General features: G+C 38.4%; 1 protein-coding gene across 3 annotated transcripts; it reads right to left on the reverse strand.

Annotated features, from left to right (window-relative positions):
* Positions 1 to 23,275: 23,275 nt before the first annotated feature.
* MOXD1 (monooxygenase DBH like 1) lies at positions 23,276 to 110,738 on the reverse strand. Of its 3 annotated transcripts, none has more exons than XM_081250943.1 (12): positions 110,377 to 110,738; positions 88,913 to 89,059; positions 87,110 to 87,277; positions 86,891 to 86,974; positions 53,925 to 54,104; positions 53,181 to 53,283; positions 51,325 to 51,491; positions 50,042 to 50,233; positions 48,410 to 48,469; positions 44,233 to 44,375; positions 27,148 to 27,316; positions 23,276 to 26,671 (listed from the first exon to the last, which is right to left on the reverse strand). In XM_081250943.1, the coding sequence occupies exons 1-12, from the start codon at positions 110,638 to 110,640 to the stop codon at positions 26,504 to 26,506; spliced, it is 1,845 nt and encodes a 614-aa protein (XP_081107069.1). In that variant the 5' UTR covers positions 110,641 to 110,738; the 3' UTR covers positions 23,276 to 26,503. The 3 variants fall into 3 exon arrangements, with proteins under 3 accessions (XP_081107069.1, XP_081107071.1, XP_081107070.1); XM_081250945.1 differs by lacking the exon at positions 110,377 to 110,738 and adding an exon at positions 105,802 to 105,914; XM_081250944.1 differs by lacking the exon at positions 50,042 to 50,233.
* Positions 110,739 to 144,179: the final 33,441 nt, after the last annotated feature.

The following is a 144,179-nucleotide window of genomic DNA, read 5'->3' on the forward strand; positions in this document are numbered from 1 at the left end:
TTTTCTCCACTGTATATTCTTACCTCCTTTATCCAAAATAAGGTGACCATGTGTGCGTGGGTTTATCTTTGGGCTTTCTATCCTGTTCCATTGATCTATATTTCTGTTTTTGTGCCGGTACCATACTGTCTTGATTACTGTAGCTTTGTAGTATGGCCTGAATTCCGGGAGCCAGATCCCTCCAGCTCCATTTTTCTTTCTCAAGATTGCTTTGGCTGTTCTGGGTCTTTTATGTTTCCATATAAATTGTGCAATTTTTTGTTCTAGTTCTGTGAAAAATGCCAGTGGTAGTTTGATAGGGATTGCATCGAATCTGTAGATTGCTTTGGGTAGTAGAGTCATTTTCACAATGTTGATTCTTCCAATCCCAGAACATGGTATATCTCTCCATCTGTTTGTATCATCTTTAATTTCTTTCATCAGTGTCTTATAGTTTTCTGCATACAGGTCTTTTGTCTCCTTAGGTAGGTTTATTCCTAGGTGTTATATTCTTTTTGTTGCAGTGGTAAATGAGAGTGTTTCTTTAATTTGTCTTTCAGATTTTTCATCAATAGTGTATAGGAATGCAAGAGATTTCCCAACAGCATTATTTTTTAATTAAAGTATATGCATCATTTTGTTAGACATAATACTATCACACACTTAATAGACTACAGTATAGTGTCAACAGAGCTTCTATATACATTGGGAAGCCAAGAACTTGGTGTGACTCCTACTGTATTTAAAATATGTAAGCAACAAGGACCTACTCTATAACTTAGGGAACCCTGCTTAATATTCTGTAATAACCTAAATGGGTAAAGAATTTTAAAAAGAATAAATACTTGTATATGTATAACTGAATCACTTTGCTGTACACCTGAAACTAACCCAATATTGCTAATCAGCTATGCTCTAACAAAATTAAAATTTTAAAATAAAATAAAAAGCAAAAAATATAAATAAACCACAAAAAATTGATGTGACTCACTTTACTGTGATATCTGCTTTATTGCGGTGATCTGGAACCAGACACATGATATCTCCAAGGTCTGCCTGTCATTGTGGTTTCTTATCTATCACGATCACTCTGGGTATTCCTCATGGCCAATTTGAGAAATATGGTCATATTATGATTACCTACAGCTTTTCTACAGTACTGTAATGGATAGAAAAGGGTTTCTGACCTCTCCAGTGTTATGAGTCAGAGAACTTTCCAGAATATTAATAATGCTAGACAAGACCTTCTTCTGGAGCAGCCAGTGCCACGACAGGAGGGTCCTGCAGGTGTGGAAGGAGCATATTCCATTCCTTTCCTTGATCAGCCAGATTAAACTAGAGCAGGGCTCCCCTCATCTCTGCAACTGCGTTCCAGCATGGACTGGAGAGGTGCCCCTGACACATGGTGTTTCCTAATAAGAAATGTGCTAAAATTACCCAGAAGTTCCTCAAGTCCTGGCTCAGAGGATGCCACACAATCAGCATCACTCCCTTCTCCTCTTCAGCACTGTTTTCCTTGCTATTTCTGGAGCAAGTTACCTTTGGCATTTTGGAAGATTTATCATTGTTGGTCTTAAACTTGGAACTCTCCAGTAATGACCAAATAGTGGAAATTTCAGTGAACACAATTTTTGACTATATGAATTCCAGGCATGAGCTGCAAGATTCTATTTGTGGATTTTTCCTCCACAGGCCCTACCTGGCATTTGCAGCCTGAGTCCAAGGAAACCTCATGAAATAAAAGCTCCTGATGGTCACGTGTGTTATCTATTGGGCCACCCCTTTAGTATTGTCTCTTTGGGACAAAGGTGCCATTCTTTCCAATAAACCATCTGGGGGTGAGGGGTGAGGGGGCCTACTCCTCTGAGACCAAGTCAGAGGCACCACACACAACATGGCTTCATGCAGCTGAGGCAGGGAGCCTGCTTCCTGTGAGAGCAGCCATGCTTGTGCCAGCCCCCAAGCCCTCCAAGTGAATGTCACCTCGTCTCCTTGTTACTGAGTCTAAGCCCTTACCCCACAACAGGCCAATCAATGGAGAGAAAAGGTGTGGAGGCAAGGAATGGCAACTTTATTCAGAAAGCCAGCAAACCTAGAAGATGGCAGACTAATGTCCTAAAGAACCATCTTGCCCGGGTTTGGATACTACTTTCTTTTATGATACAGAAAGACGGAAGTAAGGAGGTAAAGTAAAAAAGGCCATAAGTTGCTGCAGCTATTTCCTGGTTCTGGCCAAACTCCAGAGGGAATGTGTTAAAATTCTTCTTTCCTGCAGCTCTTCACAGGTGGACCTGGTCAGGATGTTTCCTGTGAGCTGAACAAAGGCATTTTAGCTTAACATTCAGGCATGGTGGGCAGGGTTCCCGGAGATGAATCATTATGGATGTTTTAAGCTATAGGTAACCTTTCTTCAGGGATTCACTTGCAGCAAAGGCAATAGAAAACAAAGGCTGAAGTCAAAGCAACAGATCCAATATGGAGTCAGATTTGCTGTTTCCTATTATAGCCTCACGGATGTGGTCCAGACCAAGGGAGACAGCTGAGGGCTTCCCCTACCTATCCCAGGCTGACTCCACACCCCAATACAAACACTTGTTGGATTGCTCACCCCACCCCCTCTAACTCTCACTTCGGCCTGACGTGACTTCCCACCCTCTGCTCCAGCCTGCTTGGTGCCCTCACCTCGCCATGACTAGCTTCTCTTCTGTGTCCCTCACAAACCTACAATCCTGCCTTCCTGCTAACAAGATAGACCTGTGTTCCAGGGCCCTTTCTCTCCAGGTCTCTAGTGTCTCTCTGGAACCTTCAAATCAAGATTCTGCTTCCCAGAAAGCAGGAAGTTGGGACAGAGCCCAGAAGAATGGCTGCTGGTGGGGTGAGGGGCCAGAGAGGAGTATGGTGCTGGGTGATGAGCACGGCCTGGAGAGCATGAACTCCTTGGCTCCCAACCGTATACAGGTCTCTTACCTGCTCTGCGGCTTGGTTTTACATCCTAAAAACGTGACCCTACTAACAGGCAAGGATGAATTAAACAATCTCTTCAAAGCCTTGAGTCCTGGCTTGGTACATGGTGCCTCTCCATATTAGTTTTTATTATTACAGGGGTAATTACCAATGCATCTCCTGAAGAAAGGAGTCTTGTGATTGGCCACACCAAAACATGTTCCGAGTTCAAATATGCCTTGGAAATGGTATGAACTGAAACGTACCCAAGGTCAAGGGAGATTTGTAAAGTTCAGAGTCAGTTCTTCCACAGAGGAACCTGGGATAAGTTTCTTAACTGCTCTGCTTCCATAAAATGGGGCCAGTAATAGTCTCTTCCTCCTATTATTTTGTTAGCATGAAATTAGGGGCCATGTATTAAACATTTAGCAAAATACTTGACAAATCATATGTGCTCAATATATGTTAACAGGGAATATTTAAGTTATTACTATTACTACAACTATTTAATGATACTGAGAATTCCTCAAGTTAAAAAAACAAAACAAAACTTGTATATGTTGTTGAACCAAGTGTTTCCCAAACTTACTTGACCACATGGATCTTCTTTCTGGTGACAAGTAGAAAACACAGGCTAAAGAATTGAACCCTTTAGAGATGTGTGGTTTTCAACAAGAACCTCTGGACCCAAAGAACCTTTCAGGCTACAGTAATATTCACTGAACTCTTCTTGGCATGGATGGTTCATGTTACAGAAGGAGAAATGTTGAAGAAGGCACAGTAGTGGCAAAATTATGAGCTTCAGAGCCCAGATGTGAGAGCATCCCAGCAGAGTGCCAGGAGCATGAGCCTACAACTCAGCTGGAACTGACTCTAAATCCTCAGTGAGCCATTTTTTATTCTTTTGAGGGTAATAAAGGGAAATTACTTAATCTCCCTAAACTTCAGTTTTCTCATCTGCAAAATAAGAATGATTGTGCCTACTTCACAGACCTGTTATCTAGTATAATAAATGATATATAACTGAAACTCAAAAAAACTATATCTTCAGCTTCCCTTGTGGCGCAGTGGTTAAGAATCCGCCTGCCAATGCAGGGGACACGGGTTCAAGTCCTGGTCCGGGAAGATCCCACATGCTGCAGAGCAACTAAGCCCACGAGCCACAACTACTGAGCCCATGTGCCCCAACTACTGAAGCTTGTGTGCCTAGAGCCCGTGCTCTGCAACAAGAGAAGCTACCACAATGAGAAGCCTGCACACCACAATGAAGAGTAGCCCCGCTCGCCACAACTAGAGAAAGCCTGGGTGCAGCAACAAAGACCCAATGCAGCCAAAAATAAATAAAATAAAATAAATAAATTTATAAAAAACACACACACACAAAAAAACAACTGTATCTTCTTGTTATAAAAATTGTATTATTTTTATCTTTGTTACTTGTATCCCAGGTTCTCTACAGAGCTAGTGTATGACCTTTGGCATGATATATTTTTGTTAGGGAACCATTGACCGAAACTGCCTGCCTTGGCCAGGCATGATGATAACTACTTGCCTTAGTTGTCTCACAGCAGGAGGTCCTGAGAAGGAACATTGTGCTGCCGAAAACTAATCAGGAGATTTCAGGAGGGGCCAAAAGGAGAGAGGAGACGCCAGCCCATAATATGTCCTACCAACCTCCCAGAACCATTCGCACTGGAATCCATCTTGTCTGAGAGATGCATGTGCCCCTGGGAAGGACCTTAAGTCAGACCAAATATGGGCCAAGCAGGATGACTGGCAAGAGACAACCCAGAAACTAACCTCATCACCATAAAACCTGAGACTGCAAGCCACATGGCAGAGCAGTTCTCCTGGATTCCCTTACTTTGCTGCTCTCTGCCATGGGCACCCCTTCCCAATAAAGACTTTTGCTTTGTCAGTGTGTGTGTCTCCTCAGACATTTCATCTCCAAGTATTAGACAAGAGCCCACTCTCTTGGTCCCCCTTTCTATAACACTTTTATGTGTTGACTTTTGAGGGTTAAGTGAGAAAATGTGCATGAAGAGGGTGGCACTGGGAAAGTACTTACTATAACTCTGATCCTTCCCCCTGCCTGTACCTTCCTATGACCCTGATTTTCATTTTCTGCTGGTCTCCATTGCTTCTTATATTGAGACTTTTTTTTTGTCCGGACTATAGATCCTGAAAAGCAAATTGTAAATTCTCTCCCCTCACTCTACTCTTTTCTAAGTGCTTAGAATGTGCTAAGCATATAGGAAAGTGTCTGTGATTCTCTGTGTGAAAGAAATAATGGAATGTCAGGCATTAAACCAGACCAGTGTGGAAGAATTTTTCAAAGTAGCATCTTTTTAGAACACTGCAAATCAAAACCAAGGAGAAAATACCTTTTCTAGTTTTGTGTTCCACAGTGAACAGGCATCACCTCTCCTGTGGAAAAGAGCAAACATAACTCTTGGTGTACTTTATTCTTCCTGAATTAAAGTATTATTATGTTGGATATGCCTTAAGTTCAATCGCAGAGTCCCCAAGTTGAGAGAAAAGAATCTGATAAGCATTTCATTCTGCAGAATCCGATCTTCCCAGAACTAGTCTGCTGATTTCCAGGCCCTCTGCAGCCTCCAGAAAGCTGCAGAATGGTTACCCCTAGGGCAGAGTCAGTGGCCCCTACTTTGTTCTGAGGGGTTTGTGCCAAGGCAATTATATGGAAAAGGGAAACCCTTCTATCTGAATGTCTTGTGATCTCAAGTTTCTGTGTTCTATAACTATTCAAAAGGCAAGAATGGGCCTTGTTCATTTTACGTGTCAACGTGACTGGGCTAAGGGATATCCAGACAGCTGGTAAAACATTTTGTATTTCTGGACGTGTCCGTGAGGGTGTGTAGGGAGGAGATTAGCATTTGAATCGGTGAACTGAGTAAAGCAAGTTTTCTTCACTGATGCTGCAGGTCGTCCAATCCCCTGAGGGCCTGAATAGAACAAAAAGGCAAAGGAGGGGTGAACTTGACCTCTCTCTATGTCTCTGTCTCTCTTTATGTCTGTCTCTGTTCCTCTCTCTCTCTCTCTCTCTCTCTACATCTCTCTCAGCTAAGATCTCTATCTTCTTCTGCCCTTGGGCCATGGATGTTCCTGGTTCTTGGGTCTTGGATTCAGATAGGGACTTACAACATCAACCTCCAATTCTCAGGCCTTCAGACTCAGACTGAATTACACCAGCAGCTTTCCAGCTTCTCTAGCCTGCAGACAGTCCTCTCCACTCCCACAGCCCTGTGAGCCAATTCCTATAATAAATTTCCTGTTATAAATATCTAGATATATCCTATTCGTTCTGTTACTCTGGAGAACCTTGACTTATACAGGCCTCACAGGATGGCCTTATTGTGCAAACAGTTTCATATTAAAATTTTATTTACACTCTATTTTGGAAGTTTAAAAAATAGAAAAAATCAGCCGTAAAATTATACTTTTTGGGGGAGAAACTAAATGAATATATAGCTTATTTTTAAACAAATCTACGACCTAAACATTCATTTTTTAAAAAGTAAAACATAGTGGGTAGTTATTTGCTTCATTGGTCAGTGCACTCCTTAAAAAGTAAGGACTTTATCTTTTCTCTCTATACAACTTGTATGCAGTACAATACTGACCCGTAGCAGGCACTAAATACATTTTTAACACAATAAACTCCTTTCAAATGCATTTAAAATATAAAAGTTAATTTACACAGCTTTCATTGCCTAACCCATCTATTTCATGAGAAAGATGATATCTGAATTCTAGCAGACAGGTAATATAATGTGAAGCTTTCTATTTATTCATTAAACAAAATTCAATGAAACCAGTATGTTTTTATTATGCCAGACCCCTGCTAAACATTCAGGTTCTTGAGATAGAAAATTTTAATTTAGTAGCATTTCTCACAAATAAACATTGACAATAAATTTGGGGAAGTTTTATTGTTTGTTTCTATTTGAAGTAGCTAGAAACACTTAGCCATGTCACTATTTTTAGTGAACACCAGATGAGAGAAGACAAGGAAAGGAAACATTGAGTTCAAAACCAATACTTTATAACAAATGTTTTTTAACAGGCTGTATTAAGATGAACTTTCTTGTTCTTCTTACGTAAGCTAATAGGAAATGTGAAATTCTATTAGGATTGCATTCAAGGTATCTATGCATTTCCTCAAATGCCCACCCGCCCTTTTGGCAATATTTAAATTCTTACGTTGGGAGTCCGTCCAGAGAAATTTATCACTCTCTTTGCAAAGCGACATATCTACCACAAGAGGGCAGTGTCCTTCTAATTCAATCTAAAAGAAGCTAAAATTCGAAACAGCACTCTGTCCTAGCTTACCGAAGGTTTCAGCTGTTGCAAAAGAAACACTTGCATGTGTCTATTGTATTTGAATGGAGATAAAAGAGAGACGTCATTATTAGCTCAATAGTTCCAAAGGCAAGAAAACAAGTGGAATGAGAACTGTTGGTTTGTCAGCACTTCTGGTCATTTTTATTCATGCTACAAGAGAGCACCTCTTCCCCCATCACCGCTGTGCTGCCAGCCCTGAGCCAGTCAGTTTCTTTTTCAAAACTTTGGGTTGGCAATCAGCACTGTCATTTTGAAGAAAGAATATTTCTTGTAAGTAGAAGCTTAATTAAGAAACTTTAGAATTTTTTTCATCTACTTATGAAATTTTGCTATTTTTCAAGGATGGGTTTCTGTCAAAGATGATTAAATGTTAGAACAATGAAATGAAGAGATATTTTCACTCTACTTGAGGGATTTTCTCCAGCCCCTGAGCACAGGCTCATTTAATACAGGTAATGTTGGGTTTCACATGGTCCTTAGCTTCCAGTACAAGGTTAAAACTCTCTCACCAAAACCAACAGAAATACTTTGTTTAAACAATAGCAATTCATCCATGAAAAAGATAAATTATTTTTTGAGGAAAATGATTTCATTATCTAGTGTTACAATTAGGTTTTCAATTCTTCTGAGTTTAGCTGGATAATTTTCTAGCTGGAATATGCCTTCATTGTGCCTTTTTTTTTTTTTTTTTGCGGTACGCGGGCCTCTCACCATTGTGGCCTCTCCCGTTGTGGAGCACAGGCTCCGGACGCGCAGGCTCAGGGGCCATGGCTCACGGGCCCAGCTGCTCCGCGGCATGTGGGATCCTCCCGGACCGGGGCACGAACCTGCGTCGCCTGCATCGGCAGGCGGACTCTCAACCACTGCGCCACCAGGGAAGCCGTCATTGTGCGTTTTGACTTGCAGGGTCCATTATTAAAGTCCTCAAGCCTGAGGCACTTCTGGGCTCTACAGCAGCACCTGGAACTATGGTTTCTCTTTGTTGCATTAGGGTGCTGTCTGCTCTTTAGGAAGAGGAATAAAGAGAGCAGCATGGGTGTCAATGGTTTAAGTAAGAAGTGTAGACTGATATGATATAACAGTAAGAATATTGATGAGCATTTTTAAGTCACGACATTTCTTTAATGAAACAACTGTGAATGTTCTAGGCCCATCCCTGAGATTATGCTTCAGTAGGTATGACGTGGCAACTGAGACTAGGGATCTTTATTTTTACAAAATTCCGCAGGTGATTCTGACACACATCCAGGTTTTGGAATCACTGACAAGGAAACTATGGCAAACAGATCAAATGAGAGATAATAAGGACTTGAGTTAAACTCATAACAGTGAGAATGGCAGAAAGCATTCAAGGGTCTACAAGACATAGGGACAGACAGACCGTGAAGATTGAAGAAATGGGTGAAATTGATGATGAGTTCAAATTCCAGTTCAGGTGAATGAGAGGACTGTGTGGCCAATTCACAAAAAAGGAAATAGATAAGAACATAGACGGATACACCAGAAATACAGCTACACGTGGAACAACTCCTACAGAACACCTACTGAACGCTGGCAGAAGACCCCAGACCTCCCAAAAGGCAAGAAACTCCCCACATACCTGGGTAGGGCAAACCGGAGAGATTCCCGCACAGAGGATCGGTGCCGAGCGGCACTCACCAGCCCGAGAGGCTTGTCTGCTCGCCCCGGCGGCGTTGGAAGCTGAGGCTCGGGCTTCGGTCAGAGCGCAGGGAGAGGACTGGGGCTGGCGGCGAGAACTCAGCCGGAAGGGGGCTAATGTGCCACAGCTAGCCGGGAGGGAGTCCGGGAAAACTCTGGAGCTGCCGAAGAGGCAAGAGACTTTTTCTTCCCTCTTGGTTTCCTGGTGCGCGAGGAGAGGGGATTAAGAGCGCTGCTTAAAGGGGCTCCACAGACAGGCGCGAGTCGCGACTGAAAGCGCGGAGCCCAGTGACGGGCGTGGGACGCTGGGGCTGCTGCTGCCGTTGCCAAGAAGCCTGTGTGCGAGCGCAGGTCACTGTCCACACCGCCCTTCCGGGAGCCTGTGCAGCCCGCCACTGCCGGGGTCCCGGGATCGAGGGGCGGCTTCCCTGGGAGAACGCACGGCGCGCCTCGGGCTGGTGCAACGTCACGCCGACCTCTGCCGCTGCAGGCTTGCCCCGCACTCCGTGCCCCTCCCTCCCGCCCGGCCTGAGTGAGCCAGAATCCCCGAAGAGGCTGCTCCTTTAACCCTGTCCTGTCTGAGCGAACAACAGACGCCCTCCAGCGACCTACACGCAGAGGTGGGGCCAAATCCAAAGCTGAGACCCAGGAGCTGTGAGAACAAAGAAGAGAAAGGGAAACCTCTCCCAGCAGCCTCAGAAGCAGCGGATTAAAGCTCCACAATCAACTTGATGTACCCTGCATCTGTGGAATACATGAATGGACAACAAATCATCCCAAATTGAGGAGCCCGGAGTCAGTGCTGTGCCTCTGAGGTGGGAGAGCCAACTTCAGGACACTGGTCCACAAGAGACCTCCCAGCTCCACATAATATCAAACGGCGAAAATCTTCCAGAGATCTCCATCTCAACACCAGCACCCAGCTTCACTCAACGACCAGCAAGCTATAGTGCTGGACACCCTATGCCAAACAACTAGCAAGACAGGAACACAATGCCACCCATTAGCAGAGAGGTGGCCTAAAATCATAAAAAGTCCACAGACACCCCAAAACACACCACCAGACGTGGACCTGCCCACCAGAAAGACAAGATCCAGCCTCATCCACCAGAACACAGGCACTAGTCCCCTCCACCAGGAACCCTACACAACTCACTAAACCAACCTTAGCCACTGGGGACAGACACCACAAACAACGGGAACTACGAACCTGCAGCCTGCAAAAAGGAGACCCCAAACACAGTAACATAAGCAAAATGAGAAGACAGAAAAACACACAGCAGGTGAAGGAGCAAGATAAAAACCCACCAGACCTAACAAATGAAGAGGTAATAGGCAGTCTACCTGAAAAAGAATTCAGAATAATGATGGTAAAGATGATCCAAGATTCTATTTCCCAGATCCAAAATCTTGGAAATAGAATAGACAAAATGCAAGAAACAGTTAACAAGGACCTAGAAGAACTAAAGATGAATCAAGCATCGATTAAAAACACAATAAATGAAATGAAAAATACTCTAGATGGGATCAATAGCAGAATAACTGAGGCAGAAGAACGGATGAGTGACGTGGAAGATAAAATAGTGGAAATAACTGCTGCAGAGCAAAATAAAGAAAAAAGAATGAAAAGAACAGAGGACAGTCTCAGAGACCTCTGGGACAACATTAAACGCACCAACATTCAAATTATAGGGGTTCCAGAAGAAGAAGAGAAAAAGAAAGGGACTGAGAAAATATTAGAAGAGATTATAGTTGAAAACTTCCCTAATATGGGAAAGGAAATAGTTAATCAAGTCCAGGAGGCACAGAGAGTCCCATACATAATAAATCCAAGGAGAAATATGCCAAGACACATATTAATCAAACTGTCAAAAATTAAACACAAAGAAATCATATTAAAAGCAGCAAGGCAAAAACAACAAATAACACACAAGGGAATCCCCATCAGGTTAACAGCTGATCTCTCAGCAGAAACTCTACAAGCCAGAAGGGAGTGGCAGGACATAATAAAAGTGATGAAGGAGAAAAACCTGCAACCAAGATTACTCTACCCAGCAAGGATCTCATTCAGATTTGATGGAGAAATTAAAACGTTTACAGACAAGCAAAAGCTGAGAGAGTTCAGCACCACCAAACCAGCTTTACAACAAATGCTAAAGGAACTTCTCTAGGCAAGAAACACAACAGAGGGAAAAGACCTACAATAACGAACCCAAAACAATTAATAAAATGGGAATAGGAACATACATATCGATAATTACCTTAAATGTAAATGGACTAAATGCTCCCACCAAAAGACACAGATTGGCTGAATGGATACAAAAACAAGACCCATATATATGCTGTCTACAAGAGACCCACTTCAGACCTAGAGACACATACAGACTGAAAGTAAGGGGATGGAAAAAGATATTCCATGCAAATGGAAACCAAAAGAAAGCTGGAGTAGCAATTCTCATATCAGACAAAATAGACTTTAAAATAAAGACTACTAGAAGAGACAAAGAAGGACACTACATAATGATCAAGGGATCGATCCAAGAAGAAGATATAACAATTGTAAATATTTATGCACCCAACATAGGAGCACCTCAGTACATAAGGCAAATACTAACAGCCATAAAAGGAGAAATCGACAGTAACACAATCATAGTAGGGGACTTTAACACCCCACTTTCACCAATGGACAGATCATCCAAAATGAAAATAAATAAGGAAACACAAGCTTTAAATGATACATTAAACAAGATGGACTTCATTGATATTTATAGGACATTCCATCCAAAAACAACAGAATACACATTTTTCTCAAGTGCTCATGGAACATTCTCCAGGATAGATCATATCTTGGGTCACAAATCAAGCCTTGGTAAATTTAAGAAAATTGAAATTGTATCAAGTATCTTTTCCGACCACAATGCTATGAGACTAGATATCAATTACAGGAAAGAGCTGTAAAAAATACAAACACATGTAGGCTAAACAATACACTACCTAATAACAAAGTGATCACTGAAGAAATCAAAGGGGAAATTAAAAAATACCTAGAAACAAATGACAATGGAGACACGACGACCCAAAACCTATGGGATGCAGCAAAAGCAGTTCTAAGAGGGAAGTTTATAGCAATACAATCCCACCTTAAGAAACAGGAAACATCTCGAATAAACAACCTAACCTTACACCTAAAGCAATTAGAGAAAGAAGAACAAAAACATCCCAAAGTTAGCAGAAGGAAAGAAATCATAAAAATCAGATCAGAAATAAATGAAAAAGAAATGAAGGAAACGATAGCAAAGATCAATAAAACTAAAAGCTGGTTCTTTGAGAAGATAAACAAAATTGATAAACCATTAGCCAGACTCATCAAGAAAATAAGGGAGAAGACTCAAATCAATAGAATTAGAAATGAAAAAGGAGAAGTAACAACTGACACTGCACAAATACAAAAGATCATGAGAGATTACTACAAGCAACTCTATGCCAATAAAATGGACAACCTGGAAGAAATGGACAAATTCTTAGAAATGCACAACCTGCCAAGACTGACTCAGGAAGAAATAGAAAATATGAACAGACCAATCACAAGCACTGAAATTGAAACTGTGATAAAAAATTTTCCAACAAACAAAAGCCCAGGACCAGATGGCTTCACAGGTGAATTCTATCAAGCATTTAGAGAAGAGCTAACACCTATCCTTCTCAAACTCTTCCAAACTATAGCAGAGGGAGGAACACTCCCAAACTCATTCTACGAGGCCACCATCACCTTGATACCAAAACCAGACAAGGATGTCACAAAGAAAGAAAACTACAGGCCAATATCACTGATGAACATAGATGCAAAAATCCTCAACAAAATACTAGCAAACAGAATCCAACAGCACATTAAAAGGATCATACACCATGATCAAGTGGGGTTTATTCCAGGAATGCAAGGATTCTTCAATCAACGTGATACACCATATTAACAAATTGAAGGAGAAAAACCATATGATCATCTCAATAGATGCAGAGAAAGCTTTCGACAAAACTCAACACCCATTTATGATAAAAACCCTGCAGAAAGTAGGCATAGAGGGAACTTTCCTCAACATAATAAAGGCCATATATGACAAACCCACAGCCAGCATCGTCCTCAATGGTGAAAAACTGAAACCATTTCCACTAAGATCAGGAACAAGACAAGGTTGCCCACTCTCACCACTCTTATTCAACCTAGTTTTGGAAGTTTTAGCCACAGCAATCAGAGAAGAAAAGGAAATAAAAGGAATCCAAATCGGAAAAGAAGAAGTAAAGCTGTCACTGTTTGCAGATGACATGATACTATACATAGAGAATCCTAAAGATGCTACCAGAAAACTACTAGAGCTAATCAATGAATTTGGTAAAGTTGCAGGATACAAAATTAATGCACAGAAATCTCTGGCATTCCTATATACTAATGATGAAAAATCTGAAAGTGAAATCAAGAAAACACTCCCATTTACCATTGCAACAAAAAGAATAAAATATCTAGGAATAAACCTACCTAAGGAGACAAAAGACCTGTATGCAGAAAATTATAAGACACTGATGAAAGAAATTAAAGATGATACAAATAGATGGAGAGATGTACCATGTTCTTGGATTGGAAGAATCAACATTGTGAAAATGACCCTACTACCCAAAGCAATCTACAGATTCAATGCAATCCCTATCAAACTACCACTGGCATTTTTCACAGAACTAGAGCAAAAAATTTCACAATTTGTATGGAAACACAAAAGACCCCGAATAGCCAAAGCAATCTTGAGAACGAAAAATGGAGCTGGAGGAATCAGGCTCCCTGACTTCAGACTATACTACAAAGCTACAGTAATCAAGACAGTATGGTACTGGCACAAAAACAGAAAGATAGATCAATGGAACAGGATAGAAAGCCCAGAGATAAACCCACGCACATATGGTCACCTTATCTTTGATAAAGGAGGCAGGAATGTACAGTGGAGAAAGGACAGTCTCTTCAATAAGTGGTGCTGGGAAAACTGGATAGGGACATGTAAAAGTATGAGATTAGATCACTCCCTAACACCATACACAAAAATAAGCTCAAAATGGATTAAAGACCTAAATGTAAGGCCAGACACTATCAAACTCTTAGAGGAAAACATAGGCAGAACACTCTATGACATAAATCACAGCAAGATCCTTTTTGACCCACCTCCTAGAGAAATGGAAATAAAGACAAAAATAAACACATGGGACCTAATGAAACTTAAAAGATTTTGCACAGCAAAGGAAACCATAAACAAGACCAAAAGACAACCCTCAGAATGGGAGAAAATATTTGTAAATGAAGCAACTGACAAAGGATTAATCTCCAAAATTTATAAGCAGCTCATGCAGCTCAATAACAAAAAAACAAACAACCCAATCCAAAAATGGGCAGAAGACCTAAATAGACATTTCTCCACAGAAGATATACAGACTGCCAACAAACACATGAAAGGATGCTCAACATCTTTGCTCATTAGAGAAATGCAAATCAAAACTACAATGAGATATCATCTCACACTAGTCAGAATGGCCATCATCAAAAAATCTAGAAACAATAAATGCTGGAGAGGGTGTGGAAAAAAAGGAACACTCTTGCACTGCTGGTGGGAATGTGAATTGGTACAGCCACTATGGAGAACGGTATGGAGGTTCCTTAAAAAACTAAAAATAGAACTACAATATGACCCAGCAATCCCACTACTGGGCATATACCCTGAGAAAACCATAATTCAAAAAGAGACATGTACCAAAATGTTCATAGCAGCCCTATTTACAATAGCCCGGAGATGGAAACAACCTAAGTGTCCATCATCAGATGAATGGATAAAGAAGGTGTGACACATATACACAATGGAATATTACTCAGCCATATAAAGAAATGAAATTGAGCTATTTGTAATGAGGTGGATGGACCTAGAGTCTGTCATACAGAGTGAAGTAAGTCAGAAAGAGAAAGACAAATACTGTATGCTGACACATATATGTGGAATTTAAGAAAAAAAAATGTCATGAAGAACATAGGGGTAAGACAGGAATAAAGACACAGACCTACTAGAGAATGGACTTGAGGATATGGGGAGGGGGAAGGGTAAGCTGTGACAAAGTGAAAGAGCGGCATGGACATATATACACTACCAAACGTAAGGTAGATAGCTAGTGGGAAGCAGCCGCATAGCACAGGGAGATCAGCTCGGTGCTTTGTGACCGCCTGGAGGGGTGGGATAGGGAGGGTGGGAGGGAGGGAGATGCATGGGGGAGGGGATGTGGGAACAGATGTGTATGTATGACTGATTCACTTTGTTATAAAGCAGAAACTAATAAAAAATTAAAAAATTAAAAAAAAAAAGAACATAGATGTTTTGGGCCAAGAGGAGTTCTATTTGGGGTATAATACATTTGAGATTTGAAATTAAAAATATATAACTACATATACCATAATATATATTATATATAATTATCATATAGATAATATGTAGATATTATATGTAATTGTAATTGTATAATATAATTGTGTATATATATTTCTGTTGCTATGTCTAGTCCAATATGTTTGAGGTCAGGAATTACCATAATACAAACACTCGTGAACACCAGGGAAGACAAAACCCTAAAGAGCAGGAAGGTGTTAAATCACATAAATACATTTTGTAATGTCAGCTCAACACTTTTTTAATTAAAAAAAAAATCAAAACCTTTAGTTGAGTTTTGTGTTCTCCGATTTGGACACAGACCTCTTCATTCCACATTTTCTTACGATCATCAAGTAAAATGCTTATTTAAATTACCCACTTCGTCACCATAGTTATGGCATTTCCCTCCTCAATTCAAGGACTGTGTAGGGTTTAAGAAAAGATAAAAGTCCAGGAAAGAACAAAGAGAGAATTGTAATGCACAGCCAAGGGGGTAAATATGAAGAAGACAGAAGGAGATCACTGTGTTAAATGCAGCAGAGACATTAGATGAGATTGATCTCAGAAGCAACCTGACTTTTCATCTGATAATTTATGATAGAATGCATTTATTCAACAAATGTTTATTGAGCATTTTCTCTGTATCTGGTAGTATGTTAGGAACAAGTGAGACAACAAAGTTATAATTCTTGTCTTCATGGAATTCATAGGCCAGAGGACATAGAAAAATATATAAAGAACAATAAATCCCCCAATGATGATATCTTATATAATCATAGTATATTGTCAAAAGTGGTAAATCAATATTGTTACAATACAATTAACTCAACTATAGACAATGTTTATATTTCACCAGTATTTGCATGTACTTTTTTTTTTTTTTAAGGAGAGGGGTGCATAGTTCTATGAAATCTTATTACCGGTACGTATTTGTGTAACTATCACAATCAAGGGACAGAACTGTTCCATCACCACAAAGAAACTTCCTCGTTTTACCCCTTTACAGTCAAATCCTACACCCAGCCCTAATTTCCAGCAACCACTGGTCTGTCCTCCATCGCTATAATTGTGTCATTTTGATAATATTATATAAATGGAACCATACATTATGTAATCTTTTGAGATTTTCTTTTTCACCTGGCATATGACATTGAGAAGTATCCAAGTCCTTGTATCAATAGTTCATTCCTTTTTACTGCTGAGTGGTAATTCGTAAGTTGCCTGTACCCAGTTTATTTTTCCATTCGCCCATTTAAGAACATTTGGTTTGTTTCCAGTTTTTAGTTATTATAAATAAAGCTGCTACAAACATTCATGTAGGGCTTTATGTGAACATGAGGTTTCCCTTCTCTAGTGTAAACACCCAGGAATGTGATGGCTAAATGAATGAGTTGTAGGCTAAATGAATGCTTTTCTTTATAAGAAACTGCAACCTTTGATCAAAGTGGCTGTACCACTTTACATTCCCACCAGCAATGTGTAAGTTTATATATTTTTGTTTCAGATCCTCATCACCATTTTTTTCTGTGTTTTTGATTTTAGCCATTCTAATATATGAACAGTGGTATTTGCGTGATGGTTGTTCATGGTACTGCTTTCCCTTGAGGCTGTCAATTCTACAAAATCAGGAAATTTGTCTTGTTGATGACCCAGCCAAGTTTGGTGCTCAGTAAATGTGTGCTGTCTAGCTGAGAGTTTGCAAGAGAGAATGAAGACAGGAGGGGAGAAATGGAAGGTGGAAGGGAGGGTGGGGAGAGAACAAGGAAGAAAGGAAGAAGAAAGATGAGAAATCTGTGGGACCACAGTGTCTGCTCAAACCCCAGACTATTGTTCTGTCTGCAAGAGCTGACTGCTGGACCCGCCAGGATTGAGAATGTTTCTGTAGCTGCCTGGGCATCTGTCCCCACAGTGGCACCCATGTCCTTTAAAACCAAATGGGGACTTCAATGACGTGTTATTCCTTCTATTATTTGGGAAGATCACACCTACCACAAAAAGGGGAGAAGGAACACTGTTATCCTTTGACATTTCACCCCATAACCTTTTTCTTCATTAATTAAGGCCATTTCTACTCACAGAAGACTGAAAGAAAATGTAGCTGTTGTATATGGGGACCCATTTTAAACTTTGCATTAGACCTTTCCTCATGTTAAACCACAGGCTCCTATTTTACACTGAAGTAAATATCTTGCTGCTTTTACGGATGACAGGAGAGAATGCATTAAATGCAAATTACCTTGACAAATCCTGGTTGTGTGCCTTAGGCACACATATAGTGCTAACTACAGAAATTGGAGAGAAGGTTGTCTTAGACTCTGTTTAGTGTCCATTACTTTTTTTGCAGGTGGTCTTGTTCATTCTTTCATCTGAATACTCGACCCACTTCATCTCCTCCAAACTTCTTACCTCCACCACATTCCATTAAATTCCTTCTTTCTTAGGAAGGAATAATATTTAATGTATTAGCTTTCCAATGACCAAATAATAATGTTCTATTTTTGAAATTTTAGGCAGCAGCCAGCTAGGCAGAGTTTTTCTATTCATCCTCTAAGTATCTGAATTCATAAAGCTAGATCACATGATGGTTATCCTTTTGCCTATTTACAAAGCAAGCCCTGCGTACCAGACATGGCCTTAAGCTAGTCTCATAGTTCTGGTTACTGTGTTTTTCTACCAACAGTAAGATATCACATAAAAGAACTTTATATGAAAAAGTTCGATTTACTTAGTCTGACATTACGTGCTTGATGTCACTTTTGGTACAAAACAAATTCAAAAATTTTTAAGTTTTAAATACGAAACATATTTAGCCTACTGGAAATTAGCAACCTACTTTTATTAATTTTTTAATTTTTATTTATTTATTTATTCGTTTCTGTGCGAGGGCTTTCTCTAGTTGCAGCGAGTGGGGCCACTCTTCATCGCGGTGCGAGGGCCTCTCACTGTCGCAGCCTCTCTTGTTGCGGAGAACAGGCTCCAGACGCACAGGCTCAGCAGTTGTGGCTCACGGGCCCAGTTGCTCCGCGGCATGTGGGATCTTCCCAGACCAGGGCTCAAACCCGTGTCCCCTGCATTGGCAGGCAGATTCTCAACCACTGCGCCACCAGGGAAGCCCAACCTACTTTTATAAAAACTTTAAAAGCATAATTGGAGATACTCTAAAACTAAATATTTCAGAATTCTTTAACTAATACTTATAATGAAATTACTATAGGCAAGTTCACTGTGCTAAACTGTATAGGGGTTACAAAGGAAAATGATGAAAATTTTTCAGTTAAATCACATTAGACAGTCTAACGGACATGAATTTTAAAATGACGATTTAAAGAGGATTTTAGAAAATTTAATATCTTATTCTAGCTTCTTCATTGTACTTGGGTCAACTTTAAATCAATCTTATGTTCATTGTAATGAAGTAAGGCAGAGATTTAATGTCAAGTCATCACATCAGAATAAGTACTAAAAGCTGCTATGACCCGGAGACTAAGCATTGTGTAACAGTTCCAAGCAAAAGTGTTTTTCTGTAGATATGGAATATGAGCCACAGAACACAACCCAAGCTCTCCTCCTCTGAGAGCTCTCTGCTCGCTCATCCTACCCTTCTTACTCTTGTAAGCAGAGTGCTCACAAGTATAATTTATAAATTAAAGCTGAATGGATCCAAATCACGTGAAAAATAATATTCTTATTAGAGATGCAGGCATATCTTACTTAAAGGAAGCCCTTTTAACTGTTAAATAAACTCATCTGTAAATAATACAGAAAATAAGTTAACAGTCCTAAAAATATCACTAACATTGAGGGTAAATACAACACTTAATTGTAAGCAATATATAGGTCAAACATTACGATAAGTAAAGCTGTAAACTATATGTAAAAAAAAAAAAAACTATGTCCCATGGCTATCAGAATTGATGCTGTATTAGCTATGCAAAGAAAAATTAAAAATAAAAGATTTGTTTAAAGCCGTACCTACAATCTGTTTTTCTCCTGAGATTTGAACTTGAGCTTTCTTGTTCACCAGTGTATTTCAAATCTGTAGCAGCATGTCTGGCTGAAGGGTAAATGATGGATGAAAAGTTAAAATTGTTTAAAGGCTGCACACGGACTTCCTGCAGAGCCCATATGTACAACCACATCTCAATTATGCAAAGGACAGACTGCAGGAAATCTTTGTTAATTGTAAAAATGGACGATTTTAATAAAGAAAAAAAGAAAATTTCTCCAGCTCATTAGCAATCACAAAAAGTGACAGAAAAAAACAGGCAACCCCAGGAGTAGGCCTAGGTACCATATTTGCTCACTTCTCCAAGTGCACTGCCCATATACGGCTCCTGGCTAGGGGAATGAAAGTGTCATAGTTTACTCCAAACCCTGTGCTTTTATAATTTGGAGACTATGGAGTTGTAAAGAACAGAGTACTTCATACGAGCACTAAATGGTCTGTGAAAAGTAACACTATCCTTGCAAATCCAGTGTGCCAGCTGAGCGATAGGGTTTATGACTCTAGAAAGATTAACCAATGACTTCAAGCACTGAAGACTTAGCCTCATCTGCCCTGGGAAACCCTGTACAGGGAGCCAGTGATGTAGATGCAGAGAGTTCCGGGGCAAAATTTCCTCCACTTTTCCTTGTTTACAGAGTGCGTTCTCGCTACTGCTCACAATCCCACTTAAGGGCGTCAAGCTATTATTAAAGAAGTGTATATATATATATATTTTTTTTGATGGAGAACTAATGGACTTAATAATAAAGAGATTGGGAAGAAATGATTAAGATGGTTAGATCAGAATTTAAACTGGGAATTAAATTTAAAAAATGAAAAGAAAACAGTGAGAGATAAGAGAACTGAAAGTTAAAGATCTAAATAATCCCAAAATTGAAGGTGAAAGTATAAAACACAAGCTACAGTAAAATGAAAATTTGGAAATTTTAGAAAGAGTCTTAGAATCATCACAGTAAAAGGTTAAGAAACTTAAGATTGACCTTCGAGCTAAACGCTCAAAAAGAAAGCTTAAACTTTAGGTAACTGAATTTAGAATTAGCAAGAATAAAGGTAATATGGAAGGAAGTAGGAAGAGTCCAACATGTGAAGCCTCAGAGCAGCTGGACGAATCCAGCATGTTTAAATCCTGCTCCAGAGCTGACAGGATTGACAAGAGATACACAAAGCGCCCTCTAGTGGCGAATAGAAACACGTTCCTTGTTTAATATGGATCTCTCTCTCACCCCACTCTTTTATTTCCCCCATCTTTCCTTATTTTTGGTTAACAGAGTATCATTATATTTAGTAGGATTATTTAGAAGAGTCCATTTTTCCAGAAATATCTTAATAAGAGAAGACAACTTATAAAATAATTTCTCAAGGTGAGGTGAAGGTACTGTAATCAAATGTGGAAGAAAAAGTCTCATGAAGCAATAAAAAATAGAGAACTTTAAAGCTATTCACACAAAAACTAATCAAATAAAAGACAAGAAACATAGTTAATTTGAACTCTGAATATCATTAGTTTCAATGAGAACAGATTATTTTCAAGAGGAAATAAAAGAGCAAAACAGTATTTTACCTCTTTGGAAACATAAAACATAACAAGTAGCCAGTCATTAAAGATGTTTTTTTTTTTTTTTCTGAGGGAGTGATTGCCAAATTCACTCAGACCTAATGTTCATTTGATTACGTATCATTCACTCAGCAAAAGTGATTTGGTTAAAGTCAAATTTCAGTTGATTATGTCTGTAAGGTAGGAGAGAAAATCTGCATTTGTTATCAGATACTGTGCACCTGAAATGTGAGATCTTGCAAAGGGAGGAAAAAACTAATAGACAACTCATTGTGCCAGGTACTATACCTTCATTATCACATTTAATCCACAAGCAATTTTATTAGGTTAGAAATTATTATCCCTACTTTACCAATGGGAAACAGAAGCTTAGTAAATCCAAGTAATTTAGATCTAATTTATACACGTGTAGTTTGTAAAGTGATTGAAACTTAGGTCTGCTATGATTACTGCAGTACAACACGCTGTCTGCTTAGCTTTTCTGAATACAAATACTCACTTGTAAAAGCAGTTTTAAACACTGAGAAATGTGAAAGCACTTTGCAAATTCCAAAGCATTGTAGAAATATATGGAATTATTTTGGTTATCAAGATTTAATGGCCTTATTTAAAAATATGAAGGGAGAAATTGGTTCAATTCAGGATTGCATTCTAAATTTGTAGATGGTTATTCCCAATTTTCATTTTTTTTCATTACATCAATTCCACACCATTAGTCTGTGTCTATAGGTCTGAAACTTCCCAAAAATACAGTCTTATTTGTCAACACTTCTCAGATACCTTATTCATGCCATGTAATTCATTTTAGTGTATTAATTAAAAAAAGTAAATTCCCTTTTCTTTGTTCTCCGTAAATTGTACTAACTCTAGATTAATAAAAAATAGTGTGTTAGCAAAAAGAACAGCAAATAAGGAATAGACCAATGAACACACGTGGAAGGCCCGTGTCTGTTGGGTTATGCTTTGCAGCTAGCCATGGACACGTTGCAATCTTCAGAAAAATTGTTACATAAATCTGGACATGCTCTGTGGGGAAAAGTGTGTGCCCCAAAGCTTGTTCCTTAGGGAACATTGCTCCACTACAACGTGGTAGAGTGGTCAATGAGTTCGGGAAATGTTTCATACTATATAGCTTGGACTTTCAAATGCACATTCATATATTCGAAACTCTGAAAAGTGCAACAGTAACCCTCTTTAACTTTGTATCAATTTTCCACCACTATTCATATTTTCCATGGAACACACCTCTCGCCAAGGGGGTAGGGGATGCTGCCATAAGTCTATTCAATTGACCATTTTCTTCTCATAAACTACCAGTTTGACTATGCTGGATTTGGATACAACTGTCAATCAAGATCTTGTAAGGCTAAGATGACCAAAAATAGATAAAACTATATAAACTATGGTTGTGGTCCAAATAATCTATGGAAAAGGGATGATTCAGGATGGTGAATAAGCATTTCATAAAGCTAAATTTATTCAGTTTGAAGGACTGACATTTATTCTGAATCCTTCCATTTTAAAAATAAATAAATAAAGAGAGGAGATTTTATTTGGCTCAGCTATGAGCTTTACCACGAGGCTATAATCTCCATCATGGCAGAGACAATATCTGGTTTTACTCACAATTATAAACTCAACATTCTAGTAAGAACCTGGCTCCAAGTAGGCTTTCAAAAAAAATGTTAAATAAATACTAATTATCCTGTTTAGTGACCTACTTGACAAATATATATAATTGACAACACTATACTGGTCTGATAATTGTCTCTAAAACTCAAAACTCTTGGAATTTACTGGATTAGATGGAAGTCAATTTTGCTAAAAATATCTATTGCATCAGAGCTTCTCTTCTGTAGTGCTATCTTTAGGAGGCAGCTATCCAAACAGACATTACGTTCCCAGCCCCTTTCACATTCCAGTGAAGCCATGTGACTAATTTTAATCAGCAGAGTGAAAGTGGTCACTTATGTCACTCTAGTTCAGGTCTTTCTCTGTTAGCCAGCTGAACGCATAGGACCCCCAGGCTCTAGGAATGATGGAACTGTAGGATCTTGGGTCCCTGAATCACCACAAAAAGGAAAGCCCAGGGAGATCTGCTCAGTGCTTTGTGACCACCTAGAGGAGTGGGATAGGGAGGGTGGGAGGGAGATGCAAGAGGGAGGAGATATGGGGATATATGTATATGTATAGCTGATTCACTTTGTTATAAAGCAGAAACTAACAAGCCATTGTAAAGCAATTATACTCCAATAAAGATGTTTTTTAAAAAAAAGTTAAGCCAATTAGCAAATGAACCACACACATCAAACTAGTAAATGAATATGAAATAAACTTTATTATGTTAAGCCATTGATATTTTGGAATTTGTTTTGGAAGCTAGTGTTATCTAATATCAAATATGGATTCACATAAATATATACTTTCACAGACATATACTAGAAGCTTATGAACCAAAAAGTTAGAGTTGGTAGTCTCTAGGTAATAGGATTAACAGATTTGGGTTTTGTCTATTTTTTAAGTTACCATATTTTCTAAATTTTCTTCAGTGAATAGGCATTACTACACATTAGATTTATAATCAGGGGAAAAACATGAAATAAATGATACATATTTTTAATGATTTCTAGCTCCAAAACCTCTTCCTTTTTTGTTTTGGGATCCTTTCCAAATCCCTAAAATTTTCAAGCCCTTTGTTCTGGACCTCTAAACTGGGAATATATTCCATCCTTAGTCAGAACTGGCAAATTGCCAGTCATCCCTGCCCTTACCCATGGGTATCTGAGGCATAATCACATTCCAACTTCTCTCTTTGCCACTGTCTAGGGAAGATCACCTGCCTGGATCACTTTACTACAGGTGGATCTTTCATTATAGCATTTGTAACTTTTTATTCTGAAATAATTTCAAATTTTAAAAAGTTGCAAGAATAGTATTAAAAAACTCCTATATCTTTCACCCACAGTCCTCACTTGGTATCATTTTACCATACTGAATTATTATTCTCTCTCTGTGGACAGATGATAGATAGATAGATGATAGATGATAGATAGATAGATAGATAGATAGGATTCTTTTCTGAACTATATGAGAATAATTTGAACAATAAGTTGAAGGCATCTGGCAGTATTCATCAAAATTCTCAAACATATGCAATTATTAATATGTAATTCCACTTATAGTAACTTATAAGGCAATACTTATAGAAATGAGAGTTTTAATTATAAGAACGTTAATCACAGCAGTGTTTATCATACTGAAAAACTGGAAATGGCCTGTACGTCCAACAATAAGAGTTTAGTTGAGCAAATTGTACAGTGCAGTTATATCCTGCTTCCAAATGTCCTGCTATTTGTTATTCATCATTGGCCTCCGTAGCCATTAAGATAAAGTCCAGAGCTCTTAATTCATCTGCCTCTGTTGACTGCATCACTCTAATCACTCTTATCACCCTTGACCCTGCCTGAGACTACTCCAGAGAAAATGATCACCCAAGATACTTTCAACCTCACATGGCCTTGATGAATTTTGGTTTTATCATGGATGCTTCTCTGACCCTCCCCACACGGAGGCTCAAACCAGGGACCATTGTACATGGAGACTCTGTCCTCCCTTGAGTCTCAGGCACTCCTCCCTGATAGCCTAGGAAACAGGTACTGTGACTTGATCCAGGGCAGCAGTAAAAAGCCTGGGCTGTTCAGGAAGGTCTGCGCAACTACAGAGCAAACTAACTTAGAATATAATCAGAATCCAACCAAATATTCAACAGATAACCTATCCCAATTTCCAAGAAAGAGTCAATGCCTCAAAATTATATATATTCATGAGATTCCTATGAGTAGAATGTCAGCTTTATTCTTAGCAACATCAAGTAGAAAAATAGATTCCCCTGGCTCCAAAAATTTGAGTTTCCAAAAGCTGTGTATCCTTTTCTAGCCAGCATGTGCACCTTCCTTACTAAGAACAATGAAAACAAATATAATATTACACAATTTCCAAAGGAAATCGTTTTACTTTGATATCTCAGGTTCAGAAATTCTGAAGTAAAAATAAACATGAAATTTCAAATAGGGAGTGTTTGAGATGATCATATTTCTTACATAAATATTTAGAAGGAAAATCATAGAATCTGATATAACACTTATGAAATAAAAAGAATTAAAGTTAACAATAAAATATTCCTCAAAAACATGACAAGTATTTCATTAGATGGACAAATTCTGAGAATCAAGAAGGAAAAACTCTGAAACACAATATTTATTTAAAAGACAATACAGTTTGTGTTGAAGACATTGTTTGCTAGGGAGAAATGGCTTAAAAATTGAATGGAAAAATGCAACATTCTTAATTGATTGGACTGGCAAATCAAGCGGTATTGAACCACTTGCTTCTCTCAAGGAGTATGCAAGATACCACACAAAAATTTAATTTTATTTAGTTTATTAATATTATCCAAACAGACTTAGTTTAAGAAATGAGCAAAAGACACAAAACAAGATTTGGCTAATCTATACTACACCAAGAGAACCAAAAAAGGTGACAAGATTTTCAGTTGGTGACAATTTTACGATGGAAAGTTAGTTTACTAACTAATATAAAAATACATCTACAATAGCAACTGTGACTCAGATTGAGCCAGTATGCAACACGTGTGACACCCACCATGGTCAGGGAGGTACTACAGGGACCTCACACCCTCCTCAGCTGGTTCACACTATCTGGCCTTTGCCCTGGAGCCCCACAAAACACCCCTCACAGCACAGAGTTTGCAGCCAATTACATTTTCTCCTCAGCCTACAATCAGTTATGTACCATTTCTATGTTTCCCATAGCCTCTTTCTTTTTACATAGTGACAGAGCTCAAGGAAAAAACTCACCTGGCCAGTGCTGAGCAAGGAAGGGGGAGGTGGGGAAAAGTACTTTGAGATGGATTCAGGGTAGTTTGGGACTCAGACTCAGATAAATGAGGAGACTAGAATGGGCACCATCAGAAAGCACTGAGGTGCGTGGGTAATTCACAAAAAAGAACAGAACCAGATAACGTGGAAAGGTAGGAAGGACCGCTGTTACATCTGGGAAGCCACACCAAAGGGCAATAAAGAGGAAGACAACTGCAATGGGGAGTACTTCCTTTTACACCTTTAAGATGAAAACATTTTACAAAAAGGGAATATAGAAATCAAATCAACAATGTTAAAAAGTAAAATAACAAGGAGTATTTCAATAAAATGAAATACAGAAGGAGATAAAGAACTCTTTTACTTCCACTTGACTTTACCCATAGTTTTTAAGAGGTTATATGAAGTCAGGCCCGCTTTGCTCTATTTGGGCGTCGATACATTTTATCAGATGTTTCTGAGGAAAAGATGAGAACCCGACTGACATCTCTCAGGCAGCCTGGGAAGAGGGGGAGGGGAGGAAGGGAACATGTGAAAGGCAAGTCTCCAAGAGCTTCACCCTCACCCTTCATGCCCAAAGTGTCTTTAACCTGCACGTTAAATGTCAGGTTCGGATCTCGGAAAACCATGGTTACGGAGCACAACAGGATTACGGGCACAAGCCTGTGGAGCTTAGTGCGCCGCCCAGAACCATGAAGCACAGGAGCAGCTCGAGAGACACATTTCCATGCAGGGAAGTGGAAGAAGCTCCACACACCAAAGGCTCTGCTTTATAGGGTCTTTCTATATCTGGAGGTAATGCTGTCATCCCTTGAATCTGAAAAGGAAAAAGCAGACATTGCCACTGAGTGCGTGATTTAAGAGCAGGACTGCATGCTCAGCCCTTGCGCCTCTGCAGGGCTTAAAGGGGTGTTGGTGTGGATGCGGAATTTGTGCACCGTCCGGGTGTCAGAACCTTAAGGATTCCCAGCGAGGGGGCAAAGAGGGCCGGACACGCCTTTGGGAAAGAAGAGATAGAAAACACGCTCTGTCTTTTTTTTGAAGCTCTCATCCCATTTTATTCATTCTTCACCCCAATTTTAGTTTTAGAATAGACTGCCTTCTTCAAAGGAAGTGGAATCAGGAGTTTTGGGCCAATCTAAGTAATCACTGAATAAATACGCAGACATATCAAAAGACAGCTGGACCACTGGGTTTACGGATATCTGTCTGTTCCTTTGATGGTATCTGTTGTGGAGTCAGGTAAGATGTAACATCTGGTTTCCCCGAAGACTAAAACAAAGTGGGGCTTACCGACCACTCTGCGTTGTCTGTCTTGGAACACCTCACATTCACCGGCAGGCTAAGGACAATCTTATTGAAGGCAAGACCTTCCTTTTTAGTCCATTTAAACTTATTCATTGCATCCATGAAAGAAAGGTTTTTATACTGCTTGGGGCTTTTAATAATGAAAGGCCAGGTCCTGAATTTAAAATAAATAACCATAATTAGTCATATTCAGAACAAAAGCATTACATGTTTCCATCACTTTTCAACATTCTAAAATAGACTTCATACTTGTTCATTTTTACACACACAGATAACCTAATGCAAAGCACTGATGAACTCTTAAGCAGTTGCTAGAAGAAATACATATAAAATAAGGAGTCTTTTTTTAAAATCCTCGGTTTAGTAACAGATGGGTATTACTTTTTTTTTTTTTTTCCTTACGTGGGCCTCTCACTGTTGTGTCCTCTCCCGTTGCAGAGCACAGGCTCCGGACATGCAGGCTCAGAGGCCATGGCTCACGGGCCCAGCCACTCCACGGCATGTGGGATCTCCCCGGACCGGGGCACAAACCCGTGTCCCCTGCATTGGCAGGTGGAATCTCAACCACTGCGCCACCAGGGAAGCCCTAGGTATTACATTTTTTTTTTTTTGCTTTATAACAAATTTAATCAGTTATACATATACATACGTTCCCATATCCCCTCCCATTTGCGTCTCCCTCCCACCCTCCCTATCCCACCCCTCCAGGCGGTCACAAAGCACCGAGCTGATCTCCCTGTGCTATGCGGCTGCTTCCCACTAGCTATCTACCTTACGTTTGGTAGTGTATATATGTCCATGCCGCTCTTTCACTTTGTCACAGCTTACCCTTCCCCCTCCCCATATCCTCAAGTCCATTCTCTAGTAGGTCTGTGTCTTTATTCCTGTCTTACCCCTATGTTCTTCATGACATTTTTTTTTCTTAAATTCCACATATATGTGTCAGCATACAGTATTTGTCTTTCCCTTTCTGACTTACTTCACTCTGTATGACAGACTCTAGGTCCATCCACCTCATTACAAATAGCTCAATTTCATTTCTTTATATGGCTGAGTAATATTCCATTGTATATATGTGCCACACCTTCTTTATCCATTCATCTGATGATGGACACTTAGGTTGTTTCCATCTCCGGGCTATTGTAAATAGGGCTGCTATGAACATTTTGGTACATGTCTCTTTTTGAATTATGGTTTTCTCAGGGTATATGCCCAGTAGTGGGATTGCTGGGTCATATGGTAGCTCTATTTGTAGTTTTTTAAGGAACCTCCATACCGTTCTCCATAGTGGCTGTACCAATTCACATTCCCACCAGCAGTGCAAGAGTGTTCCTTTTTTTCCACACCCTCTCCAGCATTTATTGTTTCTAGATTTTTTGATGATGGCCATTCTGACTAGTGTGAGATGATATCTCATTGTAGTTTTGATTTGCATTTCTCTAATGAGCAAAGATGTTGAGCATCCTTTCATGTGTTTGTTGGCAGTCTGTATATCTTCTGTGGAGAAATGTCTATTTAGGTCTTCTGCCCATTTTTGGATTGGGTTGTTTGTTTTTTTGTTATTGAGCTGCATGAGCTGCTTATAAATTTTGGAGATTAATCCTTTGTCAGTTGCTTCATTTACAAATATTTTCTCCCATTCTGAGGGTTGTCTTTTGGTCTTGTTTATGGTTTCCTTTGCTGTGCAAAATCTTTTAAGTTTCATTAGGTCCCATGTGTTTATTTTTGTCTTTATTTCCATTTCTCTAGGAGGTGGGTCAAAAAGGATCTTGCTGTGATTTATGTCATAGAGTGTTCTGCCTATGTTTTCCTCTAAGAGTTTGATAGTGTCTGGCCTTACATTTAGGTCTTTAATCCATTTTGAGCTTATTTTTGTGTATGGTGTTAGGGAGTGATCTAATCTCATACTTTTACATGTCCCTATCCAGTTTTCCCAGCACCACTTATTGAAGAGACTGTCCTTTCTCCACTGTACATTCCTGCCTCCTTTATCAAAGATAAGGTGACCATATGTGCGTGGGTTTATCTCTGGGCTTTCTATCCTGTTCCATTGATCTATCTTTCTGTTTTTGTGCCAGTACCATACTGTCTTGATTACTGTAGCTTTGTAGTATAGTCTGAAGTCAGGGAGCCTGATTCCTCCAGCTCCATTTTTCGTTCTCAAGATTGCTTTGGCTATTCGGGGTCTTTTGTGTTTCCATACAAATTGTGAAATTTTTTGCTCTAGTTCTGTGAAAAATGCCAGTGGTAGTTTGATAGGGATTGCATTGAATCTGTAGATTGCTTTGGGTAGTAGGGTCATTTTCACAATGTTGATTCTTCCAATCCAAGAACATGGTACATCTCTCCATCTATTTGTATCATCTTTAATTTCTTTCATCAGTGTCTTATAATTTTCTGCATACAGGTCTTTTGTCTCCTTAGGTAGGTTTATTCCTAGATATTTTATTCTTTTTGTTGCAATGGTAAATGGGAGTGTTTTCTTGATTTCACTTTCAGATTTTTCATCATTAGTATATAGGAATGCCAGAGATTTCTGTGCATTAATTTTGTATCCTGCAACATTACCAAATTCATTGATTAGCTCTAGTAGTTTTCTGGTAGCATCTTTAGGATTCTCTATGTATAGTATCATGTCATCTGCAAACAGTGACAGCTTTACTTCTTCTTTTCCGATTTGGATTCCTTTTATTTCCTTTTCTTCTCTGATTGCTGTGGCTAAAACTTCCAAAACTAGGTTGAATAAGAGTGGTGAGAGTGGGCAACCTTGTCTTGTTCCTGATCTTAGTGGAAATGGTTTCAGTTTTTCACCATTGAGGACGATGCTGGCTGTGGGTTTGTCATATATGGCCTTTATTATGTTGAGGAAAGTTCCCTCTATGCCTACTTTCTGCAGGGTTTTTATCATAAATGGGTGTTGAGTTTTGTCGAAAGCTTTCTCTGCATCTATTGAGATGATCATATGGTTTTTCTCCTTCAATTTGTTAATATGGTGTATCACGTTGATTGATTTGCGTATATTGAAGAATCCTTGCATTCCTGGAATAAACCCCACTTGATCATGGTGTATGATCCTTTTAATGTGCTGTTGGATTCTGTTTGCTAGTATTTTGTTGAGGATTTTTGCATCTATGTTCATCAGTGATATTGGCCTGTAGTTTTCTTTCTTTGTGACATCCTTGTCTGGTTTTGGTATCAAGGTGATGGTGGCCTCGTAGAATGAGTTTGGGAGTGTTCCTCCCTCTGCTATAGTTTGGAAGAGTTTGAGAAGGATAGGTGTTAGCTCTTCTCTAAATGCTTGATAGAATTCACCTGTGAAGCCATCTGGTCCTGGGCTTTTGTTTGTTGGAAAATTTTTTATCACAGTTTCAATTTCAGTGCTTGTGATTGGTCTGTTCATATTTTCTATTTCTTCCTGAGTCAGTCTTGGCAGGTTGTGCATTTCTAAGAATTTGTCCATTTCTTCCAGGTTGTCCATTTTATTGGCATAGAGTTGCTTGTAGTAATCTCTCATGATCTTTTGTATTTGTGCAGTGTCAGTTGTTACTTCTCCTTTTTCATTTCTAATTCTATTGATTTGAGTCTTCTCCCTTATTTTCTTGATGAGTCTGGCTAATGGTTTATCAATTTTGTTTATCTTCTCAAAGAACCAGCTTTTAGTTTTATTGATCTTTGCTATCGTTTCCTTCATTTCTTTTTCATTTATTTCTGATCTGATTTTTATGATTTCTTTCCTTCTGCTAACTTTGGGATGTTTTTGTTCTTCTTTCTCTAATTGCTTTAGGTGTAAGGTTAGGTTGTTTATTCGAGATGTTTCCTGTTTCTTAAGGTGGGATTGTATTGCTATAAACTTCCCTCTTAGAACTGCTTTTGCTGCATCCCATAGGTTTTGGGTCGTCGTGTCTCCATTGTCATTTGTTTCTAGGTATTTTTTAATTTCCCCTTTGATTTCTTCAGTGATCACTTTGTTATTAGGTAGTGTATTGTTTAGCCTACATGTGTTTGTATTTTTTACAGCTCTTTCCTGTAATTGATATCTAGTCTCATAGCATTGTGGTCGGAAAAGATACTTGATACAATTTCAATTTTCTTAAATTTACCAAGGCTTGATTTGTGACCCAAGATATGATCTATCCTGGAGAATGTTCCATGAGCACTTGAGAAAAATGTGTATTCTGTTGTTTTTGGATGGAATGTCCTATAAATATCAATGAAGTCCATCTTGTTTAATGTATCATTTAAAGCTTGTGTTTCCTTATTTATTTTCATTTTGGATGATCTGTCCATTGGTGAAAGTGGGGTGTTAAAGTCCCCTACTATGATTGTGTTACTGTCGATTTCTCCTTTTATGGCTGTTAGTATTTGCCTTATGTATGGAGGTGCTCCTATGTTGGGTGCATAAATATTTACAATTGTTATATCTTCTTCTTGGATCGATCCCTTGATCATTATGTAGTGTCCTTCTTTGTCTCTTCTAGTAGTCTTTATTTTAAAGTCTATTTTGTCTGATATGAGAATTGCTACTCCAGCTTTCTTTTGGTTTCCATTTGCATGGAATTTCTTTTTCCATCCCCTTACTTTCAATCTGTATGTGTCTCTAGGTCTGAAGTGGGTCTCTTGTAGACAGCATATATATGGGTCTTGTTTTTGTATCCATTCAGCCAATCTGTGTCTTTTGGTGGGAGCATTTAGTCCATTTACATTTAAGGTAATTATCGATATGCATGTTCCTATTCCCATTTTCTTAATCGTTTTGGGTTCGTTATTGTGGGTCTTTTCCTTCTGTTGTGTTTATTGCCTAGAGAAGTTCCTTTAGCATTTGTTGTAAAGCTGGTTTGGTGGTGCTGAACTCTCTCAGCTTTTGCTTGTCTGTAAACGTTTTAATTTCTCCATCAAATCTGAATGAGATCCTTGCTGGGTAGAGTAATCTTGGTTGCAGGTTTTTCTCCTTCATCACTTTAATTATGTCCTGCCACTCCCTTCTGGCTTGTAGAGTTTCTGCTGAGAGATCAGCTGTTAACCTGATGGGGATTCCCTTGTGTGTTATTTGTTGTTTTTGCCTTGCTGCTTTTAATATGATTTCTTTGTGTTTAATTTTTGACAGTTTGATTAATATGTGTCTTGGCGTATTTCTCCTTGGATTTATTCTGTATGGGACTCTCTGTGCCTCCTGGACTTGATTAACTATTTCCTTTCCCATATTAGGGAAGTTTTCAACTATAATCTCTTCAAATATTTTCTCAGTCCCTTTCTTTTTCTCTTCTTCTTCTGGAACCCCTATAATTTGAATGTTGGTGCGTTTAATGTTGTCCCAGAGGTCTCTGAGACTGTCCTCTGTTCTTTTCATTCTTTTTTCTTTATTTTGCTCTGCAGCAGTTATTTCCACTATTTTATCTTCCACCTCACTTATCCGTTCTTCTGCCTCAGTTATTCTGCTATTGATCCCATCTAGAGTATTTTTCATTTCATTTATTGTGTTTTTAATCGATGCTTGATTCATCTTTAGTTCTTCTAGGTCCTTGTTAACTGTTTCTTGCATTTTGTCTATTCTATTTCCAAGATTTTGGATCTGGGAAATAGAATCTTGGATCATCTTTACCATCATTATTCTGAATTCTTTTTCAGGTAGACTGCCTATTACCTCTTCATTTGTTAGGTCTGGTGGGTTTTTATCTTGCTCCTTCACCTGCTGTGTGTTTTTCTGTCTTCTCATTTTGCTTATGTTACTGTGTTTGGGGTCTCCTTTTTGCAGGCTGCAGGTTCATAGTTCCCTTTGTTTTTGGTGTCTGTCCCCAGTGGCCTAGGTTGGTTTAGTGGGTTGTGTAGGCTTCCTGGTGGAGGGGACTAGTGCCTGTGTTCTGGTGGATGAGGCTGGATCTTGTCTTTCTGGTGGGCAGGTCCACGTCTGGTCATGTGTTTTGGGGTGTCTGTGGACTTTTTATGATTTTAGGCCACCTCTCTGCTAATGGGTGGCGTTGTGTTCCTGTCTTGCTAGTTGTTTGGCATAGGGTGTCCAGCACTGTAGCTTGCTGGTCGTTGAGTGAAGCTGGGTGCTGGTGTTGAGATGGAGATCTCTGGAAGATTTTCGCCGTTTGATATTATGTGGAGCTGGGAGGTCTCTTGTGGACCAGTGTCCTGAAGTTGGCTCTCCCACCTCAGAGGCACAGCACTGACTCCTGGCTCCTCAATTTGGGATGATTTGTTGTCCATTCATGTATTCCACAGATGCAGGGTACATCAAGTTGATTGTGGAGCTTTAATCCGCTGCTTCTGAGGCTGCTGGGAGAGGTTTCCCTTTCTCTTCTTTGTTCTCACAGCTCCTGGGTCTCAGCTTTGGATTTGGCCCCGCCTCTGCGTGTAGGTCGCCGGAGGGCGTCTGTTCTTCGCTCAGACAGGACAGGGTTAAAGGAGCAGCCTCTTCGGGGACTCTGGCTCACTCAGGCCGGGTGGGAGGGAGGGGCACGGAGTGCGGGGCGAGCCTGCAGCGGCAGAGGTCGGCGTGACGTTGCACCAGCCCGAGGCGCGCCGTGCGTTCTCCCGGGGAAGCCGCCCCTCGATCCCGGGACTCCGGCAGTGGCGGGCTGCACAGGCTCCCGGAAGGGCGGTGTGGACAGTGACCTGCGCTCGCACACAGGCTTCTTGGCGGCGGCAGCAGCAGCCCCAGCGTCCCACGCCCGTCACTGGGCTCCGCGCTTTCAGTCGTGACTCGCGCCCGTTTGTGGAGCCCCTTTAAGCAGCGCTCTTAATCCCCTCTCCTCGCGCACCAGGAAACCAAGAGGGAAGAAAAAGTCTCTTGCCTCTTCGGCGGCTCCAGAGTTTTCCCGGACTCCCTGCCGGCTAGCTGTGGCTCATTAGCCCCCTTCCGGCTGAGTTCTCGCCGCCAGCCCCAGTCCTCTCCCTGCGCTCTGACCGAAGCCCGAGCCTCAGCTTCCAACGCCGCCGGGGCGAGCAGACAAGCCTCTCGGGCTGGTGAGTGCCGCTCGGCACCGATCCTCTGTGCGGGAATCTCTCTGCTTTGCCTTACCCAGGTGTGTGGGGAGTTTCTTGCCTTTTGGGAGGTCTGGGGTCTTCTGCCAGCGTTCAGTAGGTGTTCTGTAGGAGTTGTTCCACGTGTAGCTGTATTTCTGGTGTATCCGTGGGGAGGACGGTGATCTCCGCGTCTTACTCTTCCGCCATCTTACCTGGAAGTCTAGGTATTACTTTTAAACAAATCGTTTTGGCTTAGAAAGCTTCCCCAGAGCCTCATAATTCCTCACGTACTTGTTTTGGTTCTAGTTAACAATATAACTGGTAAGCATTCAGTTCTGACGAGTATAATGCTAATGGTGTAATGAAGAAACGTATAGAATCTCAAAAGGTACTGAACAACGTTGGAAATTTCAATTCCATGCTGTTGAAAAGCCTGACCCCTGCTGGCTGCCCTGTTTTAGCTTGCCTAAGTGACAAAAAGTTTTGAAAAATTTGAAATTGAACCAGTGTTTTTAATACTCCACTGAGAAAAAAAATACTCCACAGAGGATACACTCTGCTTCTACTTGCTGCTCTAAAAAAATATATGTTAAGTGTCCAAGAAAGAAGAACGAAATCACAGAAGAATGACATGACTAGCTTCAAGAGGTACACTTCAGGTGATGTCTTTCATTAAATATAAGTTTGATATTATTGATTCTTGAAAAAAGGAAAAGTAAAAAAAAAAGGAAAAGTGTAAGTGTTGGCATAGCTCAGAAATTTACATAAACTACTCCACGGGCCTTCCAGGAGATTATCATGGGTAACCAGTAGGTATTTGGCTCCCTTGACACCCCAAGAGGAAGTTCCAGTGATTTTCAGTAACTAACAATGAATTAACTTCCAGCTGAGGAATCTACATTTTTAATATTTGATTTTCACAATTTCTTCATTTAATTATGTCACTACCGCCTCTCTCTCTTACACACATAACCTACTCAGGCACATTGAATATTATCTTTTTAATTAAATTAAACATCCTTTATTAATCTTTTACAGTTAGGAAGATAAATTTTTAATGTTTAAAACAAAGTCATTTCCTCTGTACTCTAATAAGTAAGACAATGAATAATACAATAGGTCATATATGAGAATCTTTATATACTTTATTCCTAACCTTCTTTTTCCTTTAATTAAAGTCCATATATCTTTGTTGAGTTTTAAATGTACTATTTTGCGCAGAGACCTTAAAGTACCATAGAGAGCAATCACCATCACACTACATTAAACATATCTAGCAATGACCTTAGATCTATAACATTGTAAATTAAATACACTGTGAAGACTTGCAGAGATACAATCCAGAATTAGTATAAAATAAAACTTGTACATGTAAAAACTTGCATAAAGTAAAAATTTGACTTGAAAGGGGCCCATTATATTTACATACAATGTCCTTTTAAATACACTAAAAGCTTTATATTTCATTAACTATAAAATAACTTTAAATCAAATATTAAAAATCAAATTTACTTTTCAAAGAGATAAGGTATTTGTCTTGAAAAAAGGAAAATCAACTTAATCACCAGGGAAATGCTGGGGGTTAGGGGGGTGGGAGTGGGGGGGGGGTGTGAAGATCATCAGCCTGTAATCACATAAAACACCACAAGGTGGCAATGGAATCTCTACTAAAGTGCTAAGGAGGACTAAGTGCCCTAAATTTTCTGCAGCCTTGCTGGTAAGAGTGAATAGTGTATTACAGACGTAGATGAAATCTTAAAAAGTTTTACTGCTAAAACAAATTAGTAAACTAGTACCTGTTTGAGATTTCACAGTATAAAATGACAGAAGATGTATAAACACATTTATTTACTTACTATAAATATATGGAAAAGGATGTAGGAAAGGGCAAACCCAATGAATCCTATGTTGGAGCCAGCATGACAGGCTGGGTGAGGAGAAGCACGTCACAACCTCCCTGACCTGGCATCTTGTCTCATTGTTATTGTCTCCTTTCCCTTCCTACTAAATTTGTTCAGGCTCCTACTCTGTAACATCACATCAACTAATTTCCTAACCTTTCCAGCCTGTCCTACACCACACTTCCAGATTACCATTGGAGAAAAGAGAAGGAAAAGACAGAATGAGTAGGAATCCTGAAAAAGTAAATATTTATCCTGAGTATTTTTCCTTAAAAGACTAAGCTGTAAACCAGAAACAGGTAATGTTGAAGTAGCAAGTTCTTCTGCTCTCACTGGGACTGGGACTTAGTTATTAGAAACACTAGGAATGTTCTAGAAATTAAAAGTTACATTTCTGAATATCTGGGCAGTGTCCAAATGACTACCCAGATATACATATAAATAGAAGGGTATTATTTATATATCACTATAGTTGATAAAAAGGAAGGGTTTAATATTGATGAGTAACTTTCCTTTGTAAGCTTAATTTAATTGACTAGTTGATTTAAAAATACATGAATATGGAATAAACTTAGACTATCCAAAATAATTTTGGAAAAAGAAAAAAAATGACAAATTTGGAGACTTACACATTACACACTCTTATTTCAAGATTTACTATAAAACTATAATAATAATCGAGTGTGGTATTATAGTACAGCTAAACATGTACCACAATGAAACAGAACTCAGAGTCCAGAAATTGTCAGTATATGGTGAAATGATTTTCAGCAAACCTTCCAGAGTAATTATATAGGAAAGGGGTAGTTTTTTTCATCAAATGGTTCTTGTACAACTTGATATCTGTATGAAATACAATGAACCTCAGCATATACAACACAAAAAAAATTATTCAAAATGAATCATCAACCTAAAGCTAAAACTGTAAAGTTTTTAGGAAAAAAAACAGGAGAAAATCTTCACAACCTTGGGCAGGCAGCAATTTCTTACGTGGGATATCAAAAGCACAAAACAAACCAAAAATGATAAAACAGACTTCAAAAAATACAGTTGAAAAAATAAAATCAAGCCAGACTGGGAAAAATTATTTGCAAACATATACCTGACAAAGATTTATATCCAAAGTATAAAGAACTTTTTAAAATTATGAAGGACTCTTACAACTCAATAAATTTTTAAAAAGTAACCCAATTAAATGGACAAGAATTTGAACCATTATGAAGGAACATATATAAATGACTAATAACCATGTGAAAAGACACTCTATATCATGCATCATGGGGAAATGGAAAATAAAACTACAATAAGATACCACTGCATACACATTAAAATAGATAAAATTTAAAATATGGAAAACACAAAATACATTGGGAAGATTGTTAAGCAGTAGGAGATCTTATTAATCTGGTGAGAATGTAAAAAGGTACGCTATTCTGGAGAACATTTTGAGAGTCTTATGCAGTAAACATAAACTTAGTGTACAATCCAGGGATTCCACCACTAGGTGTTAACCCAGAAATTGAAAACATATGTCCATACAAGGATGAACACAATCACGTTCACAGCAACTTTCTTCATAATAGTCACAAACTGGAAAGAATCCAAATGTCTTTCAACTGGTGAATCAATAAATGAATCTAGGTATATACACACTGGGGAATACTACTCAGCAATAAAATGGAAAGGACTGCTGATACATACATACACATATATTTATGTATATATATGAATCTCAGTATATATTCATCAGTTTAGATGAATCTCAGAAACATTGTAAGTTAAAGAAGTCAGGCACAAAATAGTATATACCATCTTATCCTATTTTCATAAAATTTAGAAAAGATCAAAGCCATGGTTTCCTGGAGTTTTGTGTGGAGGGGCGATTGTCTCCAGAGGTGTGAGAGAAGTTTTGGTGGTGATGAAAATGCTCTATATCTCATTTGTGATGTGGTTAAACAGGGGTACACATCTGAGAAAACTTTAGAACAGTATACTTAACCATAGGGGCATTTTATTGTAGGTATGTTCTACCTCAAGCAATTTGACTGAAAAAAAAAAACATAACAAACCAACAAAAAAGACACAGTGTATACTTTACCAATCAAATTGTTAAAGAAGGAAACCAGGAAATCTGACTTAACGAGGCACAACTCCTAATCCTCTCGACACTCCCTGAGCCAGTGAATGTTGCGAAGCACCCAGTAAAGCTGAATCTCCCTGATAGAAGCAAAAGCTTGAGAGCTGCAACAGATTTGACAGCATGATATAAGGCCTGGGACATTCCCTTATGGAAAGGCATTCAGCCTAACCACTTAGTAAACATCCTCTAATAGATTTTTAATAAAATCTGAGGAAGGAATAACCCATGCATTGTGATATAGAGTCCCACCTCTACACACACAGCCCTTTACCCTCAAAATATAGAAAAGGAAGTACATAAAAATACATCACCCAAACTTCAAACTGTGGTGCGGAGAGAAAGAAAGCTACTCTCAGATTTGCTTAGAAGGTAGTAAAAATTCACCTATATTTTACCAGAGCAAAGAGAAGTTCTAAACAGAGCTGGCTCAGCGTAAGCAAGAAATGACAAACAACCATGCAAACTTAGAGTGAAAGGAAATTATATCACATTTCATATAAGGAGACAGAAAAAATCAACTCTAGAAGAAGATATAAATCAATTATACTGGAGAGAATTCCCACAAGTGTTTCACGCTGTAAGTTTATTTAATAAGAACATGAGTTCAATTAAACAAGAGCTCAAATACAAGATGACAAAACAACACAATGAGATGAAAGGAGGGATAGCAGACTAAAGGTAATATATTTAAGACAAAAAAATTAGTACTAAATAAGTTAGAAAAAACAGGAAGCAGAAGAGCATTTCTGAAAAATTATGGGAAAATGCTTGAGAAAAATCCCAAATAGATTAGAAAAAAGTTTGTAGACATAAGATAAAATGTCCTTGAAATGAAAAAAAAAGAAGTGAATATATGTACTGAAAGAACACTTGGTGTTTCAGGAGAATTTGATTCATATGCTCAACACTGAAATATGTTCAATTTAACTTATGAATTCTCCAGGTAGAGGAAGAATGAGCCCATTCATCCAAAGACATCTCCAAAGGGGGAAAAAACCCTATGACCCCAAAATATTATATCCAGCCAAATGCTGCCCAAATATAAATGCAGAAATTTTCAAACATAAAAAGAACTCAGGGCATAAAGCACATGGAAGCCCTTCTTGATTAAGCAACTTGAGGACAAAACCCTGAGGAATCAAATTAAAGAACTCAGAAATGCAGAAATCATATAAAGATTAGGGATTATCACTGAATCTATAAAAGTTGCATTAAATATTGTGGAAATTATGTTTTAGAATTAAATGTGAAAATTAAAAATCTTGAGAATACAAAAATTCTAATATAAATAATAAATATTTGGAGGTACAAAAGGGAATTTGGGAGAAAATGTGAAAGTGTGAATGTCCTCATCTTTATGATCTAAAACTGAAACATGTTTTCAAAAAAATGTGTTAATATCTTTTATGATCTATTTTCTCAACATTTGAGAGCTCCTTTATACAATATTATCTCTTGTAGTTAAAAACAATAGCAGTGCTGGGCTTCACTGGTGGCACAGGGGTTAAGAGTCCACCTGCCGATGCAGAGGACACAGGTTCGTGTCCCAGTGTGGGGAGATCCCACGTGCCATGGAGCGGCTGGGCCCGTGAGCCATGGCCACTGAGCCTGCACGTCCGGAGCCTGTGCTCCGCAACGGGAGAGGCCACAACAGTGAGAAGCCTGCGTAAGGCAAAAAAAAAAAAAAATAGCAATGCTTATTTGTTCAACAATTATTCAATTTTGATTTAGTTTCTTTTTCTTCTGATAAATTAAAACAAAATTAAATTTTAATATTTTTGTTTAAAGCAGTGCACAAATTATAATCTTTCTAACGCTACTCTATTCATCTTCATATCAATACCTACATAGAAAAATGTCTGTAATGACATTCCATTAATGTTAGTGTTGCTTATTTCTAGCAGAATTTGGGGTGATTGCTTTCGCCCTCTTTTTTTTTTTTAATTTATTTATTTTTGGCTGCGTTGGGTCTTTGCTGTGCGTGGGCTTTCTCTAGTTGCGGCGAGTGAGGGCTACTCTTCATTGAGGTGCACGGGCTTCTCACTGTGGTGGCTTCTGTTGTTGTGGAGCACGGGCTCTAGGAGCACGGGCTTCAGTAGTTGTGGCATGCAGGCTCACTAGTTGTGGCTCGCGGGCTCTAGAGCACTGGTTCAGTAGTTGTGGTGCACGGGCTTAGTTGCTCCGTGGCATGTGGGATCTTCCTGGACCAGGGCTCGAACCCATGTCCCCTGCCCTGGCAGGGGGATCCTCAACCGCTGCGCCACCAGGGAAGCCCTGTCCTCTTTTTTAAAACCTTTTTCTGCATTACCTAAGCTCTTTATAATAAAGCCTGTGTGACTTTTACACCTTATCAACATAATTTTTTTCCTGCAAAGAAAAATACAAACACCTCTCTTGATTTTGTTTTTAAGAAATAGAACAAATAAGGCAGGAACTTTCCATCACATAAACCTCACTGAAACCACACAGACAGTGGTGATATATGGTGCAGCAGAGAATACAAATTTATCTGACCTCATTGTCTACTCTGTTATCTGATCTTTGGGAGTTTTTTGTTTTTCCTTAAGCCTTGCCAGATCTGTAGGAGGCAGAGAAAAACTGCATCCCCCAAAACAGACAAATCCTGAGACAGGATGTACTTGTCTCTATCTTTCCGCCAATGCATCCTTTAATTCGAGAATTGCTACAGAATGTTTAAAAAAAAAACTGGACACCTAAATAGTCCTTACATTAAAAGCAAAAATAAGAGATTCTAGGTTATATGTTATATATATATTCCTGTTTAGTATTGTGTCCTAAAACCAAATTTGCGGTATTCTTATAAGCAAAACAGAAAAAAAGCAAACCATTTCTCTCTTTCTGATCTTTTCACCAGAACCTTGTTGGTTTGGCCTTTAATGATTATTATGTCATTGTGATGATGAACTAGACTTGAAAGTCTGATTTAAAGTCCAAACATGTATTTTATAACAGAGGCTCTTTTTCACTCATATTTTTGAAGAATAACTATATTTAACCATGTAGTTAAATGGTTTTATGTGGGCAATGACATCTCAAAACTGGCCTTGTTCTTTGAAGCAACCCTCCCTGTCTTTCGAAGTGATGAAAACCCCAACTTCAATATTTCCTGAAGGAGACCAAACGTGCGGACACTGACAGAGCTCGTTGGGACACAGGAGCTGAGCGTTTCAGAGGCTTCACGCAAGTTGAACACAAAAGAAAATAACTGGACCACAGAACACGTTTCATTCATCTTGTAAATACACAGTTTTGAATGTTCATCCAACATTCACTCCAACATTCTCTTGATTAGGAAAAGTTTCTAGTCAATATGTTAAAAATATTCTAAAGGGAAAAAAAACTATTAAGTCTTAGTAAGAAACAATATAATCTCAATATTTTAAAGACAAGACTACACCTTATTGTTTTTAGAATGATTTTTATGTGTTGTTTTGATTTTTATTGATATTTTTATTTACTTATTTGCAATGTAGTTATTGATTGTGAACAGAAACGCACATATATCATCAACCACAATACAAACCCTAGCTCCCCCATTTAGTATGTACTGTATGAGGTTGAACAGATTTTTAATCTCTTAGCTTCCATTTCCTTCTCTAAACTGGGATTGCAAATACTGCTCTACCTATTGGAATTGTGTGAAAATAAATTAAATGAAATCAGGTATGTGAAAATACTTTATAACCTACAACCTAATTTACACCAGCATTTTGTTATTTGTATTTTAGTAGATACAGACTTATTGTCTAGTGGTCATTGGGTTGTCTGGATAAGAACTCAGTAGAACATATCTATGAATAGCAGGTTTAATTTAAAAAGAAGAGTGTTTTTAGTTCCTAATTTATAATCCCCATAAAATTTTGGAACAAAAAGGAGACCATAAGTATATCCTCCTTCAGATCTGCATTTTACCACATCCTCATTAAGAGTTTATTTAACCTCTGCTTAAATACACCCCCTCAAAAATCTATGTGTATCTTTTGCCTAATTACACCAGTCCTTTTCATTTTGAAAAATCCTAATCATTAGAAAATTCGTCCTTACATTAAGATAAAATCTACACTTCAAAATTTCTACCAGCCACCCTAATTCTTCTTTGTGGCACTAAGAATGGATAAAATCCTTTTATTTTGCATCAACCTTAATATTAATAATAATAATTAATTAATAATAATTCTCAATTTCTTCTTCAAACATGTTTCCCTGCACCATTCACATATCATTACATTCCCTTTACTCTTCTCTTTCCCTCACCATCTCCCAGAGATGCAGTCAATCAACAAGTCCAGAGAGTGCTACCTTCAAAAGCTAACCTGATTGGAACCATTTCTCATAAACACTATTGGCACCATCCTGGTCCAAGGCACCCTCAGCTCTCAACTGGACAATCACAAGTCTCCAGGTAGATATTATTCTTTCCAATCTTGCCCTCCTAGAGTCCTTTCTCAACACAGTAGCTAAATTAACATTCTTAATACCCTATACCCTATAATAGCTTCTCTTTGCACTTAAAACCCAAAGTCCTTATGTTGCCTAAAAAGTTCTACACTATATGGTCCCATTTGCTCTTAGACCTCCTCACCTACTCTGCCAAATTTCACTCTGCTTCAGCCATACTCACCTTCTTGCTGTTCTTTGAACATGCTAGCCTCATACCCACCATCCATTATACTGGCTTTTCTCCCTGAAGAGTATACTTCCATATCTTTCCTTGGCTGGCTCCTGATCACTGAGGTCTCTGCTCAAACATCACCTCCTGCTATGATCTGAATATTTGTGTTCTGCCACCCCCTGAAATTCACATGTTGAAATCTTAATGTCCAGGGTGACATTATTAGGAGGTGGGGCCTTTGGGAGGTTCTGTCCTCATAAATGGGAGTAGTGCCCTTATAGAAGCAGCTTGAGAAAGCTCCCTTGACCCTCTGCCACATGAGGTCACTGTGAGAAGATGGCTGTCTGTGAGGAAGTGGGTCCTCACCAGATGCTGAATCTGCCAGGATCTTGATCTTGGACTTCTCAGGCTCCAGAACAGTGACAGGTAAATTTTCTGTTGTTTATAAGCTACCCTATCTATGGCAGTAATGAGTCCAAATGGACTAAGACACCTCCCGAGAAAAGCTCTCACCACCCTACTGAGAACAATTATACACTTCCTTCACTGTCTTGATTATTTTCATAGCATCTTTTAATATCTGAAATTTTATATTATGTTGTTTATTTGCTTATTACCTCCTCCCCACTCTAGCACACAATCTCAAGGGAGCAGGAATAATATTTCTCTTGTTTATAATTTTATCCTAAGTCATTTCTATTATATGCAATTGTGCAGAAAGAGTTAACACAGAAGGTCTGAGACGGCCATCCTTAGGAACACCTGCTTGGAAGGCTGACCTTTGGCTGGCATCAGGGAACTTAAATAGCAAACAATTTCCTATAGGACATAAAACTTTCTCCAAATGATAAGAGTAATTTACTGTACCTAGACTGTCTGTACAAATGATGCTGTTTATGTTGAACACTTGCTTTCCTTCTGAGAATCTGGAATTTTGGTATTTTCTAAGCAGAGGGCACCTATGTGACCAGCCCCAAGTAGAAACTCTCAGCACTGAGTCTCTAATGAGCTTCTCCAGTTGACAACACTTCATATATGTTGTCATAATTTGACGTGAGTGGAATTAAGCACACTCCGTGTGACTGCACTAGGAGAGGTCTCTTGGAAGCTTGCACTTGGTTTACTGTGTGGACTTTACCTCATGTGCCTTTTCCTTCTGTTCATTTTTCTTTATATTCTTTCACTGTAATAAATATTAGTCATGAGTACAACTATAAGCTGAATCCTTTAGATCTTCCTAGAAAACTACTGAACCTAAGAGTAGTCTCAAGGACCCTGGACATAACAAGCAAGAAGGTCCCTTGGACTCCCCAATTGAAAATAATCAAATAGAACAGCACATTAAGGAATCCCATAACATGGTGATGAATCTAGTATGAAAATAAAGCCCATCCTTACCCCTACCATGAAATCCGTTTACTACTTACGTGACTGGCCTGTAGATCTCCTTAACACCAATGAACTGAAGTTGTTCCATAATGTCTGGGATACTTGCACATCGAGTAAGATTAATTCGTGGGTAATAAAGAAGGTATGAGAGACACATTTCATTCCTGGTGCTTAATCCTCCCTGAAAATGGAGATACTTTATTTAGAAAAGTATATGTTCCACCAACTCTGATACTTATAGCACACAAGCTGCAAACGTTATGCAGTTTCTTTCCGTATTGAAATGACCTTAAAGCTGAAAAATAATCACTTAAAGGCCAATTTGGTTTTTCAAAAGATAGTGGCACATTTAAAAATTAATAAAGTTATTTCCATCTCTTTAAAAGCTGCCTTTCTTAAATAACTTAATAATTTCCTCAAAGTTCAGTGTATGTGATGTAAACTTCTCACCACAGTGAACATTTCAGAGGATGTTCAGTAACAAGATACCAATCGGTCAGTTTGATGGAATCTTTGCCTGATTGCACTGAGTTTTCCATAATCTTGCTGTCATGTATATAAACATCAGCAGCTGCATACCACAGGGGAGGCACAGTTCACAGTTTGAATCTAAGTAGTAAATTATGTACTAATTAAAAAAGAAGAACAGCATCTGGAGTTGCTACAACAATGTCCAATTTTCAACCAAAAGTTATTAAACATGAAAAGAAACAGGAAACTATGATCTGTATTCAGGACAAAAAGTTAGTAGAAATAAATTGTGAGAGGACATGGATGTTGGATTTAGCAAAGACTTAAAAACAGACATAAATATATTTAAAGAGCTAAAGTAAGATGTTCAAATAATTAATGGTAAATATGTTAAAAATGAGTGAACAGGGCTTCCCTGGTGGCGCAGTGGTTGAGAGTCTGCCTGCCGATGCAGGGGACATGGGTTCGTGCTCCGGTCCGGGAAGATCCCACATGCCGCGGAGCAGCTAGGCCCATGAGCCATGGCTGCTGAGCCTGCGCATCCGGAGCCTGTGCTCCGCAATGGGAGAGGCCATAACAGTGTGAGGCCCGCATACCGCAAAAAAAAAAAAAAAAGAGTGAACAAATAAGAAATAACATCAGACAAAGGAAAACATTAGAAAAAAGAACTGAATAGAAATTCTAGAGTTGAAAGGTACTATATCTAAATTAAAAATTCACAGGATGAGCTCAAGAGCAACTTGACATGGCAGAGGAAGGAAGCCGTGAACTTGAAGATCAATCCATAGCAATTTCCCAACCCAAAGAACAGAGAAAAAAAGACTAAAGATAGTGAAAACACCTCAGAGATCTGTAGGATAATGTTAAATGTTCCATGTATGTAATTTGAATTCCAGAATGAGAGGGAAGAGAAAAAAAGAATAGAAAAACATATTTGAAAAAATTGGTGGAAATCCTCCCAAATTTAGTGAAAAACATTAACTTACAGACCCAAGAAGCTCAATAAATGCCAAAGATAATTATGAAGACAACCATACCTAGACACATCATAGTCATATTGCTAAAAGCCAAAGACAAAGAGAAAATCTTGAAAGCGGCAAAGAAAAACAATACATTGCATACGGGGGAACAGTAATACAGTGAACAACCAACATTTCATCATAAATGATGGAAGTAACAAAACGATATTGGAATCACATTTTCAAGTGCTCCAGGGAAAAAGAAATTAACCAAGAATTCTGTATCCAGCAAATCATCTATCTTTCAAAAGTGAAGGTGAAAAACATAGTAGTGTTGTTCATAGTTATACATTAACATAGTGGTTAATATGCAATGATTTTACAAATTGCAAAACAGAATGCTTTGCACTTGATGCAGGATTGGGCAAAAGGAGAAGCTGATCTGCAAATGAGGTGCAGCTGACACCTCAGTAAATATATTTAATCTGTCCTTGAGCTGGGATGGCTATTCAGAGTTATACCAAATTGTAGGAAGGGAATTGGGCTTTTGTATTCTCACATCAACCAGTCATTGGCTGCTGGCTGCCCCACTGAAGAGAGTATAACTTTAAGTGGGTCATTCCTTGACACCAATGGCAATGTCCAGTGAGGGACACACTTCTGCTATTTTTCTATTGTATGTTTGTCTTATGTTATGGATTTATAGAATTTATTTTATATGCTGGATACTAATGCTTTATGTATTGCAATTTTTTTTCAGTTTAGAACTTATCTTTTCACTTAATAGTGTTTTTTGGGTAACCAAAAGTGTTAAGGTAATCAAATTCATCAATATTCTAATTTATAGTTTGCACTTTTTATGTTCTGTTTAATAAGTTCTTACCCCAAAGTACTAAAGTTATATTTATATATATTTTTCCTAATGGTTTTAGTATTTTGTTTTTCACATTTTAATGTTTAATCTACCTGGAAATGATTTTTTTGTGTATTGCGGGAGATAAAGATGTAATTTTATTTTTGTCATCTGGATACCCAACTGTGCCAGTAATTCTTTAATGGAAAAGTCCATCCTTTGCCATTTATCTGAATGCCATTTTTTTCTTAAACCAAGTTTCCATATAGGGGGTTTGTAGGTCTTTTTCCAGGATCCCTATTCTGCTCCACTCTTCCAACTCTGGACCCAAACCACACTATTAATCACCATAGCTTTAAAATAAGTCATCAAATCTAGGAGCTTGTTTCCCATCTTGTTCTTTTAGTAGTGTCTTGCCAATTCTTAACCCTTTGCTCTTTTATGTAGATTTTACAATCAATTTGCTCCATGTAAAAGCTAAAACTGTAACATTTTTAGAAAAAAAATTTTTTTTAAATAGGAGAAAACCTTTGGCTAGGTGAAGATTTCTTCGTTAGACACCAAAATCCCAAATCATAAAATCTCTCTGATCTTTCTTTACTGGAATTATATCAAATTTATAAACCAATTTAAAAAGAAAGAGTATCTTTGTTTCACTGAGCTTTTCTATCCATGAACACAGTATCTCTTAATTTCTTTAGGTGATCTTTAATGTCTTGCATAATGACTAATAATTTTCTCCATAGAGATCAAACACATCTAATGTTATTTTATTTCTATAGGATTTATAGCCTTAAATTGAATTTTCTTGAGATAATTTATTGTACACTAAAATACAATTAACTTTAGATTTATCAGTTTGGGGGAGGTTCTGATGTGGAAAATTACAATATCTGTAAATAATGTGTTTTACTTCTTCGCTTCTTCCTTTCCGATCTTTATATCTCATTTTTTTCTTTTCTACTACGATATTGAATAAAACCAGTGATAATAAACATCCTTGTCTTCTTCCTGACTTTAAAGAATTACTTCTAGTATTTCACTTAGTTTGATATTTGCTATAGATTTTTCACAGCTAATCTTTATCTGGTTAAGGCAATTCTCTCCTATTCCTAGTTTGCTAAATGTCCTTTATTCCCCCCATGACTGACAAATTTTATGAATGCTTTTTCTGCCCCTATTGAAGTGATCATAAGTCTTTTTCCTTCGATCTCTTAATGTATAATGGCATTAGTGTATTTTCTGATTTGAACCAATTTTACATTCCTTAGTTAAGCCCAAATCAGTCCTAATGTTACATTTTTATATAACGCTGGATTTGGTTTGTCAATACTTTGTCAAAGTTACTTCCCTCTGGTGTATGTTGTGGACCTTTCTCATATTGCCCATATCAAGTTTCAGTATTAAGCTTATGCTAACTTCATAAAATGAGTTGGTAGAAGGTGTTCCCCCTTTTTTTGTGCTCCCTGGAAGAGACCGAGGAAGGCATGAGTGATTTATTTCTTGAATGTTTGGCAGAACTCCCCAGTAAATCTGTTGGGACCAGATTTCTCTTTGGGTCAGAAGCACTAAGGTCATGGAATTTATTCTTCCTTTTGAAGTCTTGATTCATCTAAGTCCAGATTCACACACGTGGTCATTAGAGACCACAGGTCTTTATTAATAATATTTGGTGAGGAAAAACTGAAAGACTAAGGATAGCTTTTCATGAAAGGGTCACTAAATTATACTGCAAATATTACCAAGGTATCATTAGTTAATCTTATAAAATGCTAAAACAGCTCAGATTTTACTTTTATGATGATTCACGTTCAAGACATTCAGGAATTTTCCTTCCAAATGTGAATGCTTTTCACTTTTTTCTCTTCTAAAATCAAAGTTTATTCCTCCTCCTCCACAAATAAATTTTAATAATAATAAAATTCTTCTTACCCAAGTCATCCGGGCTCTATCTTTTGTGTTGTAGCGACACTCAGTAATTAGATTATCTCCCTAAAACATAAAAGTAGAAGCTTTCAGATTGGAGTTTCATGTTGTTCTATTTATCTAATACATTTGTAGACCAACAGTTTAATTTGCTATATGAATGCATGCATTAAGTAATTTGATTCATAAGAAGACCTTTGATCTATTAAATTCTAGGTTTGCTAGTATCATAAGCAAGCAAACAAACAAATAAGGCTCTCTTTGTTCAGGCCAGACTCCACCATGTTCTAGCTGCATGACCTTAGGTAAGGAAATGACTCAACTGGGCACAATTTGTTCACCTAAAAAATAATGATAAAAATGGCACTTATCTTGCACAGCTGTTGGGAGGAGATTACATGACAGAGCACAAACTTAGCTCTTAGTACAGATTAAACACTTCATAAATGTTAGCCACAGATACTAGTTATTGTGATTATCTCCTCATTTACATTATTTTCTTTAAAGGTCTTTAGGTATTCATTTTCTTAAAACAGGTTTATGAGGCAAATTACTAGTAATTTATTTTTCCCATACTTTCCAAACTTTTGAACAGTTCTGCACATAATGAAAATAATTTTTTATGGCTCCCCAGTCAAGTAAGTGGACAGGCTATTCATCAGAGGGAGTGAGCTCTGGGTAATGGCCCCCAGATTTGTCCTCCCTGCCTAGATATTCAGAGAGCCCAGAGATCAGTATCTCAACATATTTATACCCTACTTATGGCACACCAGTTTTGTGTCACAGGGAGTTCTGAGATAACCCAGTGAAACTGGTTGGCGAGTCCCAAGACAAGACAACACCATACAATAGAGGGTAGTCCTTAAGGATCTTGAGATCACTGTTTCTCAAATTTCATCTTCCTACTCTCAGGGTGTATCAGGGAATTTCTGCATGTAGAAAAGATACTGCTATTACTCTCACTTCATAACTAGTATAAGTATCTGACTTTTAAGAAGAGAATAAGGGTAGGAATTTATATAACTATTGAGCTTGATGGCCATTAAATAAAAATTTTGACAAAATGAAGCATCATAAAATTTTTTAAATTCTTCATTATTATAAAACATAAAATTCTCTTCTGTGTCCTTCCACTAGAACCCCAAGTACTGTTGCAAGCTGGATTACACACAATAGAATAATTAACTATGTCTAAATATCTTTGTCAAATGAAAGAATTACCTTATATTCACGTTTACTGAAATAAAACTTCCAAAAACTATCTTATGGTGAAAGCAAACTTCTGATCTTACCATTACCTGAACTGCAAGCCAAAGGATTGTTAACTGGGGAGTCAAGTAAAAAAAAAAATTTTTTTTAATTAAAAAAAAATAAAGATGCTACAGCACAAAACCCAAGTTTTTATTTTCTTTTTAAATCAACAACTTGAGTTGCCCCTGGGAATAGTAAGAAAAATGAGTTTCAGTTTGGGAAAACAGATCAAACACATTCCATGTGGCTTGTGCAACAGCCATGGTGGGTGGCTTTGAGGATATGGATGAGCGATTTATTTCACCAATAGAAACCTGGCTAATTCTCAGCAGACCTATGTCTCAGGACTTTGATGACATTCAGTGAAAAAGAACAAAACAATCATACTGGTAAAATTGTTCGTTCTTCCTTTAGGTACTGAAACTCCTGGAAATTGAAGTCAAAATCATCATCATAAGCGAGTAATCCCATTTCCTCCCCTTTGCGAAAATGACGCAGCCTGATGCCTCTGCCTGCCAGGTGAGCGTGGAGCAGAACAGCAAACACGTGGATGCCACTTGGCTTTTCAACTTCCAAAGCCTACAGGGGACACAGGGGAGGCCTGATTAGCCCAAATAAGCTCAGACAGTTTACCTTAAAACAGACTTGTAGAGACAACTGAGAACAACTTACACAATTTAAGTGAATTCATGAGCTGCCAGACATTTTGAATTTGGATTTTTCCTGACTTATACCTAGCAGTGTTATCTTTGTGAAGCAATACTGGCTAGGGGAAAAGAAAAGGAACTAATGCTTGCTAAGGACCAACTGGACCACTTCTAAATATTATCTTTCTTTTTTCTTCTTTTAGTAGGTAAGAAAGCAGTCAGAGCTCCTGGCAAAAAGATTCCAGTATGTTGGTAGCTTGCACATTGAAACTTAAAAGGAGAATCTATTCCCACTTTTCCAGATAAGAAAACTGAACTGGGAGAGTGAAATTAAATGAAATGCTCATGGTCCTACAGCTAGTGGTTGATGTCATGGTAATTTAATTCATGGTGTAAATGGCTTAAATAACTCAGAAGAGCACAATCTTTCCACTCCACCAGTCTGCCATACTGTCCACAACCACAATATCCTATAATTCATAAAGAATACTATCCATGTTGAAATACTTTAATTCAAGAAAAAAGAACTATAAGTGGAAGCAGCCATTATGAAATACTTATATATGGTTTTCTCTTATCCAATATGTATTTTTATATTAGTTATTCTTGCTCTTTGGTTAAAGAAGGGAAGGCAACTAAAAATCAGAGAAAATGAGAAAATACTGAAAATGAATCATGGAAAACAAATATGGATAAAAGATAAAGTTGAGAAAGGAAAAGGGGACTATACAAACAAAGGTCGAAACTGTAAAAGAGAAAGTGAAGTATCCACTATGAAACAATCAAAGGAGGGGAAAGGAAGGAAAACACCCTGAAAATTATTCCTGTCTTTAGAATTCTACACCTGTAGTCTTCAAGATTTAAAAAAGCAATAAAGGTCTTGCTAAAATTGTAAATAATTGTTTTACAGCATGACAACAAGAAAAAGATTAATAATAAACTAACTTGGAATTTTCCAAACATAGTTTCTAAGAGCATAGATTAATCTGGAAACAGCAGCTCATAGACTCAGACATAGCATACCTCTTCCAGGCATTCCAGGGTGCAGTGACCCTCAGACCGGAAATCAGGCAGGCCTGGAGGGATTGTGTGGAAGAGGCTTACCCAGAGGCCAGCCTCAATCACCCCAGCGTCGTATTTCCTTATATCTGTCGTGTGAAATAACCTCAGTCCAGAATTATCTATCAAGCCTGGAACGAGCATTTAAACAAGAAAAATTAAAAGTGAGTTTAAGTTCTTAAAAAAGAAAAAGTTTTCCAGATTCAGTTGAAATGGGTTCATTGGCTTTTCTTAAAAATCTCACAAGGCGGGGCTTCCCTGGTGGCACAGTGGTTGGGAGTCCACCTGCCGATGTAGGGGACGCGGGTTCGTGTCCCGGTCTGGGAGGATACCACATGTCGTGGAGCGGCTGGGCCCGTGAGCCATGGCCGCTGGGCCTGCGCGTCCGGAGCCTGTGCTCCGCAACGGGAGAGGCCACAGCGGTGAGAGGCCCGCGTACCGGAAAAAAAAAAAAAAAGTCTCACAAGGGAAAGGAGTACAAGCAAAGATTAACGGACGGCATCATTCTGCTTCACAAAGAGGAATTATAAGATGAGTCGCCATATGGTCTGCAACCATTCTTGACTTACACAGCATACCATAGGAGACACGTTTGTGTTGACTAGCTGATATATTCCACAATTACCTAACATGAAGACAGAACGAAAATTCTAAAGTCATTCATTAGAATATAGAATAACTCAACAGGAGTTTCATTTTATATTGTTTTGAGGTGAAGTTCAGTAACATTTACATAGAGGTGAAAACCCCTTGGTCTAGAAACCACCTGGTGATGGAGAAAAGTATTAATGGTCAACTTTCTTTATAGTTTATTACCAGTCTTTTAATAATTCATCAGTCGTTTGATCAACAAGCAGTTATTAAGAATCTATCATGTGAACAGCAGAACAACAGGAACAGTGGGGAGGAAAGATGAATAAGACACATCTCTTGCTGTGACATAAGTTATCATAAGGATGGACAGTATGAGCCCCAACACTTCATAAATCTGTTCCACTATAAAATTAATTGCTTCTTCTCTGCAGTGGTGACTTACCTACCTGTGACTACCGAACTGACCTTTGGATCAAGTAACATATATATAATTTTGTATTAATTGTTGTGATTATTTTATTGTTTCTCTTTTCCCCTATACTATAATGTCCATGAGGGTGGGGACATTATGTTGTTAAACACAGATCCAGCACATCATTGGTGTTCACTATTTGCTGAAAAATTGCACGAATCAGTGTAAAATAATAACTTTAAGTTTCTTCTGTTGATAATTTCATATTAAATCCTTCCATTTGTTGGCTTTGGAATATTACATAGTAAATTCAGGTGTAAATACTTACCTCTCTTCATTTCAACATCATATTACACAGTGTCACTGCATAAATATTTTTGAGTATATTTATGGTTTGCCTATCACACAGCAAAATGCTTAATATTTTCTAGTGTGATGAATGATAGTTTTTTATATATGCTTTTAGAAAGAAAATATTTTGTAAGCATCATGTATTTGGGACTAATATACATCATAAAGGAAAAAGGCTATTATTCTACTTCCTGCTAAGTAATATGCAAATTGCTTTTTAAAATTAGTGATCACATGCGCCCATTTGCCTGGTTCATCGCTGGTTAATGACTGTTGTCCCAGAGTAACTATTAATAGTGCCCTTTTTCATTCTAATAAAAGTATCCTAATTGGATGACAAATGTATAGGTTAATTATTTCTACCACTGGATGCTATTTTATTTTAAGTCTGTTTAACTCTGTTAAAATAAAAAGTTACAAAACTTTTAAAATCATAGGTAGAATGTATAAAGAATAGACTCACCTTCCTTATATGTTGGATTGTCGTAATGGACTTCCAGGAGCACATAATGAGGGTCTAACGGAGTGCCGAGGGATAATCCAACATGAGGTGGGTAGGAAAAACCCTAAACAAGCAAAATTCTGTAACATACTGTCCTGTGAAAGTCCCTCAGAGCTCTGTTCCACCCAAAAGCCAGCCATTCTCAACGATATTTCAACGTTTTTCAACTCCATTAATCTATAGTTGATCAAATAAAATGGCTTAAGGAAAGAATTACTTCCTATGGAAAGAAAAATAAACCACCCTCATATCAAAAATACTATATAGGGCCTCCCTGGTGGCACAGTGGTTAGGAATACGCCTGCTAATGCAGTGGACATGGGTTCGAGCCCTGGTCCGGGAAGATCCCACATGCCACGGAGCAACTAAGCCCGTGCACCACAACTACTGAGCCTGCGCTCTAGAGCCTGTGAGTCACAACTACTGAGCCCACATGCCACAGCTAATGAAGGCTGTGCACCTAGAGCCCATGCTCTACGACAAGAGAAGCTACCACAGTGAGAAAGCCCGTGCACCGCAATGAAGAGTAGCCCCCTGCTCGCAGCAACCAGAGAAAGCCCACGCACAGCAATGAAGACCCAACGCAGCCAAGAATAAATAAATACATTAAAAAAATAGTATATAGAGTTTTACAAGTAAGTGTTAGACTCGTAGGGGGAAAAATGATCAATTAACTTCGTTACATCTCAGTAATCATTGGCCCACCTCTCCACCAATGGCCCACGCAAAAATGACAGTCTCGCACGTGAGGAAGGCATCGGGCATGTTAGGGTGGTAGCACTCGTGGCCGTGGTCCAGGACGCTGTCGCTGAAGTTGCTGCTGCACTGATAGAGCAGGATGTGATGGACCAGACTCTCGTGGCCTCTCTGTATCACGGGCTTAACCTAAGGAAGCACAGGTGAGAGGGAGGATGCAATGAATAAAAACACCCTACAACACCCTACGATAAGCATGAAACTAGCATAAATGATTATTAGTTTTTCAAAGGAATAGTTTTCTCAACTATGGTAACAGCTATGTGGCTGAAGCACAATTTGTTCTGGAGATGATGACAGTGATGATGATGATGGTGCTGATAGTGATGACAGTGGCAAAGACAATGGCAACAGCAAAGATTCGATAACCGTTTACTCCTCCAAGAATCCTAGGACTTTACTAATCTGTTGTTTGCTTTTTTAACTCACTGTTGTTTCCCTTAACATTCTGCATAGCAGCTGTTTCAAAACTTGCTTGCTCTCTTCCAGGTTTTACTTTGCCCTGGCACTCTCTGTCTCTCTCTGTCTCTCTCTCCATCTCTCTGTCTCTGTCTCTCTGTCTCTCTCTTTTTCACATAGAAAAAAAAATCACATAGGCATAAACGCCTACAGTCTCCCTCTCTACCACCTCAAAATGTTATCTTTACCCATTCCCTACTGGCAGTAATAGATCATGTATCACCTATCTATCTATCTTTCTATCATCTATCATCTATCTATATGGTACAGAGCATAGTGCTAGGCACAAAGGAGGGCTCAATAAAGGATATTTTTATTTTAGTGATTAAAATCAAACTCTAACAAGAATCTTACCATTAGAACTTAGGAGAGAAAAAGTCATTGTAGTGATGCACTCCCGTGACACTGCTCAAATTAGAAGAAGGAAACTGGTGAAAATAGAATGAGTGGTAAAGTTGGTCCTGAAAGCGTGATTTAGGTGACTATGCTCCTTCCATTGTCCCTTCTGTAAGTTCCCTTCAGAACATTGTCCAGGAACCCAGAATGAGCTAAGCACATCCTAACAACCCAAGGAGCCTTATATCCAGAGGAAGTGGACGAGCCCTGTACTTAGCTTAGCGGGGCTACAGGTGTTGCCATTAGTTACAGGGTTCTTTGAACCTTTTGCTCAACTGCCAAAGAAGGCCTGGTGTGTTCCTAAATTTCCAAGAGTTTAGCTGTCTTAGAGCTCATCCACATTTGTGCTTTTAGCCCTAACTACTCAAATGCAAACAATTCATTTTAAAATCCTTGCTTTAGACAGTCATAAAGATGAAGTGTTTTCAGCTATTTTCTCCTAAGTCTCTCCATTTTGATTTTCTAGTTTTCTTTATATATATATATATACATATATATATATATATATATATATGTATATATATGTATATATATGTATATATATATATATATATATATATATATGAATCTAAGTAGCCAAAGAGAGAAGCAGTAGGCAGTGAGTAGAGCTCTGAGTGGGCAGCCAGAGTTTCAAGTTTTTAAATCCAGCTTTTCTTTTGTGTTGCATAGAGTCCTGCCACACCTAACCCACACGTACATTTTTAACATCACATTCACAGAAAATGACATGGTTGCACATGGTTGTGTTTGCACTTGCCTCATCTCTAGAAGATCGTGTGCCCTGAAGACAGAAACTATTTTCTATTTTGCTTGAAAATGACAGTTATTGTTCAAGCATGATTGCATAATATTTAACAAGTACACAGGACAGCCCAGGATTTCTACGAGATTGTAGTTTCCACATTTAGTTTGAGCTTTTTTGCAAGTACTTATTTGGGCACCTCAGTACTCCAAGGGGGACAGGAAACTGCTAATATGTCCATAGTAAAATATTCAGGCACATGTGAGATTTTTGCTATGTGCCTTCTAAGTTCAGGCAGAACCTGTAGGTTGTACCGAGCTCTACAAGGTAGGTCCTGGATAGGAGCCCTTAGAGCAAATGAGGGTTGGCTGTTGCCAAGGCAGCTACATAAACTAGAGGCCTTCATAATGGCACAGCAAGAGTGCGCTAAGAGAGGGTGGGGGCAGAGTATGTGAGGCTGGGTGGTGCCTGTCTTAGAGGAGCTTCCAATAAACTTCTTAAAAAAATCTCTTTAAGAACAAGTGCCTTTTGTATGTATAAAGGAAGTGCTGAAGCCAACACCAAGTTGTCAAGCTAACAATGCATTCTAGGAACAATAATAGTAACATGTGTCTTTTATTTAGCACCTACTAACTACCAGCCACTATTGAGTCATTTCACATATTTCATTTGCTATTTATAACAAATCTATAAGGTAAATGTTATTGTCTCCATTGTAGAGATGAGAAAACTAAGACTCAGAGGTTTAGGCAGCAAGTTCAAAGTACCATGGCTAGGAAGTGGTGGATGGGGATTTGAAACTAGGCTGGTCTGACCCCAAGGTCAGTATTCTTTGCTGCAACTCGTTGTTGAAGGAAGATATGTTGGAGACGCACCAATGACCTTGGAGGTTGCTCCCAGTGAGCGGGCAGATGAAGGGTTTCACATAAGGCAACTTGCCGACAACTGTCAGGCAGATGTCAATGCCAGGAGGTGCTTTCAGAGCCACTGTGAAAATCCCCATGCAATACTGCCCTCAGGGGAGCAGTGCCAGACTGGGAGGGAGCGCCATGCCTGGGGAGTCTCCTGCCCTCCTTGAGACCCAGTCCAAGTACCCTTAGCCTCTAGGGAGAGGAGACAGACTGTGACCTTTAACTGTGCTCTCTCCTAAGGAGAGCAAATAACAAGGTCTCTCCTCGAAACTCAGTGAAGGCTTTAAGGAGAATTAAATTGCAACCCAAGCCCCAGGTTACAAATGGATAGTACAGCCTAGAAAAGGAGGATTTCCTAAGAAAAATACACTCATAAAACAAGAAGGAAACTTACTGCAGGCAAACCTAGGTACTGATCATAAGAAAATATAGGAAGCCTTGGAAGAAGTGAAGCCCTTGGAAAAAATAATTTTTTTCTACTGTGAGATAAAAGAGACAAAGAAAGAGAAGTGCCTGAGAATGATACGTAAGGCTAACTACTGAGTGAAGAGGCCACAGACGTGGGAGGAAAAATACGAGTTATCAAACTCCTGAAAAGAGGAGAATTTCTTGATAGAGAATTTTAAGTTGACCATGGGGGATAATTAAGTGAGACCCCATGGATGGGAATAACCCGACAGTGCAGGGTCCAAGTTCCAGGGAATGAGAGCTCCTTGATGAGAGCGGGACAGGGCCATTAGCTTATGGTGCCCAGCACAGGAGAGAATTTCCCACAAAGCTTCCTGTCATGCTTAAGAGCCTAGTGACACCAGTGCATGGCTACCGATCACCAAATGATGGCTGCACATTATCTTCTGCTGCCACAACCAGTTCCACAAACATCTGAAGCAGTCATAGCACTTGAGTTTTATCCCCTGCTGTGATATCCTTCTTTTCTCCCAAGTAAGGCTGAGGCAGAGACCAGTGAGTACATCTGAGGAAGGAGAGTGAGGCGCACAAAGGGTCCATGACTCACACTGCTTGCTGGTTGAATGCAAACACTCAACACTACTCTTTCTTGTGCTCTTGGTAACAGTCCACAGGAAAGAATTTTCCTTTTGCATCACTGCCTTGTTTGAAACAATGGTGGAGTGCTATACTTTTATATTTAAATATTTCAGAGACAAACAAGGCTGTAAGGCTTATTTGTCTATCAGTGCTTGTCTATAAGGGGCAGCACTTACAAAGGATTTCCTATTTTGATTACTACTTCATAGGTGTCACATTATTATCACAGTCAAAATGGTAATGCCAAAAATTTGCCTCTATTCAAAAAAATATTACAATGATAGAAATTGTCAAAGAAGGTCATGGCAAGATAAAGTACACAAATATAAATAAATTGGTATTCCTGAGACTGTAATGAACATTTAATTGAATTTTGCTTTTAGTTGGCTATATGCCAGCAGAAGAAATAAATAAAGAGAAATATTTTTTAAAAGTGCCTATGGAAGTGGGTGGCAATGACACCCACCTCATGACATATTAAACTGTGTGATTGATCACTGTGTTTTTGCACATAGATGGAATTTATAGACCTAGAACAGATGGTAGGCCTGTACGCCCACCTTCGTATGCAACAGAAGCCAGGCAAGGATGGCCTGGCAGCTGCGGGTTATCTGTTAGCGTGGGTGCATACTAAAAAACAGCCGGAGAACAAAAATGCAGATGAAAAAGAGAGGGAAGTCTTCAACCTGAAGGATTTTAGCAGGTAAAACAATCCCTTCAGTTAGTTCAAGAAACTGGAACTTTGGGATACTATTGAGAGGACTTAGCAGTAAAAAAAGAAGAAGAAGAAAAAACAAGAGCTACTAAGCATAGCCAAGACAAAGATGAAAATTAACATTGACGATAAAATAACCTAGACATTGAAAACCCCCAGATATTTATACTGTTTCTCATGACCCCATCTTTTCTTGACCTCTTTAGTCAGGTCAAAGCAAAGTCCCTGCAACACCCAGACTACTTAATAACTACTTATTGAATGGAAATGAAGTGACTACTACCTTTTTCATACAGCCAACATTAAGGAAGCTGAGTCATCAAATGCAATGCCTCCTAACTTCCTGATCATCTCAACTCCAGTGACTTATGCTGCATCCCGCTTCCCTCACCATCTCCCAGAGATGCAGTCAATCAACAAGTCCAGTGAGCACTACCTTTAAAAGGTAGCCTGATGCCAAGGAGCAACAAAGCTTGTGTGCCACAACTACTGAGCCTGCGCCGTAGAGCCCGTGAGCCACAACTACTGAGCCCATGTGCCACAACTACTGGAGCCCACGTGCCACAACTTCTGAAGCCCACATGCCTAGGGCCCATGCTCCGCAACCAGAGAAACCACTGCAATGAGAAGCCCTCACACCACAACAAAGAGTAGCCCCTGCTCGCCACAACTAGAGAAAGCCCACACACAGCAATGAAGACCCAACACAGCCAAAATAAATAAATAAAATAAATATATTTATTTAAAAAAAAAGGTAGCCTGAATGTAACCATGTTTTCTCAACTTTCAAATATCAATTACCTTAGGACTAACACTTGCAGAAAGAAACTTATTTTTTGCTTAATTCCCCTACATTGTGTTGAGCAATGTTCCTCCAAAATTCATGTCCACCTGGAACCTCAGAATGTAACCTTATTTGGAAATAGGGTCTTTGCAGGTGTAATTAGTTAAGATGAGTTTCCACTGGCTTAGGATGGGTCCTAAATCCAATGACTAGTGTCTTAATAGAAGAGAGAGGAGAAGGAGATTCAGACTCAGACACACACACACACACACACACACACACGGAGATGGCCATGTGAAGACAGAGGTAGAGACTGAAGTCAAGTTGCCACAAGCCAAGTAACCCCAGAAAGCAGCAGAAGCTGGAAGGGCAAAGGAAGGTTTCTCCCTTAGAGCCTTCTGAGAAAGCATGGCCTGGTCAACACCTTGATTTTGGACTTCTGGCTGCCAGAGCTCTGAGAGAATAAAGTTCTGCTGTTTCACGTTACCCAGCTTGTGGTCATTTATTATGGAAGCTCTAGGAATCTAATACAGCCCCCCACCTCAATATTTTTAAATAAAAAACTAACAATTCTCAGATTTTTACACCTGTACCTAGGCCATGGTTGTCTCTGCATTTGTTTGTGATGTGAAATTATCACAAATATACATTGTTTCCTCTTATTTGAATAGATCTGTAGATTAGTTAATAATATTGTATCAAGGGTAATCTCCTGGTTTTGATAATCAAACTAAATAAATGTAAGATGCTAGCATTTAGGGAACTCTACTATTTTTACAACTCTTTTTGTAAGTCTGATATTATTTCAAAATAAAAAGTGTAAAAAGTAAAAAAAATAAGATTCATTATCTATAGCTAAATATATGTGTTATCTTGCTTTTGTTTTCATTTTTGGCGGGTAAAAAAGAGGGGGATAAAATGCCCCTCTTGACTGGTCTAAGTATACTGAGCTCAGTGAGAAAAACAGGAGGTGATTAGAGCTCTTATGAGCAATTTCCTATACTTATTCTTCCAAGTCTACCCATTTAAGATATGACTTGTTGGAACATGAGTGGAACATAGTTCTCCAAAACCAACTTGCAGTCTAATAAATTAAAAATTAAAACAAAAGAAAAGAGGTGATGGGTGGAATCTGTAATGAGCTGGCAATTTTGTAAATCCCCATCACCACTTTTCTTCCTGCCCATTCTTGTTCCTGGCATCCCTCTTTACATACGCACCTGAAGCACAGGTTGCTGTCCATATAATAGCAGGTAAACCAGCTCTGACAAAGGTTATCCAAAGGGCACCTGGCTCGTAAAGTGAGGCAGCCTATGAGAACATTTTAGCCAGAACTAGTTGTATAGATAGATGATTATAAGGTCATGTGACTATTTGCTTCCCTCTCTCCCTTTCTCCCTCTTTATCTTCATCCCTGATGGGGAGAACTCTTTGAGAATGACAATATATATGACTTTTAAGAGGCAACCAAATTGAGCAAGAGAATGATATCACTGTCCCACAGGTAATCCACTCTGAAAAAGTTCAGGGTTCAAAGTAAAACCCGACTTATTGATATGGCATCAAGAGGTCACAGCTTGAATGGACTTGGCAGCTAAAGCCCAGGAAATCATGTTCAAACCAGATGGAGATGACTAAAAGAAATGAAGAAAAGGGAAAAACTGAGGGAAAGGAGATCTCTGGGAAATAATTCATTCCGTACTGCAATCCTGAATTCTCCTAGGAACTACCATCTTCATGCATGACCATGCCCGTGCAACCACAATTGACCAGTTCAGGGATGGGTGCTCAATGCATCAATCCTTTTTGGGGATTTTCAAACTATGAAAAAGAACCCACTGCCTTCTAGAAGGTGGAGATTGTGGAAGAAGCCAGCATGTAGTGAGATACAATAAAGTCAGCACACAGAAAAGTGCCAAAGACAAGACAGTCTTTGAATACCTAACTTAAGCTGTTCCTGAAACCAGCTGCATCTCTGCCATTCTGTGGCTTATTTATTCAACCTTTCCTCTTATTTCATGGATCAGTACATTCCTTTCTATTTCCTAAGCTAGCTCAAGTTGGGTTTCTGTTACTTGCAACCAAGAGCCCTGATTAATAATCACACAACTATATACCATCAACTTATCAATATGTGTGTGCATTTATGTATGTGCTATCTGAAAATAGCTTTTTTTCTCTTAGGAAACTTGCCATATAAAACTGCTTTGCTTTTGTTTTACTATTTTATTTTAATTATTATTCTTAATTGGATCTGGGTAAGTTAATAACAAAGTTACTTCAATAAAATGCCCTTAATAGGCAATATGGGGAAAAAAATCACCCCCTCTAACACACATAAATGTCTCTCTCCCTTGCTTATTGATTTCTGAAATTGCACATAGGCACTTAGTACTAAGGCTGTTTTACTTGGTGAACATGCCAATACCCTTGAGAAAGGTAAAACATTATGATTTACAGTCATTAATTTCTGCATGTGAATTAATGAGGTACTTTTGCCAAACACTTCAAGCATATTTTAAAAAAACAAAATAAAACAGAAAATTACCTTTAAGAAAGTTCATAATACAGCATGCTCAGTGTATGTATTGTTTTTTGAATTTTTAATAGACTATTCATGAACTCTAAGATAGCTTCTGGCCCTATATTTATATATTAATTTTTGGTTAACTGAGATATTTAATAAGCTAGAGATCACCTACCTACTCTAAGAAAATTTAAATTAACACCTATATGGCCAGCAAGGAGTAGTGGAATGACCTGGAGGTTTGAAGACCAAGTTGACTTCCTGCTGTGCCACTAACCACCTGTGTGACATGACCTTGTGCAAGTCACATCACGCTAGTTCTTACTTTCCATCAGGCTCTCAGGCTCTAGTTTATATACAGACTAGACATATAAACATAAATATTACATTCATTAATCCTCAAAACAACCTAATGAGCCTAGGTAATAGAATTTTCACACATTTTATAGAAATGGAAAGTAAAACACATATAAGTTAAGAAACTTGCCCAAGTGTCAGAGCCCTGGTTTGACCTCTGGTGGCCTGGACTGGGAGTCGGTGTTCCTAACCACCACACTGATGTACTGGCCTCTTTATTGGCAGGGTAGTAGATGGGGCAGTGTCTACTCCACCAAGATCACTTCAGACCCCTGTAGCCTTTACTGTGTACCCATCACCCAGGTTCTGGTGCCTAATTTCTAGGCACCAGAGGCATGATTTTGGATTCACTTTGCAAACAGCAAGAAATACCAGAAAATGTACATTCCTCTAGGGAAGGTAAAAGGTAAGAGAATATGAATGTCTGGTAATCTTGTGTTAAATAGGACAACTCTAAACATACTTTATATTCTTCATGGGTGCTATGGACTGAATATTGGTGTCCCTGCCCCCCAAATTGATATATTAAAATCCTAACCCCCAAGCTGATGGTATTACATGTGAGACCTTTGGGAGGTGATCAGGTCATGAGAACAGATCCTCATGAATGGGATTAGTGCCCTTATAAGAGACCCCAGAGAGCTCCCTTGCCCCTTCTTCCATGTGAGGTCACAGTGAAAAAACAGCTATCTCTGAGTAAAAGGTTCTCACCAGATAGCTAAGCTGCCAGCACCTTGGTCTTGGCCTTCTCAGCCTCCAGAACTGTGAGAAATAAATTTCTGTTGTTTAGAAGCCACCTAGTCTATGGTATTCTGTTAGAGGAGACCAAAGGGGCTAAGACAGTGGGATTAAGTTAAACCTGGAACTACAAGGCAGTCACACCCTTGCTTGGCTGCTTCCCCTTCCCTAGCCTTACTCTGCCCCCTACTGTTTTCTCCTGGAACTTCCTTAATCAATCCTTGAACATAAAACCTTGTCTTAAAGGACTGAATCTGGGAACCCAACCTAAAGCAAGTAGCATAATGGAAGAGCATTGTTGGACCACATTTTCTTGGGTTTGAATCTTGCTCCCTTATTTTCATATTTATTTATTTTCCTTGAAATGTATTTGACATATAACATTGTGTAAATTTAAGGTGTACAGCATGCTGACTTGATACATTTATACACTGTAATATAATTGCATCAAACTTGTTAAAGACTAGATTTTAATTATTCCCACCACAAAAAATGGAATTGATAATTACGTGATTTTCTATTTCTGTTTCCTAGTTGCTTAACGTCTCTATCTCAGTTTCTTTATCAGAAAATCAGTAATAATGAGAGTTACTCATAAGATTACCTGAGAATCAAATGGCTGGTACATATAAAGCAACAGACACCTTGTAGGTGCTCAAAAAGTGATGTATTATTATAAATTGGGTTCCGGGTTTTTAAATACATTTTTAACATTGTGCCCACATAGATAACAAGCAAAACTATGCAAATAATTTATTCACAAATGCCAGTATCTCAAAATCAAATTTTAAGGCTTTATGTTATAAATATTCAAGCAAAAAAATATCACCATGGTCAAATGTTTTATTGCAAAATATGTCATCATATGAAATACAAATTTACGTGTGTCTTGTCAATTTATTTAGGATTTGAGTTTCAAATTTGTAGATATAAGACTGAGCTGTATTTTCTCGACAGAGATCTTTTTCTGAATTACGACCACCTTCCTTTCTCCAAAAGAAACTTAGCTACATTGACACTTATGTGTGTTGATGTATAATTTTGAATATAAACGTTCCTTATCATTTTGCTCTGAAAATCTTTTCTCTCAAAGAGATGCCCTCCATCCATTCATTCATGCACTCAACTAATCAACTAAAAAAAAAAAAAAAAACCCACACACTTATATCTACTCTACTGTTTGCTCTTTGTTAGGTGCCAAGGGGGGAAACAAAGATGCATCATACGTGAATCTGACAGTCATATGGTTCATATTCTAGAACGGTAGAGAAGCAAAGGCCAGAGAATGATCATTTTTGGTTGCCCTCCAGCACTGAGTTTCCTACCAGAATCCTGAACTGCTTAACTACACCACTGGGCTAAGAATGATTCCTACTTCCCCTGAGTGACCTAAACCCATTTATGTGATCCCATCCTTGACATGAACTTAAATTGGTCAAACCACAGGGACTTTTCCATGGTGGCTGACAGAAGAGCTGTCCTCTCCCTTCCCCAAGACATGAAAGAGAAAGTGTTACATCAGAAATTGAGGCTGCCATTTCCCTACCATGAGGGAAAACAGCCTAAGCATGAAGACAACACAATGGTAAGGGCCAAACTCAAAATGAAGCTGCAGCTCTTGAAACATCACAAACCTCTGGACTAACAGATTTGCCTGAAATAAACACAAGCAATGCTCAGTTGAAATAAAAATGGGTTTGATGCTGACAGTAATTATCAATGACAATTATTTTCTTCTGTCACCCTTCATTTGTTTCTTCCCTCTCTTTAGACAAACAATGCAAACTGAGATGAGCACTCAAATCTGGATAAAGTTAGAAGCTTTGTTAATTAAGACTTCTGAAAAAAAAAGAGTTCCCCAAATATTAGCTAATCGCTGAGTCTCTGGTTCTATAACATATTTGAAAGTCAAATTTTTTTCATGAGAACACTGAATATTTAGAATATGCCAAAGCAATACGGCTCATCCTATTTCATATTTCTCATCTTCAAAATATCCTTCAAGCTACTTTCCAGTCACAGCAATCATCCTAGTCTACACCTCCTACACATCCTACCTGAATTATACCAATAGCCACATACTTATCTTCTTAAATGTTTAGGAGCTTGCTTTCTGGACCACACTCCATATCCCAGCCAAACCATCTTCACAGATTACCACTTTTCACATTGTAAATCTTATCCAACAGTGCTATTAGTCAGTGCATGCTATTCAGTGCAGCAATACATATATCAAAGGTATGAGTATAACTGGATTTCTGCCAATCCTATGCAGGGTAGAGGGACACACGTGGACCAACATGTCTTATGAAGGATAAAAACTGCAGAAATGGGGGATATCTGATAGGAACATAGCTCAGCATCACAGAATGACAGGGGAGACAAAACAGTGCAATAAAAATGCATGGACACTCCAACTTTATCTAAAGTGACCCATCCTCCTACTGTGGAGAAGTGGACTATAGGTTAATAGAGGAAAGAACTGGAAGCAACACTCAGCTGAGCAAAGATAAGTAAACATTAAATTACCAAAATAATGAGGAAAATATTCACAACGCTTATGTCAAGCAAAGGGCCAATTCCCTTGATATAAAAAAGCTCTAAGAAACGAAATTGAGCTATTTGTAATGAGGTGGATGCACCTAGAGTCTGTCATACAGAGTGAAGTAAGTCAGAAAGAGAAAGACAAATACTGTATGCTGACACATATATATGGAATTTAAGAAAAAAAAATGTCATGAAGAACATAGGGGTAAGACAGGAATAAAGACACAGACCTACTAGAGAATGGACTTGAGGATACGGGGAGGAGGAAGGGTAAGCTGTGACAAAGCGAAAGAGCGGCATGGACATATATACACTACCAAACGTAAGGTAGATAGCTAGTGGGAAGCAGCCGCATAGCACAGGGAGATCAGCTCGGTGCTTTGTGACCGCCTGGAGGGGTGGGATAGGGAGGGTGGGAGGGAGACGCAAAAGGGAGGGGATATGGGAACATATGTATATGTATAACTGATTAAATTTGTTATAAAGCAGAAAAAAAGAAAAAAAAAGCTCTGATAAACAAACAAAAAGACAATAGTAGAAACAGGCAGAGTTGCATGAGTGAAGAGTATATAGCAAAGAGATACAAGTCGTTACAAATAGAGAAAAAGATGTCAAAAGTCATTCATAACTAAATAAATGGAAATGAAAACAATGTACTCTTTCACCTATCAGATTGGCAACATGTTAGAAGTTTGTTAAAAGTCAATGTCGGAGAGTGGACTGAATGCTGTATCCCCCAAAACTTCATCCATTGAAGTCCCCATCCCCAAAATGACTATATTTGGAGAGAGAGCCTTTATGGAGGTAATTAAGGTTAAATGAGGTCATAAGTGTAGGGCCCTAATCCAATAGGATTATTGTCTTTATAAGAAGAGACAGGAGAGTGCTCTCTTTCTCTTTCTCTCTCTTTCTCTCTCTGCCATGGGAGGACACAATGAGAAAAGAGCCATCTACAACCCAAAAGTAGAGGACTCAGAGTGTAACTTACCTTGTTAACATCTTGATCTTGGACCTTGTAGCCTCTAGAACTGTGGGAAATAAATATCTGCTGTTTAAGCCACCCTAGTCTATGATATTTTGTTATGGCAGCCTGAGAAAACTAATACAGACAGGAAGTATGTAATAGCAGAAAACTGAAAATATTTAATGTTATCAATTAAATTATATTAAATTCAGACAATGGACTACTACACAGTCATAAAAGAATTAAATAGATCTGTACATATTGAAGTGAAATATTTTGCAAGAGATAGTTAAATGTAAAAAGCAAGTGTCAAAATATATAGTTTAATTCCTTTGAAGTCTAAAAATAAAAACAAGAAAAAATATATATGTAAAGAGAGAGGTCTTAAAATGTAAAAAGAAATAGACATAAAGGTGTATGATTGCATATGTATAGGAAATTTCAGAAAAATACAAGAAAACATTAATGATGGCTTATGAGAAGCAGAACTTGAATGGTAGAAATTAGAACTTTTTGCTTTTCACTTTATGGCCTTCTGTGTTTGAGTTGTTTACACTGAAGAAATATTAATTTTATAATATATTTTTAGAATTCTGGGTTCATCACTTATTAGCTGAATTGCCCCTGACAAGGTAATTAATTGAGTCTTTTTTTCCTACATGATAAGGTGATTGTGAGAATCACATGAAATATTAGAAACTCCTACAACAGTGCATGGTATATACAAACATCATCAAATATTAGTTCTCATATTTCCTATCCATAATCTATCTAGGATACTTCCTTGAATGTTACATATATATCGCATTTGTGTTATGCTATTATTACACTTGAATATATAATACAGAGTCCCCCAAAATGTAAAAAATGTTTATTTCCCTAATCTTGAGTCAGTGCAACAATAGTCTGTTTCTTCTCATGATTTTTTAATTTAAAATTAGTTATTTACAGTAATAATTGACCAGGATGGAGCAACATTCTGTTCCTCTGAAAACCCAATTATAGCGTCCAAATTTTTAAGCCCTTAGAATAAAAGAGTTTTCTTCCCCAAACCTGCTGTCAAGACTTTCCAGCCCACTGGCATATGTCACTGAGTTGGCTTCACCTCTGAACAGACACAGCTCCTGCTGGGAGGGTCCCGGCAAAGACACCGAGACCTTTCCTTGGTTCTGCATCAAACAATTTCTGTCTCCCTGGATTGTTTTTGCTTCTTGGTCTCCTTTGAAGCTACAGTTGCTGGTCTGCTTTTTGGTTTTGTTGTTGTTGTGTGTGCGTTTTTTTTTTAATGGTTTAAAGGCCTAATAATTCCATCCATGAAAGGACGGAACTCAATTACTACCAGATGATCCACATGATAAAATGCCATAGCCCCAAATTAGGGGGAAGAAAAAATTTAGTTTTTCATTCAGCCCAATACAACTTACATGTAAAAATAACTGATTTAATTCTGCATATTTTAAAACTAACTCTCCAAGACTTGCTTCCACATCCTGAAACTTTTAGTACCTGTGTTTATATATAATTTATCATAATAATTTTGGCAGATTTAAGTAAAGTGTATTATTTTAGCATTGATTCATCATAATTTAAGGATTGTTTTTTCTAGAGAAATTTAATAGATGGGCCAACTTTTTTGTTTCCTCTAGGAGTACGGAAATAATCATTACATGGCATTTTTTATTCCTTCACGCATAGTTTAAAGATTAGATGTAATTGTAAGCAATACAAATGAATAACACTGCCTCATGCAGAATTCTATGTTGGCTTTTATCCAGAGGTGTAGAATTCACTGCTCTTTAAATTTAAATTAAATTTAAGTTTAAGGCATAGTCTATTTTTTTATCTTGTAATGAAAGTAGGAGAAACTGATGTTAAGTATTTTTCTCTAAGATACAGAATAATGTCGCTTTAGAGCTGGTAGTAAATGCAGGTTTCCAAATCATAATTCACTTCATTGAATTTTGACCCTTTCTATGAAGTGTCTACAAGTAGCACAGCAGAATTGTGGCTTATGTATCTGTTCAGTTCAGCCCAGAAATTAGATACATAAGCCACAGTGCCACACATTCAAAGTTCATTTGTTTCAGGGATAAGAGATACTTTACTGAACATTGTTTATAATTCACCATCACTGACTTGAATTTAGATTTGAGTCATTCATCCAACAAGCATTCATTAAGCACCACTGTCAGGAACTGTACCCAGAACTGAAGGTCTAAGGATGAGCATGGCACAACTGTCCTGGGACTTAACTTCTAAGGTCAGGTAAAAAGATGCATCCCATAGGAAAAATATAGGTGCTATAGCATCAGTAATAGCTATCAATTGTATTTATGTGTACCAAACACATTACACATACTATCACATTTAATTTCATTTTATCTTCACACCATCCAGAGACAGGTATTATTGTCTCATTTTATAGACAAGGAAATTGAGGCACAGTTAAGTCAATGGAACAAACTCATACAGCTGCTGAGTAGTAGGCTTGAATTTGCACCCAGGGTTGACTAGCTTAAGTCCCATTCTCTGGGGGACAGTTCTTATCTCTCTTTCTTATCCACACAGACTGCAGTGGGGATCTGAAGTGGAGCTATGGTTAAAAAAAGAATTGGAATAAGGCTCAAAAATAATTTTGTACTTTAACACTACAGTACTGGTTCAAAGAGTCATTTGATTTTATTTATGGAACTTTGCCCTCTGGTTGGAAAAGGGATGATAAAAATAATAAAAAAAAATGGTGATCTCACAGAATTTGTGATTAGCCATTACTACAATTAAGAAATACATATGGGGGGCTTCCCTGGTGGCGCAGTGGTTGAGAGTCCGCCTGCCGATGCAGGGGACGCGGGTTCGTGCCCTGGTCTGGGAAGATCCCACATGCCGCGGAGCGGCTGGGCCCGTGAGCCATGGCTGCTGAGCCTGCGCGTCCGGAGCCTGTGCTCTGCAATGGGAGAGGCCACAACAGTGAGAGACCCGCGTACCGCAAAAAAAAAAAAAAAAAAAAAGAAATACATATGGGGACTTCCCTGGCGGTCCAGTGGTTGAGACTCCGTGCTTCTATTGCAGGGGGCACGGATTCCATCCCTGGTCGGGGAACTAAGATCCCGCATGCCATGCGGTCAAAATTTTTTTTTTTTAATTTTTAAATAAAAAAAAATTTTAAAGAGTAAAAGAAATACGTACGTATGGTCTTTACATTTCAGGAAAATTAAACAAATACCAGTGAATGGCTTTTATATTTCTGGCTCCCTTCTTTCTTTCTTATTCTCTATATGTTTAAACATGAGGCCTCCATAAAAAGAAGTCCTCATTTATAGGGCAATTCCATGAAAAGGGGAAAACAACAAAATGAAGAGTGTCTCACTCAGGCTATGGTTGAGTTAACACTGCTCTTCTGTGGGTGAACCTCCACTCTAGATAGATAACCCCTCCTCCACGAAGCCTTTGCTTAGCTTAGTAAACAGGATCACACTGAATTCACCTTTTCAAAGCCCTTCAGTCTCCTGCTGCCTTCTAGCTATTTGAATAAATAAGTCTTCTCCTCTAGATGTAGGTTTCTGGAAAGCAAAGCAAGTATCTCATTAATCTTTTAAGTTATTTGCTTGCTTCTGATTTTAAAAAGTTTATACCTATAGAAAATAACATCATTTACAATAACAACCACCCAGAATTAATTAGCATATTGTCATTTTTACTTTGTTGTTCCTCTTTGCCCCCACTAAATCCAGCACATTTCTCTCTTCTCACTAGGCACTCAATGGTGACCTGAATGACAAACTCAGGCATTCAGAGTCTCAAGGAATAACTCACGGGTCATTAGTCTTAACAGGTCTGATCTTCTTTTTCCTAAACATGGTCTCCATCTTCTTTAAATAAAACTTCAAATAACTTTTGCAATCAATACTTTTTATCAGAGCTTAAATATTCTTAGGTCTGCTGTTATAGTAATTACACAAAAAATGGATCTATTTATGAGAGAAACATAAAAAGCATGGGTGATTTATTCCATATTCTTCTCAATCAGATAAAAGCCACACTCAGTCTAAACTTCATTATTCACAACCTTCATAGGTATTCATATTACGAGAGAAATGTGCAGTTTCAGAAATGTGGCCAATCTCCTTTCTTGGCAGTTGAAAGAAGAAACCTAAAAATGATCTGATAAATCAAGTTATGATAATGGTTCCAAGAAAGAACTCATCATCTTCTCTCCCCCATGAACCATCTCTTCCTTTGGAGTTTTATTAAAGTCTTAACCCCTAACATCAAGTGAGCTGCCAAGTGTTTCAACTTCCACCTCTACAACAACACTTGTGTGTATTCTCTCCTTATTTCCCAAGCCACTCTACCAGTGGAGGCTGTCTTTTCCTCTCACGTATACTTGTCCTAGATTAGAGACTAAACTTCTATCTCTAATCTTCTGCATTCTAAAATCTCAACAACAAATCATGCCATTCCTCTAGTCAGAATGCAACAGTTCGCTTTGCCTCAAGAGAAACTCACTTTTCAACCTCCTACCCATGCTCCATAGGATCGTGTCACAAGACCCTCAAACATTACTAGGAACATCTGTTCTCTGCGCCTGTGGTCATGGCATTCCAGCCTCCTCAATCCTGAATCTGGCAAAACTGAAATGTATCCATCACAGCTTGAGCTTTCAGTAGGATAGCTAGCTGTTTTAAACACCCCTCAGTTGGAAACCATCTGGATTCTCAAAACTTAAACATACCTTCAAATGTACTGATCAGCTCGGTAAGATATTAAGGGAAATTTCCTAAAGGTAAATTTATATGTATATATGTTGGAAATCAAAGTGATAAACAAAAACAGAAACTGAGGCTCCTATGAGAATGTATGTCTATACTATGATCCTAGAGTCTCAGGGAATAACGGTGACAGGATAGGCTAATTGAATGATAGGAGAGGGGAGCCTGAACTTGACACATATCTCTTCCCCCTCCCCCATTTAGACATAGAACCTGGACCCCTCAATTTGATACAACTCTAGTGAAATGCAGGCTAGAAAAATCTAAATGCTACCAAAGGCAGCCAATGAAAAAACCTGCTTCTGCCACAAATCTGGGTTAATATGTACTCCCCAAATTCATATGTTGAAGTCCTAACCTCCAATGTGATGGTATTTGAAGATGGGGCTTTGGGGAGGTAATTAGGGTTAAATAAAGTCACAGGGGTAGGACCCTCATGTTGGAATTAAAGGCTTATAAGAAGAAACACCAGAGGGTTTGCTTTCTCTCTTTCTTTCTTCCTGTGCTTGCACAAAGAAGAGGTCATATGGGCACACAGTGAGATGGCAGCTCCCTACAAGCGAAAAGCAGAGGTCTGGGAATGAAACCCACATTACTGGCACCTTGATCTTGGATTTCCTAGCCTCCAGAACTGTGTGAAATAAATTTCTGTTGTTTATCAGTTTTCTATCACACATCTATATGAATAGCTTAAAATTAAAGGGTTGGCAAGATGTGAAGTAACTGGAATTCTAATACACTGCTGATGGGAATATAAAATGGTACCACTACCTTGAAAAACTATTTGGCAACTTCCTAAATAATTAAACATACACACCATGTAGTCCAGCTATTCCACTACTAGATATGTATCCAAGAGTAATAAAAACATATGTCCAGGACTTCCCTGGTGGTGCAGTGGTTGAGAGTCCGCCTGCCAATGCAGGGGACACGGGTTCGTGCCCTGGTCCTGGAAGATCCCACATGCCCTGGAGCGGCGAGGCCCGTGAGCCATGGCCGCTGAGCCTGCGCGTCTGGAGCCTGTGCTCCGCAACGGGAGAGACCACAACAGGGAGAGGTCCGCATACCGCAAAAAAAAAAAAAAAAAAAAAAAAATGTCCATACGAAGACTTGTAAAAGAGTGTTCATAGTAGCTTTATATGTGATAGCTAATCCCAGTGTGGTTTTAATTTGTATTTCCTTAATGAGTAACGATGTTGAGCAGTGTCTCAAGACATTGGACATCAATTATATCTCAGCAAACCTGTTAAAAATCGCACCATGCAACACCACTATACTCCCTCTAGAATGGCTAAAGTTGGAAAGCACTGGTAATATCAGGTATTTACGAGGATACAGAGCAACTAGGACCATTACACACTTTGAAAAACTGTTCTGTATCTAGGTTGAAACTGTATTCTTGGGGCAAGAGTAATGGTATGCCAATCCCAAGGGCAGACATCAAATGGCCTTATAGTTTCTACCTTCTTGTTTGGAACATTGCCACCATCTTTGAACAAGCTCAATCTAGACTTCTGGAGAACATGCTATTATAAAGGAGAGCCCACTTCCCAGCTGAGGACTCCTAGACCAGCCTACAAAGAGCTGACTCCCAACCACATGCAACAGCCAGCCACCATTAAAGAACCGCCTACACAACCCAAGCTGGTTACAGACCTATGAGTAAGCAAAGCAATAAACAGAAGAACACCTGCCAGCTGATCTGTAAAGTATAATAAATGTGTATTTATTTAAAGCCTTTGAATTTCGGGGTGGTTTGGGACACAACAATAGCTAACTGAGACAAATAAAAAATCTGGAATATACAGACAAACACTATATCACACAAAGATGAAAATGAACACATGATTTTCTACACACAAAAGCATGGCTACTCACACAGCATGTTGAGGAAAAGAAGGCAGACACAAAAGAGTCTGAATATCTGATTCTCTCTGCATGAAGTTCAAAACAGGCAAAGTTAATAAACAATGATTGAAGTTGGAATAGTGGTTATGTCTGGAGAGAAACAGTACCTGGAAGGGATCTCAAGGGCCACTTCCAGGGGAGTGGTCATGTTCTAATTTCTTGATCTTGACTCTGATTCCATGAGTCAGTTCACCTTCTGAAAATCCAGTGAGTCATATACTAGTGTTTGTACACTTTTATATATGTAATTCAGTAAAAGGATTTTTTAAAAAGGAATCGGTAAGGAATTGAACCAAAGAGGTAAAATAAATAAAAAGAGCATCAGTCTCTCACTGAAAAAAGCAAGTTAAAGCACTCATAAATACTAGTTTTCATCCATTAGTAGGCAATGAACTTAAAAGACTGAAATATTCAGTACTTGAGAGGGAATGAGGAAATAGTGGCACATTGCTAGTGTGTAAACTTTAGAAAGTAATCTAATTAATAAATTAAAATTTGTAATGCAGATAACCTTTACTCAAGGTTAAAGTTTATGAATCTATAAACTCATTTATTTAATCTATAAACTAATCTATAAAGTAGTTAAAATCTATAAAATCTACAACTATTTAATCTATCTATAAACTAGTTAATATACAAACTCATTCATTTATGAACCTATCCTACAGAAATGAAATCACTAACACATAAGCATATACTTACAAGAATATTTATTGAAGCACTGTTCATAGCAGCAAAAGAAATTTAAATCACCTTGAATGCACATCAATTGTGGATCGCTGCAAGAATTGTGGTTTATATGTAATAGGGAACTTAATTATATAAATATTAAAGTGTATGTATTATTATAGTTTGACCTGCAGTGATAAGGGTGGTAATTTGAAAAAGCAAATTTCAAAGTAATATATATATATATATAGTGATCCTACTTTTGTTTCAAAAAAGAAGGGATATTAACTCAATAAAATCCTATATAATTCTGTAATTTTTTCCTTGAGTATAAAGTTATAGAAATTAACAAATAAGTCTGTTAACATTGGTTACCCCAGAGAAGTGGAATTTGGAAGAGGGGGGACACTGCTATTGTTTCTTTTATACAGTTCACTTTTTTCTTGTTGTAACAAGTTTTCATTACATTGAAAATGAAATATGTACACACGTTAGAAAATACTTTTTTCAAAAACTCCCAGCATTTAAATTAAAAATAAGAACATCTAGTCACTTCATTAAATGCAGTTTTCAAATTTTATATCCAATCAGCACAGGTAGACACAAACATTATACAAAATAGACCCCAAAAAAGAAGAAAAAACTAAAGCATTCTCTTGAGAAACAGTGCACAGAACAAACTCCTTAATCTTTCAACTAATGAGGGATAAAATTTTAACAGTTGTGATCTCTTTTCAAGATTGTTAAAGGTCAGTCCAGGAGGACATCATATCATATACAAATTTCATATGATTATTAATTCAAGCTGAAGAAGAAATAAAGTAGACTTTAAAATATCTTTTAGCACTTGGAACAAATACACTTTGAAATAAAGTGATCAACCCGAAAATCCGTTGGAATTATTTGCTATATGAGTGGAAAATATTACTCAGAGTACTGACATTTCCTGTTTATCATTTAAAAAAAGAACTTAGTTCTCTAACCTTGTAAATCTAATTCAGTTGTGAATCCTACAACTTCTTGCAATGAGAGCTTGCCTTACATAACAAATAAGATACGTTTGGCACCCTAGTTCTTAGAGGAACCAAGCTTTATCTTAAAAGTGAATATAGAAACAAAAAGCAAACATAGTAGAAAGAATGAATGGCAAATTATAAAGAGCTAATATACCATATGAAATCCAGTTGGATATAAATATATTTCAATGTTTCCCTCTTTTTAATGTCTCAGAAAAGTCAATGAGATCAAAGTGAGTTTCACAACTGCTCTAAATTACTGGATAATTACATTTAAGTAATTTAGAGCTCTTCCAAAAGCTCTAAAAATTCTTTCATTAGAGATTATTATTATTATTATTATTATTAATTTTTTTTTTTTTTTTTTTTTGCGGTACGCGGGCCTCTCACTGTTGTGGCTTCTCCCGTTGCGGAGCACAGGACCCGGACGTGCAGGCTCAGTGGCCATGGCTCACGGGCCCATCCACTCCGCGGCATGTGGGATCTTCCCGGACCGGGGCACGAACCTGTGTCCCCTGCATCGGCAGGCGGACTCTCAACCACTGCACCACCAGGGAAGCCCCAGGAATATGTTTTATAATATTAAATCCTCTGTGACATTAGGAAAGTCATCTAATTTTTCTGAGCCTCAGTTTCCTCATCTGCAAAATGACGTAAGTAGTAAGTAAAGCACAGTGCCTGGTACCTAAAGAACAATCAACAAATATTTGTTTTTGAAAATTCAATATTCTTAAAGCACTTTCAGAGTAATCTTGAGAAGACAGGAATTATTACTTCCATTTTGCATATGGGTATATACTGATACCAAGATCATAAAAGGTAAGAGGGGCATATTCAATAACAGGCCACGGTATTTACTGTTGTGATGAAACTGTGTTCAGTTTCCTTTCAAAAGGACTAATTTGCCTTGAAGTCATGAAGTTAAAATCAGCTATTATGGAGAAAATATCCAATTTCATTTATAAAGATAAATTTGGAAAGTCTATGGAATATTTTAATAATTATGAGAAACATTCATCTTTGGAGGGTAGTTTTAAAGAAATATTTTTTCAAAGCTCAGGCAATAAATAAATAAACTATCTCTTGAGATATTCTAGGTCCATGATTCAACAAAATGAGCAGCTAAGTGATACAAACCTCTTGTATAAAGAAGCTCACACGCATTACATACTTGTAAACTACTGAGAAAACTCGACTGATGTTGACAATGCAAATGGATGTCCAACAACTCAATAGTGAAGTCACGCTACAGTGACTGGAGCTCTAGGGAAGACCTCTCACTTCCGTAAGAACTGAAAGGCCATCACTCTCTTCTGAGGAACTGTCTGCAGCTTTTCTTTAAAGAACGAAATGGTTATATACATATGTGTGCAGTTAAGAGGTAGCCTTGGTTTCTACTTTGGAGTGTATGATGCAACTTGCCAGAGTTCTAACATTAAGTAAAACTATAAGTTCATGACTGGGGATAAAGCTACACAATGGTATCATTCAAGATAAAATCAGTGACCCCATTTAGGTAGTGAAGGCCACAGTCTACAGTCCCTTTCAATATTTGACACTAGGGGCTTTGGCGTAGTATGCCTAAGGCATTCTCTGATCAAAAAATGCAGTTACCCTGACAACAAGTAACTGCAGGGATTCTGCATTCTAATCTGATATGACTATGAATTTAAAGTTCAGCCAGCCGCTGCTGGTTAGCTCTAGCACAGGCAGATGTTGGCCGGAGCATCAAGGATTCTTTGAGACATTTCTTCCTCAGGGAAAAGTACACAAACAGGAGAATTATCAGCAATGAGTAAGTTATGTAACTTCTCTGGGCTTCAGTTTCCTAAAATGAGGATAATACTACTACCTACTTTCCTAGGGGTTTTTTTATGAGGATTGATGACTCACAGAATGTACAGTGTTCTCAGTAAATGTTGTCTTTCATCTCATTTTATGTTGGCGCTGAAGCACATAAAGAGGGAGGTTGCCTCCTGGTCATCCTGACCACACCTGGATCCTTACCTAAGATCCATCTGCTTGTACTTTCCCCAGATGATTCTTTCCATACAGCATGGGACTGTGCCCAAAACTTTACTGCTCTCTCCCTTCTTTTTGCCTCAGCTGCCTGTACTTTCTAGTTTGACACCATGTTCGCTTGCCGGCTCTGGGGTTTCTCTGTTATGCATGTGTGCATCTCTTCTCCCCACCTAGATTGGAAGGTCATTGGGGTGAAAGGTTATGTCTTATATTGCCTTGTATCTGTCAAAAGACATAGAATTTTCTGAAGTGGACACTCACTAGACACTCATTGATTCTTCTTTTCGATTTAGAGGATAGTATGAAGGTATACTTCTAGCTGATTAAGCATATTGTGTATTAAGTACACATCTGATTTCTGAAACATATCACAAACAAAGTGCCTCTCTTATAGTCTCAGGACTTCTCACGCCAAGCTAAAAGGCTGAAAGGCTCTAGCATTTATGTATTCAATAACAGTTATTTACATGGTCTGGCCATTAGTCAATATTTAAGATTCCACATAGAGCAATTCAGTGGGATTTCAGTAATGAAAAATGTCTCTTTGTTGGTAATGGAATGCATTCAAAAGTCAGGAAGGTGGTCTTCCGTATACAGTTTCTAAAATGGATCCATTACATTATAAGCATTAATGTATAGAGTTAACTTCGAGGTGTATATTTCCCTAGAACATGTTTTTTTTCCTTCATAGAAGAAAGTATCCCATATATCTGAATTAGTTCATGTTGAAATTTTATAATGAATGTCAGCTGTGGCTCCAGGAAACAGCTGGTGTTTTCGCCTCTCCACTTCCACAAAAAATGTCCAATGCCTCAGGAATAAACTATCTCAAAACCATAAATTGTTTAAATCTTCACATGCAGACAACGAACAGTGCATTTCAATAGTAGATGTTTGATGTGTGTTCAATTTTTACAACATTTGTTGAATAAAACAATGTATTACTATGAAAATATGCACCGATGCAATGTAATATGAAGAGCATTTTACTAGGTGCTATAAAATATAATGTAAGTATGGTCTCCTGGGAAATTTTAATACATATAAAACAGTGATTCTCAACCACAGAGTTCATATCAAGATCATTTAAGGAATTCTTCCAAATGACAGCAACAACTGCCACTAATGTAAGGGCCTGGACTGCATCCCTAAAGATTCCATGCACATGGTTCTAATGTGTACCCTAGGTTAGGAATCAAGAAAAATATAACTATTAAATGAAGCAAGACTCAACCATAACTTTTTTGATATGTGAGTGTAATATTCTTCTTCATAAAATAGATATATTATTAAACTCTTAGGTATAATCTGAATTTTTGATGTAGAAATACATTCATTTTAAATGCACTGAGAGGCTTGATATTTTAAAGAACACAACTGTTCAGCCTTATAAACTTGAATAGTAAATAACTGATTTATTTAAACTGTATCTACCACATATATACTTTTCTCTACTAATTACTAAAAGCTCCATTCATAAAAACTATAAGACGCAGTGTTGCATTAAAAAGGAAATAATGGATGTCATCCTGTTTTGAAAAGTATAGAATTTTTTACATTGAAAATAGACATCAAAATAAAATTGGCATGTTATATCCATGAGAATACACACACACACAAATTATCTTCATTCCTTTTATAATTTTTAGTATAACTTTTTATTACAGTTTATTTTATAAATTGTATGAATGTGTCGATTTATTTTATACATTTCCAGATTTATCAATTTCAATATTTCACTAAAGTCATAGAATTTTAAGGGTTAAAGATCACTTAGAACAACCTCTTGGTTATACAGATTTACAGTCTTTGAACTGTGTTTTTAACATGAATTCAATCTCTTGAGAAGCACTGAGGTTCAGCCACATGAATGATCAGCTGACCAATGTTACTGCAGGATTAGAACCCACACTCAGTCTGGTTCTTAGGCCACTCGGAGATATCAACACTTCAAGACCTCTCTCCAACAACATGGCTCTTCTCGTTTTTAGGGTACTTTTCTCTAGGCACTTTGCCATACATTTAACTTCCAAATGGAAATGTTAGTATTTTTTCTCACATTGCCAGTGAAGGGCAATAAAATAGGTCATTGCCATTATTTTCACTTAACTCCAAAGAGGACTGTAACTCAGCTTATAGAGAAGGCTATGGGCTTGTTTCCAATGATCCTTATGCTACAAGACATGACCAATCAGATTAGCAAGCTACCTCTTTCCACTGAAGTTCCTGTCTCCCTAACATCATCTCTGAGATCTAACGTTCCGTGCCCTTTTGTATCCATATGCATAATCTTTCACCTAATCAGCCTAAATCGAGTCGTATTTAAATGACTTCCTAAATCACAAATGAAACTTTATAGGTGTCATCTCTTGTTCGTGAGCATTTCCAGTCCCCAAGAGTGAAAACAGTAGGCCTCTTTGTACTCAAATGCCATCCAACCAGGTCTAAGTCAGTTCCCAGGATCTTTATACTGATATTTCTGGAAGGTTCCAGTGGGATCTGCTCATGTAGCCCTCTGTCTATGCACTGATTCTATAGGACATAAAAGTAGCCTGGGTACTGAGGAACTTATTCAAATTATGTTTCCTTGATATATATCACCTAGAAAAATCATAAGTCCTGGGCTAGTAGTATTGTAGAGAGAAAGATCCACTAGTTTTGCTATGAAGATCTGTGTTCAATCTTGGCTCTGCTTCACAGAATTTGTGCAATGTTAAGCAAGTTACTTATGTCTGCCATGCCTCACTGCGTTCATCTGGAAAGTGGTGGTAATTCAACTTACCTCAAGGGAGGCTGTGAAAAATCCAACAAGATAATGTATTTAAAGTAGCAAAAAAATAGGTAAGTACTTCGCTTACATACTTACCTTTATGTAAGTAAAAGTCATTCATATCTTAATATTACCATACTTCTTAATCCTATAGTGCCATCAACATTTAGAATCCAACCTAAACATCTTAGTACTCTTTCAATAGAAGTGCTGTTAATTATTTACCAATTTTGAAAAGAGAACAAAGAAGAATAACTATCTTTTAATGTCTGCTGAAAATTATTTAAGGCCATAGAGTGGAAGGCTAATGGGTGATCTAAGAATGTGAAAGAATATTTCCCAGAGGTTAGTCACCAGCTGGTTTTTATCCTTACTTAGCCAGAACAGGAGGAAATTAGCTTAAATTTCCTTTGGTTTAGAATAATGGAAACAAGCTATGAAATCTAATTCCCAGAGAATCTTTTCGTCAAAATAAAATAGAGACTTACCGCCTACCGTGGTTTCAGTGCGGTCCTGACTTTAAGGATGAGAAAATACTAGATGAATTTATAGTCATCCATCTCTATAATCCCCATCAAGAGAAGAAAACAAGCAATTATGAGCCGATTATGCAACAGGTGTCTTCACTTGTAACCATTTCATCTTCACGGGAAATTGTTTTTCCTAACTCACAGGGGAAGATGCACACTGAGAGTTCAGTTTGCCCAGGGTCATTGAGCTAATGAAAAGCAGAGTTAGAACACAACCCCTACCTGCCTCTAGAGTCCATCCTGTGCGCTGTGCCAACCTATAAGCCTTCTCACCCTGGCACTCTTCATTCTATCCTTATTTTAAAAGGACATTATTCCCAAGATTTAGAGTTATTTAGTTGTTGTCTATTTATTTAGAGTTATTTTATTTGGATTATATCCAAGATTTAGAGGTACCTGAAAACCAGTGTAAATTGGGAATATAGCTAGTACTTATTGAGCTATCTAATATATGCCAAACATATAAGAACTCTACAGATATTATCTCATTTGATAATGACAGTTACCATTTGAGACGAGTACTATTATTATCCCCATTTACAGATGGAAACCGAAGCCTCAGAATGTATGCTAAGAGAGCCTATGACCAAGGGACTAAAGAAGGAGACTTTTAATTTCAAGAAGGAGGACTTTTAACTTTAAGGGAGGCAGTGGGGTCCTAAGCATTGTCACCCTGGCATGCCCAGGGACAGTGAGAATGAAGCATTATCAGGAAGTCACACCACAGGGCATCCAAACCCCAGCACAGATTTCACTTTTAGTTTTCAGTAAGTCATAGATATTTAGAAATAAAAAAGAGCCAATTGAAATCATCTGGTCCAATCCCTTTATCTTACAGACAAGGAATTTGAGGATCAGGGTGAGGTTAAATACTTTCTCTGGGGTCAGAAAGCTAATTAGTGACAGAGTTAGCAATAAATCACTTCCATGAAAAGACATGCTTTCAAAGTGAATTCAATTACCTCCACTCTCAAGTGGCTATTAAGAACACCCATGTTGCTAGACAATCTTCAATGTTTCCGTGAAGTCAGTATAACCCAAGAGGGTCTAGAAAGAACTTGGCAGCACTGAACAATCTAAGTCAGCAATTTTTTAAATGCGCTAATTTGAGTCAACTCATTATTGTTAGGGGCGGTGCTCTTACCAACTTCTCTTCTGTTCAAAGTTATAGTTTTAGCCACAGTAAATGCCCAAGTAATTTCGTCTCTTCTCTGATAGATAAAAGCTGTACAACATTTCAGATATTCTTAGATATACTTGTACATAAGGGTAAAATTATTTTGGTATTTTGGTATTTATAAATATTGGATGAAAAATTCCCAAAGAAGAAGATTCTTATATTTTTACAGCACGATTTTTTTCTAGAAGGTCAAAAATCATCTGTTTTGCCAATCAGTGATAAAATCCACAGGTGCCAGTGGTCATGCATTGGTATTAAGAATTTAATAACCACATATAGTGTTGCAAAGTATTTAAAAGGAATGGAAAGTATTTTTACATGAAGCATACTTTGAAAGCTAATTTGTTTCAACATACTAAATAGATCTATCTGAAGAGCTAAAGTTTGCCTTTAGGAAATATGGTTGAATTAGTAAAAGATAAAAGGGAAACATCAGGAAACCCAAAAAAGTACTATAGAGTTGGAATGAAAATGGGTGAAAATACAAACAACTGTTCAGTCAACAGTCAATAACAAACTCCTACTAGTCTGCCACAGAGTAAAGTGAAACACACAATGAAAGAATGAGAACTAAAGCATGGAGTCTGTGAAAATGCATCCTGATGACAAACCAAAATGCTATTTCCATCAGGGGGCAAAAGATCACATCAACTAAAATATAGTTTGAAATATCATTTCAGGGAAAAAAGGAAGAAGATACACTGACTGAGAAGAGATCATTCTAATAGTTGTCAAATCATGTAGTTTGACACTGAGAATTTCCAAGTTTTACTAAATTTAATCCTGCAGTCTTGCACATTTTCAGAAATAGAAACCCACTATCACACTTGACGTTTCAGAATGTGTTAATGCTAAATTTCTCCATTTGATGGCGTCCTTCTATTTCAAAAAGAAGAAGGAATGAACATAATAGGGAAACTAGACAGCAGTGTTCATTTAATTTAGTATATAAAGTCAAAGGTTTATGCCGTGTGTCTAGCATAGGAAAATCAATTTTTGAGTGACTATTTCATGGCTATACAGTACTCTGGCTTCAAGGACATTTCATGGTTATTCAGTGTCAATTGTGCTTAGATTTTCTTATCCTAGGAAACATTCCCCAAATTAAATCACTAAGATTTATGAATGCCAGCAATGGAAAAGAATAGCAGCATCTAATTTCATGGCAAGAAAGATGTTCTGTCCAGTAACAAGTATAAAGCACAGCATTTCACTTCTTGTGTAGATTGCTGAAGAGGAGAATGATGAGTGTTTTTTTCACTCAACTTCACGTTTCTCCTGAGCAGGGAGTTCTCAAGATGGCCTCCCTAAATGAAATGAGCAGCAATCTCTGTTTTATTTGGAAATCTGACTGTCTAGAAAGGGTTGGCTGCTTTGGAATCCTTCAGAAACCCAGAAACCTAACAAGATGTTTAACAGATTAGCAACTGTGTATCACTAGTGATCAACATAATTTTATTTAGTTACTTTATTTAACAAACACTATGTGCCAGGCCCTGTTCTAAATTACAAATATTAAATGCCTTTTATTCATTTAATGGTCATAACAACCCTATTAGGTGAGAACTATTATACCCATTTTTCCAGATGAGGAAACTGAAGTACAGGACAGTAAATACTTTGCCCATGATCACACAACTAGTAAAAGTAATCCTCTCTTAAAACTCAGCAATAGTCAACCTTCTAACATGATGTTTGTCCTTTTCTGGGCCTTCACACAAAATAGTCGTTTTCAATGAAAAGTCATTCAGAGAGCAAAACTGAAAATAAATGGACTGATAACAGTAGTTGAATTTATTAAGACTCTTCTGTGTTAGATACTGTACTAAGTGCTAATAAATTTTTTTTAATCTGCTATTTAATCTTTAGTCTAAACAATCCCATCAGGAAAGTATCATTCCCATGTAAAACTGAGTTGTACATGATTAATAACTTTCCCGCCATTCTGTGACTAATAGAAAGAAGGGATTCAACCCTGGCCCATCAAAGCCTAGAACGCACCTACTGCCTCCCTATTAGGGAGTCATCTCTTTTAAGGGGAGATGACTAAGGATGGTGATTCAACCTGGCTGTTTTTCTTTTTCCTCCTCTTTAACAAAATAAGCCATCAACAACTATTTATTAAATTGATTAAGACACATCAGATTTAAACAGATGAATTAGAAGTTTAGTTCATCTATGGGGAAAATCCCTTGACACTAAAAGCTCCTCAAGAAAAATAAAAAGTGTGTTAAAACAACTGACAGCCCCAGCTTCTAGCAGAGTATATCCAAGCATTACTCTAAGTTGGGATAATGATATTATATTGACTACAGAGAGTGGAAAGAATCACTTTCTCTAAAAATTTTAAATTTGGGGTAATATCACATATTTGGCAAAGCTCAAATAGGGTCATGCTTAAATATGAGGAGATGGGCTGGAGGGTGGGTCTCAAGAGGGACTCACAGAGATGATCTCATATGAGAAGTGTGGTTTTAATATAATTTACCAAGAATTTTCTTTTTCACAATCTCCATATCTGTCATGTGACAACATCAACATTTTCAAGTCATAATTTTAGACATTTTTTGCAAGCATCAAAATACAAATCAATAAACTGGAGTCAAGTAAATTGGAATGGCCAATAATTTATATCATAATCCCATCTTTCCTACAGATAAAATTATTTATCTTTGTTATAATTTTAGAAATTATTTACCTTATTATTTTGTACTTTAGTAGTAAATCATTTTTATCATTATATGATTAAAATTTAACCTGTAATTAGTATTTTGAATTTTAGTCATTTCTATTAAATGTATTCATTGATCAAACCACCGATAGATTTTATTTACTTGCTTAGTTTTATAGTTATTACAACTACTAAATGTATACTAGACAACACTATCAAAGTTTAAACTTCAATTATAAACATTTGCTTTGAAATAGAGTCCAGAGAATACAACTGATTTCTCATAGTACTAGTGTAATCAATATGTTCTTAAAACTCATTGCAAATGACACACAACATAATACAATATAAAAGCAATGTTCTTTTTTCTGAGAAAGCACTTTTTGTTTGTATCAGAGAAGGACTGAGGCTTTTTCATGCAGCCAATGTGTGGGATATAAAATAAGGAATAAGGAGAAACACTTAGCCAATGGATTTTTGAAATATAGGAGTCTTTGGTTCTATGAAAAGAAGATACACTTTTCTTAAATTATTAGAAATCATCTCTGCTAAGGCAAAGAGAATGGAAATTAGATAATTTCTTAAGGTGAATTAGAAATCTATGAATTCTACTTCAAACATTTATTAAAATTTTATTGTAAACTGGCAGAGGCTGCAAATTAAAACCGTTTTTGAAAGACTATCTCAAAATTTATACAACTTAGGGGCTTCCCTGGTGGCGCAGTGGTTGAGAGTCTGCCTGCCGATGTAGGAGACGCGGGTTCGTGCCCCGGTCCGGGAGGATCCCACATGCCGCTCAGCGGCTAGACCCGTGAGCCATGGCCTCTGGGCCTGCACGTCCGGAGCCTGTGCTCCGCAGCGGGAGAGGCCATGACAGTGGGAGGCCCGTATACCGCAAAAAAAAAAAAAAAAAAATTATACAATCTAAATATTTTCAATTTATTTTCCCCATAGAGCTTTCCCTTGTTTTTGTGTTTGTTGTTTTTTGTATATTATCCTATTTGAGTTCATTTGAGAGTTAAATGTTTCATAATACTTAATGACTTAAAATATTTTAGGGATTACCAACAAGCTCAGGAATCTAGTCTATAAGTGGTATTCATGAGTAATAACAGAGTTTAAAATTTTAGCCACCAACCCTCTGCCCTGCAGCAACGAAAGTCTGTATAAGCCTTGCTCTCCAACCTGCCACCCTTCCTTCAAATCCCCTCTTGTTCAGGGTAAAGAATTTTTGTCATCTTACAGATCTCCAACCACTGCAAAAAAAACCAAAGCAACACCAAACAAACAAACAAAAAAACTGCTCCAAAGCCTTTCCAGTCACTGAGATCCCTCTTGATACCTATGAAGACAGCAATGTGAACCCGAAAGTACTTAATTCCAAGCACACCCTTAGATAATAGATGCACACATATCTGAGTCTTACTATGACATGCCTGTGACGGGAAAGCTAGCTAAGACTTCTTGGATGAGGTACTAAGCAAATACCCTACATAGAGAGTCAGAACATATACTGCCATCCCTTAAGTGTAGACAACTGTTTTTATTTCATTGAACTTAATTATTAGCATTAATAAAAACAAGAATAAAAATGCATTCATGTAAGTGGTTAAGGACTTTACATCCTATCAATTAACATTTGCTGAAAAATGAATCAAAGACCTGGTTTGTGAAACATTTGCTTAACCTATAGTTTTACATTTGACCCTTAAGCCAGGTTCCAGTTAAATTTACTGCAAATGATGCATAGTAATGTATGACACACAGTATGTATAAATATACCATTCTCTTTTCTGAGAAAGACTTTTCATTGGTTTAAGGGAAGGACTCAGGCACTGTATTAAGTATGTAAGAATAGAATTTGCATTCCCCTTTCACATGCAAGAAATAGAAACTAACATTGCATGGAGGTGAATTGACTCATCCACAGTCACACTGTTGGTAAGTCTTCTGATTGTAAAAATATCCTACAAATATTTAGGACTACTTATTAATTCAATGAACATTCCCTCAACCTACCCCTCTTGCTTCTCTAAGTAGTTATGAATCATTCTGTAAACAAAAGGCAGATCTGTGGCACTGGAGAAATACATTAGAAATTAACAAATTTAAATCACTTTATAGAATGTGCTCAGTGTTTCCATCTTTGCCAGAATGCTTTGAGGTTGGTAAGAAAAGTGGGACGAATAGCCCTCTTTTACAGATGAGGAAACGGGGCCTGCAGCGCTACCCCAGAGTGACTTATCTGAGACCACATAGTTAAAGAGCCAACTTGCTATATGAACCCTCATATTTCCCTCTAGATTTCAGAATCTAGAAGTTTCTCCCTTTCTCACATCCACACTACTTCATTACGTAGTCTGGGGGAGGACAAAAAGTCGGCAATGTCTGGCCTTCTGAATGTCTGCAGTATTTTGTGTGCACTATTTAATTCTATCTTATTCTTTCTTGTGTCTTGGTCATGTCTCCTACAATCTCACTGTAGTTTCTTTGAGAGCATGAAACATATATTCAGCCTCCGTGGAACTGCCCAAACAATTCCTAGCACAGAGCCAAGGACCTGTAAATTTTTTTAAATACTTGTTCAGTCACTAACTAGATGCAAAAGTTTTGGGAGACCTATCCCTAGAGGAGGTGGGAGAGAATTAGATGCCACAGGCAAATTAGGCTTTATTTACTACCCCATTCTGTGTTTTTCAACTCTGTAGAAATTCACTACAACTTTCTTGTTTTCCTGTTTTCAAAAATATACTGTAACAGTTATTTTTATGACTATATTCAGTATTTTCAATGAAGCAGATATTCTCAAACAATATTGGGGAATGTGAACTTCCTGGATAGAATTTATTGCTACATAAATATATTATTTTAAATTGCAATTCCAACCATTCCAAATGTTGAATTGTTGCCTACGAAATAACCAGAGGTGTACAAATGCATCCCAAAACTTTAACCTTTAAACATATAAAATTAGGAGACAAAACACAAAATATTAGCTACAATCCGAGTTTCTCACTAAATTCAGTGACTTTTAGGACAGTGTGTGGGTCAGATAAGCCAGTTCCTTGTTCTCTAGGTAACTTTTAAATAACTGAAAATCATTTCTATAAATTTTATATTATTTTCATTTTAAGAACAACAATTTCTCCTCTGTTCATACAAACTAAGTTTAGCCTGTGAGTGGGTCACATACCTTTACTACATGATGCTTTTCCTGGAGCATAGGAATCTTAAACATTTGGCACCAATATGTTGTACCTTTGTTTGGGATGGGGACCTGTCTTAAAAAAAAAGGAGAGGGGAACAAAAGTCACATTCTCTTGACATTCTGTTAAAAACAGTAATTTAAAAACCATTATGCACTTTCAATAAACCCACCCCTAGAACCATAAAAACCTGAAAAAAAACTTACGTCCTGATTTACCAGGTCAAAGTATGGTACGGCTGTAGACAACACATTGGTTTTCTCAGGATTCAATAACCGCAGACTCTTGGTACCACGACTGGATTCGTGGTACTTGGGACCCGCTTCTCCCACATCTTCGTGGTGGTAGGCCCAGATCACCCTCACCGTGCTCTCCTGGTGATCAGACAGGGGCATGATTATGTCTCGTGAGAGCACTTTCCTTACCATTGAATTGAGTTTAAAGAACTCTATTCAAAGCAGGGTATAGAAGCTCAAAACAGAGAATAATGACATTTGGAGTTATCAATATGGTCTCTCACATGAACTGTGTAAATCTGATTAAGTCATTAAAAATCCAAATAGATAAGTTCCTTTTTGGAAGAAATCATCTCCCCCGTGCAAGATTATGTGTTCCAAAATAGAATGAAGGACAACTGATTTAGTAGTTATGCTTTCATGCTTACAGCAACGGTAAATCATTGTCATGCTAAACCTCCAAACTAGCAAACTAGTAGTTCCCAAGCAAATACTCTTGTTAAGCAGCAGGGGTTTGGGAAAATTAAAACTTATTTTTATGCCATGGAACATTTTACGGAAAACAAATAAATACAATGAAAATTAAAATGACTTCCCAGGTCAGGATTTTTATTTTCACAATAGATTTTTCCCAGACACTAGCCCACTCACATGTATGAATTTACAGAAAGTGGAAATACAGCAGGAACTTCTGATTCTAGGTTTGTTTATTATCCTAGAATCTATCTATGGTCATTTTATGAATCCTGGGAATTTCCTAGGGACTGGGGTATCCCAACTAGGGAAAGCACTGTCAAGTGAAATCGGTTTCCATTAAGTAAATGAGAGATTGCCCAAAGGGCAGTGGGGCAGTGGGGAGGGTTTGCTGGGGTATAAACAGTTCAGTCCCCCCACAGATAAAGATGACTTTGCCAGATCTTTGTAATAAGAACTTTGAAAATAAATAATAAGACAAAAGCTATTTATTTTAAAAGCTATATTCTTTCTTAAGTCAAACAACTATAATTACTACTCCAATTAAAGTATAATTGCACTGTATATTACATAAAAAATGGTCCATATCTTTGCATGTGTTTTTTTCTTCCTATTTTACCCTTTATGCTGAATGTTAATCAAATTTGCTTCAGATTTTTACATTCCCATTTTTAAAGCTTTGACTTACCAAATAAAAACAATAATTTTGTTGGTCTATACAAAATGAAATTGATTCAAGAAATTCATGGAAACCTTCAAAGTACCACATCAATTTTAGATCCTCTAAATACCTAATTTGCATATGCACAAAGATGTTAATTTTTGCATGATGTCTGACAATAAGAAATCTTGTATAATATGTTAACAGGCAATTTTCAACAGTCTATATTCATCTTGACTTTAGAAATTTACAAAAATGAATCAGTTACAATTCAGATGAATTACAGCCTAATATTCAGTATCATAATTCTCTCTTGTGTAATACAATTTTTCCAACCTTTATCTATTACCTATTTTAAAACTTTATAAAGAAGCTAAAACCTTTTATAGGTAAAATCTCACACACTTTAAACAGCCCTTCAAAATTTTAGATTCACACAAAAATTGCCTTCATTGAAATTTATAGTCTTAGAGTTTTTTGTGGCTTCTAAAGAGAATTCAAAAATATTCCAAAGAAGACTATGTGACTTTGTTGTTAATGGTTATTTTAAAATATTTGTTTCTTTTTATTCTGTAAAGTGTTTCCCAGTTGTAAATGTACACTCTATTCATGCCTGAATTCACTGATAGACTCCTTACCGTTATACTCTTGTCATTTATGTCACATGTATGCAGTTCTCTGGTAAATTCAATTATTGTGTGTGTACTATTTTCCATGGCATATTCTAGGTGGTAATCTTGCTGAACATCTTTCTTCAATTCTCTATTTGCATTTGTAAAATAATCCTGTGGAAAATATGAAAAAGAAAAATTAGGATGTCCTAAATTCAGGGTGAAAATAAATTAGATTAAGAGTATACATATATCACCTTAAAAATTTAATTCTCAGTTTGCTTATTACAAAACCCTGTATTTATAGTCATTTTTTAAGTCCTGGGAATTTCCAAGGGGCTGGAGTATGGGATACTCCATAGTTGGGACTAGGGACAGTTCCCTAGGAAACTGGTCCATATTTTGAACATCTGGCCCTTCAGGAAAAGGCAGTAATGGATTTATAGTATCCCAGAGCATTGAAAGAGATGGAATGAATGTTCACAATCACTGAGTACTTTTTCCTCATTCTGCAAATGAAAAGAACTTCAACACTGTGAAATGTCTTGCTCCAAATGAAATAACCAGTTCATGGCAACACCAGAACCAGGGCCAGGGTCAGCACTTTTCCACTATTATACCTTGTGGTGCTTCCCTTCTGCACTTCTAAAGCAAGGAGACTCATCCTGAGATTATAGGTTGTTTTAGTAAGACCTTTAATGGCATATGTTTTTTAAAATGAAATGCAATGGGAAAATATGGAAAGAAATGACACTAGTTGAATTATAAGATATTGAAATGCTAGGGACATTTTGCTTTGGTGGTTCAGCTATAATTTTCATACAAAGCTTGTTCAATGGTGTAAGATCACTTCTGGGAGGCAGACAGATGCAATGGAGAGGGCATGGGCTTTGAGATCAAACGACTAGGATCTGACCCACAGCTCTACTCTGAAATGTCTTGACGAATTTTTGAAGTCAAACTCTGAACTTCTGTTCTAACATTAAAAAAATTGAGATGATACATACTTATTTTGTGGATTTTGAAAGATAAATAAGTGAAATAGTATATGAGGGAAAAACTGCCAACCATGGTTAGAGCTCATTCAATGCCAGTCTCTTTCCCCCTTCTGCAATTTGAGTTTGGTTTTTCCCGAAAATATTCTTCATGCTTTTTACCATTAGCTTTCTATATTGAGAGTTATAAAAATCACATTGTTAATTTTTATCACTAACAGAAGACACAAAATTTGCCGTAATTATACTGTTTTTTCAGTACATAGGATATTTTATTTTTGATAATCACAAAGACTTGATTTAGAATATACATGTTGAAACATAATTATAATTAGTTTTTCTAACACTAAAATTACATTTGAAGAAATGATTGCATGCTTGACAAAGAAAATACAGTGTACAAGAGAAGAACTTTAAATTGTCTATAACTGTCATACTCAAATGGATGGTATTTGGCATTTCTATTCCTAGCATCTATTTTCTTTTTTTTGGCCGTGCGGCATGTGGGATCTTAGTTCCCCAACCAGGGATCATACCCGTGCCCCCTGCAGTGGAAGCGCAGAGTCCTAACCGTTGGACCACCAGAGAATTCCCTCCTAGCACCTTTTTAAATTAGTTATCAAGTGTGTGTAAATTTGATATCCAGGGTACCAGATCTAGATACTGTTCAGACCCCACATTATCGGTAATGCACAGAGCCTAACTAACCTCTTTCACTATGGTAACAACTACAACTTACTATGTACATTCTATAGTTTAATCATGTTACACGTATTAACTCATTTAATCTTCAGATCAAGTGTATGAGATAAAATGAAGCCCAAAGAAGTTAGCATCTTGCCCAGGGTCACATAGCTGGTAAGTGGTAAAGCCAGTACTGAAACCTAGGCAGTCAGATCCAAGCCTGTATCCTTCTTTACTGTTCTACATCATAGTGGCCACCACTGGAAAAGGACGGGTTAGTTTATATCTTTCTGGCTACAAAATCATCTTATCAAGTATTTTTCACATAAAATGTTACTTTTTCTACTGCTGAAGTCAGGGTTTGTCCAAAATTTTTTTCTGAGAACCAGCTGTAATTGTGAAAGCAATTCAAATGAAATATTCCTATGATACTATGGTTTTCCCACTTTTGATCACACAGATTTCAGTATGTAAATGAGATAACAATGCCTGTGGACAACAAGGGATTTAGATAAACTAACTGTGCCTTTACACCAAGCTCACATTTCATTATGTGATTCAAGTAGTCACAGTTTTTGCAAACAAAAGGAATACAGTACAAAATGTAATCAGTTCAAAGAGTAGAATAATTATCCTAGTCTTGCAAATATGTTTCCAAAACCTTAGTCCCACAAAATATCCAGCTGGCTTGCCAATTTTCCATTTGTTTTATTTCCACTCACCAAAACCAATTCCTTTCAGCTATTCCACCTTTTTCTGGCTTTTCAGATAACTTAGCTATAAGAAAGCAGGAGAAACTTCATTCAGGACTTACTGAAAATCCCTTGAGCTCATCTGCCTCATGTAAACCACTGTGTGTTCAATATTCAGAAAAGACAGATGCCAATTATGTCAAAGTTCTGGACTCCTGGAAAAATGTGGTTGTCTTAAAACAAGCTGATATCTTCAACTTCATTGAGGGAAAATATGAATGGGTTTGAATAAAACTAAAATTGAAATGTGAAATAGCCTAATCACCACTGTAATTCCATAAGTGTTTCTTTGCATTCTCCAATTTTTAGGGTCTATTTGGAGACATCTTCAGATTTGACCATTGTACACCTTAGCTATCCAAATAGCCTTATCAGTTACCTGTTTAATTAGCTGTGCCCTTACTAATGCTTGGAAATCCACATGTTAATCTCTTGCTTTTCCTGGGAGACGTCCCAAGACAAATATTCTAAACCTTCTCTATATAAGATGCCAACATTTCCCCACCCTCAGCTTCTGATCATACTTCTCCCTTCATTGAGAGAATTTCAGTTATGATACATGAGAGCTCACATCTTGCCTTCTTTCTAGTCTAAATAATATTACTTAATGGAATCATAAAAAAATCAACCTAAAATAAGGCAAGAAAATAGAAATGTAAAACAAAGAGTAAATGGGACCAGCAGAAAACAAATAGATGTAATTGAAATGAACAAGAAATATTACAATAGATCCTACAAACATTAAGAGGTTAATACTTTTATGCACACCTTGATGTAAAAAGCTTGAATAAATTAGATGAGAAGCAGGCAAAATACTTGAAGGACACAAACCAGCAAAACTTTGTGAAACAGATACTTTGAATAGCCCTATAGTCTACCTATGGGTAAAAATCTTCCTACAAAGAAAATTTTCAGCCAAAGTGTTTTCACTTGGAATTTCACCAAATATTTAAGGAAGAGGTAATATCAGTTCTTCACAAACTCTTCCAGAAGACAAAAGAGGAGGGAATACTTCCTAACTCATTTTTTGATGCCAGCATTAATCTGATACCAAAATCAAAGACACTACAAAAAAGATCAATATCTCTCATGGGCCTAGCTGCAAATTTTCTTTAAAATATATAGTAGCGGGCTTCCCTGGTGGCGCAGTGGTTGCGAGTCTGCCTACCGATGCAGGGGACACAGGTTCGTGCCCCAGTCCGGGAAGATCCCACATGCCGCAGAGCGGCTGGGCCCGTAAGCCATGGCCGCTGAGCCTGCGCGTCTGGAGCCTGTGCTCCGCAACGGGAGAGGCCGCAACACTGAGCAGCCTGCGTAGAGCAAAAACAAACAAACAAACAAACAAAAAAACGTAGTACCAAATAGAACCCAATGATGTTTAAAAAAAAAAAGAAAAAAAGATGTTATGACCATGCAGAGTTGATTTAACGTTAGAAAATCAATCAATGCAATTCATTATACCAAAGTCTAAAAAGGAAAAATATCATACAATCATCTCAATAATGTAGAAAATCCATTTAAAACTTTTATTCATGGCAAAATCTGTCAGTAAACTACCAACAGAAGGTACTTCCTTAACCTTATAAAAGGAATCTATAAAAACCTATAGCTCATATCACACTTAACGATGAAACGCTGAATTCTTCCCCACTAAGTTTGGGAACAAGTAAGTCCTGGGAATAAGGCAAGGATGTCCATACTCCCCACTTCCAGAAGGTGCCACTGTTGGTTGTCCGCCTCTGACAGTTTGTCTCTGTTATTCTCATTCCCAAACTACGGTCATGGAACTTCTGTCCTTGACATTATACTACACTGTCTTCATCTTTCATCCTTTGGGAATCTCATCTGCTCCAGGAGTTTCCCATCATCACCTTTATTCAGGATTACATACCCAAAAGTCCACTGGATACCTTCACTTAGAAGTCTTACGTGCAATGTATCCAAAATTGTATTCACCCTTTATCTATAAGGATTTTTATTTCCTGGTACTGCCATTCTCCCAACCATCCAAATTCAAAACCACAGTTTTATTAACTTCTTCCTTTACTACTCACACCTCCACAGATAATCTCTCCTCCTATCAGTTCCTCCTTTAAAAAAATAACCCAGCTTTTACTTCTGCTCCATTCAGCTTCTTCTATCTCAGTTCAGATTCTATCACCTCATACTTTTGTCAAGGTCTTCCTTGAAAATCACTCTCAATGCGTCTACATTTTATTCAACAGTATAGACTGCAAAGTTCTATAATTTAGATTCAAGTTTCTCTAGAATTTAGCCTAACCTGGTTTTCCAGAGTATCTACCATTAATCTCACCACATGGGACTTCCCTGGCAGTCCAGTGGTTAAGACCTCACCTTCCAATACAGGGGATGCAGGTTCGATCCCTGGTTGGGGAGCTAAGATCTCATATGCCTCATGGCCAAAAAACCAAAAACATAAAACAGAAGATATATTGTAACAAATTCAATAAAGACTTTAAAAAAATATCTCACCACATGATCTCTATTATCTATTTATTATTCCCGTCAAATAATCTACCTTTTTCAAGCCCTTTGCTTTTGTTCATTCTTCCTCTTTATCTCCCCACTCTCTTCACCCCACTGAGATAACCACTCCACTACCTCCACCCACTGAAACAACTCCACTGAAATGCTTCCTTCTCTCCAAGACTCATGATTCTATCTCCTCTACGAAGTTTTCTTTGAGCATTCCAACTGGAAGTGATCATTCCCTCTCTGAATTTTTATTCCTCTATTCCCATTCCCGTGTTGCATATAATATATTCTAGACAAAGCATTATCTTCTCAACCAGTGGTAGTTGCCTAGAAATAGACAGCTAGTCCTGTTAATCCAGTTATAAATGTATACCTTTAGAAAAGTTGTTTACATTGTAAATGGAACAAAAAAAGGGAACAGTAGATTATTTTCCCATTTGCTCTCAATTATATTTACATATGGTTAAGACCTGGTGTGGAAGGTGTTTAACCAGATGCTAGAATGAGTTTGGGTCTGCATGACGTGTGATGCAGACACATCTGGCACTGAAATTTGGGAACGCTGTTATGACCTTTTAGCCCCTAAATGGACATGAATCTTATGAAACTGACATCAACATTTAGAAAAAGAGTTTATACATGCAACAGCTCTTTGAAATCCTTTTACACTAGGATGGTATTCCCTACCTATTTTAAAGAAATTTTTTTAAAAAACATATCTGAGAAAGAGAAACCCTATTTTAGAACGTTTTCTGATGTTAATTTATATCCTCAGTGCCTAATGGAGAGACTTGCATATTACAGAGCCTCATTAAGTATGTGCAATTTTGAAAGACGAATCCTGCCTTTCCTCTTGCTAAATCTAAATGAGGGGATAATCTTGAAACTAAAAGATAAGGACCCATAACCTATCCTCCGATATTCACATCTTTGTGGTAAAGGAACAGTTTAACTTGGTGGGAGCAAAATATCCCGCAGTAGCACCTACTTTCTTCCTTCAGCCTGTATTAAGAAGATACATGAACTACAATCAAACACAGGATTGATGGTGTCAATATTATACCGTAAGAAATGGCATATTGGCAAACCTTAAAAGCAAAATTAAATGAGGCAAGAGGAGAGAAAAAGGCAAAAAAAAAATCTGGGTCTCAAATTTCTTATCATTCAATTATTCTCCCTGGGAGGAAGGGGAGACGGGAGGGGCAAAAAAAGGAAGAAGGAAGGAGGAAAGAAAGCGAGTCACTCAGAGAACAATCTTAAGAATTTATCCTGAGGATTGGCCAAACCAAAAAAAAGTATATTTAGTGAGTTTAAGGGTTTCCTGACAGTCTGACAAAGAGATAAATGTTATACAAGGGGATAATTAAATGGAATACTTATTTTGTACTATCATCTTCTAGGGGAAAAAAAATGGAGAATGAAATTAACAGCAAAACATTGACCAATTAATAATTTGAATACTGATAACATCACCTAGAAATTTATATTCACAAAACCATACAGTATGGTACTTATGGGCTATTTAAGGAAATTTTCCAGATCAGTTTTACTATCAGATTTTCACCTTTAGAATTCGAACAAAATGGTGCCCCTCTCTCCCACTCCCCATCCCATTTAGCAAATGGGGCCAGATGCAGCTTTGCTGTACATCCATGATGAAGGCCATTCCTCAGCCACGTTGCTGTAGTGTTTGATATTCCAGGACTTATAAAATAAAAATAGAAATATTGATCACAGTGTACTCTCACTGTCATGGTCTGATTATAAAAATAACAGCCATTATAAAAATCTCATTGTATATGTATTAAATATATTTATAAATTATAAATGTAACATAAAATGCTGATAAATAAAAGTAGGTTTCGATTAAGTATCATTAAAAATTGACTTTATGAGGGCAAGAGGGCTGAGGAGGATTCAGAGAATCATGATCCTATAGAGATTTTGTAAGCATTTAAGAATAAAAATATGTAGATGTTTTAATTGTGTAAATATAAAAGCTGGCATGCAGAAGTCATTCTTCTTTGTACTTATTCCTCTTTAATGTTCTATAAAGTGAAATGTGAAGTAATATTTCCCTAGATAAATGGTTTTATGTGGATTTCAATCATATTCTAACTCAAATATCTGCATAAATATCAGCTTCAATATGAATTGTCATTGAGGTATTTTTTGTTTTTATTGCGGATTAACCTTGTTTATACTTTTTAAGGATAAAATCATGTATTAACCTTGTTTATACTTTTTAAATATAAAATATTAGCTGTTACCTTTGAAAATTGAGTTGATAATTAGACTCTGGTAATAAAATTAACCTGCAGTTGTGTCATAAAAATATTACTTCTAGATGAACCGGTTTGCAAAGCAGAAATAGAGACATAGATGTAGAGAACAAACGTATGGACACCACGGGGGAAAGTTGGGGTGGTGGTGGTGGTGGGATGAACTGGGAGATTGGGATTGACATGTATACACTGATGTGTATAAAATGGATAAGAACCTGCGGTATAAATAAATAAATAAGTAAATAAAATTCAAAATAAATAAAATATTACTTCTGAAGCATATTCTCACAGGATATTTTGCCTTTGAACATGTTATGCTTTGAAATAAATGATAAAGTGTATTACTGAGGTTTCAAAATGCTGTGGCGATAGTAAAGACAGCATCAGCAGAAGTTGGCATTAGCATTTCGCATGGTAGCCAGAGTACTGACTGCCACCTTCAAACTAAGATAACAAACCAAAAACACTAGCTTTGATAATCCACAAGATTGCTACGACCTCTCGTTAAAAAACATGATTACACAGATGTGAAATTGGTTCTCACTCATTGTCAGTCTTTTTTTTCTCTCTTGAATAAAATTTCTGTTAAGAGAAAAGAGCTTTGACCGGTGTTGTGTTAAACAGGATGAAGTGAAAACTCTTATGGGTGTAATAAAAGATATGAATAAACCCCAGTTCAGCCTGGGGAAGTGAATGTAAGCACAGCTGCAGAGGGAACCTTGAGAAAAATGTTACCATCTGTCATCATTTTCTTCAACAGGTGCTTGTAGTTTTTCTTCTTTTTCTAAATCACAAAAGCCTTGTTACTTCAAACATTCCTGTTTGTAATATCCATTTCTATAATAAGTGTTATGGTAGTTTAATAATATTGATAGTATAATAATAGATATTTTTGTGTTCAAGAGAATCTTTGATCCTATAAAAACCGTAAAAACAAACTAAACAAAAAAAAACCGTATAAACAAACTATATAAACATAATCTTCAGACTTCAGTATAATATAGCTGATTTTAATAAGTTATTTCTTCGCTAATCTTGGAAATTTGAGAGGAATGTCAAAACAGAAGGGGCATGCCTTCCAGAAACCACTTCAGATAAAACTGAAACTCTCTAGCTCTAAGAAGGGATCTGTTAAATGGCTGCCGGAACGCCTAAATGTGAGCCCTATTGGCTTGCGTTCCATGAGGGGCCCACCTGAGCAATCTGTTTGTCCTTTAAGTGCCACCTTCTGGAAATACACATCCTGAATTTTCTCCCACAGCCAATCATCTCATTTTAGTTTTCATATAGGTCATTTAAGACTTTGCTATAATTATAGAATTATCAGATAAAGTGTAAAATGAAAACTTTGACTCCATCTCTAACAATAGGCTTCAATGGAAAAAACAATTCCAAATCTTACCATTGACATAAGACGTTCCTTTACTTTCACCGTATTCCATCATTCTAATTTTTAAAAAAATTTAGATGACTTCTCTTAATTTTCCATGACCAGTTTATGAAAGGAACCAATTTTGAAGAGAAGGCCCCTGCCTTCCTGGCTTCCCTCCTCCATCCCTTCCTCCCTTCCTTCTTCTTCTCCTTTTTTCCAACACATATTTTATTGCATGGCTACTATTCCTTATCCCTGTTGTAGGGCTGAGAGCACACGATTGTACAGTATAGACAGTATAAGACCAAGTCCTTATTATAATCGAACTGAGAGTGGAGTTGCAGGATAAGCAGACAATTTTTTTAAATTTAAATAACAATATAACCAAAAATATTTTGATAAGTGCTTATAGGAAAATAAGACAGAGATTCTAGACACAGATTGGAAAGCCTTTGGGTTGAGGGATCAGAAACGTCACCACTGAGACACTGAGACTTACTTTGAGAAATAAACTACAGTTAGGAGCCAGCCATGGAAAGTGAGGAGGAAGTAGGTCCAGGAAGAGAGAGCAGCTATTGGAAAGGACCTAGAAGGGGGCGAGGCGAGGTTTATCCAGTTTAGTGAAGCAAATAAAAGCCAGGGTGACTGGGCTTCCCTGGTGGCGCAGTGGTTGAGAGTCCGCCTGCAGATACAGGGGACGTGGGTTTGTGCCCTGGTCCGGGAAGATCCCACATGCCGCGGAGCGGCTGGGCCCGTGAGCCATGGCCGCTGAGCCTGCGCGTCCGGAGCCTGTGCTCCGCAACGGGAGAGGCCACAACAGTGAGAGGCCTGAGTACTGCAAAAAAAAAAAAAAAAACGAAAAGAAAAACACCAGGGTGACTGAACTGTAGTGCCCGGAACAGAAAAATGAGGTCAACAGGGATCACATGAGGCCCCAGATTCTGTGAACGCCTTATGGGTCAGTATAGGAAGTTCAGATTTAATACTAAACTTATACAGAAGTTATTTGAGCCTGAAGCAGAAAGTGACATATTCTGATTGACATGAAAATATATATATACGTGTGTGTGTGTGTGTGTGTGTGTGTCTGTGTGTGTGTGTGTATTACTGTGGCTACCGTGTGGAGAATGAAGAGAAGAAAAAAGAAGAGCCATGGTCAGAAGACAGGAGTCACACAGTGGTCCCAGGGGTTCAAGCTTGAGTGGTAGTAGTAAAACTGAAGGGACGTGGGCAGGTTTTAGATTTGATTTGGAGGAAGAGTCAATAGAATCTGAAGAGGTGGGTTTTATATGTGGGAAGAAGGAAGGAGAAGAAACAAGGATGACCCCTAATTTTTGACTGGAGGTACCCAGAGGTGCCGTTTACTGAGATGGGGAAGGCTGGGGAAGAAGTAGATTTAAGATGCTACCTAGACATCCAGGTGAGAAGGTCAGGAGGCAGAGAATATGTAGACTGTTCTTAGATCAAAAAAATGCATCAACCAAGCTTCCGAAACTTACCGACTTTATATTCAGCCTTGAATATAAAGGCTCCTGAAGCCCTCCAAATTCTTTTGAGTATATACAAGTCATAAGACATTCTTTTTTTCATTTTTTTGGTTTCAAAACTAATACATATTCACTATATAGGATTAACATATATTCACTAATATAATTCAAATATACTGAAATATATAGTAGGTAAAGAAATGAAATACTCTCACAACTAATGTAAAGATTCAATGAACACCTATCCACAGAGACAGCAGGACTTCTTGAGGCAGGTTAAAAAACAACATCGGGCTTCCCTGGTGGCGCAGTGGTTGAGAGTCCGCCTGCTAATGCAGGGGACACGGGTTCGTGCCCCAGTCCGGGAAGATCCCACATGCCGCGGAGTGCATGGGCCCATGAGCCATGGCCGCTGAGCCTGTGCGTCCAGAGCCTGTGCTCCGCAACGGGAGAGGCCACAACAGTGAGAGGCCCGCGTACCGAAAAAAAAAAAAAAAAAAAAAATAGACAGTTTCATAGTTGCTAATGTCTCCCCTTCTGTTAATTTCTAGAATAACCTAAAAGCAAGATTGTGGAGTAAATTTCCTTTCAGCATCACACTCAAGTTGGAAGACAGCCTGAAGGATACCTAATCCTAGCTCCCATCAAGAGGATTTCTCTCAAAAATGTTTTTAAGAGAGGATCACACAGTATTCAATACCTCCAAGTGACAAAGCTCATGAGTTTACAATCTTACAAGGCAACTCATTCAATTTTAATACCTCTGATGGTCAGAAATGTATTTCTTATACTAACCTAAAATAGAGTATACTAATTGGGTCTTTCTTCTTCCTTCTGGAACCTAATAGGTAGCATCTAATCCATATTTCTTGAGGAAGACTGTCCACTATTTCAAAGGCAATGATCATGTCTTTTCTAATTGTTCTTTTTCCAAGCAAACATTGCCAGTGGTCTCCCATTACTCAAGTACCCCAATTTCCAGAGATTCAATCATCCTTGTAATTCTCCTTTAGAATGATCCAGTTCACCCACACATCCTTTAAAGAAGTTATTCAAGAAGGTATCTTCTGTTATGGTTAGCCTAGTACAGATTACAATGTCAGTATTACTTCACTTGATGTAAACATAGAATTTATAGGCTAATATTGCATATTTGTGTTCAACAAGCACATCTTTTGAGCTTAAGAAGAACAAATATTTAGACCTTTTTCATATGAATTCCATTTAAGTCCAATTTTACACATTTTGTACATACACAACTAATCTTTAAACCAAGTGTTTAACCTTATTTGTATTCTCAGTGAATTTTTAACTTTTAGTTTCCTTCCATTATTTTAATATATCACTATCTTTTGAGTCCTTATTCTGTGGACTAAAGTAGGCAGTCTGTTATAAACATGTTGTGACATCCTAAGAGACCTGCCAATTACTTTAGAATCATTCAGACACACCATTGATTTATTACCACAACTACAGGTTGGTTCAGCAAATCAAATGCAAAAGCAAATGCAGTCTTGTGAGTATAACCTGTGTTTACTGAAACCATGCTGACCTCTAGTCACAAACCAATTGCTTAGGGCCAAGCATTCACAAATCAGTTGCTTAAAGTTTGTCTTTGAATTTCCTCAAAAATTACTATGAATCTCCCCCATCTATTCCTTCAGTAGATATTTTTCCCCAAGTTGAAAATCTGGGACATTTCTCTCCATGTAATCATCTGACATTTCTGATATTTCACTAAACGATTCATTATAATAATACCTTGTCTTTACTGAGTACTTTTAATGTGCCACATACTCTGCTAAGAGCTTTACATGCCTATTTCATTTAATCCTCACAAAAACCCCATGCATTAGATATAATTCCCTTCTTCATAAAGGGAACTGTCACTTTAGAGACGTTAAGGAGTTTGCCAAGGGCCACACAAGGAGTAAGTAGCAAGCAGTGCTGGGATTCAGAGCAGAGCTTCCTGCTTTTAGCTGGTCAGCAGGTATTTCTTGAAGACCCGCCAGGCACATGGACTCTTTCCTGGTCCCTCAGGAAGACTGTGGCAGCACTGACATACTCATCGACCTGTGAATGTTGCATCCACACCCTAATAAAACACTAATTATCCACTACTCCTGCTTCTTTTCCTCCTTCTCCCTACTGCAACTATAGCTTTAGGGCATTTCACTTCTTATTAGTAACTTTGGAAAATGAAGGAGGGAGGGAAAGGAACATCTATTTACATAACTAGAAAGACACTTCCGAATTTTTCCAAATACAAAGGGAGTCCATTTTGTCACTGGTAATTCTAAAAAAAGATTTTAGAGCAGAACACGCCTCTTGAACAGGCTGAGAAATTATCTAAGACTTTCATTTATTAATATTCCTTTAATGCCCTGTGGCCATATATAACTTATGAATTTTAGACTCTGTGTGGGCAGATATTCCTGTTGCTTGGAAATACAGCAGCTAGTACCGACTGACAAAAGGTGTGTAGGAATGGTAGAGGGCTATGAGGAGGAGGGAGATTTCTGGCTCAGCATGTTTTAAAATACACCACTACCCACAGTTCTTCCATTGCTGCTCTCGTTTCAACGTGTACTTTTGAGAAAATACTTAGAAGTATCACCAAATTTGTTGAACATTTCAGAAGTGTTTCAATTCTAGAAAAACCCACTTTATTTTTCTACTTTACAAAATAATCTTAAATATCTAAGCATATGTTTGCCCTTGGCTTCAAACATCAAGTGGTCAGTCTTAATTGCTTTGTCCAGAATCCTGCTATGCGTCCCCATGCCCAGCGCCTGGAATCTTCCAAGCTTCTATAGGTGGACCACACAGGAGTCACCTGATTCTGATCAAAGAGCCTAACCACATAAGGTCTGTAGTTTCCGAACTTGTCTGCACATTTCAGAATTGTCTTCACAGAGTCAATTAAGAAACTTTAAAATATATTAATGCCTGTGTCCACCCCCCACCCCCAGAGATTGTGATTTAATGGGTATTAAGGAGGGATGGGGGTTGCCTGGACAGTGAAAGTTTTAAAAGATGCCCAAGTGATTCTAATGTACAAATTTGGGAATTTCTGACGTAGGAAGTATCTTTCCCAGTTCTCAGTCTTCCATTAGCTCTGCCTGCTCACCACTGGATTCCAATCCACCGTAGCACAGATCCATCTTGGCCCTGCCCAAAGGGATCTGGATGTCCAAAGTACCAGAGGCCTTGCTTCTACATGGTTTCATCTACCAAGAGCTTCCTTGTATGAGTGGGTTTCCGTGCATGAAGTTTGCAGGGGGAAAAATGGTAGCAATTTAGTTGCATCTAAGAAACTGAGACTTCCAAGTTTTAGTCTAAAAATTGCCTGAAAGATGGAAATCTTCCCCAGACGCATGTGGTTTTGTTGCTCTAGTTCTCAAAGTCCTTTAGCTCTCTCATATTATTGAAGATGAGAAAGAACACAGAGTACAAGAGAAGAACATTCATACCTAGTATTAAGAGAGAAACTCCTATAAAATCACCAAGTCTGGGCTTCTCTGGTGGAGCAGTGGTTGAGAGTCCACCTGACAATGCAGGGGACGCGGGTTCGTGCCCCGGTCCGGGAAGATCCCACATGCCGCGGAGCGGCTGGGCCTGTGAGCCGTGGCCGCTGAGCCTGCGCGTCCGGAGCCTGTGCTCCGCAACGGGAGAGGCCACAACAGTGAGAGGCCCGCGTACCGCAAAAAAAATAAAATAAAATAAAATAAAATAAAATCACCGAGTCTCTAGATCAAAGCCTGAAAGACTCTAGTTGAGCTTGCTAAACATCTGTGTAACAATGCCACAGAAATAGAAAAGAGAGCTCATGTGGTTCAGACACATTAATTATATTTCCTCCAGGTAGGCAGTCTCCTATATTCAAGGTCTACTGAGTCCTTTGATGCCCATGCCAGATAATCTTCTTCATAGTATATGATATTTTGAATTGTAAACACTATGGTTAATCTTGAAAGACAACTTTTAAAACTTGGGATATTTGTTTTCCTTCGTGTTTTGATTATAAGCATTCCAATCTAAAACAGCCACACTGGTGCTCCTTATCATATCACCCTATTTTAATTCTCTGCACAGCAGTTACCACTTTCTGATATTTTTGTTGCTTGTTTGTTTATCCCCCATCAAAATGTGAGCCCCCCGATACCACTGACTTCCTCTCACTAAATGCTATATCCCCAGCATCTAAAACTGTTCAATAAACCTTCAATAAGTATTGGTCAAGTGAATGAATGAACATTCTAACATTCTCTGCCTATCGGTGAGTACTTTACTAAAACAGTCATATGAGAGTCCCAAATGATTCTCATGCTGTGTGGTCTGGAGCCTCAGGTTTATACATCTACAAAATGGGAGAAATAAGATATTGACCTTATAGGGCTATTGTGAGAATTACATGAGATAACACACTTTAAGGACTTATCATAGTGTATGGCATATATTAAGAACTCCATGAGGGACTTCCCTGGTGGTCCAGTGGTAGAGAATCCGCCTTCCAGTGCAGGGGACGAGGGTTCGATCCCTGGTCAGGGAACTAATATCCCACACGCTGTGGGCCAACTAAGCCCGTGCACCACAACTACTTAGCTTACGCGCCTCAACTAGAGCCCACGTGCCACCAACTACAGAGCCCACGCGCCTGGAGCCTGTGCACCACAACTAGAGAAGAGAAAACCCGCATGTCACAACTAGAGAGAAGCCCGCTACCACAATGAAAGATCCCACACACCTCAACGAGGACCCCGCATGCTGCAACTAAGACCCTACACAGCCAAAAAAAAACCCGAAGAACTCCATGAATGAAAAATCACATCATAGATATGTATATCTATGACATTCATAGTACAACAAAAGTAGTAAGAGAGATACTATGATTTTATCACTTTTTAAAAATGCATTTTATTAACATGTTTTTTCACTGTTGAGGAAGAAAACTGTTAACATGTTTTTATGTAAGCTACCAGTTGCTTATAGGAGAAGAAAGACCACCAAACCAGGACTGAGAGGAAATGAATCCAGGCTACTGATCTGTATGGCCTCCAACAAGTCGTTTAATAGGTACCTAAGGCTTAGTTTCTTTTTTTTTTTTTTTTGCAGTACGCGGGCCTCTCACTGCTGTGAAGGCCTAGTTTCTTAACCGTAAAATTGGGGCGGGGGTGGTTTAGGAAATTTAAGGGGAATCAACTGAACTCTGAGCTCTTACCAGCAGCAAGTAAATGTCCAAAACATCAACATTTAACTTGTAAAAGCAAACATTGTTTAAAGATTTTCTCATAGTTTTTGGCTACATTAGATGACTACAAAAGACCTCAGTAGTAAATTAAATTTGGTCTATACATTATGTGCACAGCACTCATATATAATCCCATTTTTACAGTTAACAAAAAGTGATATATTTGAAGTTATTTTTATTTTTGTAGAATTCTCTGCTTATGTGTGTGCTGTATGTTGTCCTAATGTGAAGCTTTTTCCCCAGTCTATTTTAAAATTTAACAGGTTAAAAAGACATAGATTGGGAAGAGGTTTCCTGGAGAAATATTCTCTCTTTAAAAGTTCTGTACTAATTATTTTTTAAAAGTTACAATAAACATCATTGTGAGGCATCCATAGGCAGAGGTGTTTTTTTGTTTGTTTTTGTTTTTACGTATGGATCAAACATTGCCAGAAACATGATATATAATGAATTCATTCCTTTTGCCAGCACCTTTATTTTAATAGGGCTCTATTACAAATGATGAATCGATAAGCCACCGTTCACTTTCTTTGACGTGGACTCTTGCCTCTCCTTCCAAGAATCCAGAAATAGGCTGTTGGTTGCCTGAAGTCTTAAACCTTGATGGTCAATTCAGGTGCACTCTTCTCTTGGCCCTTACTCTGCCCTTTCCTCAGGCTGGCGCTATGAAATCATCTGCTCTTCCAAGGAGAACCACACAGCTGAAGACTATCCTGGTGTGTTTCTGTTCCAGCTTACATTGGTGCATGTGGACTTATTACTAATGCACAAAGCATGAAGCTTTGGAAATTTCATCATCTGGAAATTGATGGGGGGGGAGGACATAATCTGAAGATTTATAAATATCTCTTAACAAAGCCCCGGCTGAGCTGTGTCAGGGTTGCACACTCTCTTCTCCTTTCCCTTACAGCTTTTCAATTTGCTTTCCAAACATTTCTTTGTTGCCCTTGGCCCCGGTGCACTTAAAAGAAGCACATCGTTAACCACAAAGAATGCTCACTGTTTTCTGTGATTTCAAATCACAGCATAATTTCCAAGCATTTCCTCAGGGAGCAGCCCTGCAGCAATTACCCCGCTGCTGAAGACTTCCTTCTCATCACAGAAAAGTTTCAGTCCTAGCGATGGCCAACCAGCAAGGCTGTAACAAATGATGACTTAGGTTTCAGCCTCCATTCCCCAGCGATTTATACCCCCAAAGGAAGAGTGAATCCATTTTTGTGCAAATTCAACAGGCACATCTGACAATGCTGCCCTCTTCTCCAACTCACACAAACTAGGCATTCATCAACCCGGATTACTTCCCCCAAATGGGGACTCACAGTTGCTAAGTGGCTTGGGTCGGGGTGGGATCGCTCTGTGTCAAAAAGGGGCAAAGTACAAGGAAAGGACACGAATCTGAGTGCATCAGGGAAGTGAGAACTGAGTTAATTCATTGAGACAAAATAGTGAGGCTTTCCAAAGCCGAAACAAGAGGAAAGACCGCTTCCCACCCCCACCCCTGGCCGTTCTGTGAAACACACTGTCTCGAAACTAACCTCAGCAGCATCCCAGGGGTAACGTGTCCCCAAGTGTAACCCGATCCAGAACAACTTACCCGACAGGGTACACTGGGACAGGCTTTACTTCACAATCACGTTTCTCTCTTTTCTTTCCCATTTTGATGGTACCTGGTTATACACCATCTGAAGAAATATCTCCAGACAGGGTCAGAGGGTTACAAAACGGGCAGGGCAAATTTCCACAATACCTCATCTCTGGGTGTGGTTTTAAGGATGTCCAAGCCAGTATACTGCCTTGAGGCAAGGAAATCAAAATCTGATTTTTCACTCCACAACTCTACAAGCAAATGTCGCGCTGCCCTCCGGAGATAGTCTCATTGGGTCCAGCCCTGAATTAGTGATCGGCAACCACTGAAAAATGTGGGTTTGTGGAGGTTTAGAAATCTTTTACTGGGGGGAGGGGTGGAAGGAATGGGGACTAGGAGGACTAACCATTCACTAACTTCTTGTGAGCAACGCACACGCGCGCGCGCGCGTGTGTGGGGGTGGGGGGAGGGAAGGAAAGAGGTGAAAAAGTAAGCACTTGCCTCCCAAACCGAGCAGTGTCTTGAGAGAGTGACTACATGGTGACAGGTACTCAGAAGGGGTGGTGGAAGGGAACGGGCACGTTGGTGATGATGGGTGAGGTTGCATGGATTTTCCGAAGATGGCCACACTAATATCTTCCCCTCCCACGTGACCTCCTCACAGCATGATGTTGAGATGGCGTCTACATTCTCTCTTCAATCCAGTGGGACTCTGACTACAGCAGAAGACACAGTCCATGATTCCATGGCTAAATTATAAAGGGCCATCCACTTTCCACCTGGGCCTCTCAAGATGTCCACTCTTGGGACCCAGCCACTCTGCTGGGAGGAAGCCAGGCAGCTACACGGAGAGGCCACGTTCCCGCCACAGTACCAGTGGAGGTCCAGCCAATAGCCGGCATCAATTGCCAGTCAGACAAACCAGTGAGAGAGCCTCCAGATGACTCAAGCACTCACCTTGGAGCTGACACCACGTGGAGCAAAGAAGACCTGTCACCACTAAGTCCTGCTCAAATTGTAGCTTTGTGAGCAAAATAAGCCACTGTGTTATGGGGTGCTTTGTTACACAATGACAGACAACCAAAAGAAGGGGCAAGGTCTCCTCTGACACTGGATGTTTCTTGACACAGAATAAATCTGGCCTGAAGAGAAATGGGACCTGCCTCTCTGTCTTTTCTGGATTTTCATAATTTGGGTTGATTCTTTATTAACTTTAGCTTTTTTTCCTCTTGGCCCCAGATGAAGATGTCCATGGGATATACCTCAACTGAAATTGTGTATGTATATGTGCACTACAGGGTGCTTTGTACAACTTTGAATTGTGGCTGCTATTTACTAATCAGAAGGTTTTACTTACACACACACACAAACTAAAAATCTTTCTTCTCTTGGAACTTCCCTGGTGGTGCAGGGGTTAAGAATCTGCCTGCCAATGCAGGGGACACAGGTTCGAGCTGTGGTCCGGGAAGATCCCACATGCCACGGAGCAGCTAAGCCCGTGCGCCACAACTACTGAGGCTGCGCTCTAGAGCCCGTGAGCCACAACTACTGAGCCTGCATGCTACAACTACTGAAGCCCGCGCGCCTAGAGCCCGTGTTCCGCAACAAGAGAAGCCACCGCAATAAGAAGCCTGCGCACCTCAAGGAAGAGCAGCCCCTGCTCACCGCAACTAGAGAAAGTCCACACGCAGCAGTGAAGACCCAACACAGCCAAGAATAAATAAGTTAAATAAATAAATTTTAAAAAAACTTTCTTCTCTCAAAAAAACAAAAACAAATGGAAGATCTGGCAATACTCGATTTGCATTCCTACATAACAGTAATTCACATGCAAAATCTCGGGTTTCTTCTCTCCCCTCTACTCTGCTGCATTACAATCCTGCCTGTTCCACTCAAGACTTGTCACTCTTTTACATTTGCTGCTTGACCTCTACATGAATTTGGGTTTATGACATCTGTTTCAATGACAGTTCTCTGCCTGGTTGGTTAGGATTTATTCTTATATAGTTATCCAGGAGTTGACATTCTACTGAAAAGAAGAGTTTAAGATCATCAGTTTAATAATAAACTGAATTTAATAATCATCATTATTAAAAGTCATAATAATAAAAGAATAAAAATATGTAAAGGTCAAGTTTTTTTAAATTAAATAAGAAAGGATGAAATAAAATATATGGAAAATAGCCACAAGGGGAGGTGACTAGGATGTCAACTTAGGTTGTTATCATACACTCTGATGCCATCCTACATCGTGCCCCAGAAGCCAATGCTTTTTGCTGTATTGTTTCATGCAAAATTTGTTCTTTTGGGGAGTAAAATTACACAAAATTCAGTCTACTAGTGGAATCACATACACAATGTTTAACAACCCTATTTACCTTTTGGTATAGTTGCTGAGGATACCCTTATCACACCACTGCATGAAGAATCTCAAATCAATAGTTTCTAGGGGGAAGATACAACTTCAAGAGTTGGAAAATGGAATCACCCAGCCTGGATGATCCAGCTGGAACTGATACATTTCTTTTTATTTTTAGTGGTTGGGGTCTTTCATTTTATTAAAGAGGGTTTTAATAAATTTTCTTTCTCCTTAACTGATAAGCATAATTTTTATTGTATATTATATGTCCTAAAATGAATGGGATGCTTAAAAACATGGAATAGTAAAGGATGTCAGTCAGCTAAGAAAATGGTGATCCTTTATACATGAAAATAAAGATTTCATCTCCTTAGGAATAAAAACAGAGGGGAAAGTCCTACTTCGTGCTCATTAAATATATTGGGAAAGGATCCATTTCCAAGGCTTATTTCATAGTGATATGTGTTCAGTAATCACTTTAAGAAAAGTTCTCTGTTTCAAAACCCATCTAAAGAGCACTTAATTAATTCTTATGTAATCTTTATGAAGAACCACCAGCAGTGTGAAAATACTGTAGTTTAACAAACCCTATGTTTGTGGTGTGCCCATTATGGCATGTTGAAACAAAATTCTACTCTTAGTCTTTCATTTGATATCAGATTGGATGGGCTTTCTAGAACTGCTACTCTTCTGGGGAAAACAATATCAAGTTATCTTTTAAAGTACACATGCTCTGTTTTATGATATCACTATAGTAAGACTTGTCCCCTTCAAGAAAACATGCAAGGATAGTTAAGGGGCATTTGACTCTCCCCACCCTAAAAAACCAAACAGACAAACAAACAAAAAGATGTGCCTCAACAGGTGTTTAAATAAGGTATTGTCTACTTCATATCGGAAGAGAGCTAAGTTATTCAGCTAGTGAGGCCTGTGTTTGGGGTCAAATTCTTGGTTTACAAATTTAATGTCTGAGATGCTCCAGAAGGAGAAAATTTATACATCAATGACTTCAGCAGAGTGTAATCCCCGTATAACTTTACTTTCTTGGAGTTGTCCTTATTTTGGGGAGGAAAGGACTAATTTATGAAAATATAGACAACAGAATGGTTTTAAAGTGTTTATTGCTGTCATTTTTTAAAATTTCTAGCCGGAGTTAAAAACCCAGTGCCAAAATTAGCGTTAAAAATCAATTGCAGAACGTTGTGGAAATCAAACTTAGAAGTCAGAAATAAAATTACTGAGAAATGCTCTTTGAAATCCATCGGGCACATCGATTTTAACATCATCAAAGCCTTAACACAATGCCAGAACAACTAGTTTTCATCCGGATCAAGAGACTTTTGGCAATGGTCAGCATTTTTGGATGAACTTTGATAAGCAACCCTATGTTTACCACGATGTCATGTCGTCGTGGAGAAGTGTTCAAATGTCGGTCAAGATCGAACAGACAAAGATGTCCAGAAAAACCTACCTACCTCATCATTCTGGTCATCTCATAATTTTTTTAAAAAATTTCCTATTCATAAAAACATCTGTGAACAGGCAACGACTCTACTCGGGCTCTTTCAAAGCAAAACGGTAGCTGTCAAATTGATTCTGTTAGCTATTAAAGTAAGTGAAAAGTTTTGCCACTTAATAGGGGGTTTTGCCTGGGGACTCCAGGTTTTGTAGGTTTCGCGGCTTCCTAAACGGCTCTCAGAATAGCAAGCTCCTAGCGATTCTTGGGGACCTTTCATTCATCTCTCGGGTAAGGTAGCTGACCCGGCCCGCGAGCCAGGAGGCTTCAGAATAGCCGAGATGTGGGAAGTTCTGAGATCCCCGACCCTCGATAGCAAGACAGCAAATGATACAGCTCTCTGGTCTCTTCAACCCTGAGAGCTGTCCCGTTAGGCCCCCAAAGCCGGGGTCCCTCTCCTTTCCTGTGAGGGATGAAGCGGGGTGCGTGGCAGGTGTGTACCTGGGGGATGTATTAAGTGGGGCGCTGGGGACAGGAAAGTGCTCAGAGACGACAAGCTGCCTGGGGTCACCGTGCTCAGCGGCGAAACCTGGGCGCCAGAGGCTACAGGAGCGCACGGCGAAGGCAAACGGGTGCCGGGCAGGGGCGGCGGGGCGGCGGGGCGGCGGGGCGCGACGGCGTCCAGTCTCGGCCGGAGGGAAAGCCGGGTGGCCCGGGATCGGGAGCGGCCGGGGCGCGGCGGGGCGGCTCCGGGAGGGGACGCGCTTACCTGGAGGTAGGGCCGCCCGCGGAGCACCCCGCCCACGACGATGTCGGCCGCGGCCATGGTCCCGGTGGGCGAGAAGCCGAAGCCCACGTAGCCGGCGGTGCGCACCTCGAGGCGGAAGGCTAGCCGGCCGCCCCGCGGGCCCCAGCTCAGCCAGTACTTGCCCTCCGAGTCGAGGAGGGTGCGGTGCGGGAAGGGCCGGCCCGAGCCCCCCGCCGCCGCGCCAGGGAGCAGGCCGCACAGCAGGAGCAGCGGCCAGCGGCACATCCTCGGGCGCGTCCCTCCTGGCGGCACCTGGGCTCCCGCCGCCTGGAACGCGGTGGGCGCACGCCGAGCGGCGGTCGAGAGCCGGCGGCTGGGCACCGCCCCCCGTCCCGCCCGCCGGGAGGGGCCGGACCGTCCCGCTCTCCCTCCCAGGCCCGGGCGGCCCGCCAGCCCGTCGGCCCGGGTCCCGCGGATTCCAGCTGCGTCCCGCCCTTGCCGCCCATCCATCTGCCACCCCGCGCCCCTGCTTTGGTCCCCGAGGTGGGATTCAGTGAGGAGCGGAGCGACGGACGTCCTGGAAGGAGAGAGGAGGAGGTGGAAGCCTAGGCAAGGGAGTCGAGGGCAGAGGGAAAAGGAGCGGGAGAGTGAGCACGTCTTGGGGACCAGGGGGTGGGGATCCCAGGGGAGAGAATAAGGAATTGCCGAGAGAGGGTAAGTCTAGCTTAGCCGAGGAGGGGAGGACCTGAGTAATCAAAGGGACTATCCTGGGTTTGCTGGAGGGCAAGTAAGAGAAAGTCCCGTCCAGGGTTAACCGCTTAATATTTCCGTGTTCGCTGCCGACGATTTTCCGAAACCACTGTACACAGCGATGCCTCTACCCCACCGGGAACACGGTTCACCTCGTCCAGAGCATCTCTCTCACCCTTTCATCGAGTCTGGGGAGACCTGGTTCCTGATGGCAGGAGTCAGCACCTTAAGGCTTGCCTCCTTCTAACTGGTTTTTGTTTGATTTGGTTTGGTCTTGAGGGGACAAATTCTGCCAAACCACTCTGCCATCAGCAAATAGGTCAGGGTTGAATCATCATTTGGGAGTTAGATTTTAAGTTGATATCCTCGTTTCCTGCTATTTCAAGTTCTGGCCGTAGTCATGTTTATCAAAAAGTGTTTTTGTCTCTACCTTTGACCACATCACTCCTGTCTTCAGAATGCTAATTACTCCGTGTGGCAACTGCAAATTACCGTCTTTATTTATTCATTTATTTATATTCTGCCATGTTTCAAAAAAGTTCTAAGGTGGCTTATAAAATACAAGTAATACAAAATATAAAAATAAGAGAGGATATCAGATTTTAAAAATATGGGTAAGAAGAATACTACAAATATGTACTATTTACTTTGGATTTGGAGGCTCCACACAAGCTGCTTATATTAATTCTCTCTGCGAGTCATGTTTCAGCCTGTTTTTTCCTGCTCCTATTTTCTCTTGCCCTTGCTTTTCCCATAACTTTTCCAGAGTTGCCACCATGCATCAAAACTGTGCTCTCCCAAAGATTCGGGCATATTTGACTAATTCTGGAAAGCAACCTTCCAGCGGACCTGTTTACTAGGGAGTTCAGGGAGTTGCTTGAGAAGAGACTCATCCCAAGGAGAGAGGGGACTGAAGTCTACAGGTTTAGTCAATGACAACAGACCACCATCAGAGTAGGGCAATGTTGAAACCTTGGGATAAGGCAAGAAATAAAAGAGCCTGTGAAGCCTTTAAAGAACTGAGGCATTGAGAGTATGAACTACCAGCCGCTACAGGACTCCCTGGGCAGACATCAAGAGCAGCAGCATCAACTTCGGCAAACTAAGAATCGCATCCTTAGAACTGCATTTTTACAAGCACAGGGGCATGGCTACTACTGTTGCTCTGGCCAGGAAGAGAAAGGGAATGTGGAGAGAGAGGACCAAAATGGTGGACATGGAGGCCAAGAAGAGTGGGTCTTGGTACCATGTGAGGCACAGGCATTTCAGGGGAGTTATATTACTCCAGTGTGATCAAAGGCAAACTTCCTGTTTTGTGACCCCACTTTTATCCCTAGCATAGAGAAGCCTGGAATACATGGTTACATCTGCTTCCTGGGGTTTGTTATATAAATCCCAAATTCACATCTGGAATCTGACCCCTGTTTACTGTTCTAGCTTTACCCTCCATCACTGCCATGTCACTCACCCCCTTCCAACCGGACACATAAAAGCTGCCTCTAGAATCCTCAAAAGAGAGCCCTGCTGTTTCCCATCACTGTGCCTTTTCAGATTGCTCACACTCTGCCACACTTGCCTTTTCTTCCCTCCATTCTTCGAAGTATTTTCTGATCCTTCTTCCCACATGTCCGTCAGATTGCATTGACCCCTCCACAGTGGTACCCATGCTATGGAATGTTCTGTGCAGACCTCATGATGGCACCCCTAACATTTCAGTGTCTGTCCATATGCTTGTTTTCCTCCAGGAGACTTTTAAGTCAGGAACAGATTCTGGTTCCTTGTTCTAGCACATTGCCTAGAATATGGATGAACATGCAATAGTGCTTAATAAATACTTGTAGGAAGAATAAATAGATGCATTTTCAGATCCTCCCGGAAGCATCCTCTTAACAAAGATGGGCTGTAGAGGGAAAGCTTGGCCCCCAGATACGATTGAATGTTCTGCTCTGCCCTGGTATTGAGGCAAAAATATAAAAGGAGACCATACATGAATACACAAAAGAGAAAGTCTTAAATGGTCTTTATTCTTTCATAAAGTCAGAATGTTGAATGTGAAGTTATTGCCCTTTGCTTGTCTGTAACTGGCATTGCATCCAAAACACCCTGAGTGCTTAAGAACTACTAAAACTAATATAATCATGTTGAGATTAGGTCAACAAACAGAACATCATTAGCATAATTCATCCTCAAGAGACCCATTCTGCCTTGGCTTGAATTACCCCAGTAAATGAAAATAAAGGAGACAATTTTATCTAAGTGTGCTTTATAAGCTGCCTGAGTTCCCTAGATCAATACCATCTCCCCGCTCAGTTGCATAAAGTCGCAGTTTCCCAACTGGGAAATTAATTACTGTACAACTGCTTGTCTTAAATCTGTAAGGAAGGCAGGAAGAAAGCACAGGTCCATTAAAAACTCAGGGTATAGAGCCGAGAAGAGAATGAAATCAGTGGCAAGAGGTTTCAAATTTACTTTTTTAACTATTGTTTTTGTAAAAATGATACTTGCTCCTTATTTAAAGCAAAAGATCAGGAAATGCAAAAAGTATGAATAAGAGGGGCTTCCCTGGTGGCGCAGTGGTTGAGGGTCCGCCTGCCGATGCAGGGGACGCGGGTTCGTGCCCCGGTCCGGGAAGATCCCACATGCTGCGGAGCAGCTGGTCCCGTGAGCCATGGACGCTGAGCCTGCGCGTCCAGAGCCTGTGCTCTCCAACGGGAGAGGCCACAACAGTGAGAGGCCCGCGTACCGCAGGAAAAAAAAAAACAAAAAAGAATAAGAAAGGAAACTAAAAAATCACCTGAAATTCCACCATCCAAAACTAACACTTGTATGAATTCCAAGAACATCATTCCAGAACCTAGTGCCATTAAAACCTTGAAGGAAGAGCCTGTTGAATAAGAATTTGCAAAGAAACAGGTGAATTACTTTTGTAAAACTCCTCTTGAAATAAACAGAGTGACTCTAAACCTGCTGGTTACAATCACATTTTTTTAGGTTTCTTCTCTACACATGTATCTAAAAAAGAAAGAAAAGACAAAACTAGAGATCCAGTGAGGTCCTTCTTGAGTTCAGAACATTCAACCAAATTACTCATTCTTAAAAAATGAATCATTTTTTCACACTTTTCAATCAGGAATTCTAAATGTGATGTGTATTTTGAATGCTCACCCATTCTGATACACAGCTTGCCATCAGCCAGCGTGTCTGCATCCATGCTGGGCTTCCTTACCTTGGAACCCTCGCTGCTATGGAAGGTTTATTTATATTTCCACGTTTGTCAACTGCAAGGGCGGAGGAGGATGGAAAAAAGAAAGCTCAAGAGACCCTAGCAAGCCAATGCCAAGTCCTTGGTATGAACCAGGATTATCTGAAATAGGTTATTTCTTACTTAAATATGGGAGTATAATAATTTCCCATCTACTTGTACCTAAGGTGCAACAATAAAACTAAATATTTATAAAGTTCCTGTCTTCTAGGGAGCTCAAAGAAAAATATTTATATAAGTGATCTCAGCAGTTCTCCAGCATTCAAATAGGGAAGCTGAAGCATTTCTCATTTCATCTGTTAACTAAGCCTCTTGTGTGGATAGGCTTAGTTAGTAGACGAAAGTTGGCCACTGGTTCAAGTTAATCCTGTGAGTCAGTGGCAGAAAAGCCAAAAATAGAACTTTGGTTTCTTTCTTTTTTTTTTTTTTTTTTTTTTGATTACATACTTTCCTTAGCTCTCACCTCATATTCACTAAAAAAAAGTAATTTTTAAAGCTACCAGGTCATCATCATGAAACTTTCAGCTGGGCTGATATTTTTCACATGAGCAAGATGCCGTGATCCGCTATTAGCCCACTATTATACTCCTTATTTTAATAATGCATGATACCAATGATGATGGTGGCACGGATGAAGAAGTGCATTTATTTTTATTACTAAAAAACTGAAATGGGCTTAACTGAGTTCTTGAGGCTACTTTGAAAATAAGTGCCAGTTGGCATTGAAAATCCCTCCATATGAAGATAACAACAAACAAACCACTTTCTCTGTGCAAAACCGGCACTTTGGTATTATCTATAAACCGTGCTCTGAAATCAAACTGTTTCAACTAGAAAAAGTAATAAAATTTTCTTAGAGGAAAAAAGTAATAATACTGTTTTTTTTTTTTATCACTAGTGACCATCTGTTAGAATTTCCGTTTACAATTAACTACAATGTGTATCAATACTGTGGTAGGGAAGAAATTGATTTATACCAGCACTCAGCCTATAGTCTTGTAAAGCCTTTTTAAAAAGTTGTTTGGGCGTTGATGAGAGCAATAGACCCCGGAATTGTGCTCTTTATCAGAGTGATCTTTAGATGAAGAAAAATAACCATGTTCTCTAAATTTAGTTTCTATGGCAATGAAGCAACTGAAGCTGTCAGTGATTATGGGAGGAGAAATGAGGGGTGATAAAGTGTGCTGAGTTAGTCCTAGGAATATCCTAGGACTTGCCTTAAAAGGAACCTCAAGGACCCTGCAGTCCATACTCTCATCTTGCAGCTGAAGCTAGCAAGTCCTAGAGAGAAGTGACTTGTTATCCAGTTACAATTTTTTAATAGAAACAAGCAGGAAGGGTGGTTGCCTGACAAAATTAACAATGTTTGCCTCTTCCCACATCCTTCTCTTAACAGTTATTCTTTTGGATGTCTCATGTTCACCACTGGTATTGGTTTACCAAATTTTAACTCCTGTAAACATGTTGGGAGAAAGAAGTCATTGTGAGTACAGTAATATTCTCCCTAGATATTACCCTTCTGGTTATACAGTAGATTTGGTATTTTAAATGCTTGTGCTTCTATGGGCTTATGCTTCTATAACCATCAATTTCAAGAAAAGTCTACATACTTAGTCAAAATAAGCAACCAGCATCAAGTTCAAAAACTGAATATGAATGAGATGATTCAGTACTACTTGATTCCAAAATTCCATATGAGGTTTTGGAAAAATTTAAAGAAATCTATACTATAATTAAAGACTAGAAATATAAAAATGTAATTATTAAAAAACATAATGGGAGGGGCCTCCCTGGTGGCGCAGTGGTTGAGAGTCCGCCTGCCGATGCAGGGGATACGGGTTCGTGCCCCGGTCTGGGAGGATCCCATGTGCCGCGGAGCGGCTGGGCCCGTGAGCCATGGCCGCTGGGCCTGCGCGTCCGGAGCCTGTGCCCCGCAACGGGAGAGGCCACAACAGTGAGAGGCCCGCATACCGCAAAAAAAAAAAAAAAAAAAAAAACATAATGGGGAACTTCCCTGGTAGTCCAGTGGTAAAGAATCCACCTTCCAATGCAGGGGACTCGGGTTCCATCCCTGGTAGGGGAACTAAGATCCCAAGCCCGCGCACCACAACTACTGAGCTCACGCGCCCTGGAGCCCGCGAGCCACAGCTAAAGAGAAGCCTGGGTGCCACCGCAACGAAAGATCCTGCATGCCTCAACGAAGACCCACGTGCCGCAAATAAGACCCAAAGCAGCCTAAAACATAAAAAATAATGAAAGTCATTACAATCATTACTAAGCATAATAAATAATGAAAAGAGTTTCCCTTAAATGCAAAACTGGAATAATTAGCAATTATTTTTCCATGTGGAAACTGGCAAATATAAGACATAGTCTGGGAATGAGTGTTAAACTAGATTTTGAAGCTCTCTAATCAATTCTTGAATAAAAAAGGAAAAATGGAGCTTCCCTGGTGGCGCAGTGGTTGAGAGTCCGCCTGCCGATGCAGGGGACACGGGTTCGTGCCCCAGTCCGGGAAGATCCCACATGCCGTGGAGCAGCTGGGCCCGTGAGCCACGGCCTCTGAGCCTGCGCGTCCGGAGTCTGTGCTCCACAACAGGAGAGGCCACAACAGTGAGAGACCCGCATACCAAAAAAAAAAAAGAAAAAAAGGGAAAAATGTGTGTGTTTATTTCCTATGCTGCAAGATTTTATTTCTTTTCATTTTTAAATCTAAGCTCTAGTCTCAGTTCTTTGGAAATTTCCACATTTAAATATCCAAATTAGAAGTTAAAGAAATTAAAGATTAGTTAACTTAGAAATTAAAGATTAATCGTCTTAGCCTTACATAAACACAATTTGGTCTTCAAAAGGCATCTTTTTTTTCTTTAGGTAATTAAACAAATAAAACAAATAATTAGGTTGACTGTCGCTGTTAATTGACCAGATAATTGCTGGTCAATCACCTCACTTACAGCAGAGTTTGCCCAAAAAGAGCCTATCAAAACCCCAGGCCATTACAAAATTAGCCTTAGGAGTAAAACGATTCATAATAATGAGAACACAGGAGCATGACCAGAGGGTAATTTCTAGGGAGCCCTACACTTGAGGAGAATTTCCCTGTATTCACGCCCTCTTCATCTCTACTCTTCACCTTCCAATGTGTTTATGGAAGTTAATATTTGGTAAAACTAATTCCAACAGTGAGCTTGAGACACCAAAAGAATAAAGAATAACTGTTAAAATGAGGATATGGGGAGAGCCAAGTATTGATAGCCTTAGAAGTAAAATCATAATAATGATAATGATCATCACAATAATTCCAATACATTTATTAAAGTGATGCAGGCATGTTATGTGAATTGTCACATTTAATCTTTAGAGTAACTTTATGAAGTCAGTGTTTTTTTTCTCCCTATTTGAAGGAAACTGGGGGAGAAAACGTTTTTCAACTTCCATAAAAGCAAAGACAACAGGATCTTCTCTCAACTGTAAAGGAAGGAATTTCTTATAATATTAAATATTTATTAATAACCATAAACTGTTACACGTCTTAGAAACTTCTTTACACCCTTTGTTTTTCTGGGGAAACCATAAACACAGTCCCCCAACTGCTACAAATTATGCAGTCAAGTTTCCCACACTTTGGGAAATCGCATGGGTCAGCACATACAAAGGGCAATGGATAAACCTCCCCCTGGGAAAACTATCTTCGAGATCATGGCACCTCCCCTGCCAGGTATGTATTTTTTTGAGATCTCTTATCAAACAACTCTATTGGTAGTATTTTTATTGACTATAAATAAAATAAACAAAAACCCACAGGAAATCGATTTGCTACAAATATTTGGAGCTTTTCTTGACACAAGTTTCTAAAACTGTATGTGGTTACTGAGCTCCTTGAGGAGTGTCTATATACTAAAATTGGTTCAATGGCAATGGAACATATAAAAATTTAATGTTAAAAAGTCATGGTGAGGGTGAAGAGGGGAAGTGAACTTTTGAATGAAATTGAAGAAAGTAAGTCATCTTTTTAAAATAGTATTTCTCTTTTATACTCTCTTCTCTCTCTCTCTCTACACATACACTCAGACACAACTTAAAGTCACTCAGTTAATCTTGTTAGGCAGAATGGTAATTGTCAATCCATTTTTTGCTCCACTTTTCAGATGTTAGGAGAGGAAAACTAAACATGTTGAAAATTTAAACTTCATGTGATATAAAATGAGAGTTGGTGTCTTGTAAGGAATAACTTAGAAAAAAATGAGTAATCTGCTCTCTTCCTCAAGTATATAATCAGTGTTTAGAATTCACAGCAGCAAAAAGTTATAGAGAAAATTGCCATGATCACATTTTGTTTTTCAAATTGTAGGTTAATTCTATGACCCCTAGTGACATTAGGGAGTGAAGGCTTTTAGGTAATTTAGACCATGATACAAACATTAACCAGTTAGTGGGTGTAAAATAGTTTGAAAACCTAATTTTAAAAAGAAAATTTATTTTCTTTTTAAGGAAGAACTGACAAATAATGTTTTATTATTGCTACTTATACTGCAGGACTGTTAAGTCAGGGAAAAAAAAAACCTAAGGGAGTTTTTAAAAAATCATGATTTGGGATATAAACCAGAGAAATCAAGGTGTCATTCCTATATCTCCAATATTGTTAAAAATCTTTTTTGACTAGCATAACCAATGTTTTGATTTGAAAATATTTTTTAAAATATACCTTTTTAAGGTAGGTTTATTTGTGTGAAGAATATTTATGAGGCCTAAATATTCCCGGAAAGGGGTTTGACCTGACCTGTGGGATCAATTTGATCCGCCTCCTACAGAGAAGAGGCCAAATATCATCCAGAACAGACCATCTCCTGCTCCATTCTTCCTTCCTCTTTTTTTCTAAGATTTTTTTTTGATGTGGACCATTTTTAAAGTTTTTATTGAATTTGTCACAATACTGCTTCTGTTTTATGTTTTGGTTTTTTGGCCGTGAGGCATGTGGGATCTTAACTCCCCGACCAGGGATCGAACCCGCACCCCCTGCACTGGAAGGCAAAGTCTTAACCACTGGACCACCAGGGAAGTCCCCATTCCTCTTTAAAAATGATGTTTTAATTCAGTCTTGCAGATATTCCTGTAACAATATATTCCCCCAAGGAAATAATAAGTACTCCCAAGTAAAGAACATTAATTTTAATCCTTTTTTTTTTTTTTTGCGGTACACGGGCCTCTCACCACTGTGGCCTCTCCTGTTGCGGAGCACAGGCTCCGGACGCACAGGCTCAGGGGCCATGGCTCACGGGCCCAGCCGCTCCGCGGCATGTGGGATTTTCCCGGACCAGGGCACGAACCCGTGTCCCCTGCATCGGCAGGCAGATTCTCAACCACTGTGCCACCAGGGAAGCCCTAATTTTAATTCTTTGATTCACTGTGAACAACAGCAAGCACCATGTGATAAAATGCATGTTATCTGAGGGGGGCAAAGTTAGGCAAACTGTTAAACTATACAGTAGCCACTTCTTAAAGCATATTTATTGTCAATTCTCAATTACCTTTTATATGAAGGAATTACCTGAGAAGTGTTTGTCTAAGGTGGTGTGAATGCTGTATGTTTCTTTGATGGCCAAGAATGCAAAAAGAGAGATTAGAAAAAGCAACAGACCGGATCCCACTGAGTCAGAAGAGTGAGAAATGTGTAAAAATAAAAAGGACAAGGGTGACAAGGGGCATACCAGAGTCCTGCCAATATCAGTCTCATGGCTTCAGCCCACATTATCACCACCTCTGTTGGATCACCCATTTTAAGGTGACTCTCCATCAATTAGAGCCATTTCCCCGACTTGGCTAGTTGGCAGTATTTCACAACAGAGCTTCTAAAGCAGGAGAGCCGAAGCTTGGAATGTTCCAACAGAAAACAGAAACTTAACTAGATGATCCAAGACAACTCTGCCCAGCTAACATGAGCTGGTGCAAAGAGATGATTGTAGGAGTTGAGTTTATTTAAAGACCCACCCTGAAAAGGAAAGTTAAAGATTAACACAAAATTTAAGGTATATATGATATATGACATCAGACTTGTGAGGAGTCTTCTATGAAGTTTTGGTTAGAAGAAAGATTTCCATCTATAGGAGAAATTTTAGGTTGGGGAACACCAGAAAAATCAGAAAGTTTAGGAATATTGTGATTTTTATGGAAGGAGCATTTTAAAATTAAGAAATGTTACTCAAATATTTAATAGAAAGAAATGTTCACAGCATGCATTCTCTAATGGAGAAGTTTGGTTTTTTTTACTCAGCCTTTTGTCAATAGCCACTAGAATTTACAAGTTTCTGGATTTTTACCAATGCTTAAAAATTATCAGAGCAGCTGGTGTTCATGAGAACTTCTAAACAAGCACACATAAAGTTTTCACATGTATTGTGAAAGAAAACCTTTCTAAGAAATCATCATGGTTACACAACCCTATGAAAGAATATGTCCTTAGTTTGTTGGGATTAATCCCTTTAAATATTTTTTATTTGAAATTTGTGAATTTTTTATTTAGATTGCATTCCAGGATGTTATTTTATTCATTTATTCATTATACTTTTGAGAACCTATTTTGTGCCTATACTTCTAGATTCCGGAGATATTGCTGGAAAAGCCCCATTTAAAAAAAAATCCATTCCCTCATGGAGCTTGCATTTTAGTGGTTTAAGTAACTCAGGGAGCATTAGAAGAAGAATCAAATTACAGTTAGTCAAAAACCTGACAAGATTTCCTCTTTTGAGGTGGATACAGCACACATTTTTCTTTAATATAAAACCATTTTTGAAATATTGTTACTTTCTTATTTTGAGCTCCATCAAAAGAAAGAACAAAATGAAGGCCTCCATTCTGAATAAATAGTGTTGAAATGTTTTGCTCCATGTGGTAAGAATTGTCGGAACATGGAGAGTAACTAAAACAAAGCAAAAATTGGGGGGAAGAGTATTTATTTTTTTTTTTTTTTTTTTTTTTTTGCTGTACGCGGGCCTCTCACTGCTGTGGCCTCTCCCGTTGCGGAGCACAGGCTCCGGACACACAGGCTCCGCGGCCATGGCTCGCGGGCCCAGCCGCTGCGCGGCATGTGGGATCTTCCGGGATAGGGGCACGAACCCGTGTCCCCTGCATCGGCAGGCGGACTCTCAACCACTGCGCCACCAGGGAAGCCCGAGTATTTATATAAGAGAGAACTGCATCAAGATATTCTTAGTGGAGCCAAGACACAAAGTTTAAACCACCATAAAGAAATAATGCATCCAGGCTCTAAAGAAACAAATGGAGATGTGCCATTATGAGCAGGACTAGAGCAGAGAGAGGATGAAATGCCAATGCATTTCATTATGTGATGCTCCGAAGCAGAGCTGTTTCAACTTATCAAATTAATTTATTAGGAAGCAAATTCAGTCAACCAAATGAATGTTTAGGTATGACATTTTGAATCATTAAATGTGTAATGTAAATATTTTTATCTCCTCCTCTCTTATATTTCCTCAAATTGCTTGACACACAATTACTCTTCGGATCCCACTCTTTCACCTCACTTCTGAAGTGTTATTTCCTTTATGTCCTGACATCACCCTCTAGACTTCTGCCCCTGCAACACACACGCACACACACACGCATACACACACGCACACGCACACACACACGCGCGATTAAAATACATCTCCAGGGGCTTCCCTGGTGGCGCAGTGGTTGAGAGTCCGCCTGCCGATGCAGGGGACACAGGTTCGTGCCCCGGTCCGGGAAGATCCCACATGCCGCGGAGTGGCTGGGCCCGTGAGCCATGGCCGCTGAGCCTGCGCGTCCGGAGCCTGTGCTCTGCAACGGGAGAGGCCACAACAGTGAGAGGCCTGCGTACCGCAAAAAAAAAAAAAAAAAAAAAAAATCTCCAATTTCATCATATAGTTCATAACCACATGTTTAAGAATATCTGTATGTTGTGGGAGAGCTGTATTTGCCCAGAAAACATACATCTTTCTAATCAATTTATGCAAAAGTTAAAACTCAGTTATTGAGTCTACATTAGAAAACAGAATACAATTTTTAGGAACACAGTAGAAATTGAAATCTTTCTTTTGATACCCATATTCTCCCTAGCCAGTTATTGTGAATCTTAATACTCTGAAAAGTATGATGAAATAATCTCTTTATTCCCCTACAATCCGTGTCTACTTAGAAAATTGAAACATTTGATTTAAAGCAGATTCAGATTTGAATGCACTATTTCAGTGTTTTCAAGTACAGGTACACTTGGCTTCGCAGCATATAGAAGATTACCTTGGAAGCATTTTCAAATGGCATGTACTTTAAATGTATGGTACTGAATTAAATAAGCCCAGCTTGTGATGTAGTGATGAAAGTGACTAATCATTGTCATTGATGATTCTTTCTCACTCTGGCCTTCCTCCTTCTCCACACCTTTTGTCTCCCCCTCTCTCTCTCCCTTCCTTTCTTCCTTCCTTGTTTAATTTCTGCAAGCAGAACACACCTGTAGGTAACAAGGTATGGTTTCAGTATTTTAGAAAAAGAAGAGCATGGACTTTGGAACAGAGGACCACCTGGAGCTGAATCTCAGCCCTGCCACTTGCCAGCTGTGCAACCTTAAGGAAGTTAGTTAACTTCTCTGTGCCTCATTTTTTATCCCTTATAAAATGTGGATAAAATTAAAGTTATCTCATAAGATTGTTAGGATTAAATGAGCTCATACTTATAAATTCCTTAGAGCCTGGCACTAGGGGGTCTTATTTAAGGACATGTTAAATTAAATAAATAAATAAGCCTAAAGACAAAACTGCTCTTCACTTAGAAATAATTTCTCTAGAAGAAAACTATGGAAAGTTAGTCAAGCCACCCAGTTTTTGTTTACCTCCTCCATCGCACCAACCTTGCCCAACAAATATATTCTATTTCAAGAAACTGAAATTGATTCCTTCTTGTCCACTTAATTCACATTTGTAAATAAAAATTCCAGAAGTTATTGTTTTCACTCCATTGGTCATTAATATAAGGCAGGATTCCTTCTGAAATTAAATGACGTTAGAGCAGCAGAGGGGAAAGAGAGAAAAGTATAGCAGAAGTGACTAAAAGTGAAATATAGGAGTGCAGAAGAAAACATTAAAAACAGCCTATAATTAAAAGCATGCAAAGAGTCCTGTTGCCCTTGGCTGACTCCAAAAACACGGTTCCAGGAGAAGTGGTCTGCTCTTAACCATAAATACAGAGGTGAAGAGCTCCAGGGCAAATCACATCAAAGGCAAAGGGAATGAGTTGGTGCGAAGGGGCTCCACCCAACCTCCCAGGATGGGCTGGGTTTAACGTCGGCCAGCAGACTAACCAAACCAGCAGCTTTGACCGTAAGTGCAAATTTTCACCACCTCTGGCAGATGAGCCTGTAAGTGGAGTTACCAACAGTTACTCTTGAAGATCAAGGAGCACACTGAAATTAGACCTTTCATTCCCTTGTCTCTTGAGTGGTGACTGCTTGGGACCCTTGAGTTTGACTGGGATGAATAAAGCCCCTCTCAGACTTGCAGACTCCCCCTGAGGCTTTTGACATCACCCCACATGCACTCGCTTTCTATGAGCTGCATCATGTTGCCCTCTGACCTGATGTAAAGATCTAGTGCCTGAAAGTGTTCTGAGATAGCTATTCATTTGTAGGAAAGTTAAAATACAGATCTGTGGGCCTAGGAAATCGTTTTGAACCAGTCATTAATTCTGGAAATTTAAAATGTGAGTTTTGGGGTTTTTTTTATTGTTCCTTAATTCCCAATTTACTAAATCACTATTCAAATCTATGCTAAAAAAAAGTACAATATGTAGCAAGAAACAAGCCAGAAGTATTTTTTAATTTACATTTACCAAGAAAGGGACAGCAATTTCCTTTGAGGTCAGGAGAAATGTAATTTCTCTGTGGAGTAGAGAAAGCTGGTTCCATAGGGTTATGCTGACAATACAGTGCCTGTCGTGCTTGGGATCAATCCCCTTAGCTATAATCAACCACCAGCTTTGTTCTGAATGTACCTATTTCAGAGCACAAAATCCTTCTAATTAATTTAAATTATGAAAACTTTCTGGCACAAAAAGACATAAAGAATAATATAACACACATTTAAGTAAAGATGGTTAACTGAACACTTGATTTGCCTGGCTTCTCTCTCCTGAAATGCACTAACATGGTTTTTCAAAGCCTTAAACGCACATAGAAAAAGAGAATGTTAGGGGAGAAAAGAACAGCATACTTTTGGAAACCATAAAGCATATGGATCGATGGTATCCAACTTAGCAAATCTGAGAAAACTAAATCCTAACCTGGCAATAGAGAAGGTCTATTTCTCTATTGAAAGGAGAAAAGTGACTTAAATCCCAGCATCTCCAAATGACCAAGAACAGTGAATTCCACATACCTCTGCAAGTGAAGGTGATGGGCTGGGGAGTACAGTGAAAATAGCAAGATTCTGAAAATTTAGGAAGTAGTTGGATAAAAAAATCCCCTCTCTTCTACTCACCTGCGTCAATGATCCTCATCTGTTCCAGCCCCAAACTGAAGGTTTATTCTCCAGAAAGGGTAACAGAGCAACTCGAATTGGGGAAGGAGGTGAGGGGACCAGGCAGCACTGAGGGCAACAGCCCTGGAAGGGAAGAGGGAGAATACATAAAGTACAGGCTGTCAGATTACAGTTTTGTCTCCACTAGCTTTTAGAGCCCTGAGAGCTGACTTAAAGTCACCAGATGGAAGATCATTTACTGGAGAATCTACTCAGCCTAAGGATGTGGATGTTGATGTTGGGCGCTTCCCAATAAAACTACCGAGTCAGTCACCCCACAGTATACATGTCCCACTAGACCCTAGAACTTCCCATTCACTCCTCAACTTTCAGTATGAATGAACTGCAAAAGATCACAAGGTATTTGAGGAAATTCTCTACTGTTCTAAAATGAAAGTCAGAGAGGGAGGAAAAAAAAAAGAAAACAAATCATCAAAAAAAATGCAACTTGAGGAAATGGAAACTATCCTCAGAAAACAAAATAAAATAAAAATTTGTCTTTAATATCCTCAGAGAGCTAAGAAATAATATAGCATCTGTGAAAACTGGCAAGATGCCATAAGAAAGAAACAATCAGGTAATAAAAGGAATCTGAGAGATTAAGAATAAAATACATGAAAATGAAAAGCTCAAAAGAAGGCATAGAGAATAATGTCAAAAAAAAAACCCCAGGGGTTCCCTGGTGGCGCAGTGGTTGAGAGTCCGCCTGCCGATATAGGGGACATGGGTTCGTGCCCCTGTCGGGGAAGATCCCACATGCCGTGGAGCGTCTGGGCCCGTGAGCCATGGCCGCTGAGCCTGCGCGTCTGGAGCCTGTGCTCCGCAACGGGAGAGGCCACAACAGTGAGAGGCCTGCGTATCGAAACACACATACACACACACACACACACACACACACACACAATAAAGCAAAGCAAAAAAAAAAAAGAGAGATGAAAATAAGATGCAAAATAGCTATTTTTAATAAACCAAATTAGCAAAGAAGCTTCTATCCAAATAACAGAAGTTTCAGAAAAAGAAAGCAGAGTAACTTGACTGTAGAGGAGGGGAGAGTTATCACATAATCCAATAAAATCTCCCAGAACTGTAGAAATGGGTCCACTGGGTCCAGGATGAAAATAAAATTATACCAAAGAACATCATCATGAAATCACTAAAACATGGGATGAAAACAATCTGAAAATTGCCTGAGAAGGGAAGAAAACTGTGTAAAAAAAGTGAGAATTGGATTGAGTCAAATTTCCCAGTAGCTCACTGGCATGAAGTCATTAGAGCAAAGCCATCAAATTTCTTAAGGAAAATTATTTCCAACCAAAAAATTTACACCTAGCCAAATGACCAATTAAGGATAAGGTGACCAATAAAGAATTTTCAGATTTGCAAAATCTCGAAAACTTATCTCCTATGCATCTTTTCTCAGAAATATTCTGAAGGAAATAAAGCAAGAGCCATGAATCAGGGTCTCAGATATGAGCGAGACAAAGGGAGAACCCTCTAAGAGTTGGATGGGGAGAGATCCAGAGATGATGACTCTGTCATAGAAAGGAATCAGTCCACATGGGTGTGGAACAGAAGACTCCAGGAGAACTTCCAAAACTCTGAAACTGATGGGGTACCTGTTGTGTTGGAGGTTTTGAGAGAAAATTTAGACTTCTGAGAGTTTAAAGATAGATATGTGCCACATACATAGAAAACTAAACGAATAACACACATTAAACAAAAGTTAAGCATTTTAGCTTTTACAGTTAGGTCTGTGATCGATCTGAATTAATTTTTGTGTATGGTGTGAGATAAGGATCTAAATTCTTTTTTAAAATTATTTATTTTTAGTTTTTTGGCTATGTTGGGTCTTAGTTGCAGCACGCGGGATCATCTGTGAGGCATGTGGGATCTTTTTTTTTATGTTGTTGCGGCGCACGGGCTCCAGAGAGAGTGGGCTCTGTAGTTTGTGGCACACAGGCTCTCTAGTTGAGGCGCTCAGGCTTAGCAGTTGTGGTGCGTGGGCTTAGTTGCCCTGAGGCATGTGGGATCTTATTTCCCCAACCAGGGATCGAAACTGTGTCCCCTGCACTGGAAGGCAGATTCTTTACCACTGGATCACCAGGGAAGTCCTAAAATTCCTCTTCTTGCATGCAGATATTCAATTGTCCCAGTATTGTTTATTGAAAGGCCTAGCCTTTCTCCCCAAGGAATTGCCTTGGCACCTTTGTTGAAAATCAATTCACCATAAGTGTAAAGGATACTACATTATCTTGATTACTGCAGGCTGATACTATCTTTTGAAATCAAGAATTCTAAATTCTCCAACTTTCTTTTCTTTTTCAAAATTGTTCTCACTATTCTGGTCTTTTGCATTTCCATATATATTTTAGGATTGGTTCATCAATTTTTGCAAATCTTCTGCTAGGGAGAATTGGGAGAGAATTGCCATCTTAATATTAAGTCTTTCAATCCATAAACATGAAATGTCTTTCCATTTATTTAGATCTTTTGTAAATTTTCTCAGCCAAGTTTTATATATTTTCTTCTACCTATCTTGCTCTTCTTTCATTAAGTTTATTCCTAAGTATTTAATTCTTTTTAATGAAATTATGAATGAAATTGTGTTCTTAATTTTATTTGCAAATTGTTGGTAGTATATAAAAATAAAATCAATTTTTATGTATTGATGTTGTATCCAACATTGCTGAACGTGCTTATTAGTTCTAATGGAATCCTTGGGTTTTCTGAAAACAGAGTCATGTCACCTGAATAAATAAAATTTTACTTCTTTCTTTTCAAACTGGATGCCTTTCATTTTCTTGCTAGAACCTCCAATGCAATGTTGAATAGAAGTAATAAGAGTGGATATCCTTGCCTTGTTCCTGATCACAGGGAAGGAACATTCAGTCTTTCATCATTAAGTACAATGTTAGCTATAGGTTTTTCATAGATGTCCTTTATCAAGTTGAGGATGTTTCCTTCTATTTCTAATTTGTTGAGATATTTTTATCATAAATGGTATTGATTTTGCCAAATATTTTTTCTGTAACTATTGAAATGAACATATGGTGTTTTGTCCAGCTTTATGGCTGCTTTTAGGGAAAGGATTTTTTTTTTTAAGATTGATTTAGTTATTTATGTTTTGACTGTGTCGGGTCTTAGTTGTGGCACATGGGATCTTTGCTGAGGCATGCAGGATCTTTCGTTGTGGCGTGAGGGCTTCTCTCTAGTTGTGGCGTGCAGGCTCCACGGCACGTGGGCTCTGTAGTTTGCAGCACTTGGGCTCTAGTCGAGGCACGCAAGATCAGTAGTTGTGGCGCACAGGCTTAGTTGTCCCGGGGCATGTGGGATCTTAGTTCCCTGGCCAGGGATCGAACCCGCATCCTCTGCATTGAAAGGCAGATTCTTTACCACTGGACCACCAGGGAAGTCCCTAGGGAGAGGATTTGTTTATCTACTCATTCTGACATGCTACAAGTAGGAGATCCCAATGAGATTCTAATTTTGATTATTATATTATTTATTTGTAGTTTATGGTTGCTATTGTTCTTATTTATTTTCAAATCTGATTGTTTTTATGTGTTTAGTTTGTTTTATTTATTTTATTATTTTAAAAATATGTTTTTAATGTATTTCAATGTATTTAAAATATATTTTTTAATATATTAGACTTTTATTTTCATAATCCTTTAATCCAAACTTCTGTGTGTTCAATTCTGTAGCTTATTGTTTCTTTTGAATCTCACTTGTAATGCTTTTTTCCCTTGTGTGCTTTAAAATTTTGTAATGTATGCTCATATTCATTAAGCATATATTACATGGGAATCATGGTTTGAAGACGTCTTTCTCCAGAGAGGGTTTATAATTCCGCCAGACACCTCAAGGCTACCAACTCAGGACCACTTTCTGTGAATTTTCTTAGTTTGGGATCCTTGGTTCCAAGAAGTATAAATCCAAACCTGAAACCATGTGAGGGTCAAATGGTGGTTACAAATTCTTAGTAAACAGTTTTTTTTTCCACCAGAACTCAGGCCAATTCAGATGGCTCTTGTCATTTTCCTTTCTTGGTGGGTAGATTTTTCTAGTCCCCCTTTTGCTAAGGGTGTAACTCTTACAGGGATCCAGTTATACTGTTAGGTTTTTATTCCAAATTCTTCTCCCGGGGTCTAAGCCTTAGTTATTAAAAACTACTGTGCTTAGAAGATTTTGCCTCAGATCCAAGAAGATGGAGACTGGCAAATCCCTTGAGGATAACTATTGATTCAGTGCTGCTTAGCACAAAGGTTTTTAGCTTCTACCTGCTTTTCCTTATTTCTTGAGTGTACACTTGTGTACATGCAGTGGTATTGTATCTAGTTTCCAAGATGGCCTTCAATGATCTTTACTTCCTGATATTCAGATCCTTGTATAGTTCCCTCCCACACTGAATCATGGTTGACCCATGTGCATATTTAGGATAATGTGGAAATGACAATGTGTGTCTTAAGTATGTCATAAAAACATTGCAGCTTCCATCTTAGCTTCTCTCATGGATTGCTTGCTCTAGGGGAAACCGGCATCATATTGCAGGTACATTCAAGCACACTGTAGAGAGGGCCCCATGGGGATGAACTGAGGCTTCCCACCAACAATAAGCATCCACTTTCCAACTATGTGAGGGAGCCATCTTGGAAGCAGATCCCAGCTAGACTGCTCCCGAATTCTTGATCTAAAAAAAACTGTGAGAGATAATGAACGTTTACTGTTGTGTTAAGCCCGTAAGTAATTTGTTGTACAACTATAGAAATCTAATATTATACCATATCCAGCATTTAAAGATGCTTTCTAAAGGGAGTGTTCACATTTTTTAGGCCATCATATTCCCAGAAACAGAGTATTGGCCATGAAATAAACCCAAAGATACACTCTTGTCTCAAGGTTTCTTCACTTGCTCATTCCTTCCCTGGTCATCTGATCTAAAATTTCACCCCTGCATACTCTCTATGCTTTTTCCCTGCTTTTTCCCCCTCTCCTTAGCACTTATCATTATTGAACATACTACTAATTTTGCTTATTTTTTAAAAATTATCTATATTCCAAGTAGCCAAAATGATGGAGATTACTGTGAACAATTATATGCCAATAAAATGGAAAACCTAGATGAAATGGATAAATTCCAAGAAACATACAATTTCCTGAGACTAAATCATAAAGTAATAGAAAATATGAACAAACTGATTACCAGTAATGAAATTTAATCAGTAATAAAAAAAACTCCCCCAAAACAAAAGTCCAGGACCAGACAGCTTCACAGGTGAATTATACCAAACATTTTTAAAAGAGTTAACATCTCTTCTCAAACTATTCCAAATACTTGAAGAGGAAGGAATGCTTTTGAACTCATTCTATAAGGCCAGCATCAGCCTGATACCAAAACCAGAAAGACACCACAGAAAAATAAAATTACAGGTTAGTATCACTGATGAACATAGACACAAAAATCCTCAACAAAAAATTAGCAAACCAAATTCAACAATACATTAAAAGGATCATACACCATAATTAAGTGGGATTTATCCCATGGATGCAGGGGTGGTTCAATATCTACAATTCAATTAATGTGATATACCACATTAACAAATTGAAGAATAAAAAATCATATGATCATCTCAATATATGCAGAAAAGGCTTTTGGCAAAATTCAACATCCTTTTAAAACTAGCCACAAAGTGGGTATAGAGGGAACTTACCTCAACATAATAAAGGTGGTATATGACAAGCCCACAGCTAACATCATACTCAACAGTGAAAAGTTAAAAGTATTTTTTTAATATTAGGAACAAGACAAGGATGCCCAAGAACAAGGATGCCCACTCTTGCCACTTTTGTTCTACAAAGTACTGGAAATTCTACCCACATCCATCAGACAAGAAAATTAAATAAGTCCAGGTTGGAAAGGATGAAGTACAACTGTCACTGTTGGTAGATGACAAGGTACTATATATAGAATATACTAAAGACAACACCAAAATACTATTAGAACTCATCAATGAATTCAGTAAAGTGACAGGACAAAATTAATATACAGAAATCTTTTGCTTTCTATATTCTAACAATGGACTATCAGAAAGGGAAATTAAGAAAACAATCCCATTTACAACTATATCAAAAAGAATTAAAAGTCTAAGAATAAACTTAACCAAGGAGATAAGACTTGTAAAACGATATGACATTGTTGAAAGAAACTGAAGATGACACAGACAAATGGAAAGACATACTGTGTCATGGATAGGAAGAATTAATATTGTTAAAATGACCATACTACCCAAGGAAATCTATAGATTCAATGTAATTTCTATCAAAATACCAATGGCACTTTTCACAGAATTACAACAAATAATTCTAAAATTTGTATGGAAACACAAAAGATCTCAAAGAGCTAAAACCATTTTGAGAAAGAAGAATAAAGCTGCAGGTTTTATACTCCCTGATTTCAAACTATACTACAAAGCTACCATAATTAAAACAGCATGATACTGGCACAAAAATAGACACATAGATCAGAATAGAGTCCAGAAATAAATCCATGCTTATATGATCCATTAATCTATGACAAAGGAGGCAAGAATATACAATGGGGGAAAAGACAGCCTCTTCAATAAATGGTGTTGGGAAAACTGAGTAGCTACGTACAAAAGAATCAACCTGGACTACTTTTTCACGCCATACACAAAAATAAACTAAAAATGGATTAAAGACTTAAATGTAAGACCTGAAATCATAAACCTCCTAGAAAAAAACATGGGCAGTATGCTTTTTACATTGGTCTTAGCAGTATTTTTTTGGATATGTCTCCTCAGGCAAAGGAAACAAAATAAAAAATAAAAAATAAAATGGGACTACATCAAAATAAAAAGATTTTGCACAGTGAAGAAAACTATCAACAGAACAAAAAGGCCACCTACTGAATGGGAGAAGATATGTGCAAATGATATATCCAATAAGTTAATATCCAAAATATACAAAAAACTTATACAACTCAATATCAAAAAACCAAACAACCCGATTACAAAATGGGCAGAGAATTTGAACAAACGTTTTTCCAAAGAAGACATATAGATGCCCAACAGACACATGAAAAGATGCTTAATATCACTAATCATCAGCAAAATGCAAATCAAAACCACAATGAGATATCATCTCACACTTGTCAGAATGGCTATTACCAAAAGAACAAAAAATAACATGTTGGCAAGGATGTGGAGAAAAGGGAATCTTCGTGCACTTTTGGCAGGAATGTAATTTGATATAGCCACTATGGAAAACAATATGGAGCTTCCTCAAAAAAAATAAAAATAGAACTACCATACAATCCAGCAATTTCACTCCTGGATATTTTTCCAAGGAAAACAAAAACACTAATTAAAAAAGAAGTATGCTCCTCTACGTTCATTGCATCATTGTTTAGAATAGCCAAGATATGGAAGCAACCTAACTGCCTATTGATAGATGAATGGATAAAGAAGAAATGGTATATATATACAGTGGAATATTACTTGGCCATAAAAAAGAATGGAAACTTGCCATTCGCAACAACATGGATGGACATAGAGGGTATAATGCTAAGTAAAATAAGTCAGACATAGTGTATAATTTCACTTATATATGGAATCTAAAAAGTAAAACAAGTGAACAAACATAACAATAGAAACAGACTCATAGATACAGAGAACAAACAGGTGGTTGCCAGAGATGAGGTGGTTGGGGGAAATGAGTGAAATAGGTGAGAGAGATTAAGAGGTGCAAACTTCCAGTTACAAAATAAATGAATCACGGGGATGAAATGTACAGCATGGGGAATATAGTCAATAATATTGTAGTAAATTTGTATGGTGACAGTAACTAGACCTATTGAGGTGATAATTTTCTAATGTATATAAATATTGAATCACTATGTCGTACACCTTGAACTAACATAGTGTTGTAGGTCAATTATACTTCAGTTTAAAAAACTGTCTATATAGACAGTAGAACATATATTCTACTAAGAGCTAGGATTTTGTTCTGACTAGCTCACTGTTGTGACCCAAGGACAGCAGGTCATGTCCTGGCAAACACTTAATGTCCAAGAAATATTTGTAGAATTCATAACGGAGTAGATGAAATTTTAGCCTGAGTTTCAGTCACATTATCTTGATAAGATCTTCCTCTATTATACTCTATCTCCCCAAAGCTTTTGTAATTCCCAGTAGTACGAAGCCTCAGTTCTCCGTATTTGGAGGTGAAGTGTGCCATGCTCTCCCTCCAGTTCATTTCTATTCCTCCTAACGTCTATAGCACTATTCTAGCTCTTTATCATTAAAATTTTTGGCTAGTGAAATTCCCTGAGTTTCCCATTTTTCTAGAAATTGTTTTGGCCCAAGTTTGATCTCTTATTTACTTCTTAAATCTTATTTTGATAGAAAAAATCCTCCATATTGGAACTAACACTTTTCAGGTCTCTGAAACCAGAAAAGGGGTATAAATTTCACAACTTCACCCATTTATTTGGGCTCAGCATTTCCTCCATCACCTCACCTAATTTTTAAACTTAGGCATTGTAAACCCTGTACCTTATAAAGTTAAATTTGAAAATACAGACTCCTACACCTAGTAACATTAGAAAACTCCAAAAAGAAAACTAAATACAAGGCTTTAAAATTTTTTATTCCTCCTTGCATATTTAGCCAAAATAGTCTTTTAATGTTAAAGTTCCACAAAAAGATTATGTTTATTTGGTTATTCTTCATTTAAAAAAGTTATGTTTTTTATTATAAGTATTAAAGTGGAGAAGAATGCTCATTTCCAAAAAGCAAGAATGTGACCTAATTAGACTTATTCCTTGCTTTCGTCTTACAGATTTTTGTTGTGCCAGAGAACACCAATTAAAGCATGTCCATTTATTGTATTAAAAAGAATACAAGGAACAGTTGGTTTTTCACTTAAACAATATTGCCCTGAGAAATGCTACCAGGAAATATTTACTTGAACAGAGTATGGAAAAGGAGGTTATTTCTATCCCTGGAGCATATGGATGTTTTAAATATGTCATGAGACTGTTATTTGGCTGACTAAAGTCAGATCTCCACATGGCAAATGCACCAAGCCAACTGCACTAGAAAATGTTTGCTGGTTTTAGATTAATTCAGCTGTCAGTGTGGTGGAGAGATACAACAGAGAATCAAAAACCACTTAGAATCAACAGTATATGCCTACCAAAATAGAATAAATTTTTAGTTCTCCAGGGTTTTTTTTCATAATACAGAAAATATAGAAAGAAAATATGAACCCATTGCCCACAGTATATTCTAATGATAAGGATACTATTATTGTTATTGTCACTTTCAGTGGAACAGTTAATATAATTCATAATTACATATAAAATATCCAAAATTGTCCTTTCCTTGAGATAGTCATACATTGTTTTATTAAAACCAACTCACCTCTTCTGAAATGAGTTTAAACTGCTTTCAGTTCACTAGAGAGGTTTTTCAGGTGAACACAGGGGCAAATGGAAACAGATATGTAAACACACGGAGGGAAGGGGGAGGAAGGGAGAGTAGATCAGCCCACCTTTCATTCCTCCATCTACCTGCAGCCCGCAGACCAAGCTGTCATGTGTGTATCTTTTCAGCACGTGGAAGAGCTTTCACTAAGTTGGTACAAAACCTAAGTGCATGTAATTTTCCTGGAGGAAAGTTCCCCAGTGTACCTGTGCCTGCAGATGCCATTCCAGTAGGTTTTCAGGCTACTGTCCTCCAGGAAATATGAACTAAATTAATTTTAGATGAGCTAATGTAAGACCTATACAGAAACTAGAGCAATCAGCAATGTTTTGGGGGCCAGTAGTGAGCACAGCCACTAAGAAGACAGAGACTTCCAGGTCTCAGTGGAAGTTGAGGAGGGAAAGTCTGTGTTGATCTTTAGAGAATCCCTAAACTTGAAGGAGGAAGATGAACTTGGGTTGGTTTTCTTTACTTATTCATTTTATATATACTATACATATGTATGTATAGTATATAATGAGAGATAGCAAGGTTATTGAAGGAATGGATTATTGCAGCTGAAAAGGGAAAAAGGTCATAAGACAAGGCCAGGGACACAATAGGACTGTAAACCCTTTTACTGAGATATATCCGAACACTTAGGTCCCTGGGCTCCTGCCTCCACCAAGCATAAGCCTGAGGGCATCGCAAGATGTTTTCTTCTTAGGGTATCTTTTGACACACAAGAGAAAGGGGTTAATTTCCTGATCCAAGGGGTATAGTCCCTTACTCCTACTCATATTTGTGTCCAACAAATCCTTCTCCTAGCTCTGTCTCCCCTTTTAAACTGGGAGTCCTAGAACATGAGTGCCCGTTGAAAACCCTTCTTCACTAATTATACTCACTCAGCTGCTATCTTCAACCTGAAAATGATAAATATGTATCAACTGACTACATACTGGTCACTCAATAAATGTTTTGGGGATGAAGAGTAAAGGGTGAAGGATAAAAATACAAACATGAAACTCAATCCCTAACTGAACAAACTCATTCTGTTTGGAATTTTTAAAATTCCAAATGTTTTTGACTGGTAAAACATCTATATCCATAATGCATGCTGTTGTGTACAGGATTTAATACCATATTCTCTATCAGAAAGCCAACAGATAACTGGGTAAAATTTTTTGTGTTTCTTTTGTTTCTTATTTTTTGTATGTTCTGGATACAAATTCACAATCATTAGTTTCTCTATTCATAACTTGTTTTCCAATTATGAACCTACCAACTCTTTCACCTTTTGTTAGCTTTTAAATTTATTTATTTATTTATTTATTTATTTATGGCTGCGTTGGGTCTTCGTTGCTGTGTGAGGGCTTTCTCCAGTTATGGCGAGTGGGGTCCACTCTTAATCGCGGTGCGCAGGCCTCTCACTATCGCGGCCTCTCTTGTTGCGGGAGCACAGGCTCCAGACGCGCAGGCTCAGTAGTTGTGGCGCACGGGCCTAGTTGCTCCGCGGCATGTGGGATCTTACCATACCAGGGCACGAACCCGTGTCCCCTGCATTGGCAGGCAGATTCTTAACCACTGCACCACCAGGGAAGCCCTGTTAGCTTTTAAATCATTTGTAACTGGGCAAATGTCTTGAACTCAAGTATAATATAAAAGAATTATAATCAGTGCCTGCTCTGGACATATGGCTTCATTTAGAGTGTTTACAACTATTAAGCTTTAGGAAAATATAATTGAAGTAATATGAACATAGAATAAAGTTTATATGAGTGTTTGTAAATCTCTTTAAATTTATGAAAAACAACCTATAGTGATTTTCTCAAATGTAAACAATGTTGATTTTCAAATGTCAAAAGTTGCTCTTACAATCATGTTCTTTCTTCAAATGGAGCCAAATGGTGTAGTAATCAACACTGTGCAATATTATTTTAAACAAAATCTAAGGCTGCAAACAGAAAATATCTATTATTCCTATTCTTCTTTAAAGGTTAAACGTCTCTTAACTCTGTCATTTATTGGTTTAAAGTACGCATTTCAATATTTAGATATATTATTTCTTGGACTAGTTAACTGATTTTTTTTCCTGTCGAATCTCTTCTTTACACATCATCAACTGAGTCAAATTAGATATCAAATAATGTGGCCTACAAAATTAAAAAAAGATATAATTCTGAGGGTTTTTTTACTAGGAATAAATAAGCACATCATTTTATGTTTGGGGTTCTGCTTTAGAGAAAAAGCATGTTATTACATTTGAAACTAAAATATGTATTAATTCTGTGTCAAGCTTATTCCATTTATCCTATATAAGTTTGATTTTTAAACATAAATATATTTAAGAACAATAATACCAACAAATATCCTCAAAATTATAAACCACTTAAAACAAGTTTTCTAATCTACCAATGCTAAGATTTAAATGAATCTCTGTAAGCATGGCCAAACGTACCCATAGGCACATACTTCTACAGGAGCCCAAAAGCATAGCTCAAAGGGATTTAAAATGAAGGCGGGCATCATGGCACATAGGCTGTTGAACTGATGTCATCAGGCAGGTCTTAGGACTGAAAGATGAGTCATTCTACTCACTGAAGCTTTCCACTGAAACAATCACCTGTTTTCCTGAAAGATCCTTTACTGAACTTAAGAGAAAACAATCCCTTTCTCTGCTGAACACATTGAGGAAATCATGGTCCACAGAAGAAATTCCTGTTTTGAAGTTTTGGAGCCAAGAAAACCAGAGAAAAGCTGGAGCAGTCAGCAGGTGTAAACAGGAGGCAACACAAAGCAATAAGCAATTGAATTCAGAATACGATCCAGAGCAAGAGGAATATGCAACCACTATATTAGCATCTTCCTCAGGAATCATTGAAACAACTGAAGAAAATGCTAGATTCCCCAAACGACCTATGATGGGAACTCAAACTATTTTATTTAGAAAACATTCTGGAAGGGTATAAACCAAACTGTTGAACACTTTTTATTGGGAAGGGGGATATTGTTTTTTACCTTCTATATTGTTACATCGTTTAAAAATATGCATGAATTATCTTTATAAACATGAAAATCAGTAAAGATATTTTCATGATCATTATTTTTATGTATTGGTTTAAAATCATAACATAGTGAAAGTTTAGCTGATGGTGTTGTTTTTATTTTTTAACTATTTATTTGGTTGTACTGGGTCTTAGTTGCAGCAAGGGGGCTCCATAGTTGCAGCTCACCAGCGTCTTAGTTGCAGCATGCATGTGAGATCTAGTTCTCTGAACAGGGATCAAACCCAGGCCCCCTGCATTGGGAGTGCAGAGTCTTATCCACTGCGCCACCAGGGAAGTCCTGATGGTGTTGTTTAGAAGGTATAAACTTTGTCATTCTGACTCCCTCTGCTGGCTGGCCAACAGGACCAATGAAGCAACCTTCATCCCTGCCACATATTCTAGGAGACTCTGGTGGGGAGCAGAACAACAGCATCTCTTCACTAGAGACTGTCAGTTGCAGAGGAGGGACCATATTGCTGGTCATTTCTTGGTCTGGAGGGAATCAGGTGACTCTTGGTAAAGACGGTTCTTCCTGGAGAATTCTTAGTGTGAAGGCACTCAATATGTCACCCAATGTTCTCCTGAGGCCCATCAATGGTATCTCATGCATGGTTGTTTTTAACCTTAAATTTGATAAATGGATTAAGAGCCTCAGTTTACCAAGTGACAAAGCCTCAGGTCTTCCCTTCTTGTGTCTGTCTGGAATTTTCCAGGAAACAGAAGGAGTGTGTTATGTGCAGTCAGAGCTAGCTCATTGGTCACTTAATACCAGCAAATGCTTTGCCTTCAGGAAAGGCATCTGCCCCACAGCCATGCTAGGAGACACACGGGGTGATACTGACTCCAGTGTGATCTTCTCGGGGCCCACTTTCCCCTGCAGTTGCCAGAGCTCTTCTTTCCTGCCTCTTGGTCCATGTAGTTTCAGTGGTACTGGCTGCCTCAGCTAAGGGATGCCCACAGCTGTGTGAATCAGCTAAGGGATGCCCACAGCTGTGTGAATCAGAACCTGGCTTCTGCTAACCTGGGGCAGATTTCATGCTCTCATTTCTGCCATCTCCTGTCTGAGCTCTTCACTCCCTGCAATGTGCCTCCTGATACCCAGTGTTGACCGCTTTCTCTGCCATTTGGAAAGCACTGTCCTCTCCCTGTGTCCAGCTCTTTCAAAGAGAAGTTCTCACAGTCGAGAAATAGCCCCAGTGGCAATTTATACTGTTCTTCTCTTTTGTCCCTATGGCAGCCTCACGTTGTAAAATAGACCAGTCAAGCACTGTTACTGAGTCTAACTGCCACACAGTTTACTACTGGATATTTTCCCCCAAAGGCTCCTCTTGTGCTTTCCTGCCATCTGTCTCCACTTCTACACTCACCATCCCCCTCACCGTACTCCGTCTGTCGATTGGCATATCTCCACTCGACTAAACCCAAACTCTGAACTAATTTTAAGGTCTTTGGTAGGGGTGTTATGTAAATGAAAGCATGTGGCTAATTGCCTTCTAACATTCCGTGACAGAGAAGCTTTGAGGATCTGTTGGGCGATGTACAAACACACCCTCCAGAGAGATGTCAGCTGTGGTCAGAGGTAGATTTACCATGTTGTTAATGAATCTTAATCTTTAGAGCCTCTCACTGTACCCCTTCTAAGGCTTGCTGTGTTCTCTGGATGACTAGAGGAGTGGCCCTAGCCATGAGCAGGAAGCAGGAAGTAGTGCCCAGCCTGGTGGTCACCCTCTACAACCTGATGGTCGTACTGGGACTGCAGTGGTACTAGCGGCTACCAGGAATACTACTGTATCATCCTGGGACTCCAGATATAACCTCAGGCCTCCGGACCCTATCTTTGATCCCAAGGAGATGTCTCCCTGCTTATGGGAAACTATGACCGAGAATTCAGGGATATTTTCTGTCCATCATTTCAGGTACTGCCCACTGGGAAGAGGGAGCAGCAAAGACCTAATAAAAGTGAACCATCTGCTGTGGCAGGGGTTATCAGGGTCCATATTCAGTGATATTGGAGTTTTCTTATAATTTTCTTGAACAATGCGTGAGAAAGAAACTCAGATGTGGCATTACCGGTAACGAATGAAGAAATTGCAAGAAAGCTTTCTGATCACTCAATTTCCATCAATCATGATAGAGGAAAGAATAAATTATATTTCTAGTCTTTCTAGAAAAAGTATTACAAAAAATTTTCATATGAAGAGATAATCAAAGTGTATGTAGTCTGAAAATGCAGGAAAAAAGTTATAAAAGTGTTAGGCAGATTATTGTCATCATAATCATCAACATCATTTATTTTGTTGTGCTATTTTCTTTTCAAAATATAGTAATTTTTGTGATTTATTTTCTCATTCTAAATACTCACATTCACAGCTTATTTTTGTATTCATAATTTTGTGTTCTTGTTCTTAAAGAAGGCCTAACCACCGGGCACTAGTTTGTTCAACACAAGCTGTTGTCTGGTTCCCATTCAGGCTGTGACTTAGCAAGGACTGACCCTGCAGGGACAGATGCAGAAGACAGAAGTGTTTTTAATTTTGACGAAGTTTAAATTAATTAAGTCAATTGACCACAAATGTAATAATTTATATCAGGACTCTCAAGTCTCTTCCACTGATCTATATGTCCATTCTTGAGCCAATATCACATTGTCTTGATTACTGTGCCTTTGTAGTAAGCTTTGAAATCAGGTAGAAGTCCACCAATGTTATTTTTCTTTTTCAAAATGTTTTGGCTACTCCATGTCTTCTGCATTTTCATATAAATTTTAGGATCAGCTTGTCAATTTCTACAAAAATTCCAGTTGGTATTTTGACTGAGATTACGTTGAGTTTATAGATACATTTGGAGATAACAGCCATCTTGCAATACTGAGCTTTCAACCAATCAACAAAAACTATATCTCCATTTATTTAGATATCTTTAATTTCTCTCAGCAATATTTTATAGTTTTCAGTGTACAAGTCTTGTATATCGTTTGTTAAATTAATTCCTAAGCATTTTACTCTTTTTGATGCTAATGTGAATGAAATTATTTTCTTAATTTTTAGAATGTTCACTGGTAGTATATAGAAATACAATTGATTTTGTACATTGACCTTGTATCCTCCAACTTTGCAAAGCTCACTTAGTAGTTCTAGTAGCTTTTTTAAGATTCCATTTAACTTGCTACATAAACGGTCACATCATCTGAAAGTAATGAGTTTCACTGCTTCATTTCCCATCCAGATGCCTTAAAAATTTTTTTTTTTCCTGATTGCAATGGCTATAAACACCAGTACAATATTAAATAAAAGTGATGAGTATAGGCATCTTTGTCTTATTCTCAATCTCAGGGGCAAAGCATTTAATCTTTTACCATTTTAGATGGTGTTAGCTTTTTCTGAAGATGTCTTTAGCAGGTTGAAGAAGTTTCTTTCTCTTCCTAGTTTGTTGAGAGTTTTACCATGAATGAGTATTGAATTTTGTCAAATGAATTTTCTGACGCTACTAAGATGATCATGTCGATTTTTTGCTTTATTCAATTAATATGGTATGTAACATTAATTGTTTTTAGATGTAAACCAACCTTGCCTTCCAATGTTATATTTTTAATACCAAGAATGTCTTTCTCAAGGACCTGGGAGCCATCCCATTAAAACATAATCATCTAGGGGCTTCCCTGGTGCCGCAGTGGTTGAGAGTCCGCCTGCCGATGCAGGGGATATGGGTTCGTGCCCTGGTCTGGGAAGATCCCACATGCCGCGGAGCGGCTGGGCCCATGAGCCATGGCCGCTGAGCCTGCGCATCCGGAGCCTGTGCTCAGCAACGGGAGAGGCCACAACAGTAAGAGGCCCGCGTACCGCAAAAAAAAAAAAAAAAAAAAAAAAAAAAAAAAAGACTGGCTAACCTCACCCTAGTTCTGAGGCACATTACTACCAAGTCTTAGAAAAGCAAATCAGCAAAAGGCTTGACCCATGAATCTCAGTGATCTTTACACACCTAAGTGTCCCCTCCAACCATGTTTAATCTAAACCAAACATTGCATAGTACCAAAATAAGACCTACTTTGTTTTTCTAAAACCCATATTACTTTGTCAGTGTGTAATATATTTGGGATTAAAGGTTTTTCCTTATTAGAACTATTCAGGAAAAAAGTCTAGACTACCCCCAAATCAAAGAATACTGTTTGCTGTGAGTGATCAAATCCCTCTCTGAAATAATACTCTTCCCCTCTGTCTGTATTCTGAAAATTACAGAAATATTAATAATGTAAAATGCAATTGATGCTGAATTATTACCCAACAGACTAAGTGCTTAAGATACCAGCAAAGGAGATGAACCAGAAATTACTAAGAAATTTTAACTGTGATGAATTTATGCATTTCAAAATAAGAAAATCTAGAAAAAGTCATTTTAATTTCAGTATTTAGGTGTTTTATGACCTTCTGAAAAAATAAATTTTCTTTTGAATTACATATGGGGTTGTCATCACACTCGTTTTAGTATTTGGAGCTTCTAAAATTCTCAATCCAGCCCTGGATACAAAAACTCTAAACACAGAGGGTTAAGGCATCAAAGATGAAAGCTAGTACACTCACAACTATTTATATTGCAAAAGCTTTGCTCTTCTGCAAGAACATGCAGTTTCCCAAACACTAACCTCTCTTTACAAGGTTATGCTTATTAGCTAGGATTTGAAGCTCAATAGCAACACTGTTCATCCATGGTTCAATTCAGATTGTAATTTCTTTTTAAACTACCTGACCCTTATAATCATATGGTGAGTAGGTCTGATCATTTATCTTCCTGAGGCCAAGTACTTGGTCTGAACACAGAGTCACTTGTGTTTCTGAAGCCTCTCAGCATCATGATGATTGGGGTAGCAACTGTTGATTGAGAAAAGGTTGAAAGAAACCTTTCATACAATGTTTTCATTGTCTTGTTCTGACTGGAAAAGCAAAAGTCTTCCTAGATACAAGGATGAAGTTTTAAGAGATGTTTCTAATTTTTGTGGAAGCTCTAAACAATTTCATTGTCCCCAATGTCAGAATTTGCTAAATAAGATTTTGCTTTTCCTAGGGCCCAGTATTTATTAAGCACTCAGCAAATTCTTATTGAATAAATGAACGACTCTACCCAACTTCACATCCTTGTCTTGAAGCTGTATCATCCCTCATAGTATTAAAATGTTGCACTAGTGTCCAGCTTCATATCCAGTGCACCACAACCCACATGCTGTCCAGATTGGATTATAGTTTGGAGGAAAGGAATCCTTGAGCTGATTTTTAGACTGGGTTTCTGCCCTTCCCTGAACCAATCACTAAGGCAAAAGGAATGGGATGGGCTGATTTATCTAAAGTAGTGCCCACCACCTCTGGAGTTAGGTTGGAGTCAATTCCACCCAAAGCATGTGGCTGCTACCCAAGAGAGGAGAAAAAATGTTCCAAAGGAAAGTCTGAGACCATTAAGAATTGGCAAGAGTTGCATGGCTTCTGGGTAGGCAACTAACACGTACTGACAATGTAATTTCTATTTTCAGTATGACTCAATGAAAAACTGATGAATATAACATATGTTAGAAATCATCCTTCTCTCTTAAGATTTAAAGAAAAGCTCCTTTAAATTGGTTTGGAAAAAAAAAATTAGTTACATTTGACGCCATGCTCTTGTTTTTAGGAAGGGACCCTAAGATAGGCCACCATCTATTGTATAGTGGAGTTTTAGACTTTAACTAGACATTGATTAGGTGACTGGCCTCGAGGGTTTTTTAAACAGTTAACAGTGCTATTTCCAAAGAGGTTTTAAATAAAAGGTTGTTTCTAAGAAAATTTTCCCTAATTAGAGGTTATAAAAACATTCTTTAACATTTTCCTTCTTAGCACGTCATTCCTTCTTGCATCTCAGACCTTCCTTCTAGTCGTTTTTCTCTACTCTAAATTCATCCTTATTCTTTAAATGAAAGTTTATTGGTCACAAATTCTCCTTTAAAAAATAAAACTAAATATGTCTTTATTTTGCCCTTGTTCTTGAAAGATAATTTCACTGGGCACTCATTCTAGATTGACAGCTATTGTCACTTAGCACCTTGAAGATGCTATTCTACTGTCTTTTGGCTTCAATTTTTGGCACTGAAAATTCGACTGTCAAAATTTGTCATTCCTTTGCATGTGGATATTTTGTTATTCTGGCTGCTTTTAAGATCTCTTTGTCTTTGTTGTTCTTCAGTTTCCTTTTACTTATCTTGCTTGATATACACTTTATTTCTTGTATATGTGGATTCATGTTTCTGATTAGTTCTGGATATTTCTCAGCAATCATCTATCTCTTCCATTTTTTTCTATTCTCCATCTTTGGGACTCTGATTAGACACATATTAGATCTTCTCATTCAATCCTTCAGGTCTCATCACCTGCCATTCATATTTTCTATCTCCTTATCTGTCCTTACTACAGTATGTCTTATTTTCTCAGTTAATTAACTACTCATGAAAGCTTTTCATGAGTAGGTCTTCAGCTATGCAAGCTACTAAAAGCTTGTATCTTACTCCTGGGCTAAATCTCTAGTTTCTAGAGATGTAAACTTGGTTTCTTTGATACTGGTCTGACTTTAGCATTTCAGATGTACCATTTAACAGTTGATATGAAACTTCCAGAAGGCACTCACTAGAAACTGAAACTAGTATCAGTAAATCTTTGTTGAGGGTAAATAACTGCATTTCTAAGTTTCCACCAATGCTAAGAGATTTTGGAGT

The sequence above is a fragment of the Mesoplodon bidens genome, assembly GCF_964165515.1.
Source record: "Mesoplodon bidens genome assembly, chromosome: 12".
NCBI lineage: Eukaryota > Metazoa > Chordata > Mammalia > Artiodactyla > Ziphiidae > Mesoplodon > Mesoplodon bidens.

Coding starts and splice junctions, on each gene's coding strand:
- MOXD1 (XM_081250943.1), bottom strand. CDS start 110,640: ATGTGCCGCTGGCCGCTGCTCCTGCTGTGCGGCCTGCTCCCTGGCGCG. Junction 87,278..88,912: donor TAAATGACAAGAGTATAACG/GTAAGGAGTCTA, acceptor TCTGATCACCAG/GAGAGCACGGTGAGGGTGAT. Junction 50,234..51,324: donor CCCTGGAATGCCTGGAAGAG/GTATGCTATGTC, acceptor TGTCCCCTGTAG/GCTTTGGAAGTTGAAAAGCC.